The sequence below is a fragment of the Bidens hawaiensis genome, unplaced genomic scaffold (assembly GCF_021521415.1).
Source record: "Bidens hawaiensis isolate Kalapana, Puna unplaced genomic scaffold, B.hawaiensis_p1.1 tig00004864_1, whole genome shotgun sequence".
Lineage (NCBI taxonomy): Eukaryota > Viridiplantae > Streptophyta > Magnoliopsida > Asterales > Asteraceae > Bidens > Bidens hawaiensis.
Genome location: NW_027491306.1, coordinates 1,201,040 through 1,345,218, shown reverse-complemented (window position 1 = coordinate 1,345,218; position 144,179 = coordinate 1,201,040). Strand labels below are relative to the sequence as shown.

General features: G+C 35.9%; 3 protein-coding genes across 3 annotated transcripts; 1 reads left to right on the top strand and 2 right to left on the bottom strand.

The window, feature by feature from the left end:
• The first annotated feature begins 5,579 nt into the window (after nucleotides 1–5,579).
• Nucleotides 5,580–6,830, top strand: LOC143628277 (uncharacterized). Its single transcript, XM_077097911.1, has 4 exons — nucleotides 5,580–5,820; nucleotides 5,870–5,965; nucleotides 6,145–6,199; nucleotides 6,377–6,830. The coding sequence occupies exons 1-4, from the start codon at nucleotides 5,580–5,582 to the stop codon at nucleotides 6,828–6,830; spliced, it is 846 nt and encodes a 281-aa protein (XP_076954026.1).
• A 3,694-nt stretch (nucleotides 6,831–10,524) lies between these two features.
• On the bottom strand, nucleotides 10,525–11,463 carry LOC143628294 (transcription factor PRE3-like). Its single transcript, XM_077097926.1, has 2 exons — nucleotides 11,341–11,463; nucleotides 10,525–10,671 (listed from the first exon to the last, which is right to left on the bottom strand). The coding sequence occupies exons 1-2, from the start codon at nucleotides 11,461–11,463 to the stop codon at nucleotides 10,525–10,527; spliced, it is 270 nt and encodes an 89-aa protein (XP_076954041.1).
• A 23,633-nt stretch (nucleotides 11,464–35,096) lies between these two features.
• LOC143628276 (pectinesterase 1-like) lies at nucleotides 35,097–141,078 on the bottom strand. Its single transcript, XM_077097910.1, has 2 exons — nucleotides 140,308–141,078; nucleotides 35,097–35,114 (listed from the first exon to the last, which is right to left on the bottom strand). The coding sequence occupies exon 1, from the start codon at nucleotides 141,076–141,078 to the stop codon at nucleotides 140,350–140,352; it is 729 nt and encodes a 242-aa protein (XP_076954025.1). The 3' UTR covers nucleotides 35,097–35,114; nucleotides 140,308–140,349.
• Between the last annotated feature and the right edge of the window lie 3,101 nt (nucleotides 141,079–144,179).

Genomic DNA, 144,179 nt, shown 5'->3' with positions numbered 1-144,179 from the left:
TTTTTTTATCTTACATCATTTATATAATATTTAAAATTTTGTTCATATAGGTAAAAACATAAACAAAACTTTATCTTTAACTACAACAAATTTGTCTAGAAAAAACACAATAACGATTTTATGTTGTAATATACATAACTTTATTACTTTCACGTAGTAACATTTTAACTCATTTATCTTTATTTAGTCATGTTTTAGATTTCATAGTAAATACTTTATAGATTAAATAAGTAAGACATTCATGTTGAATTCGAACATATAAATTATAGTAATGCATACTTAGATATGTTAAAAACTAGGTTAGGTACTAGGGGTTGTCATAAAAAATTTTAATCAAACTACATAATGTGAAATACAAATAATATGTTTAAAATTTTATATAAGCATGTATTATATGGTAGAATAAGTTACACAACTTTGACAACACACCTCTAAATATAAAGGCTTTGACAAATGTTGGGATGCACATAGAGAAACAAATAAAATTTACACTTCCGAGATGTTTTCAAATATATAGAACTCGGTCAAAAGCCCAAAGTGTATCCCGTACTCTTTTACTTGTAAGAATTGGGCTACTATTTTAATATAAGACTGTTTATAATATCATGTAAAACAGTAACTATTTACATATCTCGAAAACAGACTAATATTTTGGATTTGCATTTACCTTATCCTCATGTTCTTTTTCCACTGATTCATTACATCGTTTGTCATTTTCTCATCCTTTGACCCATCCTTAGTCAACAACTTATCATAAACCACAGTTTCCCCCCTTCATTACCCAATTCCTCAGTCCCCTCGTGAGCAAGCATATCAAATATTTATGAGTCATAGAAAATATTAATATAAGTATAGGTGAAAATTTCAAACAATTTATCTAAGAATAGGTCATAGAAAATATTAATACAAACATGAGGAAGCAACCCTTTTTGCTGCCTCTAAAAAAAGGATACCATGTAATTTCATCAACCTGACCTGCTCCCCCACGTTTGTATTCTTCCCTATACATAAAAAATACATCAATCATAGAACTTAATAAAAAGCATGAGTATATTTTCCAAGCCAGTGATCCAAATAATGAAATTAAAAACGAATAACTTTATTCAAATACAAAGAAATACTTTATAGATTTTTTTTTTGACATTAAAAACAATAATTGCCGTATTAATTGTTTATTGGATTACATCGAAACAGAAGGCAAGCGGGCAACAAGCTGCGCCGCTACCCCTTTTTGAATCGCAAAACCCAATCCTTTAAAAACTATATTTGCTGATCTTGGAGTCATGACATTACTATGCATGACCCGCTGAACAAGGGTAAGTAAGACATTCATGTTGAATATGAACATATAAATTATGGTAATGCATAATTAGATATATTAAAAATAACACTAACGTATTTCTTAACATTTTTGATAATAGTCTTTACTCATTTCAACATATTGTTGAATTTAAATATATTTGCACCTTGTAGATATACAAGAAAATGTTTAAAAGAAAAACCCCTTAAATTGCATCTTCCTCAAAAGCGTTAGTCACCAGTGATGCTTCAAATGGTAAGATTTCCATTTTGTATTATATAACCCTTACTTTTGTAATTCGTTAAATTTCATATTTGTCCATGTACAACAACATTTTACCATATTTTTGTAGGCGACATGCAAAGAACTGCTTTATCTAACATTTCTAATGATAAATAAATTTATTTGTTACTCATTTTAACTTAATTCATCATCTAATAATATGTTTATTGTAATCTTTTTTTTTTAATTCTTACAGCTTATGTAAACAACGTTTGTTATGCAGATGCTTTAGAAGCGCTAAAATTCAGGAAACTAGATCTACATAACAGGAAATCCAATATTATTCAAGTAATTCCTTGATCACACTCTTATAAGTTTCAATCCGCCTAAACAGAGAATTGGTTTAATTTTTCACATCTTTTTTTTTCAAGTCATTTATACACGTTTTATCCTTAAAAAACAAAAATCTATCCTTAACTACAATAGATTTAAAGAACAAACACAATTTTATTTTGTAAATATATATATATATATATATATATATATATATATAACAATTATAGTTTCGTATTAGATATAAGACTTTTATATTTTGTAATATATATATAACTGTAAATTGTCAATTAAATTGTATATGTAATTTTAAAACTACTCATATTACAAAACATTTGAATTTAACGATATTATATATTCAATAAATAACCTTAAATAGTTGTTTTTTACTTTGTAAATCTGTTGCTTATACTTATATTTGCACTCTATTATACAAGGAAATATCTAATAGAAGCACCCCTTAAAGTGCATCATCCTCTAAATCGCCCGTCACTGGTCATGCTTCAAATTGTAAGATTTCCATTTGTATTATATAACGTTCACTTTTATAATTCAGAAAATTTAAATTTGTCCGCGTAGAACATCATTTTTACAATTATTTTCTTTTTGTAGGGGACATGCAAAGAACTACTTTATCTTCAACCGACTTTCTTAAGATAAATGCTTCAGAGGCAAGGAAATCAAGAAAGCTACTTCTAGATAGCAGGATCTAATATTGCTCCTAAGAAACAAAAGTCTAATAAACCATTTTCGTCGTCAAAAAATTCAAGATTAATTGCACAGGGCAATGAAAATGTGACACCAAATACAATGTTTACAAATCAAAGAAGTTTGAATACTTTTCATACAACTACAAAGAATCCAACTTCATTCGGTGATATCAATAATGGCAAGATACCCGTTTATTTGTAATTCTTAATATTTAAACATAAACAATATTATCAATTATTATCAACTTACTCATGTTAAATTTTTTAAATCTTATTTTTTTCCCAGGGAATCTACTTCCAAAAACAACATGTCTACCTCATTATGTGATACCCGTCGAGTTTATATTTCTTCACCTATCAAGACATCCACGAATTATACATCGACTTCTTTAACAAAGTTATCATCAAGAAAGCGTAAATTAGTAAGTATGTCGCGGATTACAAATCCTGTACCTATGCTTGACTTGACGTCAGATGAAGAAGTTGATGTAGAAATTTTGGTTAAATACCCATTCAAAGGCATTTATGTATGTATTTATAATACAACTATTCAAATTAATAACTATTATGCAGACACATTTCTTGACCACCACTTAATTTAATAGATTACTTGGATCATGGTGATCAAAATCTCATATGTGAATTATGCCGTTTCAAAATTGTGGAAAAAAGAGGATGGAAGAGGAAAACAAAAAGAAGGAAAAACAATTTATTTCCTATGTTGTGGTTATGGTAAGGTTGAGCTACCTAAATTTAAAGATGCTCCACCAGCTTACAAAGATTTATTTAGCAATGTTGGTCCTAAAAGTAAGTTTTTCTTAAAGAGCATTCAATGCTAAAATTATATGTTCACGTTTACATCAATGGGCGGAAAGGTTGATTCCTCCATTAATAGAGGTAACGCTCCATTCGTGTTTAGGATTAGCAGACAGAATTACCATTCTATTGGAAGTCTTCTGCTGGAGAATAGATCAAAACCATAGTTTTCACAACTATACATATATAATACAGAAAATGAAGTCTCAAATAGACAAAGCTTATTTAGGTATGTATTAACACCTTTAATTAACTATTTTTACACATTTGACCTCATTGATTTTTTTAATAGACAAACAAATATTCTTATTCCTACCAGCGAATCAAAAAAACAATCTACAAGAGGTTCCAACTTGCTAGATCTTAAGATAATAAAGGATCTACAGCGTATCTTAGATTCTTATAATGAGCTAGTGAAATCTTGTAGGATGGCAAGAGATCGTTTTCAAGAAATCCTCATGCTTATTTTAAGTTGCGTCTTATTGGAAAAAGAAAACAAGATGGAAGAACATACAACTTACCGAGTTCTTCTAAAGTTGTTGCGCTGATTGTTGGTTATATAGGTAATATTGAGCCTCGAGACATTATTGTTGAAACTCAAACAAGAAGTCTAAAGCATATAAGTGAACCGCATCCTTCATATGCTCCAATTCAATATCCACTTCTCTATCCTTACGGTGATGATTGTTACAGGGTTGACATCCCTCATAGAGATTTTAGAAGATTACAAAAAGGCAAACTGCCAAACTGCACCATGAGAGAATTTTTGGCCTATAGAATTCAAGATAGGCCAAATACTTTCCATTGCCTCTGAATGGAAGAAGACTTTATCAACAACAATTAGTTGATATATACACAATGATTGAAACCGAAAGACTCAACTACATACATAAACAACAAATGGGTTCGTAGATGTGAGTCATACGAGAATCTTCATAACTTAAAAAACACCGACGACCAAGACATGTCCAGCATTGGTCAACGTGTGATATTACCGTCATCTTTTACCGAAGATTCTTGGTACATGATGCAAAACTACTTAGATGCCATGGCTATTTGTAGGTGGTATGGATATCCAGATTTTTTCATAACTATAAAATGCAATCCTAAACGGCCTGAAGTTAAAAGACTCCTAAATAATACCACCATTAATCCTGAAGACAGGCCTGACATCATGTGTAGATTATTTAAAGTTAAGCTTGATGCAATCATCAAAGACTTAAAAAATGACGAATTACTGAGAAAGGTTCAAGCAGGTGATTTACTTTTCTTATTTATTTAATATAATAATATTTGTTAAACAAAGTCTTATTTTATTTTATTTTCATTTAATATATAAAATTAATAATATTCATTTTTATGTATTTGTTTATACCATGGAGTTTCAAAAACGTGGGTTGGCTCATGCCCATATATGTTTATTCATGCATGCTGATCACAAGCTTCCTACCGTTGATCATATTGACACATCAATTTTGGTCGAGATTCCAAACAAGAAGGAAAATCCTGAATTATATTGCTTTGTGAGTGAATTCATGATGCATGGTTCTTGTTGTTATGATAATATGAACTATTCATGCATGATTAATAGAAGGTGTTTTAAAAACTCCCCTAAAAAGTTTACGCCTCACAATTCTATTGATTCAAATGGGTATCCTATATATAGAAGAAGAGATTTTGGACGCACAGTTAAAAAGTCTGTTGTGGACTTAGACAACAGAATTGTCATGCCATATAATAAAACGCTTCTGAAAAGATATCAAGCACATATTAATGTTGAGTGGTGCAATCAGACTGCATATATAAAGTATTTATTCAAATATATTAACAAAGGTCTTGACATGGCTACAGTTGCAGTTATAGACGTTGACAATCAAGATGATTAAGATCAAGCAAGAGATGAAATTAGAGAATATTACGATTGTCGATACCTTTCTGCATGTGAAGCATCATGGAGGATATTTGCATTTGAACTACACTGCAACTCTTCTTTAGTAATTAGGCTTCCTTTCCATCTTCCTGGTCAACAATAGGTTATGTACTGGCCCGATGATGATATTGATAATGTGCTTAACAAACCATCAGTTTCTTCTTTAATGTTTTCAGCCTGGATGTTGTGTAACTAAATTAATGCAGAAGCACCAAGCCTTACTTATGTTGAATTTCCTACTAAGTTTTTTTGGAAACTTGAACAACGAATGTGGGAACGACGAAAGCAGGGTTTTTCAATTGGAAGAATTCATCAAGTTTCCCCGTCTCTCGGTGAGGCGTATTTCTTAAGAATTCTTCTAAACAAAGTTAAAGGACCAAAATCTTTTGAAGATATTAGGATGGTAGATGGCCAGACATTTTCTACATTTAGAGATGCTTGTTATGCGCGTGGACTACTTGATGATGACATGGAATATATCGAAGCATTTAAAGAGGCGGGTGCATCAGGTTCTGGTTATTATCTTCATGCTTTATTTGGATCAATGTTATTGTTCAGCTCTCTTTCTAGACCTTATTTTGTGTGGGAAAAAAACATGGGAATATCTATCAAATGGCATTATTTACACACAACAAAGAATATTGAATATTCCAGGTATTCAATTTTGTTATTCATTACTAAAATATATGCACCATGTTATAATTTCAAATGGATATTAATTATAACTTTTCAATTTGTAGCATGCTTAGTGAATTGGCTTTTTTGTTTTTTTGTTTTGTTCATATACGTTCTTCATATAATATTGTTTATATTTTATTTATACAATTTTGCAGATTTATCACTTCCAGAAAATCAAATTAAGAACTTAACTTTGTGTGAGATTGAGAAGTACCTACTTCGAAATAACTCAAGCTTACGTAGATTTCAAACTATGTTGTATCCAAATAACGATTTTATAGCTTCTTCAAACAATCGTATAATTGTTGACGAACCCTCTTATGACATAAACACTTTACAAAATGAGTCTCACAGCCTTATAAGTTCATTGACAAATGAACAATGAAGAGTGTTTGATGAAATCATGAACCTAATTGAAGCTAACAAAGGAGGTGTGTTTTTTCTTTACGGCTATGGTGGAACAGGGAAGACATTTTTGTGGAAGATACTATATGTGGCAATACGATCTAAAGGTCAAATTGTATTGAATGTTTCTTCAATTGGTATTGCATCATTGTTGTTGTCAGGAGGTAGAACAGCACACTCTAGATTTCATATTTCTATAAATCTTAATGAGGACTCAACTTGCAGCATAAAATCAGGCAATGATGATGCACATTTACTAAAGGAAATGAAATTGATTATATGGGATGAAGTACCAATGATACATAAACATGCAGTTGAAGCTCTTGATAGAAAAATGGTAGACATATTAACTCATAATACTTCTATCAATTCGGGAATCCCATTTGGAGGTAAAGTTATTGTTTTTGTGGTGATTTTAGACAAGTTCTTCCTGTGATTACAAACGGAAGTAGACAGCAAATTGCAAATGCATCTTTATGTTCTTCCTATATTTGGGGTAAATGTAAACCTCTTCGGTTAACAAAAAAACATTGGTTAACCATCGGAGCTCAAACATCTGATATGAAGCAGACAAAACAGTTTGCTAAATGGTTGCTGGATATAGGTGAGGGAAATGTCGGTGGTTAAAATGATGGGGAAGCAACAATAGACATACCTCATGATCTTTTGATCATTGACTCGTCTAATCTGATTCAAAGTTTAATTGACTTTGTTTATCCTTCAATTCTACAAAATATCGAAAATATTGAATTCTTTCGTGAAAGAGCAATACTTGCACCTACCAATGAAGATGTCCAAGACATTAATGATCGATTGCTCTCACTTTTCCCTGGAGATGAGCTAAGAGTATCTTAGCTCGAATAGTATTTGTCCAACAGAAAACTTCGTTGATCCATTGTAAGCTAATTTATACTCACTTGGCATGTTGAACGATCTTAAAATTTGTGGATCGCCAAATCCGTAGATTGGTCTTAAAGGTAGGTGTTCCTGTTATGTTACTTCGAAACATTAACCATCAAATTGGTTTGTGTAATGGTACTAGGCTACGAGTCATATCTTTTAAAAAACATGCCGTAGAAGCTGAAATAATATCCGGGGGTAATATTGGTATTCGCACATATATTCATAGAGTAAATATGATACCTACAAACAAAAAGATTCCTTTCAAGTTTCAGAGAAGACAATTTCCAATTTCGTTATGTTTTGCAATGACGATTAACAAAAGCCAAGGATAGTCACTATCAAAAGTTGGTTTGTATTTAAAGCATCCGGTTTTCAACCATGGACAGTTGTATGTGACACTATCAAGAGTAAAGAGCAGAGACGGCGTCAAATTATTAATATTGGACACAGGTGATAAACTTACAAATAGGACATCTAATGTTGTGTACAAAGAGATATTTTGAGATTTGTGATTTATGTTTCACTTAGTCAAATTTGATTGTAACTTAATTTCGTCCTTAGTTACTGTAATTTACCACTTTTTGTCTCTTTTTTTTCACTCATCACATGAATAGACGCATCATTTATATTGTATACGATCATATAATATTTTAGATGTTTTATGATTAATGTGTTAGTAATTTTTTTAACTACAACGTATGTTTCTACCTTTTATATTTAATACCAAATTGTTTCTTCAAATATTTCGAATGTTTTTAAACTTATAAAATAAAATTTGTTAAACCCGTATTGTACACGGGTACCTAACCTATTCTATATATATAATCTTTCTTAAGTTTTATAAGAGATATATGAGAACTTTCCAAAATTTTGAAGGTTATTATATTAATTTTAACAAAAAGGAAAATCTCAATAGCTGAAATATTAAAAGATGGACCATTTGTAAAATTATAGAAAAAAAAAAGGTTTAAGAGACCGCTTTGGGTGACAACTTTGAAGGTTAGTATTTTAAATTAAACTATGTGATGAACCTATCATGTCGCAGTGACGCTAATTTGATTGGTATTGGCTGAATTGGTTACCGCACCGGTACTAAATTAAAAATTAAATTTGTGAACGTCAAAAATTGTATCATCACACGTATAACTCTTTATCAAAGTCACACAAATTTTGTCGTTATCGGTTAGATTCGTTACATTACTGACACTAAACTAGGACTGTTCAAAGGGTAAGACCCTACCCTTTTACCTAATACCCTACCCAGACCCTTTACCGTTTTAGGAAGAAATGTGGACCCGAGACCCTACCCTCTAAACAATAAAAGGGTCGGGTATAAATAAGGTTTTCAAGGGTCCAACCCTTTACCCTTTAAACCAGTAACCGCAACTCATCTTCTGCATTTACTAGTTGCATATATCATATATGACTTTAATATATAAATCCTAGAACCATTTTATTTTCATTTAATAACACAGTAAATTCTAACTTTGAAAGTTTATCAACCATTTGAACCGATGCAAATAATATTCACATTCACAAATTTCATGTAGAGAACAATTCAGTGATTTTCATATATACATTATATGTTTCCAATCAGTAGTATGGCCTTTTATTTTTATTTTTCTTAGTAGTTGGAAAATTTATGATGAATCATAAATAAAATACAAACCTCTCATACATTTCAGATTAATCACGAATCTCTCATACATTTCAGATTAATCACGAATCTGATGTATATAGAAACTAGTAAACGGGTAAAGGGTCTGAAAAAGGGTCGGACCCTTGAAACCCTTTTACCCTTAAAGGAGAAATTTAAATACCCTTTACCGACCCTTATTATATATTCGGGTCTAATTAAGGGTTTTACGAGTCGGGTAAAAGGGTTTCAAGGGTCTGACCTTTATCTTGCTCACCCCTACACTAAACACAAAAAATAAATTTGAGAACACCCAAAATAGTAGTGACACTTGATTAACTTATGATAAAAAAAAATAACATACTTAAGCGAAGTTTATTCGGTGGTAAACCCAGCGTTGCGGCGACGAATAGACACAAGTTCCGTCAGTATCGATTACGCTTCTTTCAGTAAGCATCGGTTACATTTGTTAAACTAACAAAACTGCATGGTTCGTAAAACCCGGGTGCTGCGGTGGCAAGTCGAAGCGAATTTGGTCGGTATCAGTTAAGTTCAAATTAACATATTACGGTACCGAATCTATATCCAACGGTAAATCTATTACATGACTAAACAAAAAAAAAAATCATCACCGACTAACCTCACATTCGATTAAATATTGTTTGGTTTCGTTACAGCAGCAAATGTTAACTGCTAAATCGTTATATTAAAAACATAAGTCTTTTTTATGTGGCCTAACCAAAGGCTGACGCATGGCCCAATCAAAAGCATGGGCGTTCTAAGATTGCACACCCTTTAGTTGGTCTAGCTAGGTCGACCTTGGATATAGGTTAGCTTTTAGTTGTGTTAAACTTAAATGTGCTCTTTTTTTCCCTGGTTAGTTCAAATTAGCTATTTCAGTATGAAAGTTTAAAATTTGCTACTTTCGTCCCAAGAGTATCATCGCAAATTTTGTACCTGTGGTTTGTTAAAATATGTTATTTCAGTGCAAAATATGTTAACGAGATGGACGGGAATTGCAATGAAAATGGAACTCTAGGTACGGAAATAATAATTTTAACTTTTTAACTAAAATAGGAAATTAAAACAAATCAGAAGGACTAAAAACTGCAGTTCTCTCCACTAAAATATAGTGAGGCCGATTTTAATACAAAGTTCACTATACATATGGATGTGTTGTATGGGCCACATGACTTATGAGCAAGGTATACCATAATACCAATGTGGATATCTGTACCATAACGACCCAAGTAGGCAACAAAACTTATGAATAAAATGAAGTCTATTATAAACATTATATTATAAAAAACGTTACATTTAGTGTAATGCTTCTTTTATTGTTTTTTCTGGAATAATAACTTGGACGCTATACATTCTATACTAACGTTTGTTTCAATTGCCACACTGGAAGATCTCCAAAAAAAAATGTGTTATTGCATAACTTGATGCTCATTTAAGCAAACTCTAAAAACTCATCTTGTGATATAACATAAGACACAAAAGACCCTAAAAGTTATATAGTACAACGGTACAATATGGGGGAAAAAAGGGAGAAAATTGGTTATTTGTGTAGAAGATGATTGCCTATTAGTCACTGCATAAGTAAACTCCTAATGACGGAAGCCTTAGGGTCGGTGTTCTCGAGCAACTCAGAGAGGCGTTCACTTAAACTATCAATATCTCGATGCAAGCTTCTGATGTAGTTGCATGTGTCTGTAAGCACTTTTGAAGCTGATACCTGTAGTCATTCAGTGTTAAAATATAGTTAGTTCTCTAAACAATTATTGCAAGACATACATAGACTATAAATTACATCCATTATCATTATTATTTTTATTATCACTTTTAATTATTGTTGCTAATTTTATTACTATTATTTTTGTTACTCTTCTAAAAACACTTAGTTTGTACGGACGTGGATCTTAAAACACAAAAAATTCCTTTTTGAAAGATAACTAATATGCGTATGCGACGTTACTATAAAACATTACAAAAGATCCATCTTGTATACATATGTGACTTGACCTCAAAGTGTGTTAGGCCTAGGAAAAATCTAACAAGTTTTTGTATGCTTTGCAGCCCCTGGCCTCAACTCTGCCTCGCGGCACACATTGTACGTAGATGGGCTTTTGGTTTCTGAAATGTTTCACTCACTTACTTAATTCTAAAAGTAGCATAACTAGCTCTTTCACATGTACATCACTGCATTCCTACAAACACCATTAAAACATGCAATCTTTGGTCCTGCTTTTGAAAACAATTTAATCGAGCTGACCAAATTGTTAAAAAGATGCATTGAAACTAATATGGTTTTGAGTTGCGAGAATAGTCCCTTTATGGTTCAATCTTATGTAAGTTACCACTCAGATCTTACAAGTATATATAATGATCAGGATAATATGAATACCTTATCTGAGCGGTGACTCCGGATTTCAGGTAGAAGTTGTTGCAACTTGGAAACAAGATCGTTGATTTGATCGTCCCTGATTCTTGAATTAGCCATTGATTGTCTTGATCTTCTTGTGGACATTTTGTTTTGATAGATATCTTAAAGATGGAGAATATTTGAAGACAATTTAAAATGGGATGAAAAGATGGAGAAGATGAACAAATGCATGGGGGAAAGGTGTGGGCTATGCTTCTATTTAAATACCTCCCACTCCCCCACCTTTCTGCTTACAAGTTTCAAGATATTCACAAACAAAACTTGGTTTTTTGTTTGGTTCTTTTACTTTAAATTTAAATAAATAATGGCATTAAAAATATAAAAAAATCGAATATCCAAATCGGCATTTAAAATAGTTTAATCTAGTTATTATATCTTATTTTTAACAATTAAAATTGTAATACTTAGTTAAATAGACACTGACCACCCAAAACGATACGCATAGATGCTATATCTACACTCAATTCATGATACTAAAACCCTCAACCGCCCTCAACTAACATACGTCTAGCATGATATTTAAACCTTCTACTATTTTTTACAACACATTCACTAAACGATTTGAATCTGCTAAGGCCACAAGCAGTTTATTATGGTTTTACCGTTTCGTGAAGATTTTTACTATCCATTATATGCTATCTTAAATATATATAAACGAAACCTTTCTATTCTTTTTCAAGACATCAGATTGTTTTAGTTGTAAATGGTAATTTCTCATACATTTGACCTGAATTTATGGGTATGAGTCTCACCAAACTCAGATAGCCATTAAACAGGTTATAGCATCTCATTAAATTAAAAATTAATCTAACCAAATATTTAATATGAAAATCCTATAAAATACGTTAGGCATGATATTATAAACCTTCAACTATTTTTTACAGCACATTCACTAAACGATTTGAATCTGCTAAGGCTACAAGCAGTTTATTATGGTTTTACCGTTTTGTGAAGATTTTTACTATCTATTATTGTTATCTTAAAAATATATAAACGAAACATCCGTATTTTCTTTTATAGCACCAGATTGATTTATTCGTAAATGATGATTTCTCATACATTTAACCCGAATTTAAGGGTATGGGTCTAACCAAACCCAAATAGCCATTAAACGGGTTATAGCATCTCAATAATTAAAAATTAATCTCACGAAATATTTGATATGAAAATCCTATAAATTAGAGATATACTAAAAATTAATATCCGATTTGTTTTAAAAAAGATATTATATAATTAAGAAACAATTTTACCAAACCTAGATAACCTTTAAACGGGTTATAACATTTCATTTATTTGTGAAACCCTTTCATCTTCAAATTCTAAGTTTATTATTAATTTCCTTACAATAAATAAAATTAAAATCCAAAAAAATATATAAATATTATAAACGAATAATGTAAAACAAACCCCGTATCAAACCCTGATTTAATTTCTCAATATGGATTTAGTTATATTAGCGATTCTTTTTTTCTTTTAAGTTTAAATTAAATGAAAAAGTTCACAAAATAATATCCAAATTATAACAAATGATCATAAACAAACAAATGTAAAAATTAAGTAGATAATTCATTCAACATTTTATTCAAAAATAAACACAACCCAACATAAATTAATCAAAATAGGTTCAAGTATATTATTAACTTCTTACAATAAATAAATTAAAATCCAAAAAAATTATATTCACAATATTAGAAACGAAAATATTATAAACGAAAAATGTAAACAACCTCATAATATGGGGAGATAAAAACTAGTTTTAACAATATATAAACTATAATAGAGTGTAAAAACACATCGAATATATACACACGTGGCACATAAAAACAGCTCGTTAAAACGAAATAGAGATTACTTTTCACCTTAATTTTCTTTTAAAAGCCAACTTAAATAACATCCCTCCCGATTATAAATGTCTAACCAAGAGGACAAAACAATTACAATAGAGAGTAGGGTGTCTATGTCATTTTACTCGATTCAAATGAAACTTACAATTACGAGATGAAAATTATAAATAAATAAAAACCTAAAACAATCGAATAAAAAGTATAATCTCTATTATCTTCACAAGAGACAAAAAATATCCTCACTCTGAGCTCTCTAAATGAACCATCAGGTAGTAAAAGCAATTGCCTCGACAACATCGATCATTTTTCTTTTTAACCGTCTAGCGGAATGCAACCAATCCATATAATACTTTTTGGACCTATTAGAAGGAAATACAAAATATCCAACTACATACTAATCGTGTCCCAAATCCTTCCAGCTTGATGAAAACCTACAAACACATGGTCCAAAGTCTTCACTGACTTCGAGCAAACAGGACAGAGGATAGAAGGAATGTCTATACTTTTGAGACTAAGATTTTGTCTAGTAGGAATACGATCCAAAAGTAGACGCCAAACTAGAATATTTAGTTTTCTAGGCACAAATTTGTTCCAACTCCGATCAAGGTACATACAAACAACTTTCACTAAAAATGAGTCATTTGAATCCTAATCTCATTTCCACTTATCCTTAGAACTGGATAGCACTAAAGAAGTAAGAACCGAATTGATATTTTTCTTACGTACTTCGCACCTCATTTTAAACTATATCTTCATTCCTAAGTTCAAATCGAATTAACCAATCTTTCATTTAAACAACAATCTTTTTTAATCTCTTACTTGAGAAATCTAGGAAAACGGGCCCGCAAGCTAGATTCTCCAATACAAACATCTTTCTAGAAAAAAAAAGTATCATCACCTTTCCCCGCCTTTCTTCTAATGACCTAGTGAGATAAAATCTTATTATCGTTGAGCTTCTTAACCAACTGGGAAAGTACCATTCCCTTTCAGTCCAACAAATTGGGAGAGAATCATAGATATCTTTTTGGGAGTGATTCATCATTCCCAAATGCAACATACAACTCTCCATTGTACTGCGCTCTCCAAGTGTGCATCCCCCCTCCCATTTTCCTTACTATGGAAAGTCTTTGTGAAAGAACTTTGTTAAGAAAAAAAGAACGCGTTAAGAGACCCTCCATGCCCAACCCTACACACTCTAAGATCCTTTTTACAAACATGTGATGTGCGTCGGATATGTCTAAAAGAATGACCCTCACAACTAAGCTTTAAAATTAAAACGAAAATCATAACCACACACAACCGGCAAGTGTACCGGTCGCAAGTAGTATAGACCTAGGAAGTCCGAGTATCGAACACGAGGACACGTAAGGACACTAGTGATCACTAAACCTAGACAAGACCTACCTAAGAATAATATTTAATTGATTTTTGATTTTTAATGACTTAACTGGACTAACCAGACTGACTGACAAAAGTTACCAAAAATAGAAAACTTAACGACAAACTAACTATGTTGACTTTGGATGGAGAAAAACATCTACCTAGGTTTGAATCAAATTGTAAGTTGAACAAGCAAATGGATTGGATGATATCTAGACATCGGTTCCTAAAGATGACACGACTAAGGATCGCTCAGGCTCACTGGATTACCTCTCGGTCTCACTCAACAAACCCTAACTACTCTTAATCGGCTAAATCGACCAAACCGGTAAACAGTTGTTAACGTGTTCTAATGTTGACTCACCTCTCGGTCTCACCAACACTCGACCCTAATGGTAATGAATACTACACAATCAAGGATAGAGGAACAATTCAACTTAAACCAAATAGATCAACTAGATAATTAAAACTATGTAAAAGACCCGTAAGCTCCTCGAAAAGTCCGGTTTCTTCATTCTTTAACCCTTAGCCTACAAGATAACTAAAACTATGTAAAACCTATATAAAACAAGCTAAAATACATAAAATATAATATAATAACGTAGATAAATGGTGCGGAAAGTAAGTGTGTTTTACAACACATCAAATATCCCACACTTAAGACTTTTTCATCCCTGAAAAAGAGTTCTACACAGGATCATAACCGAGTTTAACCGACCACTCTTGGTTTTATTTATTTATTTATTATTATTTTTATTATTTTAAAGTATTAGTACAAGTGACCCGTTACCCAAATATTTCTTCCAACTTTCACCTAATAAGTAGATCAGGCCGATTGCCGGTATTGCGGTCCACTTAAACCCATGCCCCCCAATACTTACCTAGGCAAATAAGGCGCGACAATTTTATCAGTTTGAATGACTAAGTGGGACCCATAGTTAAGAACCATAGCGGACCTGAGCCACCCCAATTTGACTTAAACCTTATATCTAGTTGATCAAAACATGATGTACCAATTTAAAGAATAGCTAAAGACAATCAAGGGTATTGTTTATCCACCTAAGTTTAAGTATTAAGGTCTACCTAGCAGCCATTAGATATGATTAATGTATGTTTAAGTAGCTAACTATTAAGTGTTCCCCACTACATGGCATACCCCCGTTATCAAGCAATACCCCAAAGTCCATCTCCAAGGGTGAGTATGCACAAATTCATTTGTAGGGCTTACATATGGCGTGTCCCTTGTGGTCCGTTTCTTAATGGTAATAGGGCGCAAGCAAGGGGACCCCATATGACTGACAGCGTGGATGATCAAGTCAGTAGTGTATTTGTACTTTGAAGTACGAGGTGATCATGTTTATTGACTTATGTTTGGTAGATAAACTGCGGGTTTGCTCTTTGACCTCTTTTAATATTCATAAATCCACTTAGGAGATATGAATACCCAGATGATAAATCGCATAAAGACCCATGGTGTCCGTCCCCCGGAGCATCCCATCAATAAAGGATTTAAGGTTATAAAACCATATGCCTATGAAGTGTTAACCACTAAAACTAGAAGCATAAAATTTATGTTTATATCACAGGCTACTTTGGCATACATTAATGTTAAACCTACCCAAGCATCGTATGATTATTCTATTCTAATTTTTATAAAATTTTTAATTTTTACGATCAAACTAAACATAAGGCTTGAGTATGACCCGCCTTTTCATCCCATTTTATGTAGTTAAGTCAACAACCAAACCGCCCTTTCATTCTTGGAGGCTGAGCTTACATGCACATCGATTACTGAGTCTAAACCGTTCGGTTACAAAACACTACGTGCGGGTCTAATGGGCACTGTTCTTATTTATTATATATATATTTTGAAAACACCAAGAAGTTATGAAACAAACACTACTCGATAATAATATCATTTCCTGTTTAACGTAGAGAAAACAAATTTCAAGGGACTATTTTCTTTTAGTTTTCAAATTTTTTAATTTTTTTTTTCAAAAATTTTTCTACAACTAAGTAAAATAAACCTCATCCCCACACTTAGAACGAAATCGTCCTTGATGAGAACAAGGAAAAGAAATAAAATAAAATAAAATAAAACAGAAAATAAAAATATAGTATACAAGAATAAAACAAAGAACGGGTTACTCCCTTGGTTTGTGTGCAGAATCTTCAATAGCTGAGTAGTAACCAAGCGACCGTATAGCATTTCATTTGTGGCCGCAACCTCGGGAGAACATGTTCCAAAACGCCATCATAGCTACTATGCGCATAATATAACCTGCAAGAACTCAAACTCGCTCGCATGTAGCAGCGTACAAAACAGAAAACAAAAATATAAAGGAGTAAACGTATTTTTGTGTTTTTGGTTTTTATGAATTATTTTTTTCACACTAGAACACCCCTTAAATCGACCGAATCGAATGGAGATTGAGTACGAGCGATTTCATTTTGGAACATCCTGAAATAGATAAAAACATATAAAACAGATAGCACAAACAAATAACAAAAATACAAACTCTACAACTCGGGCAGTCTCCCGAGTTATGCATCCAGGACGTCTACGTCTCGGAGAGCGAGTCAAGGTAGAATACCTTGACAGTCTGATCAGCCATCGGCTCGCCAATGTAGTGCTTCAGTCTATGACTGTTCACCTTAAACTTCCCGCTTTTATCCTCTATCTCAATAGTATCTACGGGAAGACCTCAGTGACCGTGAACGGTACCGACCATCAGGATTTCAACTTTCCCAGGAATAACCTCAATCGGGAATTATACAATAAGACCGAATCCCCACACTTGAACTTCTTGTTCCCCTTCAATTTCCTATCATACAGTTCCTTCGTCCGCTCCTTGTACCTAAACGATTGTGCATAGGCGTGATCCTTTAGCTCCTCTAACTCGTGCAACTGGTGGAAACGAGTGCTCTCCGTGGCGGACATATCAAAATTGACCCTCTGTAGGGCCCACGAAGCACGTTGCTCTAACTCAACAGACAGGTGGCAGGCCTTCCCATAAATCATCCGAAATGGTGTGGAACCGGTCGGAATTTTGTAGGCTGTACGGAAGGCCCACAACGCATCATCCAACTTGTCGGACCAATCCCGATGATTCGAACCAACCGTTTTCTCAAGAATACGTTTGATCCCCCGATTACTCACTTCTACCTGCCCACTAGTCTGTGGGTGGTAGGCGGTTGCAAGCCGATGGGTGACCCCATAGCGTCGCAACGCCTTCTCCATCTGCACATTGCATAAGTGAGTACCTCTATCACTGACCAATGCCTCAACCCATTTTGAAACATAATCCACAGCCATGAGTATGTATTTGTTCCCACGCGAAGATGGAAACGGTCCCATGAAATCAATGCCCCATACATCAAAAACCTCACAAACCTGAATAGCATTCTGGGGCATTTCATTTCGCGACGAAGTGTTGCCGACACGCTGGCAACGATCACAACTACTAACAAACGCTTGCGCATCCTTAAAAATCAAAGGCCAATAAAAACCACAATCAAAGACCTTCTTCGCTGTCAAACTCGCACCGTGGTGACCTCCTGTCGGTCCAACATGGCAATGGCTCAAAATCTGCCATCCCTCCTGAACATCAACACACCTCCTGATCAACTGGTCAGCACCTATACGAAAAAGATACGGGTCGTCCTAAAGGTAAAACTTAACATCAGCAAAGAATTTCTTCTTTTGCTGGTAAGATATCTTCGGGTAGTACCCGTTCGAAAGATAGTTCGCGAAGTCGGTGAACCATGGAAAACCCTCATCCTGAGCTGAAACAACATGAGACTCTATGTCGGAAAGTGGTCATTAATCCTGACCCCCAGCTCTCCTAACTCAGCTCCCTCAAGACGCGAAAGATGATCGGCCGCCACATTCTCGGCCCCCTTTTATCACGGATTTCAATATCAAACTCTTGAAGCAACAGGATCCATCGGATAAGACGCGGCTTAGCATCCTGTTTTCTAAAGAGATAATGAATGGCTGAATGATCCGTGTACACAATCGTCTTGGACAGAACTAGATAGGACCTGAATTTATCGAATGCAAACACCACAGCTAAAAGCTCTTTCTCGGTGGTAGTGTAACTCTCCTGTGCACCATTCAAGGTCCGGCTAGCATAGTAAATTGGATGGAAGTGCTTATCCTTCCGCTGTCCAAGAACTGCTCCAACTGCAAAGTCGCTCGCATCACACATCAACTCGAAAGGAAGCGACCAGTCGGGAGCAATCATGATCGGGGTGTTAACGAGTTTGTCTTTGAAAAGATCAAACTCCTCAATACACTGCTCAGAAAACACAAACGGGGCATCCTTCTCCAGAAGTTTGGTCATTGGTATCGCGATCTTAGAAAAATCTTTGATGAACCGACGGTAGAACCCGGCGTGACCCAAGAAACTACGGATGGATCTCACAAAAGTGGGTGGGAAGATTAGAAATGGTCTCGACCTTCGCTCGGTCGACCTCTATCCCCGCACTCGAAATACGATTCCCCAAAACAATGCCCTTGCGTACCATGAAGTGACATTTCTCCCAGTTAAGGACTAGGATGGTGTCAACGCATCGGGCCAACATCCTCTCAAGGTTGGAAAGACAATGATCAAAAGAGCTCCCAAACACAGAAAAATCATCCATGAACACCTCCATGGAGTCCTCGATCATATCATGAAATATAGCCACCATGCACCTCTGAAATGTGGCTGGAGCGTTACACAGTCCGAACGGCATACGTCTATAGGCAAACGTGCCGTATGGGCAGGTAAACGTGGTTTTCTCCTGGTCATCGGGAGCAATCGGAATCTGAAAGTACCCTGAGAAACCATCCAAGAAGCATTAATATTGCTGACCTGCCAAACGCTCCAACATCTGATCAATGAAAGGTAAAGGAAAGTGGTCTTTCCTCGTGGCATCATTCAGTCTGCTGTAATCATGCAGACTCTCCAACCGGTCACAGTCCTAGTGGAAATGAGCTTGTTCCTCTCATTGGTGACGACAGTCATGCCACCCTTTTTAGGAACCACTTGGACTGGACTAACCCATGAACTATCAGAAATGGGGAAAATGATCCCCGTATCAAGGAGTTTGATAATCTCCTTCTTCACGACCTCCTGCATCTTCGGATTAAGCCGCCGCTGCGGCTGAACGAAAGTCCTATAATTATCCTCCATGAGGATTCAATGAGTGCAGAACGAAGGGTTGATACCCTTAATGTCAATAATCTTCCTTGCAATGGCCTCTTTGTGCTCTCTCGGCACCCTCACCAACTTCTCTTTCTCGACCTCCGTCAAAGCAGATGCAATAATAACCGGCAACTTCCTCTCCTTGTCCAAAAATACATACTCCAAATGGGCGGGTAAATCCTTAAGCTCTAAAGAAGGAGGGAGGCTCTCGACGGAAGGTCGGTCCATCGGATCGTCTCGAACGATCCCAGCAGACACTTCAGACTCAGGGGTATGTGACTCGGTGTCATCTTCCGTTGACTGATCAGTCATGGCAACCATCTCAATCTCCAGAATGTACCTATCGAGAATCTAAGTGTCGGAGGCAGATCCTCCATAGATCTCACTAAAAAACTCCCTAACATGCTCTATGATGGTATCAATAAAGTACAAGGAGTCATCAGCAGACTTGGGGTGTTTAAGTGACTGTCGAACGTCAAAGGTGACGTTTTCATCCCCAACTCTCAAGATCAACTTACCCTCGCAGACGTCGATCAACGCATGTGCAGTGGCAAGGAATGGTCAGCCTAAGATAAGCGGTACACTATCATCATCGTTCATGTCCAGAATGACAAAGTCCACCGGGAAGATGAACTTGTCGACACGAACAAGTATGTTCTCGACCACCCCTTGAGGGTATTTCACAGAACGATCAGCAAGTTGGATACTCCTCCTGGTAGGCCTCGGTTCGCCTAAACCCAGCTTACTGTACACGGAATACGACATAAGATTAATACTGGCACCGAGATCAGCCAGCGCATGAATCACCGTATCATCACTCAAGATGCAAGGAATCGTGAATCTCCTTGGATCGGACATCTTCTCTGGTAACGTCCTCTGTAAGACAGCAGAACAACTAGCACTCAAAGGGATGGAAGCGACCTCAGCTAACTTCTCCTTATTCGAGAGAATATCCTTAAGAAACTTCGCATGTTTCGGCATCTGAGTCAGTGCCTCAAGGAATGGAATATTAAGGTGAAGCTACTTTAAAAGATCAAGGAATTTGGAGTTCTGCTCCCCATCTTTATCTCTGCGGAGTCTCCCAGGGTATGGCACTCTAGGTTTGTAGACTCTCGGTGGCTCGCTCGGTAACTTCTGTCTCTCGGCCTGTTCTGAACTCCCTGGGCTGCTCCTCTGATGCACCTTGGCCGGCAGAGACTCCGTCTGAATCTCCTCATCCACCTGCTCCTCTACAACTACTGCAGGCTCCTCGACAACTCCTCCTCTATACCTCTGCTGAATCACGGGCTCATCTCATGCCCCTGCACCGCTCCTCGTCGTCACAGCTTGCGTGAATCCCTTCGGGTTCATCTTGGTATTACTCGGTAGCGTACCATGCGGCCTGTCGTTCAATTGACTAGCTATCTCTCCCATCGGCCGCTCGAGATTCTGAATCGACGCTCCCTGATTCCTCATGAATGACTCGTGCTCGCGAAGCTTTTCCTGGGTCTCTTTATGACGGGAATCCTCTCGCGTCATAAGCTGTGACAACATCTGCGTCTGCTGCGCCATCATCTCCACTAAAGTGGGCTTCTTCTCCCCACTGCTCGCTTCATCACCCTCATTCTGGAATAGACTCTGACGCTACTGAAAACCGGACTGATTGCCGCTCCTCCAGTTGGAGTTCTGATTGCCTCTCCATCCCGAATTATAAGAATTGAAAGAATTTTGATTTGGGTTTGGATTTCCTATAAAGTCTACGGCCTCCTCCTGCGAACTGACTGGGCACTGAACGGTATCATGCCCTCCTCTGCATATCTCGCACAACTTGCTCTTCGTCTGCAAGTCCTTCACAATCTTCGCCAACGCCTCGACCTGTGTCGTAAGTGCGCTGTTCGTGTCCACCGAATGCATGCCTCGTGATATGGAATCGACGGTGTTACCTCCTCTGGCGGGTGGTCTCTGGTATCCACTCATAGCTAACCCGTTAAACAAAGCGATACACTCATCTGGGTCCTTCTTCGTCAACAGATTTCCTCTCGCCGCCGTGTCAAGCATGTTCTGCGTCGCGTACGTCACTACATTATAAAACTTCTTGACAACTGCCCAATCTTGCAAGCCGTGGTTCGAGCACAACGCTAACAAATTTTTAAAATGCTCCCATGCCTCGTAGAAACTCTTAGTGTCCTTCATCTGAAAAGAATGAATCTGGTTACGCAAACGAGCGGCCTTAGCCGGAGGATCGTATTTATCAAGAAATTGGGTCTGCATGGCAGCCCAAGTAGCTATAGAGCCCTGTGGGAGAGACTCGAGCCACAGATTCGCATGATCAATGAGTGAGAACGGAAAAACGCAGAGCTTAACGGCACCTTCGGATACGCCAGCAAGATGGAAAGTGTCGCAGATACGCACGATGCGAGTTAGATGAGAATGCGGGTTCTCGTGAAGCAACCCGTGAAACTGAGTAGAATGAGAAATGGTATTCAGAATGTTTGACAGAATCTGCCAGTTCGTAGTAACTCCAATAACGGGTGGTGCGATGCTGGATCTCGCGCCAGCATTGGCCTGACGGGCCCGGTCTGCAACTGTCCTCCTCGGTGGTGGATTGTCGCCCATAATCCTATCCCTATCGTAGAAGTCAACAGATGAGGAAATGGATGATGGTGAAACGGTGCGACGTCTCTCACGAAACTCTCTCTGGCTCGAGAAATGCTTCAGTGTCGGGTGGTCCACGAGATCGAGTATGCCGCATACAACTATAAAAAGAAATAAAATTAGCTAATCTATTCTAACAAATAAGCAAAGCAAAACAAAAATAATTACAAGTAGCACACAAGGTAAATCCTAACTCGGGTCGCTCTCAAAGCGCCTAAAAACCGTGTCCCCGGCAATGGCGCCAAAAACTTGATGTGCGTCGGATATGTCTAAAAGAATGACCCTCACAACTAAGCTTTAAAATTAAAACGAATTTCCTAACCACACACAACCTGCAAGTGTATCGGTCGCAAGTAGTATAGACCTAGGAAGTCCGAGTATCGAACACGAGGACACGTAAGGACACTAGTGATCACTAAACCTAGACAAGACCTACCTAAGAATAATATTTAATTGATTTTTGATTTTTAATGGAAAACTTAACGACAAACTAACTGTGTTGACTTTGGATGGAGAAAAACGTCTAGCTAGGTTTGAATCAAATTGTAAGTTTAACAAGCAAATGAATTGGATGATATCTAGACACCGGTTCCTAAAGATGACACGACTAAGGATCGCTCAGGCTCACTGGATTACCTCTTGGTCAACCCTAACTACTCTTAATCGGCTAAAACGACCAAACCGGCAAACAATTGTTAACGTGTTCTAATGTTGACTCACCTCTCGGTCTCACCAATACTCGACCCTAATGGTATTGAATACTACACAACTAAGGATTAAGGAACAATTCAACTTAAAACCAAATAGATCAACTAGTCGCTCAAAACACCTAAACCGGACAAGAAACGAACTCGCTATCGCGCAATTCTAATTCTAGCATGCAAAGGCAATGAGACAACCCTAACTTCTTATCACCTCTTGGTCTCTAAGAAGGTGCCTAACCGTTGTACTTTAACCACAAATTCATGCAACAAAACCCTACGGTTGTACCTACCGCAAACAAACCCTAAACACAAAGTCTAGAATTAAACAAGCATCGATCAATCAATACAAAACTAATCAACCAACGCATGGAGTTTAAGCAATGAATTACCCAAAATTTCCAGCCCTTAAACACAACCTATTTCATGTCTAAATCAAACTTTACACTAGCAATGCAAGTCTATCAATCAAACAATCCATAAACTCATCAAACACTAACAATAATCATCATTCCTAGGTAGAACAACAAGTTTAGCCTCTAATCATATTTGGACAGCAGCTAATAATTAATAAAATCACCAAATAACTCATACCAATCATCATAACAATCATTCAATAATCCATTCTAATCATAAACAAGTCAATCTCTCAAGCAATTGCAAAACTAGTTAACAATTGAACAAGAAAATTAAAGTTGATGAACAATGTGTAAAAGAAAGGATATGAGGTTGATTCCGGGCTGCTCGTGCCTGTAAGAACTGATGGTGAATGATCCTGAGCCTTGGTCCTTGCCTCTTCTTCCTTCCTTGGTCGTCACAAGCTCCAAACCCTAGTCGCACAAAAGTTTTTCTATTCCTTCCTCCTGCTGTCAATTCCGATCGGAATTATTGGGCTGCCATAGGGTTTTTATTTTTTTATATTATAATATTATTGTAAGACTTGGGCTTTTCCAACATGTAATCGGGCCGGGCTTTGAGTTTTGTCTTGAAATCGTATGCGTAAAAGACCCGTAAGCTCCTCGAAAAGTCCGAATTTTTCATTCTTTAACCCTTAGCCTACAAGATAATTAAAACTACTTAAAACCTATATAAAACAAGCTAAAATACATAAAATATAATATAATAACGTAGATAAAAGGTGCGGAAAGTAAATGTGTTTTACAACACATCAACATGCTACCATTTTGAGTCAAGAGATAGATAAATAGCCACATCTCATTTGATTTTAACTTTCTCCATCTCAAGGAAAAAGCATAAAAAAGGTTTCAATCGTTTGATCCCTCAGTCACCCGGAACGAAAGAGGTGATCTCGTAATTCTTAATTTGTGAAGATGTGTTGTTAAGTGCTCCATTTTATTTTCCCATTGAGGACAAACCTAAACCTCTGCTCGAGATAGTTGTCCATACACTTATAAAAGATGTATGTATTCTAGAGAAAAGAGAAACCATGGTGGTCCCTCATTGGACTACTCGAATCCCACGAGTGAGCCGAAAGTTGGATCTACGGTGGATCTAACCATAATCTCCCCATATCCTCCTGGGAGAAGTTTGGTTATAAACCTCGGTTATAACAAAAGGAGTACTAATGCTAATGTACCTTGGATGATCGAAATCCATGGGTTAGGCGCCGATGAGTATATTGAACTATCCATGTGGTTAATGGCTCTCCTAACCAGCGCACAATGGCACAATTATCAGCGCCATGCTCTAGCCATTGAACTAATAGCTCATCGTACAAGCACTCCACTAGGGGGCACTATGCTAAAGCAAGAGTGGCGATGAGGCTCATCAATGAAAAGCAAAAGGCAAAGTTGTTGCTAATAGTGAGTCTAAGAAGAAGGGGTACCGGGGTTACTATACAAGACTCAGAACAGTTGTGTCTAAAGCTATTCCTACTACTGCTCCTCCTCCACCTGCTGCTAAAATTCAGAGTACTCTAGTGGTTACTTTGGTTACTACTGCATCTTCTGATCCTAATGCCGAGACTACAACAGATATAGACTACAACATATACACACTCCTCTTCCTCCTCCGATATAAACTACTGCAATAACGAGTCTCGCGGTGTTAGTTGGTACCATTGGGAGGCCTGCACAGATGGTATCTACTCATGTTATGTCATTTGTGAGACCATAGGGTCCTTTGATTCCACTTCCTCCTAGATTTTACAACTTGCCAATTCAACATTAAATATTTGATCTTATGAACCTGGTACACTTACAAGCTACACAGATGAAAGATGATCGTCTATTCCAAGAAGAGATGCGAGCTGATCAATTGAAGATGATGAGAGGGCTATGGTATTTTAACAAAGATAATGATGAATTAAAATCCCTAGTTGTTGCTGACGGGGGGGGAGACGATCAAGAAACAAGATGATATGATACTTCAACTTCGGTGCAAATAAGATATGTTGAAGAAGTTGAAAGATCGTGATCACAATGATGATCCTGAGGCGGGCCAATTCGATCAGCAACCAGGTATTCTACATCTGGTCTAACGTCTGCTCAATGGGAGTCAAGCGGGAAAGAGTTGATTGTTTACAAAGATTCTACTGATGTGGAGCCCGTGAACATGCTAAAGGTGAATACAGTTTTATTTGTTGATGGGAACGAGGTTGTACAGAGTTTGTGAATGCAGATGAGATCGAAGAATGCGAGTTTGTTCATCATTATCTAACAAAAGAACAAATCACCATATTATTGAATCCGAATAAGGAGGATGTGGAGGTGTTTGGAGAAATAGGTGGATGTTAAAGTTGAGGATGTTAGAGTTGATCAGGGTATACCAGCTAGGGATACTCATTTCGATGATGTAGAAATGGAGGACATCACGGCCGAGGAATATCCCGACTTGTATACAAAGAATAATTCTTACGAGGGGATTCCTTATCGAAGAACGCATAGAGAAAGAGAAAGAAAAAGAGAAAAAACCTAAACCAGCGACACCAAGAAGAACTTCAGATGGTTTATTTGAATACAATGCGAAGAAGTTGAACAAGTGGTTAGAGACTGCGAGACACGCTCAGAAGCAATAGTGCATCCAGTCAAAGGCCAAGTTATCTGAAAACCAAATGAAAAAGTTCATAAGTGTCAAAACGATAAAGGCGATATCGTATCAAGGATGTTCGATCCTGACAAGAAAGTCTGCATTGAGAAATGGGAGAACGCGATACAGTATTTTGATCATTTCACTGATAATCTCTCTATGCTACGTTGGGATGTGCGTACACTAGCCTACCGATCTTTTATAAACTATGGAAAGAACGAGCTTATTGATTGGTTCTATCGACACTTGGTTCACAAAGTTCACTGTGGTTTTAAGTTCTTCGTACCCCAGATAACAATATATAGAAGAGATTGATCGTCGTACCGGGTGGAGAAAGTTTATTTCGAAAGTTAAGTCATGCGCACTCTGAAGAAAGTCCCTCCATAAGTCATGCCACAGACTTTTATAAGGAATTCAATCGGTGGTATTATGATGATAAAACCAGTGAAGTTGTAATCGTGTCGGGCTCGGGTGATCGAATTACGTTTATAAGAGGTTTGGGTCCAATGCCACTTGTCAACCTGTCTAAGTCTGATATCCATGTCATATTCAAAAATTAGATCAGTTGGGCATACAACAAGGATAGCGAGCTCGCATTGCAATTCCCACGGGTTGTGAGTACATGTTTTGCTTTTGTGATTCATTTCGATGCTGACTAGAAGGCCATAAGATTCAAGAAATAAAGACGAACAAAGCTCAAGACGAGGGGGAGATTGTTGATACATTAGTTGTTGTCTCAGTCTTTGTTTATTGTTTTGGTATTAGTAATAAGTCATGGGACTAGTTTTGTCATTATTGTAAAGGTCATTCGCTAGGGAATGTTAGCAGATGAACCATTTTTGGTTTCGTCATACGCTACGGAATGTTAGCGTATGAGTGCTAATGTATAGAGGCCATTCTCTAAGGATTGTTTAGCGAATGGCATAGCGAATGTGACTCATTCGCTAATGTATTTTTAGCGATTGAGTAGGGGTCTATATATAGTCCTGTAAATTATTCTAAATTAATAATTTTATTATTTTGATAACTTGTGCACCGTTACTCTGTCCAGCTACACTCTAAAAACACACATAAACACATACCTAATTGTTCGTGTTTGACTATGTCAAAGACTAGATCCTGCAATAGCTCAAGATCATGATGAAATCATGCATTCTCACTAGACACATTAGTTTGCTTATGATGATTCACAAAACCTAATCCGACGAATTGACACATCTTAACGCGGTCTACCTAATTACCATTTCGTTAATATAAAATCTAGCACCTATTAATGATTAAGGTTAACGTTTCAATGACAATAATAATTTAATCCTAAATGTTGATAAACACAAACAAAATAATTGATGATAAATGTAAATCCAAGAAAAACAAATGTTTAACAGCTTCGAACAAACATATAGGTTGAACAACCAAAAAAAAATATTAATAAAAAATAAATCCCAATACTAGTAACAATCATAAAATAAACTATTCATATGCAAACCCTACACCTGAAGTGGTCATGAATGGTTTAGTCTTACCTCTACATCACAAGCACTTTAGTTGTTGGTCGGAATCTTGAATCCATAGAAGAATTGATGATTGAGAGGTGTTAGTTTGGTGTGGAATACCTCCAAAATCACACTAAACAGCTAGGGTTTGAAGATATCTCAACCTAGGATTAAAACAACCTTATATATATAGAAAATCACCAAAAATGACATTGTACGTCGTAACTACCGTAAGCTACGGCAGTCCGCTGTAAGCTAGGGTGGACCCAACCCTTACGGCAACTGTTCCCTGCTTTACGGTGATTTTTTTCCTAGCCCCCACCATAAGCTACGGTGGAGGTGACACCCAAATCTTCGTTTTCCATTTTCTTGATGCTTGTGAGTCATTCCGACCCCCCTGGTTTCTTCCTTCATCAATAACTTGATTCTTTATCATCTTAAATGCTCCAAATTTGTTCCTTTAAGCTCCGAGCACCCAGACCATACACAATAAAGCCAATCAAAATAATCATGTTCGATAAATATAAACAACTAAAACACACGATATTTAAACATTAAAAACATCTTTTATCCACACATCAGCTATCATGTAGATGCTTTAGAGCATTTGACCATTTAGGCTTAATAGTTATCAGAGTTGGAAGTTGGTGGGTTTAATTACTATGTCTTTTGTGGTGAACAATTCACATACGTCATAAGTAACCTTGAGAATAGGATTACTTTCCCTAATTTGTTCAAGAATGAAAAGGATAAAAATTGTATGGTTGAGGCTTTAAAAGTAGTCCGATCTATGGGTCTGGTCCAACAAGTCTTCCTATAAATTTTTGGTGAACTCGATGAAAATGTTATTGTCCGATACATCCATTTCTTCCATCTCGTTCTTTAAGAAGTGGAATTGTTGGGTTCAAAAAAAGTCAATATTTACTCTTGGAATGCATAAATGGGTACAATTCTCGCTTATGACATTATCCAAAAAAATATTTGAAGTTGGTTCGGTGGTCTGTAAACTACGTGGGGATTACGAGGAATCGAGCAATCACCTTTTTTTTCATCTTGATTTTTCACTTGTTTGATTTGGCCAGGAAATAGCAATTGTTGTTAGTTTCGTTTGTTGTGTTCCAAACTTCGTGTTAATTTACTGTTACAGAGAAAATAAAAAGTTTCCCCAAAAACATGTGTGAACTTTTGGTTTTCAGATATAATAGTGAAAGTTTATTACGTATTAAAAATAAGACGGCAATTTTACTTACGATTTCTTAATTTATCTTACAAATAATATTCACTCTTTAATTTTAAATTTAAAATAAAAACCAATGAACTAGGTAATTTGAATGTATGTTGACTTGTCAAAATGGGATGACAAGAATTAGGGTATGTTTAATATAAAATAATGGAATGAACGACGTAATGGAATAGACAAAGGAATGGAATGAGTTATTACTATTATAATGACATGTTTGGTTATCACGTGGGAATGAAATTAAATAATTACTTTGTGTTTGATGGATAGGAAAAAAAGAAAAATAAAATTAAAATGGTAGTGAGTCGCGATGGTGGTGGGAGGTAGGTGGCGGTCGTGGCATTGGTGGGTGGTGATGGTGCATGGTGGTGGCGGGTGATAGTGGGTGACGGGAGAAAATGGTGGTTGGAGGTGGGTGGTGGTGGTGGTGGTGAGGGTGGCAGGTGGTGGTGGCAGTTACGGTGGTGGGTAGCAGTGACGGTGAGCGGCGGGTGGTGGTGGTGAGCGGCGTGGGCGATGGTTGATGGTGGCGGAGGTCGGGGGTGGTGGTGGGCCACTAGCATTGATGGCGATGGTTGGTGGCAATGGTGGCAGTAACGGCAACGGTAGACAGCAATGGTGGTGGTTGGCGGCGGAGGCGATGGTGGTGATGGGTGTTGGTGGTGGAGGGAGGGTGGCGGAGGTGATGTGGGTGAAAGGGTGAATAGAATGAAATAAAAACATGGGGTATGGATAGAATGAAATTAGGTTGTTTTAGAGGGAATGAATGAATTAAATAATGGGCCATTTCATTTCTTTGATCAACTAAATACACTTTTTTCTATTCACTCATAATAAATCATTCCATTTCTTTATACCAAATTTTACCTTAAATTTTGAATGAAAACCATTGAAATGCAATGTGAATGCATGTTGGCTTGTCAAATGGTATGACAAGACTTTCTACGAATAGTAAGTACTCCACATGACACATATCTCACTAAGGAACAACACCCACTATCTCCTCCGCCTACCCTATCACAAAAGTTATATGGAGTTATTGTACATAATAATTTATTCAGAGTTATATAGATTATTGTAGATAAATAATAAATGCGTTGTTGATGTATTCTTGTTTTAAGGGTGTTAAGTGTTTTTCCATATCAAAACCATAAGATGGTTAAAAACATTTAAAATCATAATAATTTTATTTTTCACACTCCAAAAACCGTATATGTATATATAGGGTGAAGTTATTCAAACATTGAATTATATTAGTTAAGGGATGAAAGTTGTAAATTGTGTTATAATTTTAAACATTTATAGTGCTTTCTAAGGGCATAAAACAAACTCTTGATTTAGGTGTACGTGACTACCAGAAATAAACTGAGGATCTTAGCAAAACAATGCTATTGGTTATAAGTTCAAGATATTTTATAAAAGAGGATAAAAATTTATAGGTACATAAAAAAACCCCTAAAAGATTTAAAAAAATAATAGAAAAGATTATAACTCAAAATTTAGTTAAAAAAAGTAAAAACACAAAAATTTTTCCACCGTCTTTCTCGTTCTAAAAAAAACAATGTTCAGGAAAAAAATCATTATGTCTTTTAATTATCATTGTGTGTTTTTATTTATTTTCGTGATTGATTTATATTTTTTCCTTAACATTTTGTTTTTTTTTCTTGATATTGTATTATATTGCTCGACATTGTATTCTAACCCCTTTTGTTGGCTTTCTCTCTCCATATGCAAGACACATGTCTATTCTCCAATCATTTTAAAACGTCAATAACTTTTTCATACAACATTTAAAAAAAATTACCATAAATAACAGACATTTTTTTTCTTTAGTATGAGTATCATATTGTTATATAAAAATAAAAAAAAATTAGTGGGTTTTATATATTGTGTAATTCATTGCTCATTGTGTTTTTAAATTGGGTTTTTCTATACATTGTGTTATGGATTTTGGTTATTATGTTTTTCAATCGTTACTCATATTAAAGATAAAATTAAAACAAATATTATTATATTGTGTATTTTTGTTCGTCATTGTGTCTTTGTACTCACCATGTGTTTCTACTCAAAATTCCGTTTTAGTCATTGTGTAATATGTTCATTATCTTTTATTCGGGATTGACATGTGACATACACTTAATTTGAGAAAAAGAGTACTATGTTTATTACGTTCATGCCATTGTGCAATATGTAATTTCCGTTGTGTTTTACGTTTCATATCATTGTATTATTTGTATTCACCACTATATTTTACATTTCAAGTAATTTTGTAATATGTATTCAACATTGTGTTTTATTTATTAGATAATCTGTTATTTTTTTTGTCATTATATTTATAGATTATTATTACACAACGGCGTTATTAATATTTAAAAAGACACAATGATGATTATGACGAAAAAACACAGTGACATGAAGAAAGACATAATGACAAATAAAAAGACAAAATGACGTAATTTTTTTTTAAAATTTTATATAACAAAGTCATAGTCATATTACAGATAAAAAATATTTGCTATTATGGTGATTTTTTTTAAATATCATATGAAAAAGTTATAAACGTTTTAAAATGATAGGGAGTTGACATGCAACTTGCATGTGAAAAGAGAAAATATGTATTATTACTTTTATACTTTTTTATCCCCAATTGACACATGTCAATTAATTATTGCTTCTAATACTTCTCATTTTTGTTAACATTTATAGAATAACTCAACCATATAAACATGACACCTAAGTTATGAATTAAAACATAGTTAACGTAAACTAAAACACAATGAAAAGAGTTACAGACGCCTATAAACTATACGAACACGACACCTAAATTATGAACTAAAGCAAAGCAAAATAAACTAAAACATAGTTAATAAAAATACACACCATTCTCGTCATTTATATATAAAACTGTGTATGTTCAAAAAATCGTTCGAGTGAACATGCAAACGCAATTGTGTTCTTGAACATATACAATTTTTCTTTATATAAACGACTAGAACGGTGTGTATTTCTGTTCATTGTGTTTAAGTTCTTATTTAAGTATCATGTTCATATAGTTCGTAGGTGTGAGCATTTTCGTTCAATGTGTTTTAGTTTATGGTTATTGTGGCTTAATAATTCTAATGTCATATTTCTATGGTATGTAGGTGTGTTTTTTGTTCACTCTGTTATAGTTCCTATTTTCGGTTTCATGTTGATGTAATCCGTAGTAGTGTGTATTTCTCTTCATGGTGTTTTACTTCATCATTTAGGTGTCATGTTCCATGTAATTCATAGGTATGTATATTTTATATACACTTTTTAGTTCATAATATATATATATATATATATATATATTAAAAAAATTCATTTTCCTTTATTCTTATTGGTCCATTACCATAATTTCCTAAAATACTAAGTAATCTTAGAATTTCTTGATAATAAAATAAATGTGATAATTGATTGTAACCCAATTCACAGTCGATCTCTTTTTATCAACTATTCATGATCGATTTCGGTATGTTCTCCTTATTATTATTATTATTATTATTATTATTATTATTATTATTATTATTATTATTATTATTATTTTCATTCATGGGTTATTCATCTCTGCTTTAATATCTCGCACCCTCTATTGATGTTTATGTCATCGTTGGTATCTTGCTTCTAGGACTTCATTATTTGATTTTATATGAATTGGGTTTTATTTATTTTTTGTGATTTTATTCTCATAATACTGTCTCCTAAAAAACAGAGATTGAAGGGTGAATGAAGTAAAATCAGGAACATTTTCTTCTTGTGATGTTGATGTAGATTCGAGAAACAAATAGAAGAAGCTACAAAAACTTCATCACGTGTATGCTAATTGCTTTGTAACCTTGAACAACATTTTTCTTCAATTAACTATATTGACAAATTTACTAATTTTGTTTTTTAAAGGAAATATGAAGAATCATTCTACCAAGTGTTAAGGAATTTTGTTTCATCACAAACCATATTTACATAAAATCAGAGGTTTAATTTCTATAATTACTTCACCTTTTTTTAACTAATCATTAGGGTATTTAGTTATGCAGTTTTGTAGGTTGTGAAAATTGATTGACATGAATCATGTCAAATACGAAGGCCATATATATATATATATATATATATATTTGGCTAATCATTTTAATTATGTCAAATAAATGGCTCAAAACGGGTCATTTGTGTAAAAAAATATCGGTTTTATTCGAGTCAAAACGAGCCATTTTAAAAAATTATTTGTTTGGTTCGGCTCAAAACGGGCCACTTTATAATGGTATCACTTCTGTAGCACTGTTTGATCTAGCCAAAAATAAAAGTAGCATTGTCAACCCTAATAATTTATAAAACTATTATAATATTCATTATGTATATGCTTTGTGTTCATTCAGGAGATAACAAGTAGTATACACTACAATCAAAATGTCAGCACCCTTTATAATCAAGCATAAACATGTTTATATTGACATTACTAATTATAGTTAGTTCTTTTGTGTTTGTCCTTTTTTTATTATTCTAAAATATTACTTATTAGTAGTTATTCTGATTTAGTAATAGAAAGTAAAGGAAGGAATCTACCTAATACTATTAAACTAACATCTTTTTTAGACACTTGGCATGTTTCTTTTGCTATATTGTTAGAGTTTCCATACATATACTAAGCCATATTATAATATCTTAATAATTAAATAATTTAAAACTAAATAATTATATTTTCTGGACGACCTGCATCTCTTTTTAATTACCCGGATCATCGATTCAAGTTAATCGAATCTACCTTTTAAATTTAAAAAAATGTTTGACTATTAATAACAATAATTATAGGTTTCAACTCTCCTATTTTTGTTGCGTCTTTATGAAATCATTTTTAGATTTAAAACCGTTTGATTATTAATAACAATATTAACTAGATTAACTTTCAAATTTCAAATTTATGTGTCAACTGATTACCTTGAATGAAATTGAGAATAACTTTCATTTTTAAATTAACTAACAGAAAATATTTATGTTATTACTCCTCTCTATATACTTTCAGTTTACACAATAAATTTCACACTATATCTTTTCATCTATCAAATTCTGCAATTTCGCATTTCTTTGTAAGGTTCATTTGTATTACTCAGATTATTTCATTCATTCATATTATTGATATAGTTCATATATTTTAATTATTATCAATTTAATACTTTGTTTGCGTTCTTATTATTTTATTACAAACAAAACAATGGAGCAAAAATAAAAAAAAAAAGACAACCAAGTTTAATAAGTTGGATATGCTTAAGAATGATTGTTTTCTCAAGGTCTGTATATTAAAGTTATTGCGTCTAAAAGCCAATAATAAACCCGGTGAATGTTGATGAAGGAGCGATGTTTGGCACCTTAAAGGTTGATATGTGATGGACGTTGGAGGCTCAAAATAAATGCAACACCTGAAGACCTTTTTTTTGCCTTTCAGTTTTAGTGTGTTTTGTTTTCTAGGACAGTTTCTTTATGTTTCCAATTTGGTTTGATTTGTGTTGGATTTTTATATATCGTCTAAATTTATGTTTTGCTTTATAATTTAGTTATTTTATATTCTAAGGTAATATGTCAAAATCTAAGTCTTTAACATACCCGGTGTTTGAAAAAGTAAATGTTTTTAAAATTTGTTACACTTAATTGTTTTAATTATCTTACTTTTCTAAATATACTTTTATAACATTTGCATTTTGTTGTCTTTTTTGTGTGTTAAAAATTAGATTACCCATGGTATATGATTTTCCAAATCATTAATAATATTAAACATTTTATTGAAGTCAATATAGTGATCACCTCGATAATTTGTACTCAATATGTTATCTACTATTTGTTAATCAACAAAAATTTTTTTATACTCACAAAAACCATGAGTAACGAAAATGGATTATTTATCAACTATAAGATGTGATGTTTATAACAAATTTTTAATTCATGTTGGTTAAATATGTAGTCCATTGGGCCTTAGTCAATTTTTCTTATCAAACGTCTCTTTGATTTCCTAGTTGAATATGAATATGGACTCATGGTAGACACATGTCTTGCTTTACGCTTACTACACACTTATTAGTTTATGGATTTTAATTTTTTAACTTTTAATTGTGTTTCTAAACATTGTATTTCGTATCTTATTTTGATTTATCTTTATGTCTGACAATAATTTCCTTTTGTACCAGTATTATTTACAACTAAATATCATGTTGTCGTCCTAAAAAACATATTACAAATTACAATATAATATAAAACTATATATGTTTGTTAGACGATTTCTATACGTTAACCCGTGTCATGCACGGGTTAATAACCTAGTTTTGATACTATTTTTATATGGTTCTTAATAACTAATTAATAGTCATCTTTTGCTTACACCTATAACTTATTTTTGGTTATTTGCGTATTGCTTAAATCAAGAGATATGTGCGTTTAAAATGTGCGTTGATTGTGGCTACAAACAAGGAATGCATTATTAAACACACAAAACTGTGCACGTACAAGCAATAGCAATGCTACATGTGACAAATCAACTTAACTTAATAACAAAAGAACGTATGTAGGTGCTACAACTTGTAACCAAAGAATGTTGTGAAGTATATGTGACCAAAGGATATTGCGTGTGTATAATATACATATTCTAATAAAATAAAATAAAATAACTGTGAACACGTGTTAGTTATAGTGAAACCTCATAACTTTTTTTCCTCCAAGCTAATAATTATGTCATAGATTAATAATTATTCAATTTCTTTTTACACTCCATTAATTTATATTATATTCATAAAATGATTAAATTATTCACTTTTCTTTAACTCTATTTTATTATATATACTATACATTTTTATAAAAATAAATATTCTTATAGATTATAAATATATACTTTAAATCCATCCAAGTTAATTCCATTTGGTTCAAAATTTGTTCCGGGCCAAAAAAGGGTAATATGAGTTTTTTTTAAAAGTTGAGAATACAAGTAGATTTATCATCAAATTTGTTACGGGTTCAAAGTTTTGACATGAAAATGTCAAAAAAAATGAAAGTTAGAATTTTCAAATGTGATTTAGGTTTCAAATTTATTTTCAATGACATTTTTTGAAATAATGAAAATATTCGGGATTTGGCTAATTGGCTATTTTTCCCACAACTATTAAAATTTAAGAAAAGACAGCAGAAACTTTCGACATGCTACCTCCAAGCCTATCAATTTTTCTAACTTTTGTCAAATTTGAAATATTTGTGTCAGCATTGACTTTTCCTTTAATGGTGATTAAAATGTAGTGTGTGAAAAATGCCATAAAAATTATGCTCAAGTGAAGCAAAACATTCACAAAATTGAATGGGTTAACGTGTTATTTTTATGTGTTGTTATTATAGCAAAGTCAAGAACCCCCTCAAAATTATAAAAATCATTTTCATGGTGTAGCTCAAAACTATTATTTCATGAAAAGTATTTTTTGAATTTGGTTCATAACCAAAATTCTTTTAATTATATATATATATATATATATATATATATATATATATATATGATACTGAAAATCAAATTTCCAATAGATGAACCATTCTCAGGTATGTTTTTGCACTTGCGTTATTATTTTTATTATTTTTTATTAAGTTCATTTTTTTTTGAAAAAAATCATTTTCTGATATAAATAAAATTAATTTATATAAACATAATATAGATATAAGCATAGATGTAATCATTTTTTTATATACAGTACGTACTTATTTGCTTTATTTATAACTTTATTATTTGGATCATCTTGTGTGTTACACGAGCTCTAAAGCTAGTATACATATATCATAAACTAGAACGAAGACGATTATATGCATCACGAGAGCATATCAACACATACTTTATATGTCACGAAGCGAATTATAAGAAAAACTATGAATTTTGAAAGAAGAAAAGAAGGCAAATTTAGAAGGAAAAGGAAAGATGGATAAAGATCTAAACAAGATGAAGGAGAGAACGTTTAGATATAGGGTCTGGTTTTTCAAATCCTTACATACATACCCAGTTTTTACTAGTCAACAAATTCTGATTGGTATAAAAATACACGCAAAAAGAAAGAGAAAAAAAAAAGAAGAAAATTCTGCTGCTGAGATATTTTTTGTGAAAATGAAACTCGATTAGGATCGATTTATTTAGTATATTTTAAACAATACAAAACTCGGTTGGTATTTTGAAAACCAAGTTCAATTAAGAAAAAAACTAACATAACTACTTTTTTTATGTATAAAACCAAACTAATAGAACTGTTAGGCTCTTTTTTATGTTTAATCTTTTGTATTGTACTTAGTATTTATTGGGCTTTTATGTTGTTTTGTATGTTTATGGCCCAAGGGAAATAATGTATAGAAGCCCATTGGACATGTGATGTGACATGTTTCTCATGCATGCTTTTCTATAAATAGAGAAGCATGCCATGAGAGAAAATAGTTAGTTGGTTGAATAGAAAACCTTTTGCCAAAAATTCTCTAACACACGTATCTTTCTCTCACTTTCTTTCTCGTCCCTCTTTCTTTCTAAAACCCGAACATAAACCTCAAGATCCGAGACATCTTAGGTTGCTTAGTGTGATTTTCGCTAGCACTAAGTTAGGTTGATCCAAGAACGTTGTTAGATCCACCCGCCACAGGACCTACAATTAGTATCAGAGCTTCGGCTCACTAGTTGAGGGTTTTTGGATCACAACATTGGGTTTTGATCTTGAGAAAGGAAAAGAAGTGATCTTGACAAGAAGATTCACAAAAACAAGAAAAACAACAAAAAAATACAAAAAGAATCGTCCTCAAGTTGATGAGCATGTCTTAGATAGTGTTCTTGGTAAAAACAACAAGTATACAAGCTCTAGATCTAAAGATTTTGAGTTTAAAAAGTATTAAAGTTAGTGTTACGGGTTCCTTAAAATTGAAAAGTAATTTTTTCGCTTCTCATGGCATGAAAGTTTGTTTACCAACCTTTGATCTAGTACTGACAAGTTAGGTGAACAGATCCCGAGAAAGATTGTTTCTGGAAGCTTAAAATTTTTCGCTTCGCCTGAAACTTTTTCGCTTCGCTTGAAAAAGTTTTTCGCATCGCGTGGTTTTTCGCTTCGCATGATTTTTTGCTCGCATGATTTTTCGCTTCGCATGACTTTTCGCTTCGCTTGGCATTTCGCTTTGCATAAGTGATTTCGCTTCGCATCACTGTTCATCTGAATTAGTTTCGCTTCGCGTGGTATAACTTTTTCGCTTCGCGTGGAAACATTTTCACGCGAAATTCTTGTCTGTATCAGAATTTTGAACTGTTTAAGGACTTTAAGTGTTTGAGACTGCTTTAACAATGACTAGCACTGATTCTGAACTGTTGAAAGGGTATTTACTGATAGAAAACCAAGTGGGAACACCTCAAAAACCTCCAAAATATATGACCTTAGATGACAACTTTGCCGACTTCAAATGGAGGTTCATGAACTATATCTCGTTGACTGAAACTAATTTAATGAGATGTTTGAACAAGGTCCTCATGTTCCCATGACTGTCACTCAAGCTGGGGAACAACTTAAAACTCCTGAAAATTATGATCAAAATGATAGGGACCTGTTAGCACAAGACAGGAAAGCTTATCTCATTTTAACAGTTTGTCTTTCAAATGAGATCATTGAGACTTTACGTGAACACCGAAGTGCAAAGGGTTTGTGGGATGCACTTGTTGAGAAGATTGAGGGCAATGCTGAAATCAGGGAAAACAAGAAAGCCCTGTTGAAAGAAGAGTTCAATATGTTCAACCATCGTCAATGATAAGTTGTGTTGGATTTGGTGAAGAGATTTAAGAAACTAATGGTGAGAGTCAGAGCTGCAAATGTCAACATCACCAACTCCGAGGTCAATCACAAGTTGATGAATTCATTGCCTTACAGTTCGAGTACAAACACTATCACAATCAAAGAACCACCAATCTGAATGCCATGACAAACAGTGATTTGATATCTACTACCAAGTCATTTGAGATGGACGAACAAATGAGAATGAACAATCATCTGAGTTCTCTGAATCAAGCTGGGGTGAGTACTGCATCTTCAATGCCAACTGCATTTATTAGCAAAACTCAGCAAAATGTGTACCCCGTGAACACTCCAAAGTACTCCTCAAGTGTTCCTCCACAAACTACTGCCTTTATCTCAACGGGAAGTCAATCTGGATCATCTGAGCCTAGCTCATTTCAGAAGGCAGTCGATAGTGCAGTTGATCAAGCTTTGAATGCCCACGGAATTTCATCATCATCAAAAAATCAGCCAGGCAAAAGCTCCAGCTACTGTGAAGCACTACCCTTGTTGAATGACTCAAACATCTCAATTGTTCATGCTTTTCTGTCAAGCCATGAAGAGTTGATGCAAGGAAATCTATTGCTACCACAATTTGAGATTGGTGATATGAGAGACATAAATCAAAAGGATCTTGAAAAGATGGATATCAAGTACCAAATGGCAATGGCCGTGCAAAGAGCTACAAACTTCATGAAGATGTATGGAAAAGACAGCTTCAAGGATTCAGACAAGAAGAGGATCGGGTTTGACAAGTCAAAGCTAAGCTGTTACAACTGCGGTGAGATGGGTCACTTTTCGCGAGAATGCACGAATCTGTCAAAACCAGCCAATGATGTTCGTGTGACCGAGGTGACTGAGGAAGAAAACAGCAAAGCTGCCAGAAAGAAGCATGAGGTGCATAAGCCAAGCAGCTTAGCTCAAAGAATTGGAAATCATCCACACAAGGGCAATTCAAGCTCAAACACAAGGGCCCTTGTCTCCCAAACGGAGGTCCAAGCTGGTATGGATTGGGATGATCAATTTCAAGAGCTGCAGAATCCTCTCAACATGGCAGGCATGGCTTTCACGTCAAACAATGAAGCGTCCACATCCTCAGCTGCAAGTTCCGATGCATCACCCATCAATGAGGTAAATCATAATCTTTGCACTCAAGCTTGCATAAATAAGGTGACATATTATAGATATCTTCAGGACAAAGTTTTGAAAGAAAATGCAAAACTTCGTCAATTAAATGCTAAATATGTTAAAGCTGACAAGATCTATGTTGAAAAGATAAAAAATCACCATGATGATGTAGCAAATCTTAAACTTAAAAATTTTGTAAAGGAGCAAGATGTCATCTATTATAAAAATATAATTAATGAGTTAAAAGATGAAATTGAGAAATTAAAAATTGATGCTTCTGATTAAAGAGAAAAAGAAAAACAAGTTGAAAGATTTGAAGCATCATCTGAGCAATTGGATGATATTATCGGAGCACAAAGAAGTGCTAAAGTCAAAGCGGGGCTAGGATATGATTATTCAGCAGTGCCTCCACCAATGAATGATAATTATACTAGTTTGCCTCACTTTAGCTATAATACTTCTCCTGATGAAGAAATGGCATATGGAATTGGTAAAGTACCAAAACCAGTGAAATTTGTTCCTGCTGCCTCTCAAACCGCTGCTCCAAGTCAATCATCTGATAAGTCTAACGTCAGCGTGTCTTGTGGAGTAGGTGATATAAACAATGGTGATTATGGGAAAGTTAACTAGGGTTGTAAGCTAAAAGGAGAGTTAGAACCCCGTTTTGAGTCTTGTGTGGGTCTAACAAAATCAATTAACAATCCTATTTGTAATAGTGTGTGAATCAATGTTAGGAAGTTTGATGTTAGGATCAAAAGCTGTATTTTGTGAAACTTCTAGTGATGATAGTTGTACAAATGTTTGTAATGAAAGTGAATGTTCTTCATCTGATTCAGAATGTGAAACTATTTTTGATGAAACAATCGAAGCTAAGATTGATGAACAGAAAAGTCCTAGCTGCTCATCAACTGATTATCATTTTGAGAACTTGAATAAAGAAAAATCTAGTTTTGAAAATGAAAAACCAAGCACTTCCTGTAAATATGTGCCACCTAAGAAAACCTCATTTTCTCAAAATACAAATTACAACAACAGTTCTCAATATTATGATCAGTTTGATAATGACTATTACTATTCTCAACAGAAACCTAGGCATTCAAATTATTTTGCTTCAAAATTTTCAAATGTTCATCATTATCAGACAGATACAGGTTACAGACATGTTAACCCTACTACATCAACTTATCCCTCATATCTCAGTGATCAAGATATCTATAACTGCAACCAAAGAAAATGTTGCTTTTTTGTGGCAATCCGTCTCATCATGCAAGACATTGAAAAAACTAGCATAAGCAACAAAGAGACTTCAACAGTAAGTTTTGTCAGACATTTCCTAGGTTTCCTGCTCAAAATAAGAAAATGCCTAACCAAACTCACACTTCAGCCAGTGAGACGAATTTCAGACCCAAAAGAACTGAGAAACCCAAGAAACCTTTCTGGCTAACCCAAAGGGAAAGGAAGAGGTTAGCTAAGGGGTTGGAAGCTGAAAAGCACAAGAGCCCTTCAAAGGTTTTCACTAAGGCTAATCAAGAAGATTTTTTGGTTAAGCCTAAAACAAAACGAAGGCAATCCAGGAAACCGTTTCAAAACCGAGGAGATCATAATTCAAATTCCTCGAGGGATTGCTCTTCAGATTCTGACTCACCAAAGGACTATATTTTTAGAAATCATAAAATTAAACTTGGTGACTTTATGTTTAATTTTCACGAGACAAGTGTGTCTCGGGAAACCCTCCACTAACCGTTTGTTCATGTGTGTAGGGTCAGCCTGGAAAGCCTGTCAATAATATTTGGTACTTAGATAGTGGCTGCACCCGACACATGACAGGAGACGAGTCGCTGTTGTTTGACATAAAACCATTCGACGGTGGACATGTTTCCTTTGCTGGTGACATTGGAGGAGAGATAACGAAGCAAGGAAAGGTCTCAAATGGTACTTTGACCTTTGATGAGGTCAATCTGGTGGAATAGCTCAACCATAACCTGCTCAGCGTATCTCAAATTTGTGATAAGAAATTCTCAACCCTGTTAACTGAAAATGAATGTCTTATATTGAAACTAGGTTTTATAGTCCCTGAAGAGAGGATCATGTTGCATACTCCGAGGCACAACGATGCCTACATTCTGGACATAAGAAGCAATTATTCCATGCGTTTTTCTTCTTGTTTGATGTCCAAGGCCTTGGAGAACGATTCATCTTTATGGCATCAACGTTTGGGCCACGCCAACTTTAAGAACTTGAATAAGTTAATTAAAGGTGACCACGTGAGGGACTTACATGTAAAATATTTTCATTGTGCTGAAAAATGTTGATCTTGTTCTAAATGCAAACAGCACAAACTCCCTCACAGACCCAATACTGTCAATTCCATAAACTCCACTCTCCAGTTGTTGCACATGGACCTATTCGATCCAATTCAACCAATGGCAATAGGTCGAAAAGCCTATTGTCTGGTTATTACTGACGATTTCTTGCGTTTTAGTTGGACATTTCTGTTAGGGCACAATGATGAGACATCGCAGTTTCTGCTCAGATTTATAGTGTTGGTTGAAAATCAAACTGATAGGAAAGTGAAGTGTATCAGAAGTGACAACGGAACAGAATTCTACAACAAGGTCGTGAATGAATTCTGCCACAACAAGGGAATTCTTCGTCAATTCAGCGCACCTTACACTCCCGAACAAAATGGGGTGGCTGAACGACGAAACTGTACGTTGGTTGAAGCCGCTCGAACAATGCTGTCATATTCCAAACTACCATTGATTTTCTGGGGTGAAGCCATCAATGCTGCCTGCTTTACCCAGAATCGGGTGCTTCTGAACAAAAGATTGAACAAGACTTTATATGAAGTCTTCAATGGAACGAAGCCAAGGGTGAATTTCTTCAGAACGTTTGGATGTCCCTGCACCATACTCCAAACCAATGCTGGAACAACCTCCAAGTTTGCAGAAAAGGCTTATGAGTGCTATTTGGTTGGTTATTCTGCTGACAAATGTGCTTATCGGGTGTACAACAAGAAAACTAGAGTGATCTTGGAGTCTTTCAACATTGATTGACAAGAATTGAACCCTACCGATGCACACAATGGTCCTGACTGGATGTTTGATTATGAAAGTTTGTTCAAGCAGTTTCGTGGGATGTATGTAACCCCAGTCGTACCAACAGTTTCCTCTGTTGTTTCTGCACCTGTTCAACCTGCTGATGATCAATCTATTTTGATGCAAGCTGTATTGAGAGGTCTTGAAGATGTTAATATGGCTGCTCCTGGACCCATACTTAATGTACAACCAGTGGCTAATCAACCAGCCCCGGTTAATAATGTGCAGCCATCTGCAGACACCACCGAGATGCCCGTTGCTGAAGACGTCACTGATTCAGATACTGATTCATATGTATCAGCCGACAACGAAGAAAATGTTCAAGTCGAATAAGCAGAGCCACCGCCGGTAGAACCTAGTATGGTGGAATCTGTCCCACACCTCCCTCAGAAGAAGATAATCAAGGTCCTGCAGTGGAGGCTGATGCATCAAATGTGTAGGTTGATCCTAGTTCGAACGAAGCTTCTGACAATATCGACTCAACCTCTGTTCCAGCAATTGTTGTCCCATTTTATGACAACCTATGGGAAGGTCCCATCGCTCCGGAACACTTGGTTGATCAAGAAGAAGGTGAAGTTGATCCTCAACCAAGTGCTTCTGTCCCTGCGACCACCGCTTTCCATCCCATAGAGAGCTTGACCATTCAGCTAGAGGCAACACCAGTCGAGCATGTCGACCAAATTCCACAGTTACTAATTCATCGTCGACATCCGACTGAGAACATTATTGGAGATCCATCCGCTGGCATTCAGACACACAGCACCTCTGGTACTATTAACAGATGTCTTTTTGCTTGTTTCATTTAACAGGTGGAACCCAAGGACTACAAAGTTGCATTGAAAGAGAACTCCTGGGTCGAAGCCATGCAAGAAGAGTTGTTACAGTTCAAGAAGTTGAATGTTTGGAGGCTGGTGAAGAAACCAAAACATAAGAAGCCGATTGGAACGAAATGGGTGTTCTAAAATAAGAAAGATGACAAGGGGGTGATCATTAGAAATAAAGCCCGGCTTGTTGTGCAAGCTTTTTGGCAACGTGAAGGTCTTGATTACGATGAAGTCTATGTACCAGTAGCCAGATTAGAAGCAATTCGTATCTTTCTGGCATACGCCTCGTACATGAACTTCAAAGTGTATCAAATGGACGTAAAGACTGCTTTCTTGTACGGGAAAGTAAAAGAAGAATTCTACGTAAGTCAACCTCCAGGTTTTGAAGATCCAAGTCATCCTGATTACGTCTACCGACTTAACAAGGCACTTTATGGTCTTCACCAAGCACCTCATGCATGGTATGCCACATTAGCTTATCATTTAGTGAACAACGGATACAAAAGAGGCATTGTTGATCAAACTCTCTTTGTCAAGAAGGTTAAGGGTGATTTAATTCTCGTTCAAGTGTATCTTGATGACATTATCTTCGGGTCCACGAATGAGAATCTGTGCAAGGAGTTCTCTAAGATTATCCAGAAGCGATTTGAGATGAGTTCCTTAGGGGAGATGACTTTCTTCCTGGGCTTACAAGTTGAACAAAAGAATGACGAGACTTTGATTAATCAATAAAAGTACGTTCATGACATTGTTTAGAAATTTGGATTCAAGGACTCAACATCGTTCATGACACCAATCGCTACGCAACCTGTTCTCGCTCCTGATCCATCAGGAAAACCAGTCGATCAACACCTGTATAGGTCCATGATTGGTTCACTGATGTATCTCACTGCAAGAGACCGGACATCATGTTCCCTGTTTGTCAGTGTGCCAGATATCAGTCAGACCCGAGAGAATCTCACATTACAGATGTCAAGCGTATTTTCAGATACTTGAAGGGGATACCACGTTTGGGTCTCTGGTATCCAAAGGAGTCTCCCTTGGAACTTCATGCTTACACCGACAGTGATTACGGGGGATGCAACTTGGACAGAAAATCAACATCGGGTGGATGTCAATTCCTGGGAGATCGGTTGATCTCATGGCAGTGCAAGAAACAAGTCACTATGTCCACCTCCACAGCAGAAGCCGAGTACATTGCTGCATCCAGCTGCTGCTCTCAAGTGATATGGATCCAGCATTAGCTGCTGGATTACGGTTTGAATTTCTATGGAACCACGATCAAATGTGATAATGAGGCGCTGTTGCCATTGTTAAAAACCCAGTCCAGCACTCAAAGACTAAGCACATCGACATCCGAATACACTTTATTCGTGATTATTATGATCGTAAGCTTGTCGATATAAAAAGGGTCCATTCTGACTATAACTTTGCAAATCTCTTTACCAAAGCTTTTAGTCGTGCCCGATTTTTGTTTCTCGATGAGTCGTCGGGCATGATTTCTTTTGAGTAAATTTTATCTCTAAATTTTAATATTGTAAATATTTTTCAAATATGTCACAATTTTAGAGGGAGAAAATGAGTCAACCTTAACTCACCAAAAAGATTTTAAATATACTTTTACAAAAACCAAAATTAAGTCACTTGACTTAACAAAAAGATTTTATTTTAAATATTTAATATTAATTTCATCTTTACTTTTATTTAAAGAAATATTAAGAGATTTCAAAAAGCTTTATTTCGTTTAGAGGGAGCTCCTGCTTAGCGGGAGTCGGATATTTAAAAATTTTCAATTAAGAATTTGATCCGACCCTATGGAAAGTGATAGTACATTGGTATGTAATGATTCTAGCGCGTTAAAAGAGTAAAACAAAAGGCTACAAGGCTATTCATCGATGTATAGATAGGCTTGACAAACAAGTAAGTGTTGGGTGATATAAACTTAAACTCTTGCCGTTACTTGTGGCTATACGTTTAAGAAGTGGTTGCATGATTCTGTTAAAGTCATATCAATGAAGGATGAAATGTAATTACGCATGTCATACCCAAGCCTCTCTTTACCTGATCACAGTCGTCTTATGAAAATCAGTGTTAATTTTAATTTTCATTTGAGTCAAGAAAAGCCTCAAAGAAAGGCAAGAAAAAGAAAAACAAAAGAGTCAAGAAAAGAAAAGGAAAAACAGAAAAACAAAATGAAAAATCAGAAAAAGAGTCCTTTAGGATTTTAACTTCTGCTTTATTTCTTCATTTATTTTGATTCAAGGCTTGGACTTTCTCTGTTTGTCGTCATACAAGATCTGATTGTTAAGGCCCTGAATCTTCTGCGTTATTTTAACTTTTCTAGATCGAGTCAAGTGTGCAAAGCACAAAATGTTAAGTGTACAAAGTACAAAGTGTCAATTATGTTAATAAGAGTACTGTGATCAGCTAAGAAAGGTTTAAGTCAAGTTGAGGTGATATGTCAACACAAACTAGTCTCGAGGTATGATGGAATCAGTAACATATCTAATTAAGTGGGGACCACATAAGTATCGTGCCTATTTGAACCTCAAATGTATCACGTTAACATCAAAACATTTGTCAAGTTAAATAAGTGGACAATATCTGTAGTTGATGATGAATTTGTGTCACAATAATTTCAAAATGAAAACACGATCTAGGGCTTTGCAAACCAATATGATTCCATGTCGAGATTGTTTTGTGTAAATTAATCAAAGAAAATATCTATGTAAATTAATTCAATATAAAATTTTAATTTAAAAGGGATATCTTAATTCTATTTTTATTTTATTTTATTTTGTTTTATTAAGTACTTGTATAGTCTATTATTTTCAGTTTTATTTTTAATTTTTATTTTATTTTTACTTTACTTTATTTTATTTTTATCTTTACATTTATTTTTATTTTTATTAGTATTATTATTATTAATGTTTTTGTTTATTTTATTTTATGTTTTTGTTTTGTCAAAGAGATCGTCAGTGCAATAGTTAATAGTAACGGAACGACAAAAGAAAATTAAGTAAAATAAACAAGTGCTTGGAGCCGGTGGGTAAACGTTTTCGGGTTTGAATGTGCAATTTTTTAAAGACCAAGGACTGAGAGTGTATTTTTAGGTGAATACTCGCAATGTTTTGACCTTATCGTGAGATAGGCTGACCCTATATATATGGGTCACCAAAATCACTTTCACTATTCACCTAACACTTTTCACTTTTCACTCTCTCTCTCATCTTTTCCTCTCAAACCCTAATTTCTTTCCAAAATTTTCAAAGATCCGGCCCTCTTTATCATCTATGAAGTTTAATCCAGATCCAACTCCGTCGGTATAACATTATAACACCTTGATTCCTCCGATTCTTCTTTGTTTCTGGGTTCTCGGAGATCGTAACGGCAGTCTTATGAACCGTCGGTCAGATCTAAAGACAGATCTCCAGATCTGTGTTGGTTTCATGCTATGATATCTACGAATAGGATTCTATTTCATGTTTATCATCATTATTTTTAGCTATTAGTTTTATTGTGCAAAGTTTGTAGATCTAGGTTTTTGTTCACAAGTTCAAAGGTCTGATTAACCAAGTAAACCAGAGGGTTTTTGGTTCAATCTCACCAGAAACCTAATTCGTGTCTAGGCGACACCCATGGAAAGAAAAGAAATGAAAAACGGACAAGTTTCAGTTTTTCGCATGAAAAGTGTTTCGCTTCGCATGACCATGCGATGCGAAACATCCATCTGTTTCGCTTCGCACGACCATGCGGCTTCTGCTGTGGAGGTGGACACAGTGACTTGTTTCTTAAAGATTTTGCAGGTATTATGGATGACTTTATTGAAGCAGGAAAGAACTTGGAGCAACTCATTGAATAGAATATGGAAGAGGCAGTAGAAGAAGACTACCGCAACTACTCGCCAAACCCAGACACACCTCTAGCTCAAGTTAAAGCTTCAGAAACTCCTGCAACAGATTCAGTCTCTGATCCAGCCACCGACTTAACACACCAAGCACCAAAGAAGAAGAAAAAGACCCACATTGTGGCAAGTCATGCTTATGCCCGCGTGCTCAACTACCCTTATCATGACGATTCGCTGATTGTTTATGCGAAGTATGATAAGAGAAACAGTGTTTGGGCCATCAGAAGATACTGTGGAGACCTTATTTATCTCGACCACCACCAGCTGAAGACATTACCAGAGCTTGATCTCAACTACTTCAGAAAGGTTGTGGGTCGAGGAGAATATGATGATACTTTGGAAGGCTGGGTAAAGACTCATCTGCATCATCAATCAAAGGTGAACTACAAGGATTTTGAAGTGAATAAGGGTCGTCAGTACAAGAACCCAAGAGAAATAGACCCAACTACCGGAGAGCCCCGAACGATGTGGAGATACAAGGCGCCAAAAGACTCTCATGAGATATATCATGGCGAGCCCTATCTTCCCAACACTCTCCGAGATTTCATTGGCTGGTAGTTTGACAATACAACAGGTGAGGCCGTCATCCACTACCATGATATGCATGAGATTCGAGTATTTGACGAGCATGAGCCTATGGGACTACACATTGAGGATGTGAAGAAGCTCTACAACTCACCGCTTGGGACCGTTGAGGATTTGGGTCGTCAGAATACAGACCGGATAGTTGAAGCCTTCAACAAGTTCGTCCAAAGACTTGTTGAACTTCCACTATCCGAGGACGAATGCTTGGTCTACGACACCGACGGGTTTCAATATTAAAGACTAGAGGGAGATTGTAAGGCCCTTTTTGTATGTTTAGTCTTTTGTATTGTATTTAGTATGTATTGGGCTTTTATATTATTTTGTATGTTTATGGCCCAAGTGAAATAATGTATAGAAGCCCATTGGGCATGTAATGTGACATGTTTCTCATGCATGCTTCTCTATAAATAAAGAAGCATGTCATGAGAGAAAAGAGTTAGTTGGTTGAATAGAAAACCTTTTGCCAAAAATTCTTGAACACACATATCTTTCTCTCACTTTCTTTCTCGTCCCCCTTTCTCTCTAAAACCCGAACATAAACCTCAAGATCCGAGACATCTTAGGTTGCTTAGTGTGATTTCCGCTAACACTAAGTTAGGTTGATCCAAGAACGTTGTTAGATCCACCGGCCACGGGACCTACAAGAACCACTTTTTATGTAATAAACCGCTATATGTAAAACCTGACGTCATACTTCAAACCAAGTGTTTCTATGGGATTTTTTGGTAACCTCTTAATTATTTCATTAAGAGGCTACCTCTAAATCAATCTGAGGTAAAATATGTTTGGTTACACCTCTTAATAGCTTATGAAACTTATTAATGATCAAGTTTTAGATACATACTGAATAATTAGAGCTTACATTTTTAGTCAGACATTTTATTGATTCAATAGTAGATTCTCAAACAACCTTTATACAAAATGCGGCTTAATTCCTTTCTTTTAACATTTAAAAACACTAAGAGCATGTATGAGATTGAGTTTGAAAATGCTTATTAGCTTATTGGCTTTTTCAAAAAGCCATTTTAAAAAGAAAATATGAAAGATTTTTGTGATTAACAAACACATTTTAATTTATTAGCTTTTTAGAAACAGCAATAAGCCAATAAGCATTTTTCAAACTCAATCCCAAACATGCTCTAAATACTAAATTTCTTTCAAAACTAAGAGAGATTGTGTGCTTATATTAGTGGCTTTTAATCATATACTTGCTCATTTTTATTATTGGGCATAGATCCATCCTATTATTAAAAAACAACATTTCTTAAAAAAATTCAAGTACTATTAGATGCCTTGTGTTGTGGTCATTTACTAATTGAATGTCACCGTTTATTATAAATCAGTGGAATGGAAATATGGAATATTACTTGATTAAGACCTTTGCAGATATCAAAAGGTTGGCCGAGTGGTCGTGGAGATTCGATCACAAGGGAAAGATCGATTTTTAATTTCCTCTTTCTTTTCTTAATTGATGCTTTTGTTAACTTGGTTTTTATTTTAATAATAATTAGTTTTACAAGTATAAATCCTTTTATTTTATAAATTATTTTTACAAGTCAATTAAATCCCGTCTCTTCTAAGATCCACAATGCAAATTCGGAACCTTCTTGTGTATGCGAAAACTCAAAACACAGTTTTTTTTTCTTTTAGACTTTTCGAATGAAAAATTTCATTAACCAAAAGGGGGCTATTAGGGCGTCAACCCGCTAATAAAAACCTATCAAGAGGAGCACACACAGTACTAACAACATAAAAATAAATTACAAATCAAGTACGAGATAATTAATCTATCACAATTCAGCATTGCTCATAAAAAAAATTCATTGCTAACTCCCTAATTAATATACTATTATGCATTTTCGTATATCATTAATTATATCATTCTAGGCCACTTTTGCATGATAAGAGAAAATGTTTGTTTTTTACAAAATAAATTCAAATTGAATTTTATTAATCTCATATTTTTATCGTTGGACGATAATAATTTCAAGTGAGAATATTCCTGCTGTAGGTCCCATCGTTTAAAATGTTTTATTGGACCTTTCTTACAAAAATTTATCGGCGTTAATTTTTATCCGAATTTCAAACTGATGTTTTCAAACTTTTAATCTCAGAGATGTTACGAGTCGACTGATGTAAAACATAACTCGAAACATTATTCCAAACGATGAAAAGGTGCATCAATTCGGGTGTTTGAACTCCCAATTAACAATAATAAGTCGTTTGGAGCATTGTTTGTAGATAAGTTTTACATCAATCGACTTGGAACCTTCTTCCGATCTAAAGCCCAAAAACGCTAGCTTGAAACTAAGATAAAACTTAACGCCATTAAGTTTTTTTTAACCGATGTCCAATGAGAAAAAATGTTTTTAAAATGTGGAACCCCTAACAAGAATATTTTTAATTGTGCTTATTATCGGTCAATTACACAAATATGAGATTATTAAAATTCTATTTGCCAATAAAATAAATGCAATATTAACAAATTAAACTTGTGTTACGGTTTACTAAAGTGTGTACATCAACAAAAACAAGATAAATATCTTCATTTAAACCTACTTTCTTTATCACTTAATTTAAAATATGCATATGAGAGAGAGGGGTATACAGGATGATTGAATTAGTGGTGTGATAATCAGCGTGGACGACGGAGCACATGAATTTGATCCAATGCACATGAATATGTCACGAGGAGACCTGAGACCTTAATTTTTAATGGAGCTGCCTAAGATATATATAATTTTGAACGGCAAAAGTTCTATTCAAGATCTAGTAAGACTCGGTGAACTCCACTGATTTATCAAGCATATGCATGCAGTCTATGAGATTTCGACAAGTAAAACTGAGCTCCTCAAAATAGAAACTTGTATGCTTTATATAAACTCTGGTAACAATAAACCCAACAAAGTAGTTGTAGTCACTTGACTTATCTTATTATCTTACATAGTCGATCATATAAATCATGACACTCTCTTAACAATTAGTATTAGCATATCATTCATGCTCTCTAAATGTTATTATGTTAAAACAAGTTATAGTAATCAGAAAAGGTGAAACAATAAAAGTTCAAAACAAAACATTTGGAGACGCATCTTGATACCCGTACCTCTCACATACTGTTTTTTAATAGCAAATTTTTCCAACTAAAATTCTCAAACCTTGCATTTACAATGATTTGAACCCATTGCCTTATTTTTTATAGGAGCAAACACCATACTACTAGATCAATTGGCCGTGCCTCTCACTAACTAATTAAAAAGGCACTCTACCATACGAGTTACATGCCCATTCTTTTTCTTATTTGGTTTGTAAGGTTCTTATTAAATATGAAATGAGGAAAATAAAGAGACAAAAAACGGGTTTGGGGTTTGAAAATATTTTGCTGGCCCTTATGCACTTGCTCTTCTAGCACACCCTTTGAACCATCCATGTAAGCACGAGAAAATGTCACTTTACACAATTAGTATAGCTCGCAGTTTTCCCCACGTGAAGTAGTGATAAACATGATTAGGTCATTTCTGAGAGTGTTATAGTGCAAACTTGTCAATAATTTTATCTATGTGTAAAGAAAGAAGTATGAAAATTAAAGTAGCGTGTCCTTATGATATATCACTTACTGTTTTGCTAAAGTGCACAATAGTAATGCAGTATTTTTAAAGTATAAATCCCTTTTTATATGTAGTAACATAAAGTTAGAACTCAGTTAACAAAGCTGACTTTTAGTATGATGTCATGTAAAGTAGGTCCTTCGCACGTTTTAATCTCGACGGTATTGTAGCGGGCTACCTATCCGGGACTGATATCTGTTTATGTGTTATTTTACACTTTATGATTCAATGAGATCTCCGATTTAATTTGATCTTTGCAAGTACTATTAACATATCGTTTTCCATTGTCGTTTATGTCATAACTCCAGTTTAAGAGCAACATTGCATGCGTAAACCCAACCATTATGGCACCCTGGGTTCGGGTCGTTACATATGACATCCTTTCAACCTGTCTGCTGGAAAACAACTACAAGACATGAGCTATTACCAAGGCATTATTCAATCAAAAGGGTAAAAGGAAAACTTTTGTTTATGTAGATCGATGTGGATGACATCATTTTTGGGTCGACATAAAGAAAAGCCTTGTAAAGACTTTGGGAAATGATGTGTCCATAGGAACACATGGTTTTCAATATGATTATGCTCATATTCAAGGTTGTTTTAGTTAGAATATGTTAATGTTTTACATTATCAGATATTTAAGGTCCTGAAGTAGAAAAGAACGATTCCGAAGGCAAAAACATGCGTAAAATGAATATCAAAAGAAGAAGGCACAACTTTGAAAATGCACGGCTCGTATGCATATGAAGTTCCACGGACCGTGCCCTAATCACCAAAAGTCTTGTATAGACCGTGCAAGTTGTGAAACCCTAAAAATAGGTTTTTAAGAGATTTAGCCACTGAGTGTAGAAAAGAGGACGTTATAAAAGGCTTTGTGATGGCTGGACACGATAACCGAAGGCCCAATAAACCCGAAAAATTTTGGATCATGGCGAGGAGGCTACGAATTGAGATCTATCATACAACGGATTTGGATGTAACATCCCAAAAACCTCTATGCCAGTTTTGCCAACTTTAGAAGTTGAAGGGCTAAATAGAAACAAAGCCAAGCTTAAAGTTCAGGGTCTAATCTAGAATTTTTTAAATTTCATATGAGACGGGCCATCTCATTATTAGACGGTCCATCTCAAAGTAAACCTGGGTATTAAGTTATACTTTGTGACGAGATGTCTCATCTGCCTATAATTTTGTGATGACGTTTGAGACGGATCATCTCATTATTAGACGATTCGTCTCACCACCCCTATCAGTAAGAGGTGTCAAAATTCAGCACTTACATGTTAGAACTCAATTATCGGCTCATCTAGATCATGTTAGCTTATAAATAACCTGCAATTGACGTCCATAACATCCACAAATCATACCAACATCATCCTTCACTTATAAGATCAATCAAAGATGTATTTTGGTGCATGAATCTAGTGAAAGTGCAAGAAAGGGTTGTTTTGGCTCAAGCAGAAATTCTAACCAAATTGTAGTAGCCTTAGAAGTCATCTGTTGTGATTGGAACACTTAACAAAGCTTTAAACAATGAACACAAGTTACACCAATAGAATACTAAACAACTTATCTAAATCTTTAAATGACTTAGTATCACATTAATTGAATCCATATTGAATTATGAATCAATTAGTATTATCAAAGTGAATAAGCAGCGAAATTAACAAACTATCTAAGGTTTCATATGGAAGAACAACTTTGTATTAATTATAATCAAATGATACCAATCTATTGCTCCCCCTCAACCTTAGTTCATCATTCACTGATTTTCAGTACAAAGGTACTCTGATCAGGTGAATGTGTTTTTTGTCAAGTGTTAATGAAGAAGAGACTCTATTCTTCATTTTATACAAGTGTTAAACTACTAATGAGCTAAAGGTTAAAGTGACATCTAACCAATTCTGTTACAAACTACTGATAAACTAATATAAACAACTATCTATTAAAGAATCATATGAAAACTACTGATCTTTGTTGAAACAACTGATGTTTGAACTATCAATTGTTTGTCCTTAGTCTTTTGGATCTTCAATAGTTTGCTGAAACAGTTGTTTTATTTTCATTTCTTTTATATCAGCGGTTTACTTGGTCAAATGTTTCGTGAGCAGCGGTTTGATAAAAACCTTAATGGAGAGCAAAAGATGTTTAAACCATCAGTTGTTTGATTTCTGGACATCAGTTCTTTACTAGGTTCAACAATCTTCCTCCTAAAACCATTTATTATTTTGCTCCATTGTATTATCTTGGCAATCTTCTTTTAGCTTAATCTTTGATGAACTTTTGAAATTCAGCTCCCAGACTGTCATCCTCTTCCATCTACAAAGGAACGTCTATTAGCATCATCAAAACATCTTCTTCCAATATTGGCATATCTTATAGAAACACCCAATGTTCCACAAAAACCAGCAGAGAAACTCTGTATGTTAGCTATTCGTCAATAGCTATTCATTAAAGAGTAGCCTTCTTTGCTTCCCAATAGCTATTTGTCAGCTATTCGTCTTTCTGAAACAACCAAGCTTTTATCATATGCTTATTGTTCTAAGTCTCTTGTCTTCGGAAGCTTTTGTTGATATATTCTTGCAGCTTCGTCATCAGACATGATCCTAGCAGCTTCTACCCATGGTTTTGCAGCTTCGTTCTCTTGATGAGAGATAAAGTCTTCAACATTCTTTGGCTTAAACTTCTTGGAAGGAGGAGAAGGTAGTGAATCATCTCCTTCAGGCAGGATCAACTTTCTTCTCTTGAATCTACTGTCATTATCCTTTTGAGTATCCTTTGACTTCAAGGTGTCAACAACCTTTTAAATAGCTATTGGTTCTTGTGGAACCTAGGGTGCTTCAACAGTCTCTGAAACTACTGTTGGTTCTTGTGGAGCACCAGTAGTTTGGGTAGCCATAGCAGCATCAGTAGTTTGTAAAACTATTTGTCTTGTATCAGCTGTTGGTGAGATAGTAGTTTGTTGTTCATCAATAGTTTGGGAAACTACTGATATTTGTTATGTTTCATCAGTTGATTGAGAAGCAACTGGTCTGTGTATCCCTTTTCATCCTTTATGGGACTTGGACTTTAGTCTCTTGGTCTTTGAAGAGCTTGTTTCATCAGGTTTTTCTCTGAGTTTTCTGACCGAGGCCTTGCTGAACAAACATCTGAACAAGACTCCTAATGATGTCTACTACAGGACCAAGCCTCAAGTCAACTATTTCAAGACGTTTGGATGTCCATGCACTTTGTTTCATATGACACCCTGACTAGCAAAATTGCGGAACTGTTAAACGAAATGTAACAGACACCTTTGGTATCAACCACATTGTTTATAAAGAACAATACAAGCTAATTTACAATATTTTACATCGATCTAACTTTGTTTACAACTAGGTGATACAAACTAAATCCAATCCGTTAAGCGGCTTTACTTCTTACTAGCACACTTGCATCAATTCACCCAACATTGATCGGAAGTCAAACACGTAGCACATTGACTTTCTAGTCCAAGTCCAGTATACCTGAAAAACATGTTAAAACGGGTTAACTACAAATAGTTGGTGAGTTTCACGAGTTTCAAGAAATTAGTTGTGCGTACAACAATCATAGTTTGTAAATACGCAAGTATGTATGTATGTACGTTCGCAAGTACGTTTGTTTGTATGCTTATGATGTAATTATGCTAAGCTACAGTGAAGCCTTGACTGTTTGTTCGTGCTGCGCGCCTCCATTTCCCACACTCAATCAACCACTATGGCCCCCTTCCGCCCACAACATGCCCCGACTAGCTATATCTAACACTACATAGCATGTTTGTATAATTATGGTCGTGTGCAAACGAGATAAGTCTCAGCAAACCATTCCGGCTCAATTTTGGATTTGTCAAACCAATAGTACTATTCACAAGCCATCGGCCCGAAGTTAATCACTGTGTTCGTGGGGTCTTTTGTGTGTTAGCACTTAGATATTTCTCATCATCAAACAATTCAGAGTATATAGATATGTATCAACATTTTTTTCACCTCAAAAGTTCGTAAAAATAGTTTAAAAGTGGGGTCATGAAATTCACGGTTTAGCAGGTATTCAACACGGTATCGGATAGTGATTCGTTCCACTTGCTAGCACTCAGATCCTATAATAAATATTATAATAATATTAATATTTTAATATTACTATAATCTCCACACTCAACTTGGCTGTATAACTAGTCTGGGTATGGCTCTCATGTCTAGAAAGTGTCAATAGGCTTAGATTGTGACGTTGCTCATTGTCTAATGTTTAAAAACGAACTTGACTCAATTTCCCCGTTTCACCAGGTGGGCGAAGTTGGTCGTTTACGAGTTTAGAAAACAGGTATGAGTATATAAACTTGGTTAAATGTGTTGGTTGATAAAATGATTAAGTAATAAAGAAAGATCACGACTTAGTGGTCTGGATTCGCTACGGGGCTCATTTCCGTTTATTCAGTCTAGTTTGGAGAAAAACGCGCTCAATCAATCCAAATTGTCCAGATTTCTAACAATAAGTTTGGTTTTACTTAATTAACCCAAAAATATGATTTTTGATCACTCTTGATGTTCTGATATTCCAACAGGTTCGTTAATAACGAACTCGTCGGTTTTTATTAGAAATGAATTTGTTTAGTCATCAATTTAGCACAATTAATTATCCGTTTATCATTAAATTATGAAAATTTAGCCACTTATTAATTAAAATATATAGATTTTTGTAAAATATTTATGGAATTATTTACTGATTTATTAATTTTCAAAAATTCTTTTTATATGCTATAATTAGCCCGAAAATCGTCAATTTATAAACAATTTCTGAAAAATCCGGAAAAATTCCTAAGTGATCCAAACACTTGCCAAAACACCCAGAAAAATTCCCAGAACCTAACACTTTTGCCAAATTACCTTTTCGAGCCAAAAACGACTGCAAAAACTCGAATAAACGCGAATCCATAAAACATAGCTAGGGTTTTCCAAATGACCCCAAATTTCATATGTGATCATATTATACCAAATCCGAGTCTCCCACAAAATTTCATCATTTTTCAATCATTTAAGTATATTTCCCAAATAAGCGTCCCAAATCGGTAATAAATTCGCCAAATATTCTCCGATGGTCGAAAAATTACCAAATTTGGACAGAGAGTCATTCATATGGTCCCTGATTTCTCTGCAAAATGTTATAAGATAACAATATGCACATCACAGATTCCTAACCAGTTTATGGCCATGTTTATGATCAAAATATATTTTTGATCCATGTTTATGGCCAAATAAACTTATCAACCAGATTCCTAACCAGTTGTATGATCAAAATATATTTTTGGACCATTATTATGGTATTTGCATGGTTAGGGATGATTTTTGGTAGTTAAAGTTCAAGTTTTATGTAAATACCATGTTTAACAAAGCATAGATGATCAAAAGTAACCATAATACCTTAGAAGTTTTATGTGTGTGTGAAAATCCAGAGTTCTTGATCAGTTATGAAGATGATAAGAAGGAAAAAATATCTTAAAACATGTTAAAGTGTGAAAAAATATCGGGGGGGGGTATAACTTGCGGCCGCCCCAAAGGTGGGGTCCCTTGGGCCCCACTTTTGTCCATTTGTCTCGTTTTTCGTGCCCGAACGTGAAATCCCGAGTCCAAATTTATTTTGGAGTTCGGTTTTTGGCGTGAAAAGTTTATCGGGTACGACAAACAGCGCGAAAACGAGTGTTTTTGTGCCAATTTCATGTAAATTTAGAAAAACATACTATTTATTTTTAAAAATCAAAAATATTTTAACAGACCGCTTAAAACATCCCATATAAGTGTTGTGTATGTCTTTTTCGGCTTAACGGATTATACAATGCTTGTTTCGTAACTATATTTCGCGTTTAAATTCATAGCACGTAGTTAAACGAGCATGTTTTCGTTTAACTGGTTTGCTATCGTACTAATGACAAAACTTACTAAGTCATTTTGATTACAAAGTCAAACAGTCTGGATCTTATGCCATTTTGTGTTAAAATTACTAAATCCAACTGAATCGCACAGGATATGCGATTTGAATGTTTATGCAATGCAATTGGTTTTCTGTCACAAATGAATCGCATAACTAAAGCAATGCGATTGGTTTTAAAATGTGATGCGATTGGTTTCTAATATGTGGTGCGATTAGTTTTCAATGCGTTTAGATTGTAAAATGCAATGCGATTGAGATTTCAAATGCGATGCGATTTGAAATCTTAATGCGATGCGTTTTAAAATCCAAACGCGACGCGATTTGAATACCAAATTTTATGCGATTAGATGACCAAATGCGATGTGATTTAAAACTGTTTACGATGATTTAATATTTGAAGAAAGCCAAATTGCCTAGGAATCTATTAAATACGATTTTAACACCCTTTTCGTAGTAATTTAAAACTGTTTACGATGTTTCGTAACTATCTTTCGCGTTTAAGTTCATAGCACGTAGTTAAACGAGCATGTTTTCGTTTAACTGGTTTGCTATCGTACTAAATGACAAAACTTACTAAGTCATTTTGATTACAAAGTCAAACAGTCTGGATCTTATGCCATTTTGTGTTAAAATTACTAAATCCAACTGAATCGCACAGGATATGCGATTGGAATGTTTATGCAATGCAACTGGTTTTCTGTCACAAATGAATCGCATAACTAAAGCAATGCGATTGGTTTCTAATATGTGGTGCGATTAGTTTTCAATGCGATTAGATTGTAAAATGCAATGCGATTGAGATTTCAAATGCGATGCGATTTGAAATCTTAATGCGATGCGTTTTAAAATCCAAACGCGACGCGATTTGAATACCAAATGTTATGCGATTAGATGACTAAATGCGATGTGATTTAAAACTGTTTACGATGATTTAATATTTGAAGAAAGCCAAATTCCCTAGGAATCTATTAAATACGATTTTAACACCCTTTTACACTGTTAAAACCCAAAGAACACTTTAATAACCACAAACACACCACTGAAACGTTTTCCAAGCCTACATGTACACTATGTTAAACCCAAAACTACCTTTAAACTCATGAACACGTTTAGTTTTGCAAGAACACACTTTTCAAACACACAAACAAGACCAAAATCCAAGGTTGTGACCCAAGAACCTCAACTGGTAGAGCTGAAAGCTCTAACACTTATTGTAGGTCCAAGAAACGAGATCAAACAACAATGTTTTTGGATCAATCTCCTTAAGAGCTAGAGGAAATCACTCTTAAGTAACTGAGATCTCGGATCTTGAAGGTGTTTGTTATTAACCGGTTATGGTAAGGAAGAGAGGTAGTGGGAGAGTTGGTGAGAAGATAAAAGATAACTTGTTTGGCAAAAAGGTTGTGATATGCATGGAAGCTTGCACTATTTATAGTGCACGTTTCATGCACACTACATGTATTATTTTGGCCCAATAGGGCTTTGTTTACAATGCCCTAAAGCCCAAACATACAAATATAGATGAGAGGCAATTACAATACATCGTAAATAAACAAGATAATACAAAACACTACATATAAAAAATAGGACCTAACATTATCCAATAGGCTACTATCCCCTTAACTATGTCACAAGCACACACTCACCAAAACACCCAATGATATTGATTATTATGGTGTGTAAATAAAATCCAAAGTACTTAAAGAAGAAAATTAATGTCCCAATAAACAAGTGACTTGCTAACGTTCTTTATGGTGTCTTACTTTCAAAACTTCCTTTCTTACAACTTGTAGCTCACAAAAACGAATTCACCAAGACTTGGCCGATATCATGTTCTACCCATATCATGTTCTCGGCCATATTGAAGAAGAATAAGAAACATTCATTTTCCTTATGCAACACAATTACATATGTAGTTACAACCTAGTTCAGGCCCACATGTTTAGTTTGTTTCTAGTTTATGTAGTTACTTGGCATTATATGTATATATTTAATCTAAATATAATATACTATAAGTATAAGAAGTTGGTAATATTTCTTGATTTAAATCACTTGTTGTGTAATAAGCATTTACATATTTATCATTATATACCTTGTGTGTGTCTATATATATATATATATAGGGAAGATTTCAAATGAGAACCCCTTTGAGTTTAAGAACTCGAAAGAACTCAGTGTAACGATTTTTTTTTCGAATTTTTTTACACATACGTAATATATGTGTTACTTAGACGTAAAAAAATTACAGAATTTTTTACGCACCGAGTCGACTTTTTACACATGTGTAACGGACGTAAAAATTAGTGTAATCAGTTACATCTTTATTCTCTCTCATACTTTGACTTTTTTGCCAGATTTAATCTCAACCACATATTTCAATCCATTTTTTTTAAATGTGTGGCCTAGAATGGAGTTCTTAAGTTCTTAAAACTCAACATGGTTCTCAAAAATTCACTCCCCTATATATATATATATATATATATATATATATATATATAGGGTAAGGTAAAAATGAAAACCCAATTGAGTTGTGAAAATCCGCGAAAACCCTATGTAACATCGTTTTTTTTTTGTTACATGTAATATATGTTGTAACATTTAATACAAAACATCGAAACATTAATATAAAAATGTTTTGCTATTTTTTAACATTTTTTTTACTAATTTTTATATATGTTTTCAGGAGAGAGAAAAAGTTATATTTATATTTACATTTTTTATTCACTTTAATTGTGGACTACAAGATTTAAACATAAATTAAAAACATGTGGTTGAGAATGGGTTTTTAGAGTTTTCACAACTCAAGTAGGTTTTCATTTTATAATTAGTCATATATATATATATATATATATATATATATATACATATATCATTATAAACGAAACCTTTTTAAAAGCTCTCTGGTTGTTTCCTATTCTTTTAAACCATCAGATTGTTTTATTTGTAAATGAAGACTTTTCATATATTTGACCTGCATTCACGGGTACGAGTCTCATCAAATCCAAATAGCACTTAAACGGGTTATAACATCTCATAACTCATTAAATTAAAAATTAATCTCACCAAATATTTGATATGAAAATCCTATAAAATAGGGATATACTAAAAATTAACATCCCTTTTTTTTTAATTTTAAATATTATTTACAATTAATTAAGAAACGACTTTATAGTAAAAGAAATAAGCGTGTCATGAGTCTCATCAAACTCAGATAGCTTTTAAACGGGCTGTAACATCTCATCTATTTGTGAAACCCTTCATCATCAAACTCTCAGTATATTATTACCTTTCTTATAATAAATAAAAAATATAAAAAAAAACAAATAAATATTAGAAATGAAAAATGTAAAACAACCCTCGTAATACGGGAGATAAAAGCTAGTACTTAGATATGTTGTTACATAAGTATATAATTGCAATAATACTGGATGATTTGTTTCATATTGTCATTTTACTTAATGATGATTATCTTTACATAGTTTAGGGTTGCATAAATTAATAAACCAGTTTAAAGGTATTAAAGGATTATTTGGGGGTGCGCTGTTTGTTCTTCCGTATAGAATAACCATGTTATGGCATTTTTATTCTTTGTTTGGTTTGTTTTCACTTGATTTCTGTCTTTTGATTGATCCAGTTTTACTCATTATTATTCAATTCGCTACAGAGCATAACTGAATTCTAATAGCATAATCTTCGATGCCTGAAGAATTGTTCTTCAATTTGGATTGTTAATTATAATTTAAATTTAGAGCTCCTATATACATAATCTCCAATGTTTTTTGGCACGACCATATGAACATGTTGTTTAATATCTTGATTTGCCTTCCTAACTGTCATAGTCAGTAGTGATCAATAAATAACTGCTGGAATCAAATTTAGTGCTTTCATAATAATTAAGTAAATCAAAATAATATTATTGTGTTCCACAACGCCCACCCTATGTCCACTAGGGCTTGATTTTTATTTTCACAGGGAAGACCGACCGAATTCATACATGCAAAAATCCAAAAAAGATCAATATGACAAATATCAAACTAAAACAAACATTAGGTGAAGAGTGCATGCACGTGTGTACGTACGCATATATTGTATATTTTATGCATTCAAAAGGGTTATCAACCAGAAATCGAGGTGGGAGTGTAAGGTGGATTCCTTTTGTCCCGGTATATTTTATGCATTCAAAAGGGTTAGGCTGAGGGGTGTGGGGCTTTAACGGGGGCGCGAGAGCCCCTTCGTTCGCGCCCCCAGGCGCGAGCACCACACCACCGGGGCGCGAGAGGGGCGCGAGCACGAAAAACAAAGCAGCGCAAGGTGGTTCGCGGGACCAGTATGGCGTAAAGGTGCATGGGATTGTGTGAAAGAGCCGTTGGACATTTAAAATGAGCCGTTGGGCTCTTATTTAATAAAAAAAAAAAAAAATTTTCTTCCTATATATAACCCATTTCACATAAAACAATTACCACAACTTCAAAAAAAAACCCAAAATCAACCCATCTTCCAAACTTTTTTTTAAAAACATGGCTGGAAATTGGTACCCAAACATAGATTCAGATTATATTGACGACGATTTATGGTCGTCACCGCACCAACCGATGTTTTATTCGGAGCCGCAACAATCATCCGGCTTTCAACCATCAAACATACAACCGTCTCCTAACTTTATTGTTCCGGAGACACAAGAATCACACGGTGAAGCTACGGGACAAAGAAGACGCGCCCACCGGAAAAAACAAGTTGCAACGGACGGGTCGGGACCGGCTTCGACTCCGAGGACGAAACGGAAAACCACTCCGTGGTCATCGGATGAGAAGGAAGCCTTGTGTCGGGCTTGGATAGTCATTTCTGAGGATCGGCGTTGCGGTAATTGTTTTAACGTTTTTAAAAATGATTTTTAATAAAAAAGTTAAATGACTTACAAATTTATTTATTCATTTTGCAGCCGACTACCAAAAGAGCAAGATTTTTTGGACAAAGGTTAGGGAGACGTTCTATACGCTCGTTGGGAGTACAGAGCGGAACCCCGATATGATTTCGGGTCGGTGGTCCGAAATCAGAAAATTTGTCGGCTTGTTTACTAATCTTTTCAACAGGAACAGCGGTCGTATGAGACCAAGTGGCAGTGATGATTTGGCGGTTTACAATTTCACTGTCGAAGAGTGGAAGCAGGAGTGTTTGCGGAGGTATGGGACGGTGAAGACGTGGGACGATGTAAAGTTGTGGGAGAGGTTGAAAAGGTGTTCCAAGTGGGTTGAGCTGGTGGCGCCGGACGTTGATGCGGAAGTACGGCCGAAACGGACTAAAACAAGTTCGTCCGGAGCGTATAGCACTTCAATCGGGTCGGATTGCCGCGTTGGATTCGACCTAAACATTGCGGGGGAGGAAACGTCTTCACCGCCAAGGAGGCGGCCATTGGGACGGGACGCCAAGGGGAAAAAACCGGCTGAGGGGGAAGCCGTAAACATCGCCAATCTTGTTGAATCCCTCAATAAATTCAACAAAACCATGGAGGTGGTCTCTAATGACAAAAAGGAAAAAAGTCGAATGAGAGATTTTGACTTCCTTACTAGAGACTTCAGTAACCTAAATCCGGTCGATCAAATGCTAATGGAAAAGCAAAAGGAACGCATCCGAAAGAGGTTGATCGAAGAAGACCAAGCCGAAGAATAAGAATAATGTTTTTTTTAGTACTTTTATTTTTATTTTATTTTTAGATATTAATGTGTTTTTTCATTAATGTGTGTTTTTTTAAATAATTTATGAGTTTTTTTAATAATACGTTTTTTGAATATATTTATAAAAAAATAAAAAAAAAATCCGCTGGAGCCCCTGCTGGAGCCCCTCCACACCAGGGCCAGGGGCTCCACCGGGGGCTCCAACACCCCCCTTATCCAGTTTCTCTCTCTACCACACGTCATAATATTATTGGCTGGAGCCCCCACTCGCGCCCCCATTAGAGCCCCCCACACCTCTCAGTCTCATAATCTTTCACACACCCATAGGGTCTATATATGATAACTAGTCCCTATGTACACAGATAATCATAATTGTAATTATTATAAATTTATTCATGATGACGTGGCTTATTGTAAACTTCGTATTAGGGTTTTTATAAGTCTGACCTGACATGCAGAATAAAGAAGTGGAATATGTATATATATTGCATCTTTCACCTGGTACCTTGGATGCTTGATTTTATCATTTTATGTTTTTTAATGGATTGTGCTTGATCTACCCATGTGAAGGTATGTGTAGCTTGACCGTTGCATTTAAAGTTAAGGGGACGCCATTAATTGCTAAAGGACAAATGAGAAGAAAATAGCATCAATGGACATTGCCCTATAGATGCTGTTACACGCATAGAGAATAGTTGGATACATGGTATGGTTTAGGAGTTAGATCTTAAATTATAATGTTGCATTAGAATGGAATTAGCGGGTGTTTGGGATTCCTTATTTTATCTTCTTATAACTTTTTAATAAGTTAATAAGTTACAAAAGTGTAACTTATTAATTTTTCTCTTTCACACTAAAAGCAATCTCAAACACCTTTTTACTTTTTAAAAATAAGTTGGTGAAAATAAACAATCCCAAACGCTCCCTTAGTTGATACATAGTTTAGGAGTTTAAAAAATAGCTTGCATTTAAGAATGAGTCTATATCCGTCACTTGTTGATAGGTGTTGTACTTCAAGACAACTTCTATGACTTTTTGTTGTTAAGCAAGTTTTTGACATGATTAGCCATGACGGCACGGGCCCTTCTAAGTTTAGTTTTTCTTGATATGTGGCGTGCCAAACTTGTTGTGCCAACTTAATGTTGATGAGGCTCATCATGGCAAGTAGTTGTGTAGGTCGCTGTTGATGAAATCTCAAATTTTATATGTACTAATTAAAAGCACCCAAGGATGGAAGAAAACCAATATGTATGCATTAAGAAGTTCCAGGTTAAAATATATATATGAAAATGTTACGAATAAATGCATTAGTCAAGACTCAGTTTAAAGATATGTTGGTATTACAATGTTATATTCATACACCATAGCAATGTTTATACATATCTCGTAAGATCACATTGTTTTTTTTTTTTTAAGGTTTACTATGGGCTTGGACCCAGAATGCATTTTGGATCGATCTGCAAGGCCCACTTCAAATTAAATTTGAGAAAGCCCTTAAGTTTTTATATTCCGTGATTTGCTGTTGATTTCAGCTCAATAATTTTTATTGAAAGGTTCTTTTTCTAGAACTATTATTAAAAAAAAGATATTGGTTTTTAATAATTAATACTTTAATTTTCACCAATCGACTGATAACACTCATAAGTTTTGATTTGTTACTCTCATTACCAGCTTTCACCTTATTTGTGTTTGTCACTCCCTCACTAACGGATGATTAACGTCGTTAGCGGAATCCCGTCGAAAACCATAACAGCTTGTCGGATGCACTTCACAACCATCGGAATGCCCTTGCATCTTATTGATTGGTCCTCTCTTTGCGTCAATTGGACCTTGGAGTTGTTGCCACCGTCTTCGGTAAATGTCTGAACCACCCTGAATCAGAGGCCGCTGCCGGCTACGTCGGAACCCTAGCCGTGCCGCCTCCCTCTTCTCTGTTTCTGATCGTCTGCTTCGTCGAAAAATCAGGATTCTCCGGAAACCTTAGCCGTGCCACCTTTTCTTCTCTATTTTTGATCGTCTGCTTCACCAAACATCGGGATTCGTCGGAAAATCGGGATTTCACTAACGACGTTTGTCGTCCGTTATTGAGGGGGTGACAAAAAAAATAGAGTGAAAGTTGTGAATGGTGGGTGTCAAATCAAAAGTTAAAAGTATTATAAAATAACAAGTAAAAGTTAAAAGTATTAAGAACCAATATCCCAACAAGTGATTAGATGGTTTTGTTCATGATTCTAGTAAGAGAATAATAATTTTGAATGATTAATTAAATCAAATGGAGATAAGAAGAAAATATAAATTAAATAGTTTTATCAACCATGGTGGCGATGACTTCTCTAAACATATAATTTATACTCAATCTAATTGCATATCAAAGAATTCTAGTTGTTGCTCTATACCCCACCCCCCTCTTCTCTGGCACCACCAGATTTCATTCTTGAATGATGAAATTTTATGCGTTTTGACCTATTTAAGTTAAAAATAATATATAAACAGGTCATGAGTCTCATCAAACCCAAATAACCATTAAATATGATATAATATCTCATTAATTTATGAAACCCTTCATAATCAAACAACAATTTTCGGGGATCTTGATTCTCACCAAACTCAGATAGCGCTTAAACGGGTTATAACAACTCATTTAAGTTAAAATAAAAATAATAAGCGGGTCATGGTTTTCACCAAACCCTGATAGCTATTAAACGGGTTATAACATCTCATTTATCAAACTCTAATTTAATTACTCTCCTCTACATATTCTCCGTCGCAGGTCTATCCTCTCCAACACCGATTAACTTTCGATTACCACCCACTATCGTCAACCTCTTCTCTCATGCATCAGCCACCATCATCACCTATATCAACCACTCCATATTTTTTGCATTTATCCTAAATCGTTGAATAAACAACGATTAATCGGAGCCACCGATTCAATATGGCCGCCCCTTACCTCCTCTTAAGTTTATGAAAACCTATCCAGGTCAACCTGTTTTCGTCTTCATCAGTCATACATAGGGTTGTAAGAAGGCTGAACCGAGCCAAGCGAGACCTTGTCCGAGTTCGTCGTTAAAATTTTTTCGGACAAACGAATGATTCACGAAGTCTCTATGGAACAAAAAATCATGTCCGTATCTGTTCAATAAGGAATTGAGTTTGTATGTGCCCATTAGCATCCATTCGTTAGTATTGTAAATGGACGGTAACAGACACTAATGGACAACCGAACACTAATGGATAAACAAACACCAATAGACACTAATGAACGTTAATGGACAAACATATCAAAATACTTAACATAAACACTAATGAACATTACACCACATGGTGTCCAAAAATGCTTAACACTTAAACTTAGTAACTAAACACATAATCACATCAAAATAATGGATTGGAGTTCAAAATCCACAACTTTTAGCGTTTCACGAGAAACAAACTTCAAATTCTTAATTCTTCAATAAATTTCAACAAACACAACACTATTAAACGGACGTTACTGGACGTAATCGGACAAACGCTACCGGACGTTTACGAACACTATTGAACGAGCGTGGCCTTTGTCTGTGTTCGTCTGTTAAGCTTATCGAATAAAATGTTTTTGTCTGTGTCTGGTTCGTTTATTAAACGGATGAACACAAATGAACTTCCCACCGAACGGCCGGTTCGCTTACAGCCCTACTCATACCACCACAACGCTAACCTTGCTTCCAAGCATAGAACCGTTGTTACTAGTGGTAGATTACTAACATACTGTGTTATATTAAATTTATAAAAGCATGCATGATTCAGTTTTTGATTTTAATATTCTCTGATACAAACCCGGGTTAAATGGTCGTTCATTTAAAATTTAATGAACAATTCACATAAATGAAAGTAAACGAACACAAAGGTAAATGAACATAAATAAACATATATGAACAAAAGTAAATGAACACAGACAAACATAAACGAATATAAATAAACAAAAACAAACAAATATCTATATCTATATCTATATCTATACTATATATCATGTATGAGAAAATGGCAAATTAAGACACTTGAGTTTAAGAGTTTTACACAATTTAATGCATAAGGTACATACACAAAAGAGGGTAAACTTGTCTTTTGCACACTTCTTCAAAAAAATATTTATAATTTTTCACCCTTAACTTTAACCAACTTTTGTTAAAATAAATATTATTTACATGTTTACCCATTTAACTTTAGCCATATATTATTATTATTTATTTTTTTTTGATAAACCAACTTCCCCACACAATTCTTAAACGAGCATACTTTATTCATAAATTAATATTTTTGCAAAAAAGTTGCACAAAAAAAAAACGAGCATTTTATTCTCTTTATTTGAGTATGGTATTGCTATAGTTTTTCAACTAAAAACATTAATATGTTACGCATGGACATTCACGGTCTGTTTTAACGGTTTTTTTGTTAAGCTTGTGAAGCCAACCATTAATAACAATTTATTGTCGTCAAAACCAAAAATGGTGAACATCCATATTGTTATGTGATTATCAGGGTCTGTGTTTAAATACCCGCTGCATCGCGCGGACTCCCGTCTAGTAAAACATTAAGTAGATGATTCATTCAATGTTTTATCCAAAAATGAGCATAAACGAAACAGATCAAAATAGGTCCAAGTATATTACAAATTTACTTACAATGAATTAAATTAAAATCTAAAAAAAATATATTCATAATATTATAAAAGACAAAAAAAAAGAAACTACAATAATACGGGACTAAAAGCTCGTATAAAATAAAGGACAGTGTTTAGTGTTTACATACATTATTTCGTTTCATGGATATGGCTATGAAATATAGGCTAGTGGACTAGTTGACAACTCTTTGTTTATATCGTTACTATATTATCGAAATTTGTGTATAAATAGACAAAAACATGTAAAAAAGAAAATTTCACCAAACTCATTTTTACGCTCGTGAAAAATTAAAGTTATTGATATGTCAATACTAGGTGTGTGAGTTGTTTAAAAAACACGTTGAATAACCTTTATCGAAATTTGTTACCAAATCTCTCTTCTAAATAAGCCACTTAGATATGGGCCTTTGTGACAACCCGGGTGCATATGTATACTTCTATTCTCTAATCCCGATGGCTCTATTCTATCAGTTTGGATATTTTCGATTAGTTTCGATCAGCTTATTTCGTGATGTTTCTAAAAGATATAAACATGATAGAGTTGAGGGATATTGATTTTTAATATTTTCTACTTTCACTCAGTGGCTGATATCACTCCCAACTTTCACTTTGTCTCCCACAACTCCTAACTTTCACCATATTTGTTTCTATCACTTCCTTGCTAACTAAATACTAACGTCGTTAGTGGGGATGATGACATGGACGTTTTGTGCGTGAGCTTGCTTGCTTACATGGAAAAATACCCTAAACAATTTTTTTTAAATCTAAATTTCAATAGCCAACCGTTCTTTTATAGCCCTAAAATCTTCAAGCCCTAATTTCTCTACCATGATCGTTGATGTTCAAACCCTAATTTTTCTACCCCTTATCTTCAATATTAAACCCCTAAAACCTATTGATGTGCTAAAAATAGTTATTAATTTATTAACTAAATAAACGTTAATCTAAACACTAAGTAATAATACTAGACTCTTAACTTAGCTAAAACTACTAACCGACAAGTGAACCGGTCGACTCTAGTACAACTAAGTAAGTCCGGATATCGAACCCACGAGACTCTTCTAGTTACATAAACTAGCTAAATTAAACTCAACTACATACACGATTATTTATTTATTATTGGAAGATTTTACTAAAAACTAATATTAAATTAATCACTAAGACTTAAAGACGACTTAAATCTAGACTTAATTCAAATGATGACAAGCAACCACCTAGGCTAAATCCCTAATGTATCAATTATCAAATTGTAGGAAAAAATGCTAAGTTATGGAACCGGTATCATAAAATAGTCACTTAAAGAAAACCCGAACAGGACCCCTGACCCTTCTCAAGAAGACACCTATGGATCTCTATTAAGTTCTTAAAAACACCAGTTTAATTAGACTCGCTTACGGTCGCTAATTATTTTATGACAAGTACCTCTATAAGAAATCCTACCTTATAGCGTGGAAATCAAAGGTAATTTAAAGAATTCTCTCGACTAGATAGACAAGGCAAATAAACCAAACCTAGATGGACTCCTTACAGAGAACTAAATCTAGCAATTTATCAACCAAGACCTATCACATAATCTATCACCTCACATCTATTTAGATTAGCAGCACACTTAAGTCTATTTGATTTATTAATATTGTTCCTATGGTTTTAAAACATATCAACCATAAACTAGTCAAAAACACACAGTAGATGACATAACAGAATCCTATTATATGAAACAATCACCAAGGAAACTATGAAACAATAAAATTCACCAAACAATCCTAAGCACACATATGCATCGAATGAATAACGATAAACCTTTTACTTAATCATAAACCATAACCAAAACAAAATCCTAACTAAAATCAAACGTCAACAAAAGTTCATCATAACCTTGTCAATTTGAGGGTTTAGCCAACAACCATACTCATGAACAAACCAAAATTAATAAATTCAAATAATGAGTTTATAACAAAAACAATAAATTCGAACCGAATAATAATGATGTTTGGATGAGTAGGTGTTAAACCCAAAAGCTCTCTGCTCGAACCAATGGCTTTCTCTTGCTAATTCCTTTTTTTAACTTGCGGTCTCCTTCTTTTTTCTCTCTTCCCAATTCGACTAATAATAAAAGTAATCTCCAACACCAATAAAAAATAATGATTTATATCGTTGTTGAGCCGCCTCTCACCAAAAAATCCCATTCGCCTCCTAATCCTTTTTTTATTGTGTTTCCAAATCAGCATATGGGTCAGGGCCCAAATGAACTACCAAACCTCTCTTTTCTTTATTTACTTATGTGCTCCATGAAATAATCTGAATTCTTAATTTATATATATTATTATTATTGTTAAAAATTAACATTCATGTTAAACAAAATATGTTAACAATAAGTATAAATATAGAAGAATAGATTTCATATTCGCTTATCATATCAAGTTTAGCAAATTATGCTCAATATGCTCTTTGTCTCTTGAAACCTCAAATACCCACAAATGAACCAATTAAGAATAATATTTAATAAAATATAGCTTAAAAGTCTTAAAAGTATAGGAAATATTTATATAATAATATGTATATTTTAGACCATATCACCTATACACCTTCGATCAGTTGAATGATTTCGTCTTCTAGTTCTATATACAGCGAGAATAAAAAACCCAAAATCTTCAAAGTAGATTTGGAAGGAAATGTATAGTGTAACCACGATTTTCATGTAATCCGTCGAGTCATTGTATGGCAGAGTGCTCGAACTCAGCAGGATTTCTATTGATGCTCTCTATGGCCGCTAAGTTCCCATTTTGATTCATTTCAGAATTTCAAGTTTCAAATTTGATTTTGTTATGTGTGTTCTTGATGAGATACTAGATTGCAAGTTTTTTATTTGGAAATAATATGTGGATAACTTGTTTATGCAAAGCTAAACCAGTTATGAAGAGATGAATATATAGAATTTGGAGTTACAAAATCTGATTTTGCAAGAAGAGAACAACAAGTTTAAAGAAATCTTAAAGACGTCCAAGAATTCCAAGTGGAAGATAACAAATGTTTAGGTGTAGTCATTGTTGTCATTGCCATATGGTGGATCTTTAATCTCTAATGGTCCTTAATTCAATGTGTGGTTTCTATTGTAATCATTTGTTATTGAAGCCATTGCAAACTTTTGGATGGTTTGAAATTTATGGTTGTTAATGACACTCTTGCAATATGTTTGAGTATTTTGACTTGATGTTTTGACTTTTAATTTTGGAACTGACATTATCAAGCAAACACCCAAATTATGGTGCAATATTGTTGGCTATATGCACCAGCATCAACCTATATGTATGAACATCAAACTATAACCAAGTGTTTTGACCAAGTACCAAAACACAAGTAAAAGATCAATATAATACAACATATAAATCAAAACGCAAAACATTTGATGGATTTCATGATTACATATGCATAACATTAAGTAGAGGAGCATTACATCAGTTCCAAAATACAAAGGCATAATAATATATAAGTTTACTAAAACACAAAACGACACATGAATTACATCGAGTACTTCTTCTTCCTCTTTAACAAGACTGCTGAGTTGACCCCTAAGTTAACTGTTGAGTTGATTGATTTGTAGTCTTCTTTAGTCTCCCCTTTTGCCTTTTAGAATATGGTTCTTCAGTCACTTTACCCTTTCCCCGCAACTTCTCTTCTTATGTCCTACTGTCCCACGAATACCACAAGTCACTACACCACAATGCTTTGTCAGTTCTTTGGATTCTCATGTGGATCCCTCTTTTTATTCTTCTTTGGTCAGCCAGGAGCAACTTTGATTGGGTGGATCCATAGGATAATCAACAATAGGTCAACGCCTTTCACTAAGCAATGGAGGAAACGTGAACTCATAAGACCTCATATATGTTTCTTTAAGGTAGAAAACATCAACAAACTCCTCAGCATTCTTACGTAAAACCCAGAAATATCACACACATGCTTGCAAGGTATTCATGTTAAATCCCATTTTCTACAATTGCAAGTTCTATTACTCAAATCCACACATATGTCATCATTAATATCCCTTACCTAGAATTAGGGGTGTTCAAATAATAGAAATCCAAAAAAAAAACTATAAACCGAACTGTACCCGTAACCAAAAACATCGATCCGAATTATGAATTCGGTTTTCGGGTCGGACATTAACCGAATCCGAATTCCAATTCGGTTTCCGGATCGGTTTTCGAACCTCGAAAAATTTGAATTCGGGTTATTTGGTTTGTTCGCATAAACCAAAGAAACCGATCTAGGTCATGTGGGTTTATTATTTATATAATTCTATAAGTTTTATATTTACAAGTTCAAGTCTAATCCTCTGTTTGTTTGTTGCTGTTTATTTTTTTCTTCTTGTTTGAACTTTGCATTTTGTATTTTAAGACTATTATTGTGTTTAAAACTCTTGCATGTTGCATTGTGTTTGATAATTGTTTTTTTTTGGTAATTAGCCATTGCACATGATGTAATTTACAGATTCAGGTTTTCCCGTTGAATTCAGGTTTTTCGGATTTAACCGAAACCGATACAAATTGAATTCAGATGAATTCTTGATATTGGATCAGTTCTGTTTTCAGATTTAGGAAAAAATTTTCAACCACGAACAAACCAATCCAAACAACCTGAATAACCGATATCCGATCTGATGAATAGTCTTACCTGGAATACATAATCTGAGGATGGGAACCCATTACATTTATAAACCCAACTTTTTTCTCTATCAAGCTTCATTTGTATTCTTGGGAATACTATCACATATTTTGATTGCGTTTCTGAATGCTTAGTAGTTAGCTTACTCATCACTAAAACCCTTATATCCTCTAACATGTATATAGTGTGTTTTGAACTAGCTAGGATGATGTGTCCATTAAAGGTCTCAGCCATGTTGTTAACAATAACATCACATTTTGTTTTAGTGTTCAGAAAGCACCTTGTATATCACTTTGGATTTTTTTTAGTGTTGCCTCTACTGCATCAAGATTTATTTGTTTCATGTAAACCATTGCTTTATTGTAGTCCGGCTCAGAATAGGAACTAACTGCTTTCTAGTAAAGCTCTTTCAGTTCTTCACCTTTGAATGTTTTATGCATGTTTGCATAAATGTGTCTGGCACATATTCTAAGTTCTGAATTTTGGCCAAATCAATGTAACAACATTTAGTAGTCCCTACCACATTCAAACTTACATGTTAGAGATTACCACCATCATGTGTTTGAGTAACATAACAAGGTATGTACCTTTTGTTGGTCAGAAACTAGTGTCCATCCATTACCACAATCATGTGTCCTCAAACATTTTCTTAAATCTTCCATGAACCACTTCCAACTATCATTGTTCTCTCCCTCAACTATTGCTCATGCTAAAGGAAACATCTAGTCATTAGAATCCCTTTCAATAGCAACCAATAACATACCTAAAATATAAGTAACATAATTGGTAAATACCTCCAACAAAAGTCTATAGGAAACATCCATCAAGGCATAATCCCTTTCTGCATCCAGCCATAAATCCCTTCTTCACTCTATCAAAACAAATAAACAGACTGAAAAATGTTTCACAATGTGAATTTGGATCTTCATTAAGAAACCTTGGAGGAACAGTTATGAGTTCAAATGTAGAAGTTGGTTTGTCTTTCCTTAAAGCAATCACGTATGAACCAATCTTGTCGTAGTTGTCCATCATTGATCCATGGAACTTCATATTAGTACAACGTTTTGCATTACAGGCCATTCAGTTGTTTATTTTCGCCTTATACTTCTCTTTCACTTCTGATTAGATCTACTTAGCACTCCAGTTTGGCTTAGCTTTGAATAATGACAAGAACTCACAAGCTATGAATTTAGCAGTCAACTATCTATTTTTTAACATGTTTCTCTGTCAAGTGTGCTTGTTCCTTACCATTTTAACCATATAACATTATTTACCTTTATGAAATGAAAGAAAGACGTTGAAAGGACACCCTTTTACACATTTCACACCTATATGGGCCTGTTTATTTTTGTCACTCTTTGAAATGTAAGCATTCCTAACATTTGCAATTGCATATCTTCTTATGGCATCTTTAAAAGCATCTCTTGAAGGGAATCTAATTCCAACAACCCAATTAAAATTCTTCCAATTAGTTTGGTCACCTGCAACTTGAGCATCTACATTGTACTTTTCCCTCTGATATCATCATCTTCACTCTCACCAGGTGTTAACACCACCATAAAATTCTTCATCTACTATAAGCTTCTAAATGTAACCCCCCCCCCCACAGCGTCAACAGTCTCAACCAATTTACCTTTTGTTCCATTTAAACACTCCTCAAGCAAATTCTTATTAGTTGTTGATTCTTCTTCAATAGCTTTTCTAATTGCATCTTGAGACTCTCTCCATTCTTTATCATTTGCTTCTAACCCAGCTACTTCAATAGATATGTCCTCACCATAACACTCCTCACCATTCTTTATCTTAAGGTGCTATCATCAGCCTCACTATCAGACTAACCATCAGCTTCACCGTCAGATCTATCCTTATCAGAACCAATTTAATCTCTTACATTCTGAACAAGAACCATAACCAAAATTGTTTTCTTACTAATTGTTAAACCACTTTTAGTTTTTGACTTAGTATGTCTCCTAGTTTCAAAATCAATGCTCAATGATAGTACGCCTTAAGGGGTTATGGGTTTGAGTTTTAGAAACCGATGTTGGTGAACTTAATCATCTAGCTGTAGATTTGGTGATTCTTCCAAGACTCATGATATGAGTGCTTATAGGTTGGGCTTGAGATTTGATGGGCTAGCTACTGTGCTGGGCTTCAGTTTTATTGGGATGGGTACTTGGACTAGGCTGGATGGAGATCTAATAATTGGTCCCGAAAGATTTAAATACATCAAGAACCTAAATTGATATGCTGCTTACCTAAGTTACCATGCCAATGACATCTTGATCACTTACCAATCGCTTCAAGTATCCATCATCAGGATTCAAGCAACACATATGAAAATCATCTTTGGATTCGTAGTAGTTTGTTTCAATAGCATAACTGACTAGATCAAAGAAAGAAATTTTATCAATATCTATATTTATTTGCTTCGATGCACCACCAACATATTTTTGTTCAGGAAAACCTACTTCTAGCAATCCATTGTACCAAAGCTTTACAAAAATTTCTTCCATCATACCAAAACCTAAATCAAAACTTACTTCAACCGAATATGTTAGAGAATTTAGGGCTTGAATTGAGCTTCATTCGATGTGTGTTAGAGAGTTCAGGGTTCAATCGATATGTTTTTTGGGTTTGATTGAAGTGTCTAAAAGTTTAAGTGTCGATATGTTTTATTTAGTATTTTAAATGATTTTTGACCAAAAAAAAGTATTTTCCAAGTAAGCATGCCAACTCAACTGGCTCAATTAAAAAAAAAAAGCCATACGAGCATCCCCGCTAATGGTGTTGGTCTTCTTCAGTTAGCGAGTGAGTGATAAAAACAAATAGGGTGGAAATTGGGAGTGGTTGGAGACAAAGTGAAAGTGCAAACGAGTGGAAGTTGGGAGTATAAAAACCAATATCATTAGAATTAAAGTAGCTCAAGAGGGACAGTTCTGGTTTTGAGTATAGAATACCCAGGTATAAAAAAAGCCGGTTCCGGTTATTTTTTTCGGGTTCAGTTTTGGGTACCATTTTTTTCCACACCTCTACATATTAACATGTCTTTTAAAATAGCATTCTTACGATGAATAGTAAGTGGGCCATTATTTATGGAATGCACCCATGTAGGCTATTAAGTTGAAATAGGGTTAAAAGCTAGTTGAGCTCCTACATGTGTTTTAAAAATTGAGCATAGGCTGACACAAGAAAGCCCATTATCAAGATACTTGCAACACAATAATCTGATGCCCATCATCCTAAAGTTTTAAGAAGTTAACATGACCAGTCAGTTGGCTTTTCATCTCCAAACTTCTAGCACTATAGTAGTATAATGAAAATTGGTCCGGTATTCAAAATTTGTGTTCTATGCCTGATGTAATAACCATTGCATGATACGTAGTTGGGCACCTATGGATATAGCAGTCTGTATTGAATATACCCATGTCTTATTTTATTTGGTTAACGTAAGCACTTACTGGGAGTCTGGGACATCAATTAACGGAAATCTGATTCAACAATGTTAGCAATTCCTTAATTTAAATACTTCATGTTTCTTGCTCTTTTTATGATTATATACAATCTATCTATCTACTATAATAAAAGAATACCATTTTGTGCCACTTGTCACTCTCTCAGCCCTCCTCATAGTTTTAAACCCATTTTCAATATATGGTTTCATTTCAGATCCCGACTGCGTCTTACCCATATTAATTTCTAGATCTATATATTGTTATAACCTTATTTGTTTTTATTCAACACAATTGCAACCCTCACCGTCAGAAACCCTATGTTCTCCTCTTCTTTCCAAAATGTCTTCTCCGTATGATAAAGTTTAGGGTTTCTTACATACTAGTTAAACACAAAGAATCTCAACGTTCGAATCTGTTTAAGGATCCTTCATCTGATAAAGTTAGGGATTCTTACATAATTCAAGCCTACATGAAGTTAGGCCTTCAAGTGTGTTCTTCGTATCTCGCTACACGAATTTAGGGCTTCAAGTGTGTTCCTCAATGCTGGATTTGTTAAAATTTTTGGTATATGCTTTTATGAAATTCGGTGATCGATAGTTGTTTAGAATATTTAGTATCTGATTTATTTTTTATTAGTCTAATTCACTGATGGAGTTACTCTGTTTTGGTTATAAGTTTGTAAGAATAAATAATATAGGGTTAATCCATTTTACTATATTATGTTGGTGGATCACTTGGAAGGATAAACACATTTTACTCTATAGCCTATTTGATGGAGTTCCTAAATCTTATGTTTTTGGATTATATGCTCATGTAGTTATAGAATTAGTGTTCTTTAAAATTTTATATATAACATGAATGATATGTTTTAATAGCTTCAATTTATAAATATTGCTTACTTAAGAAGGTGTCACAGGTTATCTACTTATGCGTTGCATTGAAGAAACATGCAATACTTGGATGTTGAATATTAACCTTTTACTTCCACTGATACAATGTTGGGTATTATTTATTAATTCAAGTTTATGCTGATTAATAGGGATTTGGTGGCAGTCTTATAACCAAAACCCGAGGAGGGTTTCCTACAAGAAGATGAAAATCTAAAGATCAATTTAACTCAGCTGAATGCAAACCTACTCTAGCTCCGCCACTACAGTCGGAAGCTCTGTTGACTTCAAAGGTAAAACTCATGAATAACACACTTTTGATTGTTTTTGTTTGGTGATTTTCTTGATTTACAAACATTTTAGTACGAAATAACCATAACTCTCAAATATTAAGGTCTTTGAATGGTTTCCTTTGATTTAAGTAATATATCGATTTAGTACCTTATGTTTTTACTTCAATGGTAGGTAGTAAATTGATTTGATTTTAACTGTCTTTCAAGAAACATAAACCCTAAATATATTTGTTTGTTGTTTCATTCAGTGATTGATGTGGTTGCATTGGATCCATGTGAGGATGTTTTTGGCATTTAGCTTAAAAGGTTCATATTGGCTCATGTTATGTAAACCCTCAATCCTGAATTTTTGGTATATTTCGTCAATTTAATGCACAATTTTGAGTTCATTGTAAACTATCATCCAAGATTTTGATTTAATATTTAGTGATTACATAAAAAGATGTATAATTTATTGGGTTTATTCTTATTTTTTTAAAAGTTATACAATTTATTGGGGGGGGGGGGGGGGGGCTCTCAAGGTCAAAAGCATAAAAAGAGGCATATTGGTTCTTGGTCTCAAGTAGTTACTTTTAATCCAATCACTTGATTGAATCTTATTTCTATGTTTTTCAATCTATTTCTATAAAATGTCAATTTTACATTAGGATTTTATTGCTTTTCTTATGTGTGTAGCCAAATAGCCAATGATGGAATCAATGCAAGTATCACCAATAGTAATAAAGAAAGCTTTAGCATATAAATTTGTTGGTTTCGTAGTTCTTATTCTTTTGTAGAGTCGAGTATAGTTTCGTACTTTAAACTTATTTTTTTATATTTCAGTTGTTTAATTTATTTCTTTATTTTAAATGAATTCAAGGATTACAATCTATACAAGGAATTGGAGTTGTGTTACTGTTATCTTCTTTGTTGATTGGGAACAAGAACGAACACCTTACTGGAATTTGGTAGATACTTGTGACAACTACCTATCTGTTATTCTAGCTTTTATTTATTATGATAATAGCATTACCTATTTATTAGTACACAATTAAGGTGTTTAGTATGGTTTATATTAAAAATATGAGAGCTACACACAAAATAAAAAAAATACAGTTAGTATAAATCATATCTTTAATATGGTTTAATTCATAACCCCTGTTAATGTACTTTGTTGTATTTTTACAGATGGACCTAAAATTCTATCATCAGTTGATATTATGGTTATGGACTTATGATGGTACGTATCAAATTTTTCTAATGATATGCTTCTAAAATTCACATCTATATTGGTCAAACTATAAGTCAAATATACAGTCAAATATGCAGTCCAACTTTCCATTAGTTATTTACAAAATTTCAACATTATCTTTTTCATTAGCTGACCTTTCACATTAGTATGTCTTTTTCATTTATCCTGGAAATTAGATTCATATGAAGAAGGTATATTGACTAATACAAGAGTTTTATTAAGATTACTCTTCCAATTCAAGAAGACTTCTTTCGCCGGTTGGCCTTATCAAGAGTTCCAAACATGCATGGACAAAAGATATTGATTCTTGATAAACAAGGTATTGATCAATACAACCACAAATGTAAACTACAAAGAAATTTTTACTAATTTGTAACATATTTGTGTAAAAATTATTGTTTTATAATCTATGTAATAATAATGTAAATTGTCATTGTTTTAACAATATATTATAATTGTGTTGTTGACTGTATTTCGCTTAATAGCTAAAATTTGAAATTTTTATCAATTACCCGTGTAACACACGAGTCTCAAACTAGTACTAATATATGCATCTGGTTTTTTTTACGGTATATGAGTTCAGATAACCGGACAAGTGCCCCCTGATACCTACCGATACTTGACCTATAAACCTACAAAACTAATCACTGACTCATACATTTGTCATAAACGTGTCAAGTTTCGGTCGTGGTCTTTTGGTTTGCTAGGGATAAGGGGTCAAGTATGAAACGCGTATTAATTAATAACGGTCGTATACAAGATTAGAAAGTCCAGTCACGTACGAGTAGGATATTTGGATCTAGAAGACCAGATAAAAACATATGACAATGTTGAGAACAAAGTTTAATCCTAAAGGGTCGCACTACGAACGACGCAAACTAATAAAATGTATCTAAAAGAGTTTACAATGCAAATCAGTAACGTATATATAATTGTTTAGAGAAATAATTATTAGAATAATAAAATAATATTAATTTTATTATATAAAGAAATAATAATAACACTAGATATTAGAACAAGTGTAGTGGGATGCTTCCCAGCCCCGAGACGCTCCCAAAGTGTTAGGAACACCGCCCCCGAGTACTTTCGAGGAGGGGAGAGCTTCATACAAAGTGCCCGTGTGTTGGTGATGTTTGGTCAATATAGACGTTGCAATGGCTAAAAAAACAATTTATTTATTAGCTTCATCCTCTATATAATCAAACATATCTAATTTTTTAAAACAACACAACTCATTCTTTCATTATCTACCAAAATCACAACCAAAAAACTTTCATTAGCTACCCACCATGAATTCATTCAACCATTCCATGTTCGGTTTTGGGCAATTTGCAACCAACCAACCAACGCACGAACACCACCCAACCGAACACTATACAACCGACTCAAGCAAACACCACCCGAACGAGTCAACCAACCCCCAACTTCCCGACTAGTTATAATTTCAACCCTAACATGTTGTCATGCATGCAATATTTAGGAATATCCACCAATGTACAAGCCGGTATTTTTAACCCACTGACTCATCCAAACATCCCGGTGCCACACCCCGACTTTGGGCTTAGGCGTGTGACTCATAAGTTGGTACCTGTTTTGTAAATATATCAGAGTTTAAGGTTGTAAAGCGGAAGACATGTTAAAATATTATTATACTCTTAAAAACGGGATTTTAAAATACCCGTTGATTTGTACAAAAGTGTGTGGATGACAAAACCATGATTTACATTATTTAAATAATAAAACGTCCATTGAGCCATCAGATCGTCTAACGGCTATCATCTCCAAACACCTACTCTTCATTATTGTAAAACAGTTATAAAAATACGTCAGCAACACATGCTGGTGAACACACTGACACAAAATATTTTAATACTTAGTTATCCCCTCGGATACCTTATGACCGGCCCATCGTGGCTTAGGAAACAACCAAGTTAAATTTACTATTATAAACATGTAGTTCTATTTGAAACCTCTCAGCAATACCGCAGCGTCGAGGACTTAGTAACTACCAATATACACGAGATAATCCCCTCTCAGACATTACTTAGGTCCGGCCCAACGTGACGGAGGCATTTGCAAGTGTGGTGTGGCGTGCCCATCGTCTACCCACATATGTAAGGATCCAAACAAACATATACAATAGCCTGAGGGCCAGCGATTACTTTTGTTTATAAAGTTTTAGGGATATATAATCCCATGCAAACATTCAAAGACTTGATTTATAAAAAGTTTGACGTATTCACCTTTCTTCTTGTTAGGTTTTTCTCACTTGATTTGTATAGTCTTGTTACCTCGGACCTATAGTACGAGAATAACATTTTATAAATACTAGATCAACGATCTAGCTTCAGACCTTTAATCCGATTGCATAGCCTTTACCTTGACATTTATCTCTTTTATAAAATATAAGGACCTCTAATCCTTTCTTTTGTTAATCATTTATAAACTATGTTTCTTTTTCATAAAGAAACGTATATTTCAAGTTTCTTTTATAACAAGAAATATTTATAAAAATCTTTATATATAAAAGAGAAATAATATTTCATATATAATCTCGACTTATAAAAATCTATTTTTTTCACTTATTATATAATCAAGGTATGGGCTATATCCCCGACTAGGGTCTAAGCCATTTATAATATAATAATCGGGTCGAACCCCTACCTTGTATGACTTGCTATAAGGACTGCCTAGGCTTTACTTCGGGCAACACTTCTACTTGACGGTGGAAAGTCGAGAGAGAGAGTAACTAAGTAGATTTTTTTAGCATGCACTTCGAGGCTATAATGTAAGGAAATCGGCATGTCGGGATTGTGGCTCGAATATCTATGTTAAGTGTGTGAGTTGAGGTGTGAGGATGGATGAGAAACCCCCCCCCCCCCACCCCATGGCCGATCTATTTATAGGCAGAAAAAGGCAACTTCGCGCCGCCGCGAAGATGCAATAGGCTCGGTGAGTCGTCTAGTAGGCTTGCCACATGTCATCTCGTGGTGACGCGTGTCCCGTGACGTGTCGCTCCAGGGTTTATTGCAACTTCGCGCCGCGCGAAGATGCAAGACTCAAATTCTTCGCAGCGCGCGAAGATGCAAAATTTCAAATCTGTCCATTTTTAGTCCCTTATCTTTTGGTAACTTGCCATGTCTTGATTTCGTCTCAACATCTAAAAATACTAATGCGGCTCTTAAGCGACTCGTCAGGCTCGTCGGGATTTTGGTTGCGATCCGTTGGGTTTAAACTTTTGAGCACAACCATGGATCTCCACTTCTATCAATTGTGTACTCGACTATACAAGACCCAAGTTTACTACCGCCACCGTTTAGTTATTACCACCACTCACTATCGTAACCATCAATAACTCATCATTATTATCAGAAAAGATGGTCGCCACTCTTCCGGCTATACTGCTGTGCATTCTTCTTAGTTTACCTTACAACACTCAGATATTTTCTTATGGTTTAATATGAAAGCAAAATGATGGAATATATATATATGTATATATAGATAGATGTTTGTGGGTACACATCAAAACAATTGAGGCGTCATGCACCATTTCAATTTCTTTCATCTCTCAATCTCAAGATATATATTAGCATGATAAAAATTTGGTTCACACGTGCTGTATCCCAAGGAAATGGATGGATTCGTGGCATTTCATAATTTCTTTTCTTTGCCATTAAGTGTTTGTAACCTTATTTTATTACAAGTTTTATATATTTGTTTATGCATTATATTAATACTTGATATTAAATTGACAAATCTAATTAAATTTAAGGTGGACGTTGATTTTCGAAACTTGGTTGAGATATACTTACATATTATAATTGTTGTCATAATACATAAATGCATAAATGAGTCTTCTTGCATATATAGTATTTGATATAACCTCTCATTATTTTATCCCCTTTATTATTTAATATTATTACTAATGTGAGTTAACGTACTGAAAACAAAATAGAAGTGTATCGTATTTTTGTGAAATTCTTTTAAGTACGTCCAATATCAAGTGAGCTAGATTGTGGATGATTACAATTCTTGTTATGTACGTTTACTCCTTTCAAATTTTATTTGTTTGAAAGTAATTATACTATCAATTAATAGTATGTTATCTAGCAATTATTAGCATGACAAGTTACGAAATTTGGTGTAGTAGTAATTTATTGTTAACCCTTCAACTTCTAAAAGTTGATATTTTTGTCACAAAATTTGGGCGAGTGTTACATCCTCCCCACCTTTATTTAAATCTCGTCCTCAAAATTTGTTCTACGAAATATTATATATATATATATATATATATATATATATATATATATTATCATCTTTATACTAATGCTTTTATCAGTGATCTTGGCTGGGTATAATTTTTACACCCTTTTGTTTTACTTAACACTTTTTTTTAATTAATCATTATATGTATTCTCATTTATTCCTTAATTGAGTATTTGTTCTTTCGTATTAAACTTGTATATAGTCTATAATTATAAAACTCTTTTCTGTAAAAATAAATTCCAATTTTCGGTACATATTTAAGATTACTTCTTTCTTTTAGGAATAGAATTTGTCTGATCATGATCATGTTATTGTTATTATTATTATTTTGAAATTTCATAATGAAATCCATTATCATCATTTTCTATTTCCATACTAGAAATTCAAGTTGTTGAAGCAATCATGAAAGTTTCGATGCCCTGCCTCAACTTGCAAACAAGTTAGGCATTTAGCTATATATGGAGTAATATCCCTTTTTAATTGCATTCTATTAATAGCTAGGCTTCAGATTTTAATACATCGTATCACTTATAGGAATGCATAATATGTTTCTATCTATGAGCTTCACTCATGATCTTTTCATGTAATTCACTAATGATTGGTTTCCAGGTCTGAGTATCTTATCATCTCTTTTTAACTAAAGAATCAATGGTATTATTATGATTTTGATTTGAAGGCTTGTTTCTTAAGCCCTCTTAATTCGTTTGATTAAGTTAATCTTAAGGCTCGAATTTTCTTGGGTTTTTCATGTTCTTTTCGATTCAATGCGTCATCTATCACATTTTATCTACCCTCATGATAAATGATTTCGCAATCATAATCATTTAAGGTTTCCATCCATCTTCTTTGACGCATGTTAAATTCTTCCTTGTTTGAAAAGCTGTCTTCAAAATATCTTCTCCTTGAACTTTCAACTAATGATATCCAGAGCGCAAACCTATTTAGAAAGGAAATCTGTTTCTTGTAATTGATCGAATAATTCGTCAATTCTTGGTAACGGATTTAGACAATAACATCTTTAAGTTATCTTCATAAATCCTATAGTTATTTTTTTTTCCGACTTTTGATTTAAAACTCGTGTACTATAACGAACTTAATATCTCTATGTTAATTCTACATCATTAGATGACATAGTTAGTTAATAGTTCAAAATATCATAAGTAATTGTAAATAGCTAAGCACAGTGGCCAGTTGTGTTTAACTTTTTACCTTACTTTATGTATTTTAAATATTTACTGGTGTTAACTAAGTTGTGCCTTGGATTCGGTCTATTGAATCTTTTGGTCTGCTCTTTTCAAATATTTGAATTTTGACATTCTTTGTTTATTGATGACAACTTTTCTGTTGTCCACTTCCATTCGTAACTATGTACCTTGTCAGTTATTCTCTTGAACTTCCCTAAGTTCATATAACTGTTTTTCCTTAACTTTAATGGGAATGTTTTCTGACGTTTGATTTTTCTTTCCTTCTATTCATCCTTTTGAGATGATATTACCAAATGCATATTCTAAAATTGAGAGTTGCTATCTCTTTTCTCTAAAGTGAATATAAGCATTTTTATGTAATGACACGATCTTTGTGCTAATATTCTTTTATATATATTAGGGATTCAATTAACTTGCTTCAGAAACAAGTTTTACATACAATTTACAATTAGCTAAACTAATAGTTATATCTAATGCCGTTGAATCTGCAATATTCATTTGGCATACTTTTGTCTTTTTATGTTTTCGGCATTCTTCTTTCTATTTACACATACACCTGCTTTGCTTTTCATATTTCCCGGACATTCTGTTTTAAAATGTCTCTTTTCTCCACATGTACAGCAGACAACTGATTTCCTTCTGCATTCATTTTCCAAATTATCTTTTCTCTTAAAGAGGGTACATATAATTGTTGGATTGTTTTTGATTGGTTTCCAACATTTTCCAAGATGTCTTTTACTATAGTTTTGACAAATTGGTCTCGTGAATTTAATTTGATTTTTTTTTATTTCTTTCTTGTTCTTCTTTGTTTCCGCTTTTGCTTCATCTTTCTTTTTCTCCTTCGGTGCTTTTATCACATCTCCTGCCAATCCCATGGTTGTAGAAGTCGTTTGTGGCATATGAGATTCTACCATATCTCCGACCTTTTTTTTTTTTTTTTTTTTTGAAGTTTGGGTTTCTTGCAAGCCTTATCCCTCAAGTTGTTATTAGCGGTGAAGTGATTGTGAATTTCTTCTTTTGAAGGACTTATTTTGAGTCCTTTTACTTGATCCTGTTCGGCTCGATGGGCTATTATTAAGTATATTGTATATCCATGACCGGCACCAGAACTTCCTTAATTAGTTTCCTAACTTCGTTTCTATATTTTTAAAGGATTTCATATTTTTAGATTTTCTTTTACTTCCAAATTTGTTGGAAGAATTTATTTGAGAGTTTCCGCTTCCTTTTATTGAGATACTACAACAAATATTAAACTTTATATTCGAGGAATCAAAACATATTTTTCATTATTTTGTAGTGTGCAAAATTTACTACAGCTGGGTTATTACAGCTACTTGTTTATTTCTTCCGATGATGGAAAATTTTCTTAATTCGATTATTAGCTATTTTAGGGAAGCCAAAAAAACGTGAGCGCCTAGCGCGAGCCTTATTGAAAAGGTCCTTTACTAAAAACATAGAAGGTATGGCCGGCTTTCGAGCTGTATGATTACAACCATAGGGCTTAGGTAGGCCTCTTTATTATATTAGTAAGATAGGTTGCTTGAGCGCATTTTGACCCTTTCTATTAGTAAGGTTGTCGTATCGATCAAGGTGAAACTTGAGTTTGATTGCAGCGTTAGCGCGCGTTAACGCTTGACTAAGAAGATGTAAGGGCTTTTTTTAGTAAAGTCTCGCTTTTTGATAGGAGTAGGTGCGGCAGCACTCTTCATTCGAAACTAATGAATGTCAGATCTATTTTCATATTCTATTTCTTCCTTTAGTATTGCTTTTGCTAATTTGCTATCCTTGATTTTATAATAAGTTAACAAATTTGCCCTCTATTCTGTTAGAGGGATTATAGTCTTTGTTTATGAAATTTATTAGGAGTGTGCCAAAAATATGGTTTTTGAACCATCGAGGATTTAAATTATTCCTAACCATGAGGATATTCTTTCGAATATATTAATATTTAGTCTCTCTTTTATACTATTGGCTTCTTGGATTCACTTGACCTATCTCTATACATACTCTGATTTGGACTTTATTAAGACAGGTGGGGTTTCAGCATCAAATGAAGTTAAATCCTGTTCTATAGTTATTTGGCATGTGCCTTTATCATAGGATACATGAATTGGGAATAAAGTTGTTCCCATATTTTTCTGTCATTTACTGTATGGAGGGTGAAGTGATCCTTGACAAAAATAACAATCGGCTATTTTGTCAGAAGTTTAGGGATAAAGTCGCGTTCCTATCTTATCCGTATTATTGTATCTTATCCGTAACAATTTAATCAATTACTATTGCAATTTTTTATGTCTCTAATCAAAACTTTTCTTAAATTATTAATTCTATAATAAGATTTATGTCTATTTCTGATCAAAGCTTAGATATAATTAAATACATAATTCGCTAAGATCGATGGCTTTGATACCAACATGCCACACCCAGACTTAGGGCCTAGGCGTGTGACTCATAAGTTGGTACCTATTTTGTAAATATATCAGAGTTTAAGGTTGTAAAGCGGAAGACATGTTAAAATATTATTATACTCAAAAAACGGGATTTTAAAATACCGTTGATTTGTACAAAAGTGTTTGGATGACAAAACCATGATTTACATTATTTTAATAATAAAACGTCCATTGAGCCATCAGATCGTCTAACGGCTATCATCTCCAGACACCTACTCTTCATTCCTGTAAAACAGTTATAAAAATACGTCAGCAACACATGTTGGTGAACACGCTGACACAAAATATTTTAATACTTAGTTATCCCCTCGGGTATCTTATGACCCGGCCCATCGTGTCTTAGGAAACAACCAAGTTAAATTTACTATTATAAACATCTAGTTCTACTTGAAACCTCTTAGCGATACCGCAGCATCGAGGACTTAGCAGCTACCAATATACACGAGATAATCCCCTCTCAGACATTACTTAGGTCCGGCCCAACGTGACGGAGGCATTAGCAAGTGTGGTGCGGTGTGCCCATCGTCTACCCACATATGTAAGGATCCAAACAAACGTATACAATAGCCTGAGGGCCAGCGATTACTTTTGTTTATAAAGTTTTAGGGATATATAATCCCATGTAAACATTCAAAGACTTGATTTATAAAAAGTTGGAAGTATTCACTTTTCTTCTTGTTGGGTTTTTCTCACTTGATTTGTATAGTCATGTTACCTCGGACCTATAGCACGAGAATAACATTTTATAAATCCTAGATCAACGATCTAGCCTCAGACCTTTAGTCCGATTGCATAACCTTTACCTTGACATTTATCTCTTTTATAAAATATTACCTCTAGTCCTTTCTTTTGTTAATCATTTATAAACTACGTTTCTTTTTCATGAAGAAACGTATATTTCAAGTTTCTTTTATAATAAGAAATATTTATAAAAATCTTTATATATAAAAGAAAAATAATATTTCATATATAATCTCAACTTATAAAAATCTATATTTTTCACTTTATTATATAATCAAGGTATGGGCTATATCCCCGACTAGGGTCTAAGCCATTTATAATATAATAATTGGGTTGAACCCTTACCTTGTATGACTTGGTATAAGGACTGCCTAGGCTTTACTTCGTGTCACACCCCAACCCAAGGTGGAAATGTCGGGGCGTGATCAGATTGCTCACAGCTTGAAGATACTATCATAATATAAATGTCACAATATCTAATTAATTATATGATTTCAATTATACACACAATATCCAAATACAATAGACAATTTAAATAAACAAATATAAGCTCAATAAAGTTTAACTTGATTATATCCTAAAGTCTTGTATACGTGTCCAAGCTTCAATCTTCAATATAAACAATCTGCATATGCGTATAAAATGAAGTTTTGTCAACATAAAGTTGAGTGAGAATATCACCAGTTTTGACACAATACAATAAATATGCATAACATGATAAGTGCGATAAATATAATCAAAACACAAACAAGTATGTAGTCCGTTGCCAAGCGAATCGGGCATTGGTCACCAGCAGGAACACCCGCTATACGATTGATTGAATAGTAATTCCAACATGCGATTGATTGAATGGTAACACAAGTAAGCAAGTAACACGTATGTTTGATTAAATCACTTCACAATAGCACGTATGCATTTGTTTGAATATATATATATATATAGTATGAAATAATAATACCTACGCATATGTCCCCAAAACGTTTAGAAAAGTTGATAAAATAGGGGAATGATAAACTCACCTGATCAAACAAGCCAAACGAGAATGAATACGAAAAGAAAGTGAAAATCACACTCTTCGAGAATTACCGACAAGAATCCTAATTACAATAATTACGAGTATAAATATGAATCGGACAACGAATCTAAAACTAGATAGAGACTCAACAATTGATGATCGAGTGTATTCTTGCGAAAATTAAGTATTTACTTAGACTTTTGATGTTCGGGTATTTTGTACATATATTAATGTGTTAATTATGTAGTTTTGTTTAGTATATTATTAGAACTTTGGTACTTCAAGTATGCTTTTGATTTATAGGTTTCTGAGAGTTAAAGATACTATTTGGAGGTATTTACGAACATGACTTGAAATCTCGAGAAGATCAGAGCCGTTACATAAGTGTTGGAAACAATGAGAAACAAATTGGTTGAAATTAAGCTCCCGGAGTAAGCTATTCTAGGATCAGAGTAGCCTACTCCGATGCCAAATTGGGCCAGAGTAAGGCAGTCATATTTCAGAGTAAGGGATTTTCACCCAGAGTAAGCTACGCCAGAGATCAGACTAGCTTACGCTTGGTTGCGAAATTCAGTTTTAAAGCATGGGCCCAGCTGCTATATAAAAGGAAAAACCCTAGATCGAAAATAACATCATTCCAACCGTTTTGGGGACGAACTTTGGCCATTTTGGGAGATCCATAACACCTCTAATCACTACAAAATCCATGTTTCATCATCCAGAATCAAGAATTGAAGATCATATGATGACCATGAGCGGCTAATCTACTTGAATCATACTCGGGATGTAGAGTATTGTATTTTTCAGTTTTCTCATGTGTTTTAGAAACGAAGGATTTGTAATTGTCTTTGATTAATCTATGAGTATTGATGTCTAATATTATTGTGCATTCAGTCGGTTTAGGTTTATTTCGATAAGAACGATTAGTTTGCCAGTTGTTATGATAATTGCTTATAGGGTTGCTTGATAAGTTTAATATGATGAAGCATACAATTGCCCTTAGTTGAGTCACACTGGTAGGGACTGTTTGATAACCAGTGCCTTGTGTTAGCGATTATTGATGTCTAAGGTTTAACTCGTTAATCAATCTAATTTGATCTTTGACAATTAATCTGTTAAATGAACATGAGATTGCTGGTTTGTTACATACTTGAAACCCGGGTGTGATTTGTCTTGTTTATTTATTGAACTTTACTTAATCTGTTTGCTTATTATTAAAATCAACTCTTTGCTAGTGTGATCAGCACTCTTGTTAGCTACTTCATAATTTTAGGAATCGATTGCATGTTACATTGACCACATACTTCTGGTGGATACGATACCTGACTTACCCTAGCTACTTAGGTTAATTAGGTTTTTGCATGACTCAAACGACGGTCATCAAAATGGCGCCATTGCCGGGGATTTAGTGCGCTTACTGTTTTTGTGATTAATTGATTTCTTAGTTTAGTTTATTTTATTTTCCTATTTTACGCGGGGTGTGTTATTTGTGTTGGTAACAGGTTTATGTACACCCGCTATTCAAAAATAAATTCCCCACTGATCTACGAGCCAGAGATTGAACGTTTAGCTCGACTGAACCGAGCCAAAACCAGATAGCCAGACATGGAAGGTTAGAAACAGAATCAAAACCAAAACCCACCACCCAAGAAGAATATTTTCAAACTCGAACAGAATCCACCAAATAACCAGAATCCATCAAATAATGACCAGTTACCACCGATAAACACAAATCAGCAACCCGAAAATTCAGCCCGACAATCCAGAAATCGAAACCGAAACCGAAACCATAACATAGTGGGCCATCAGCCCCGAACAATGCCCCTCGTCACCGGCAGCCGATTATTCGAGATTTTGACCATGTTAGTATTCATATTGAAGGCGACGAAGATGGAGATGAGGAGGAACGAGTACCGAAGAATGAAGGTAGCAATGGGGATGATTGGAGAATTAGAAGGAATGACGGGTTTGAGCCAAGAAATGAAGATGCGGGTTTGCGTGTTGAAGAGGTTGTGGAGATTGAGGAACCGGTTAGGGTGAGAGGTGATAGATTGAGGAATAGAAACCGAGATAGAGATGGTATTGGAAGATTTAGGGAGAAACGAAGACAGCCGATTCAGGTTAACCGAGGGCCAGACGAAGGAATTATGGGCCTCCGGTTCTTGGTGTAAACAGCCGGTTCAGACCGGCTATTTCAGATGGTGCCTCACTGATTGTCCCATAGGTTCACGAGCCGGGACAGCCAACATTTAAATCCCGTCCGTCTTACATTAATATTGTGCCTCATTTTCATGGACTGGGATCTGAGGACCCTATTCACATTTGTCCGATTTTACAGCTATTTGCGGGTCTATCGGGGATGGTACATATGATCAGGATGAGGTTCGGTTGTGGTTGTTCCAGTTTTCACTAAAAGACAAAGCTAATCACTGATTCAATTCGCTACCAATGCACAGTATTGAGAATTGGGGTGAGATGCAGCAGGTTTTCCTTAATGAGTACTATTCACACGAAGACTAACGAAGCCCGAATTAAGATTCGACACTTTTCATAATTACTGGGTGAGTTGTTTCATGAGGCCTTTACTCATTATAAGGAGATGATTAGGAAGTGCCCGCACTATCAAATTGAGTTGTGGGAGTTGGTTAAGTGTTTCGTTGATGGGTTTACTTACGAGGATAGAAAATATTTAAAATCGTCATGTAATAGTATGTTATTGAACCAACCCGAAGAGGATGATTGGGATTTCCTTGAGTTTATGTGTGAGGATTCCAAGTTAGAAGCAGCTACTGAACGAAGATGAAAAGTTGGGGTCACCAGATCAGTCAAATCAGCCTCGAGCGAGTCAGAAGAATTGCGGAATTGGAAAGGGAACTCGCGGGTTATAGATGAGAGAAAAAGAAAGAGGCTGGTAAGGTCAGGGTGAAATTCCCGGTTTATGCAGACTGTGGCGAATTAGGGCATAAGACAGAAAATTGCCCCGGGTTTGATGAGGATCAAGATCCCAATGAGGAAGAAGTCAGTTATGCGTATGGGGATTCCAAGAGCCAAGGGTATAATTCTAACACCTATGACCCGGCCCTGAGAAATCACCTAAATTTCAGATACGGAAACGCGTCCAGTCAGTCGAACCAGAACTTTCAGGGGTCCAATCAGAACCGACAGCAGAACAATTACCACCAAGGCGGTTCGAACAGTCAGAGTAACAGTGGGGGATATAACGGAGATGGTTACCGGGGTAACAGTTGATCAGGTAATCAGAATCAGGACCAAGAGATGGGTAGTTCAGGTAGTTCGGGTAATACAAATGAGTCGGTACATTCAAAACTCGATGCGTTGTTGAAGCTTGTCTTAGATAATCAGAAGGAAACGTAGAAATAGTTCGGGTTGAGGGATAAGTCTTTAGAGGCTATGGCAAAATAGATCGGTCAGCTCGCAGCAGATGTGGCGAGATTTCAGAAAAACGCGGGTCAGTTACCAAGCGATACCACAGTAAACCCGCTGCATGCCAGTTCAAGCTCTAAGAAAGGTAATAGTGTGCACATCAACGCGGTAAGTCTTTTACCTCATTTTGAAATTACTTGTGTTGAAGTTGATTCATCGCCACCGTGCGTTGAGGCGGTGAGGGAAGAGGTTAGTGATGAGAACAATTGTGTCGGTCAAAAGGAAACAATTTTCCAAAATGAAATGAAATTAAACACAGATGAATCATCTTTTTGTGAAAATTGTACTTGTGAAAAATGTTTAAATACCAAATTGACCAACACGAGAGATTAGGAGGTGGAGGATAATACCACCTCAAGTAAACTCCAAGACCCAGGAATGCCATTTGTACCAATTCAAATTGGGAGTTTAAAACTAATAGGGCACTTATGGATCTTGGAGCATGTGTTAGTATCATTCCGGCAATTTATATGATCAGTATGAGTTTGGCCCGTTAGAAAGTGTAAACACCACCGTGGTACTGGCTAATCAAACTCATATGCTCCCTCGGGGCATGGTTACTAATGTAATGGTTCAGGTGGATGAATTTAGCTACCCAGTTGACTTCCTTGTACTTGATTATGCAAAAGAGAATATTACACAATCTGAAGTCATACTGGGTAGGCCATTCCTTGCCACAGCACATGCGGTAATTGATTGTGCTAAGGGAGTTTTGGGAATTAAGTGTGGGAACCGTGATAAGCGGTTATTATTATTTGAAAATGCTACTAACCCTCTTGCTGACAAGTGTGTATCTTTAAGCTCAGATCATACAAGAGAGGATTCTGCTGTGAATGATAGGAACGAGTTGAAAGGTAGCAGGAAGAAGAAAGGTTGGAAGGAGAGAGTGATTAATATGAAAGATGATAAGAAACCAGTAACAAGGAAAGAAAAGAGAGAAGGAATCGGTGAGCCTCATGATGACCTCACAGGTTTATGAAGACACTTGATGGTCAATTACATGCGTTTCCAGGTTCGTGTATATTTTGTTGTATTTGGAACTTTGTAGGTGTAGTTTACTATAAACCCTCACGAGACCTCACTCGTCCACCCGGGCTACCGGGGGGTTTAAAGGGCTTGTTTCATACGCTAAATGCAACCGTGATTCCTACGAAAGTGAGTTAGGTCTTTTAACAGTTTAACTTATTTAACAAAATTTATTATGAAACTAAATAACTCGGCTTGGTAATTGTTTTTATAAAATAAATTAAAATATTATCTTTGCAAAAATCTTAAAAGGTCTTATACACGGTGAGAAGCTCGCTTCTACACGTTTCGAGATTTTGCAGAATATGTTATAGTCAGTGGTGGAGACGTGTGCACGAGTGTGTTGAGAGTTGTGGGCCGAGTTTAGCATTGCATTGTCATAATTATCAGGTGATTTCAGTTTCATAAACTATTTTGTTATTTTTTTACTTTAGTTATTAGAAATGTAATTGTATAATTTGCTTAAGCCCATCACATTTGTTCCCCGAGTTTTTGAGTTGTTAAACTGTCAGTTTCAACCCCGTCCCTCAAATGTTCGTTAATTGGTTTAAAATTTTAACATTGAGGACAATGTCAACCTCAAGTGTGGGGATGGGGGAAAATTGAAAAATTTTAGCCCGATAGTACCTCGAAGAGTATTCAGAAACCTAAGTTATTAACTGTTACTTATTGCTATTAATGTCAAGTTAGAGGTTTTTGGTCATGGTTGGTTTTTCAGCTTCTCAATAGTTACAAATGTTTTTAAAATGAGAAATTGAAAATGGAATCGTTTAGGCAAGGATAACGAGTCAAGGGGACGGGTATATATTTTTCATATTGGCAGCCCTTATTTCCAGACATATTGTGAGATTAGCCCCTATACTTAATACACATATTATATAATAGATATAAAACATGTCTTGTCATTATTTGAGGGAGACCGGTATGTTTTACAGAATTAGAACTTGCTTGTTATATGCTTATCCAGATCTTAATACCACCACCTGCATGGAGATTAGGACTTTAGAAAACTCGTTCCGTACATAATTCCCTACTAAATAAAACTCCTTAACCAACAGTATCCTTTAGGAGCCCATTTGGACCTTTTACCTTTTTATTTATTGTACCTACATTACACACCGATTCAGCCTTGGCCTTTACTTATATTTTTACCCGTGTTATGAAATCCAGTTCGTTTATCGAGTTGTATATAGTCAGAAGAGTATGTAAATATTTGGATGTCAGAGTGGTAATTATTTGTCAGTGTATTTTTTATCTGTTTAGTGAAAAAAATCAGCAAAAAAAAAAAAAAGAAAAAATTTTCTTTATTAGTTTGGTTGTATCCAGTTGTAAATAGCAATTCGTTTGTATTTGAGTTTGTTTATTAGTATAATTGGGTTTCATCCACCTTAGTCGCTAAATAAGCCTAATCCGCACCCAAACCTAAGCCTCATCAAAACCCTTAGTCCGAGTCTTGATGCAATCGGTGGTTAATGGGTTGAGATAAGACTGACCTGCAAGCATATTAAGTTGTAACTCATATTAGGTATTTTGAGGGCAGAGACATATACTAGCACATCTTTTGTTGGTCCGGATATTAAACCAAGGGAAGTGTTGATAGTGTGAGGGGTATGAACATGTATGCCTTAACCGGAAACAAAGTACACTTGTCTGGGAGATTCTATAGTTTTATTGCGGCATTAACTTTATTTTTGGGTTGTCAATCTAGAATGTGTAAGTCGGAAACTGGGTATGACCTTAAACCTTGCTGGTATTAATGGTGATAATTGATTGACTTATGATGGAGGTTAATGTTTTCTTTAGAGTTTTGCTTGAGGGCAATCAAAAGATAAGTGTGGGGATGTGATGTTCAGGTATTTTGTACATATATTAATGTGTTAATTATGTAGTTTTGTTTAGTATATTGTTAGAACTTTGGTACTTCGAGTTTGCTTTTGATTTATAGGTTGCTGAGAGTTAAAGATACTATTTGGAGGCATTTACGAGTATGACTTGAAGTCTCGGGAAAATCAGAGCCATTACATAAGTGTTGGAAACAAAGAAAAACAAATTGGTTGAAATTCAGCTCCTAGAGTACGCTACTCTGGGATCAGAGTAGCCTACTCCGATGCCGAATTGGGTCAGAGTAAGGCAGTCAGATTTCAGAGTAAGGGATTTTCACTTAGAGTAAGCTATGCCAGAGGTCAGAGTAGCTTACGCTGGGTTGCAAAATTCAGTTTTAAAGCATGGGCCCAGCTGCTATATAAAAGGAAAAACCGTAGACCGAAAATAACATCATTCCAACCATTTTGGGGACAAACTTTGGCCATTTTGGGAGCTCCATAACACCTTTAATCACTACAAAATCCATGTTTCATCATCCCGAATCAAGAATTGAAGATCATATAATGACCATGAGCGGCTAATCTACTCGAATCTTACCCAGGATGTAGAGTATTGTATTTTTCAGTTTTCTCATGTGTTTTAGAACGAAGGATTCGTAATTGTGTTTGATTAATCTATGAGTATTGATGTCTAATATTATTGTGCAATCAGTCGGTTTAGGTTTATTTCGATAAGAACGATTAGTTTGCTAGTTGTTATGATAATTGCTTATAGGGTTACTTGATTAGTTTAAATATGATGAAGCATACAATTTCCCTTAGTTGAGTCACACTGGCAGGGACTGTTTGATAACCAGTGCCGTGTGTTAGCGATTGTTGATGCCTAAGGTTTAACTCGTTAATCAATCTGATTTGATCTTTGACAATTAATCTGTTAAATGAACATGAGGTTACTGTTTTGTTACATACTTGAACCCGGTTGTGATTTGTCTTGTTTATTGATTGAACTTTGCTTAATCTGTTTGCTTATTATTAAAACCAACTCTTTGCTAGTGCGTTCAGCACTCTTGTTAGCTACTTCATAATTTTAGGAATTGATTGCATGTTACATTGACCACATACTCCTCGTGGATACGATACCTGACTTACGCTAGCTACTTAGGTTAGTTAGGTTTTTGCATGACTCAAACGACGGTCATCAACATATTATCAATTTTATTTATAAATTTTATAATGAATAGCATATCATTAATAACTTTATAATTATAAACAGAATACTTTGAATAACTAAATATTCACAATTTTCAATAGATTATATAGAAAGGTTTGTTTTAAATAATTATTTTAAAACAAAATACAATTAAGGTATTTATATATATTTTCACCATTAAAAGAGATTTCTTTCTAAATACATATTGTAAATAATTAAGAATACTTAATAGATAATAATATTCATATAAAATTTGATCTTTTATAAGCACTTAAACTTTTAATACGGTATTTAACAAGATTATAACGAATATATTATTTTAGATTAAAACCTTATAAAAATCAATTATTCTTATACGTAACACTTATTCCTACATATAATTATATATGATTTTTAACAAGGATTCGGAACACATATAGTTTAAACATTGGTGTTGTATAATTATTGAATAAATAGTGTATTTAAATACTAGTAATATAGTTTAAATAATTAATAAACTAACAAAATGATTTATAAACAAAATAAAAAAAAAAAAAAAACCGGGCTGGGTGGGGTTCGAACCCGCAACCACCAGCCACCCAAGTCTTAACACATAAACCACTAGCCACTGGGCTAGTGGGTTTTGTTGATTACTAGCTTGAACAGATTCTTTATAAACAAGAACTCGGATAATACACAAGAACCCTAGATCATCAATTGCTCAACCCACTAAACGTTTGATAAATTAATGTTAGGGCTATTGTAAAGCAGATCAAGACGAACTAAACCATATAATTGATTACCTAATTCGATGATTAAACACAGGTATACTTGTATCAATAACGCCGGCCAAGGACAACGACGAACGAGGTATACACAGACATTAAAAATCCAATTAACCAAGGCGATTCAGTAGGCGCTGGTTTGAGGGATGTACAGTCGCATTTAATTGAACTATTATAAATTCTAGATTATATAACCGATTTTAGGTTATGTCGGTTCATAAATATATCAATTACGCATAATTTATGATCTTGTTTCCTAATTACTTGAGTTGTTTAGGCCGATAATAGCAAGAAGAATCTAAAACATGATTCAATTCCTAATTTATGACTAAGATTGTGCATCAAGTAAGATAAACGGGTCACGGTATACGAGTATACGGATATGAACTTCGGGTCTGGTGTAACACCCGTTAATCTCGGTTCAAAGATTTAAAGCTTGTAAACTATGTATAATTCTCGGGATTTAACCGACGTTTCTCGGAAGCCTTTACGTCATCCCGGTATGTTTAATCATTTAACTTTTCTTCCAAGTTGCCTTATTATTAAATTTAGAGGGGCTAGAATGAAATATTTTTATGTTATAACACTAATCACAAAACCCTAACCCCCCTCCCCTCTCTAATCCTGATCGGCAGCTAGGAGCCCCCACCCCCTGCGATTTTCATTTTTCCAGCCAAGTGCTGAGCATAAAACATCAATTAAAGGTTAGTACTACGATTCACCAAGTCTTTTAAACCTTGATTTACCCTTATATCACGCGTATTAATCGTTAAATTGCGTGTTGTAGGCTTACCGGGTGGCTGTCAATCCTAACCTTTTCGGGACTGTTTTGGTTGAGGATTTTACACCAAAATACTCCTAGGTATGTCTAGTATATCATACTTTAAAATCATGTTCATTGGTGTTCGTTAGATTGGTGAACTAGTTGTAGTTTGATTGATAGTGTTCGGTTGACTAGAATTGTAGTTTGATACGTTTAACACGAGGGTGGAAGTGATTAACAACCAATTCAGATCAGGGGAACTTGGTTGATGTACGGGCTGTTGAAAAATCATTTTTATAAGTTATGGGGCTGAATTGGTTGTCGGTTACTCAAACGGGTCGGTACAACGCGCAATTGCGTTTATTGAATGGTTGGTGCATTGTACTTGCGAGTTACCGACCCATTTGACTCGTGTAACGTCATGTGGACTTGTTGGCTATGATTTTATCATGTTGGGTCCACACGGGGCTGAGTTGGATGTTAATGTCCTAAACGACTTTTAAACGCATGTGTTAGTGTCACCTAGTGCTTCCGGGGGGTAAGTTGGGAATTCTTTATTCCCGGGAGTATCTAAGGGTCGTGTTGGTGAATGTAAGGCCTCGGGGGCTGTTGTATTGAGTTTGATGAGGTCGAGACTTTAGGTAACTCGAGCCATGTTAGAACGTCTCGTAGGATAAACGAGTCATCTCGATGTCGTTAGTAATGTTTGAATGTAAACTGACAGGTGTTTGAGTTTTGGGATTACTTAGGGATTCTCTAGCTCGTGGTGAACACGTGTCTTGTGTCAGGTGAGTTCATGATGCCCCTTTTAACTTTTCTTTTAGTGTTTGGGCTAGCATGCACACCTAAGCGATTTTGCTTGATGAAACATTTAAACTATTATATATAGGCTTTCTTGTATATGGTAGGCCTTGGGATGTTATAGTATGTATGTATGTATGTATTATTGTATGGCCAATATTTGGCGATGTTAGTAGTCGTTATCGACTACGGATGTTACGTATGCCTACTTTGTGTTTGCATACGTTGATGAGATGTTACGTGTTTGGGTTGTACGTTTGCTCGACCCTGATGTTAATAATTGGATGTTATATATATATATATATATATAGGGATGTACTTATAAATATGTTTATATATACATATGAAGATGATTATTTATTGATGATGAAGGCCTAATTGATGTATCCCTTTATTTTAAAAAAAATCCTTGGAATGGCTATTATGATTATTATTATCGATGTTATTTATTAAAACTTGAACTCACTCAGCTCAACTGACTTTGTGTGCATGTTAGTGTGAGTTTTCAGGTTAGAAGAAGGATGCCTTACCACTTGGACGTGCATGAGGCTACTTGGACGGGAAGGGCATACTTGGATGGAAGATTTAAGTATTAAACGTTTCTTTTTAAAAGTTTTATCAAATACATCTAAATTGGTTTTGGGCTTAATTCCCGGGTTTTGGGAATTTATTTTATTATTTATGTTTTCTGCTGAATTATACTCTGAATTGGTTGTTTTAATGGAATGAACTAATTTCAAGTTTAAATATATTTATAAGTATTTTGTATGAATACCAACTGTAGGGTTCCCGGGGTTCGGGGCCTTACAAGTTGGTATCTGAGCTATGGTTCGAGGGATCCGAGCATCCCCGAATGCTTGGACTCGAACTGTAAGAAAAGAGACCAGTATGTCCACCGCGAGTAGCTGCACGCCAAGAGGTAACTTGAAATTATTTAGTCATTCCTTTGAATTTAAAATTTTCCAGTATGTGATTAACTGTTTAAGTATTAGATAGAAGGCTAATGTGGTTAGGGGCCGGGGGTGATTAGGACGGGCGGGTAAAGTAAACGACTAATTACACTTACCTTACATGTTTACCCTTACCTTACATGTTCTAACTACCACTTGTACTTGACCGTGTTAAAATTCTGTCTTTGTAGGGATAAGTCATGGTTAATACTTGAGTAGCTAAGAGAGGTGGTCCTAGTGTTCGGGACCGTGGTCGTAAGACACGTGACGAAGCCGAGAGTGAGATTCCTACTCCCCAGCAGGAAACCCCGATTCATGAGGAGGGGGATAACCTCGCCTTAGATTCCGCTATGCGCACGGCTATCGCGGATGAGGTTTACCAGGTGCTCCATAGCGCCATTCCTGAGATCGTTGCAGAGGCCGTTAGGGCCATGGAGGAGTCACTGGTTGGTAAGGGTTCGGATAAGGGAAGGAAGAGTAAGGAGGTGTAGGTCGAAGAGGAGTGTAACATCTAGGAAAAACCCATATTTCTTTTGGGTTAAAAATTGCCAACTTTGAAAGTTGAAGGATTAAAAATAATTTCAAAGATAAAGGGAAGAATGAGATAAAGAAAAACAAAGCATTCTTATGTTAAGGTAATAAGGAAAAATAAGATAAGAAAATAAAGGCATCTTATCTTAAGAAAATAAGAAATTCCATCCCACATGGAAAGATGGAAGAAAAGGTAAGCATCCCACATGGGTATAAATAAGGAAGTGAATTTTCATCTCATATGGAAACAAACAAAGAAATGGAAGCTCTTTAAAAGGAAGCAAGTTTCCATAAAAATGTTTTAATGTGGCTAACCACTCTCCATAGTCCTAGCGGAGGTTGCGAAGCATCCGACGCGCACGCGCACGGACACGGACTAAGGCGATGGGCGTAATATGGCGTTTTGATGGCGCACTTGGCACTTGGCACGCTAGCATCGCCGCGAGCCGCATAAGGGCCGCTTTTAGTATTTTTGGAAGATGGAAATATGATCAAGAAGTGGCAAGTTATCAAAGACGAGGGACTAAAAATAAAAATCTGAATTCTGGAACCCATCGCGCTACGCGATGAGCCCAGCCTCAAGACCATCGCGCTACGCGATGGCCTGTGATGACGTAGCAACACGTGTCGCGACCAGGGGACACGTGGCAGACGCTAGGGCTGAGTTAGCAACCACGCGTCGTTTCTCAGACATCGCGCTACGTGATGGCTTAAAACAATGGACCATCGCGCTACGCGATGGATCCCAAACTCGGCTATAAATAGGAGGGTTCACGGCATTCACCATTCACACCTCCAACAACACATTTCACACACACTAGCCTCGGTTAGCGTGCCAGTCTCGTGGAACGTGCCAAGCTCTGAAGCTCTGACAGTCTAAGCTTTAGTACGCGATATAGAGTAGAGGTGATGTTCGATCAGTCATAGGCATTTAACTCCAAACACCCGTACGAGGTAGGGGTTCTGATTAAGTTATTATTTTATTATTATAATAATAGCTTAAACCATAGTCGGGGGTATAGCCCGAACCTTGATTACTAATAAGCATAGTATAACTTTTCATAAGCAAGGGTTAGAGTTAAAATATTGTTCCTTCACGATTAAGAAACGTAACCATTTACATGCAAAGATTATAGTTAAATAGTATTTCTTACTAATTAAGAAAGATACTATTCATTCACAGGTTATAGACAAAGTAATGTTTCTTCTTGTAGAAGAAACCTGGTATAAATGTTTCTTCCTGAAGAAGAAACCTAATATATAATTAATAAATAATCAATGGGACTAAATATCCACATGTTTTGTACAAATAAATTATCAAGGTTACAGCTATACAAAACGGACTACGGGGTCTGAAGCTAGATCGTTGATCTAGATATTTATACAAATGTTATACTTGTACTATAGGTCCGAGATAACAGCCAATCAATCAATCTGAAAGATGATAACAGAAACAAGTGTCAGTAACAGAAACTGATTTACAGACAGGGGTCAGTAACCGAAACTGATCAAATATACAGGAATCAGTATCATAAACTGATTACAATCATAATAGGTGAATACGCCCCAAAATTTTACAACTCTTTTAGAGTCTGAACTGTTTACATAGGATTTACAAATCCTTAAAACTTTGTGTTGCAATAATAAGAAACGGGCATTCTCAGATTAAGAGTATACATGTGTCTAGATCCATACATACATGGTGACTCGGATTTCCCCGAGGCCATGCATATCATCAAACATGCCTCTGGTAGTCTATGGGACTGATCAGAGAAATGATATTATGTATATGATTAATTGTACATGTACTTAGGGTAATTGTAACCCAATTGAGTTGGGTGCCTAATGAGTATTGTCACAAAGGTATTGTTATTGTTTACACACTGGTATTATTGAGTCAGCGTCATTCACCGGCTGTGTGCTGACGTATTTTTCCCCACATTTCAGGGAACTATAAAGAATAGAACTGACAGGCAGGACTGATAAAAGATTGGAGACATAGTCATTAGAGGTGATCTGATGGCTCAGATATTCTAGTTAAATATTGTAAAGAATCATATTTTGAAATAACAGATATTGAAATAACAAAACAAGTATTCTGACCCGACATTTTATAAATGAGTATTTTATTAAAAGGCTTCCGCTCATATTTTGTCAAATATTGAAATGGGTAATTGAACTCATTATTTTATATAAATAAATATTAAAATTTTAAAGACTTCCGCTAATAACCCGCAACTTTGATATGTTTTCAAAACTGGATACCAACTAACGGGCGTCACACCCAGGCCCTAAGTCGGGGTGTGACAAGGAGGAGGAGCTGTATGTGCCGAGTGGGGATGAAGACGAAGTGAGGACTATTAGTGTATCTACTCGGGGGTTGCTCGTATGGTGACTTTAAGAAGTGTGATCCCCCTTCTTTCGATGGTACTAAGGATGTGTTGGCAGCACATAAGTGGGTGAGGGAGATGGAGGCCGCTCTGAGAGTTAGTAAGTGCAAGGGGGATGACATGGTGACTTTTGCTACTGCCTTGTTTCGTTCCGAGACATTATGTTGGTGGGATAATCTGGCGCAGGCTATGGGTGATCGTTCGATTAGGAGGATGACGTGGGATGAGTTGAAGAAGTTGATTCTTGATCAGTTTTGTCCTCCACATGAATTGGATAAAATTGAACAGGAATTCTTGACCTTGGAGGCGGACAGTATGACGCATCGGGAATACACCACAAAGTTCAATAAGATGGCTCGCTTCTGCCCCGATCTAGTTACTCCCGAGGCAAAGAGGATTAAGAAGTATGTGAAGGGCCTTCCGGTGGATATTCGTAGGGGTGTGATGACCACCGACATGAACTCTTTTCACTTGGTGGTTACCCTAGCAGGTACATTGTATGATCAGAGGGAGAAGTTACCGCCGACCGAGACTAGGAAGACATGGAACACAAATTCGTACGGTAAGCGGCCCGGTGGAAGCAATTTTAATTCGTCTAAGAAAAAGGGGGGAAGACTGAGACTTCTGAGTTTAAGAGGGATGCGACATTCGGTAATTGCAAGAAGTGCGGGAAACCGCACAAGGGGGAATGTAAGAGTGGGTCTAGCTCCTGCTTTTGTTGTGATAAGGTTGGATAACCCCATTTCGAGTGTCTGACGTTGACTTGTTTCCGCTGTAAAGGTGCCGGTCACTTGGTATCAAACTGTCCTACCAGTAAGGCGTGGGGGGGGGGGGGTCCGGTCAGGGGACTTCCTCGAGGGGGAAGGTGGAAGAGAAACCGAAGGCCAGGGCGAGGGCCTTCAACATCTCCAAGAGAGAGGCGAAGGATGACGCGGATGTTGTTTCAGGTACTTTTTCCTTATTTATCTTTTATTCCACCGTTATAATTTCTCATTCCTTTGGAATCGTATGTGATGATCTTGTAGCTAAGCAGTATTATATTATTATCCCAGGTACCTTTATACTTGATGAATTACAGGTGTCGGTCTTATTTGATTCAGGTGCCAGTAGGAGTTTTGTTACTACCGCTTTCTGTTCCTTATTGAATAAATCACCCGAGCGCGTAGTCAATGTGTTTGAGGTTAAAATCACCATAGGAAAATCTGTTTCCGTGTCTAGGGCTATTCAGGGTTGTTCCATCGAGTTGTCTGGGTATAGATTTCTGGTGCGGTTGTACTTGATGCCGCTTGGCTGTTTCGATGTGGTGCTTGGGATGGATTGGCTCGCGAGTGTTGATGCTCAGATCATTTGTGGTCTGAAACTTGTTCATCTGAGGGCCCCGGATGGGAACCAAATTACGGTATTCGGTGACTGGAATGGTGCGACGCCACATATCATATCTATGCTTAAGGCGAGAAGGTTGATGTAGCGGGGTTGCGGGGCGTATCTGGCGTATGCTATAAATATGAAAACCGAGGTGGCTACCGTCGGTGATGTTCCTATTGTTCGGGATTTCCCGGATGTATTTCCAGATGATTTGTCAAATGTGCCGCCGGACCGCGAGGTCGAGTTCCAGATAGACCTTGTGCCGGGCTCAAAACCCGTTGCTCGAGCCCCTTACAGTCTAGCACCGAATAAAATGAAAGAACTTATGGCTCAGTTGGAAGACTTGCTCGACAAGGGCTTCATTCGACCGAGCATCTCACCTTAGGGTGCCCCGGTCCTGTTCGTTAAGAGGAAGGACGGTAGCATGCGGATGTGCATTGACTACCGTGAATTGAATAAACTCACTGTTAAAAATCGGTACCCTCTCCCAAGGATCGACGACTTATTTGATCAGCTCCAAGGAGCTAGTTGGTTCTCGAAGATCGAACTTAGGTCCGGGTATCATCAGTTGAAAATTCGGAAGAAGATATTCCTAAGACTACCTTCCGCACTCGTTATGGGCATTATGAATTCTTCGTGATGTCTTTCGGTTTGACCAACGCACCGGCTGCGTTCATGGATCTTATGAACCGGGTGTGCAGGCCAATGCTCGATCGTTCGGTTATTGTGTTCATCGACGACATTCTTGTGTATTCCAAAAGTGAATCCGATCACGCCAGTCATTTCACGGAATTTTTGGAAGCTCTGCGAAAGAACAAGTTGTATGCGAAATTTTCTAATTGTTCCTTTTGGTTACGTGAGGTTCAGTTCTTGGGTCATGTTATTAACCCGAGTGGTATTTTGGTTGACCCTGCAAAGGTGGAAGCCGTAAACGAATAGGAATCTCCTAAGTCTCCATCCGAAATTCGTAGTTTTCTGGGCTTGGCGGGGTATTACCGCCGTTTCATTCCCAACTTTTAGAAAATTGCATCATCATTGACCAAGTTGACCAAGAAGAGTGTTAAGTTTGTTTCGGGTATTGAGCAGAAGGAGGTTTTTCTCGAGTTAAAGAACAGGTTGACGCATGCCCTAATTCTAGCGTTACTCGATGCCTTACCCGATGCCACCGATGATCTGGTGATTTATTCTGATGCCTCTTATCAGGGGCTTGGGTGTGTTCTGAAGCAGCGAGGTCGAGTCATCGCTTATGCCTCACGACAGTTAAAGCCTCATGAGGCGAATTATCTTACTCACGATTTGGAGCTGGCGGCGGTTGTTTTTGCGCTTAAGTTGTGGCGGCATTATTTGTATGGTGTTCCTTGCGTTATCTATACCGATCATAAGAGCTTAAAGTATTTCTTCGAACAAAAGGAACTGAATATGCGACAGCGTCGATGGTTGGAATTGATTAAGGATTATGATCTGGAGATTATGTACCATCCCGGTAAGGCTAACCTGGTGGCCGACGCGTTGAGCCAGAAAGAGAGACCGAAATCTATTCGTGTGAAATCTTATCAACTTATTCTTAAACCAGATATTTTAAAACAAATAGCCAACATCCAAAATGAAGCTTTGCAGGTGGAATGGATTATGTCAGAACGTATTTGGGGTCAGGAAAAGTTGTTGGAGGACGTCGGTGATGGGGTGAAGTATAAGGATGGGCGTTATGGGTACTGAGGTATGGGGGATTCAGAGGTAAAATTTTGGATGAAGCACACAAGTCGCGCTATTCCATTCATCGGGCGCGACCAAGATGTGCCAAGACCTGAAGAAGAATTACTGGTGGCCTGCGATGAAGTTTGAGGTGGCTCAGTACATGAGTAAGTGTTTGACGTGTCTGCAAGTTAAGGCCGAGCACCAGAAGCCGTTCGGGAAACTTCAACCATTGGAAATACCTAAGTGGAAGTGGGAACATCTTACGATGGATTTTGTGACTAAATTGCCTCGTACTCCGAGGGGCAGTTATGACACCATTTGGGTAGTCGTTGATAGATTGACCAAGAGCACTCATTTCTTGCCGATTCGAGAAACTTTTAATTTTGAGCAGCTGGCCGATGTGTTTATTCGTGAGATCGTTTCTAGGCACGGGGTGCCAGTATCTATTGTTTCGGATAGGGATACGCGTTTTACCTCCAGGTTTTGGAAGAAGTTTCATGAGGAGATGGGTACCAAACTTCTCATCAGTACCGCTTATCACCCATAGACAGACGGTCAGTCCGAGAGGACCATACAGACCCTTGAGGATATGTTGCGGGCTTGTTTTATCGATTTTTGGGGTAGCTGGGATCGTCACTTACCGTTAGTCGAACTCTCGTATAAGCAGTTATCACGCCACGATTGGGATGCCACCGTTTGAGATGTTGTATGGTAGGAGGTGTAAGACTCCGGTCTGTTGGGGTTCCATTGGTCAGAAACAGTTGGATAGTTTGGAGGTGGTTGAGGCTACGACCGAGAAGCTCTATAAGATCAAGGCTTTTATGAAGGCCGCTCAGGATTGTCAAAAGTCGTATGCGGATAAGAGGCGAAGACCTATTGTGTTTGAGGCTGGGGATCGGGTTATGTTGAAAGTTTCTCCTTGGAAGGGTATTATTCATTTTCTTAAGAGGGGGAAGCTTAGTCCGAGGTTCATTGGTCCGTTCCGTATATTGTCCCGTGTTGGTGAAGTAGCGTATAGATTGGAGTTGCCCGACGAGCTCGCGGGGATTCATCCTACTTTCCACGTGTCCCATTTGAGGAAATGTTTAGCTGATGAGGAGGCCCATGTGCCTCTTGATGATATTGAACTTGATAGTAAATTGAACTACGTTGAAGAATCGGTTGCTATAATTGATCGTCAGGAAAGGCGTTTGAGGAATAAGGTGGTTAGGTAGGTGAAGGTGCAGTGGAGGCACCGTAGGGGCTCCGAGGCTACTTGGGAGTCCAAAGAAGAGATAATGAAACTCTATTCACAGTTGTTCCTGTCGCATCGGGATTTGGGGACGAATCCCATTGTAAGGGGTTGGACTTGTAACACCCGTTAATCTCGGTTCAAAGATTTAAAGCTTGTAAACTATGTATAATTCTCGGGATTTAACCGATGTTTCACGGAAGCCTTTACGTCATCCCGGTACGTTTAATCGTTTAACGTTTCTTCCAAGTTGCCTTATTATTCAATTTAGAGGGGCTAGAATGAAATATTTTTATGTTATAACACTAATCACAAAACCCTAACCCCACTCCCCTCTCTAATCCCGATCGGCAGCTAGGAGCCCGCCCCCCTGCGATTTTCCTTTTTCCAGGCAAGCGTTGAGCATAAAACATCAATTAAAGGATAGTACTACGATTCGCCAAGTCTTTGACACCTTAATTGACCCTTATATCACGCGTATTAATCGTTAAATTGCGTGTTGTAGGCTTACCGGGTGGCTGTCAATCCTAACCTTTTCGGGACTGTTTTGGTTGAGGCTTTTGCACCAAAATACTCCTAGGTATGTCTAGTATATCATACTTTAAAATCATGTTCATTGGTGTTCGTTAGATTGGTGAACTAGTTGTAGTTTGATTGATAGTGTTCGGTTGACTAGAATTGTAGTTTGATACGTTTAACACGAGGGTGGAAGTGATTAACAAGCAATTCATCTTGGGGGAACTTGGTTGATGTACGGGCTGTTGAAAAGCCATTTTTATAAGTTATGGGGCTGAATTGGTTGTCGGTTACTCAAACGGGTCGGTACAACGCGCAATTGCGTTTATTGAATGGTTGGTGCATTGTACTTGCGAGTTACCGACCCATTTGACTCGTGTAGCGTCATGTGGACTTGTTGGCTATGATTTTATCATGTTGGGTCCACACGGGGCTGAGTTGGATGTTAATGGCCTAAACGACTCTTAAACGCACGTGTTAGTGTCACCTAGTGCTTCCGGGGGGTAAGTTGGGAATTCTTTATTCCCGGGAGTATCTAAGGGTCGTGTTGGTGAATGTAAGGCCTCGGAGGCTGTTGTATTGAGTTTGATGAGGTCGAGACTTTAGGTAACTCGAGCCATGTTAGAACGTCTCGTAGGATAAACGAGTCATCTCGATGTCGTTAGTAATGTTTGAATGTAAACCGACAGGTGTTTGAGTTTTGGGATTACTTAGGGATTCTCTAGCTCGTGGTGAACACGTGTCTTGTGTCAGGTGAGTTCATGATGCCCCTTTTAACTTTTCTTTTAGTTTTTGGCTACCATGCACACCTAAGCGATTTTTTTTGATGAAACGTTTAAACTATTTTATATAGGCTTGCTTGTATATGGTAGGCCTTGGGATGTTATAGTATGTATGTATGTATGTATTATTGTATGGCCAATATTTGGCGATGTTAGTAGTCGGTATTGACTACGGATGTTACATATGCCTACTTTGTGTTTGCATACGTTGATGAGATGTTACGTGTTTGGGTTGTACGTTTGCTCGACCCTGATGTTATTACTTAGATGTTATATATATATAGGGATGTACTTATAAAGATGTTTATATATAGATATGAAGATCATTATTTATTAATGATGACGGCCTAACTGATGTATCCCTTAATTTAAAAAAAAAAAATCATTGGAATGGCTATTATGATTATTATTATCGATGTTATTTATTAAAACTTGAACTCACTCAGCTCAAGCTGACTTTGTGTGCATGTTAGTGTGAGTTTTCAGGTTAGAAGAAGGATGCCTTACCGCTTGGACGTGCATGAAGCTACTTGGACGGGAAAGGCATACTTGGATGGAAGATTTAAATATTAAACATTTCTTTTTAAAAGTTTTATCAAATACATCTAAATTGGTTTTGGGCTTAATTCCTGGGTTTTGGGAATTTATTTTATTATTTATGTTTTCCGATGAATTATACTCTGAATTGGTTGTTTTAATGGAATGAACTAATTTCAAGTTTAAATATTTTTATAAGTATTTTGTATGAATACCAACTGTAGGGTTACCGGGGTTCGGGGCCTTACATCTGGGTAAATGGTTTACGGGTTTGGTTAAATGGGTTATAAAGATTTTATGTTGAAATTGCAATTTAGCCGTTATAGTTTGAAGGTGGAAACAATAAAAGATTAAAGTTGGTTTTGGCCTAAAAATGTATATTTTCTACTTATTAATTAAATATAATAAATAAATATAAATTGTATAAAAATTCCTTGATAAACGTGATACTTTTCAGTGTTAAAATTTCCCGAATCATAAAACGAGTGGGGTAACAGACATAATTCCGTATGTGAAAAACCCGAGTTGTTACAGCCTCCCCTACTTTAGGGAATTTCGTCCCAAAATTAAGGAAAGCCACAACACCATCGTTTTGAAAACAATCAAGCTTTTTAAAGAAAATATCATAACATAGAACTGATAATAACCAAAGCAACGCTTCAAATGACAATCCGATAAGGGCACTTATATATAGGATGTACCAGTGGCGTATCCACCATGTCCTTATCATCTCATCATTCGTACAGTTACCCTAGCTACCTTAGGTTCTAAATCATGACACACAATTTCATGTATTTTGATTTCTATGCGAGGACTTGAATAATTATGTTCCGGACTCTTATCGTCGGATGGTCCACATAACTTATTTCATCATGTGGTTTATAAGACATGTAAAATCCTTATTTGGGAAGAAGCAAACATCTTGATAATTTAAAATTCAAAAGGTGATAAATATCTGAGTTTGATTAATAAAACCATGAAATCCTTAGTATATCTGTTGATTTGTTAAGAGTAAAATTTAGAAGATCGAAGGAAAATGGATTTCTTGAGACAGACGCCATAATGAATATGATGGATAGAAATAAGATAATAAGGGTAAGAGTACAAAAACCTAACAAAGTATAAAAGGAAACGTCATTCATAATATGAAACGTGCAACATAGTTCAACTTAGAATCACTCAACGTCATAATATAACCAGAGAGTCGATACGATGCAAAAATAGAAAAGATAATATAGTCTTAAAACGGAAATAAATAAGGCAATAAAACTTCATGGTCTTCCAAGAATTTCAGTTCTGAATGGCTTGATTCCCTTAACTTGGAGCACTTGAGGTTCTTGGATCCATGATGATTTGAGCAGCAACAGTAGATGGATTTGGGATAGCTTGGATAGGTTGAACTTGAACAGCTTGCATCAGTGGGACTTGGTTGAAGTGAGTTGGGTAAACTTGAGCTTGCGGGTAGGGAGTTTGATAGGGGTGAGTCATGTTTGAGGGACCTTGGTTAACGAGAGGGGGCTTGCAGTGGATATGGTTGATGGGTCGGTACTTGAGAAGCAGTAGGGATGTAGTAGGGGGCAGGCATAGCTTGAGCTTGATGTGCATGGATAAGTCGAGGGTACGCATTGCGAAGATGACTAGGATCTCCACAATTATATAAAGTATGGGTTTTAGGAACACCGGTTTGGCAGATGGGATAGTTTGGGTATCGGACGATGCACGACAAGTGTTAGTTAAGTGACCATAACGGTTGCAATTGGTGCACAAGCGACATGGAGATTGAGGCGTGTGATGGTAGTTACAATCAGAGCCTAACAGAAAAGGTCCAGTATAGTTCTTCTTGTTAAGAGCATCTTGGTTAGAGGGTTGTGGGTTGGTTTTTATTAACAGCATAGTTGTGGTGGTTGGCTTTACGTTTATGATGCAAAGGATTACTAGTGGATTTGGGTTCGGCCTTAGCATCGGTAGAGGAATCGGTTTTAGAGTTGTCAAGGGTAGGTTTATCATCTTTACTAGGCAGGGTTCCATCTCTAACATGATCATCAGATAGCGAAGCAGCAAGGGTAATGGCTTCCTCAATTGAGAGAGGGTCTCGACTAACCACAGCATCACGGAAAATCGCCGGCAATCCACGAATGTACTTTCGAATACCACGAGCCAAAGGAGGTACAAGGTGAGGTACTATCAGGCTAAGTTCCTTAAAACGGTTCGAGTAATTTGAATTGTCACCACCGATTTGTTAAAGCTCCCAAAACTCTGTCTCGAGCCTTTGTAGTTCATGCTTGGGACAAAACTCTCTCTTCATTGCATCCTTGAGTTCCTCCCAAGACATAGCCAAAACTTCTTCAACACCATGTAGGGCTTTATAAGAGTTCCACCAAGTAATAGTTCGTTCTTCAAAAATGCTCGAGGCGAACCTAGTATGCTTATCTTCCGGACACTCGCAATGGATAAACTTGTTCTCCATTTGTTCAAACCAACGGAGGAGCTTAGTAGCATTCTCCTCGCCAAGATAAGGAGGGGGTTTAGCACTTGTGAAGTTCTTGTAGTGGTAATTGTTTGGTGTAGCCGAAGTAGCGGATCCATTGGAATTGATATTTTGCAGTTGGGCCACGATCTAGGGTAAATCAGTAGTGAGCTCCTTAGTGATTCTAGCAGCCAGACGGCGATCATGAGGGGTCGACGAACAACGATGATTACGATGATGAGCATGAGAAGACATTCTACGAGGATCAACAATGAAAATGTGTAAGATGACAAGTGAGTTGTAGGAATGAGTAGATATGAAATAATGGGGATGCGTATGTGTATGTGTATGTATCTATATGAATTAGTGCTAGTGAAGACTCGAGGACAAGTTGAGATTTAAAAATAATATGTATGAGTTTGAAGCATTTAAGTAAATGAGCAATGTTTATGAAACTTTCCAAGAATAAGATAACCAACCATATTAAACGAGTTGACCTCCCATGAGCTTTCCATGGAAATTTGAATGGCCCAAGTTAATAAAGCAACATAAAGTTTGTGAGTTGGCCTCCCATGAACGTTCCATGACAATTTATTGGCCCAATTCAAATAACAAATAATAAACAATTGAGTTGGTCAGTCCATGAGCGTGTACATGGCATTTAACTGACCCAACTAATTAACGAAATATTGAATCAATGGAGTTGTTCAGACCATGAGCGTTACATGGCATTTAACCGACCCAACTAAATATCAAATCAACGAATCAAATAAATTTAAAATAACTAAAAATACAATTTGGAAATATAACCGTTTAGCCGGTTATGTTTACCACACAACCGTTTAGCCGATTAAGGGTACCACTTAAAGTTATGGTTGCACGACATTTGTCATGCCCCCACGCTTCAAGGTGAAGGAATAAAACAAAACACGGGAATACTTAAGGAATTTCCCACAATAAAAGATAATCTACTAAAAGAGAAGGTTTAGAAAAATTATTTTGAATGTGAGGCATAGCCTCGGAATTTTTGTGTGTGTGTGTGCAATAAATAAATAAGATAAATACAATAAAATAATTAATCTAAGCAAGCTGTAAACAATTTATTAAATAGAAATAAGGCAGTTTAGATAAGCACGTATAGGGTTCCTAACATATGTCTAGGACCATTTCTAACGACCTATCTTATAATCTTCGGCTCTGATACCAATCTGTCACACCCCAACCTAAGGTGGAAATGTCGGGGCGTGATCCGATTGCTCACAACTCGAAGATACTATCATAATATAAATGTGGCAATATCTAATTAATTAGTTGATTTCAATTATACACACAATATCAAATACAGTAGAAAATTTAAATAAACAAATATAAGCTAAATAAAGTTTAACTTGATTATATCCTAAAGTCTTGTCTACGTGTCCAAGCTTCAATCTTCAATATAAACAACCTGCATCTGCGTATAAAATGGAGTTTTGTCAACATAAAGTTGAGTGAGAATATCACCAGTTTTGACACAATACAATAAATAAGCATAACGTGATAAGTGCGGTAAATACAATCAAAACACAAACAACTATGTAGACCGTTGCCAAGCGAATCGGGCATTGGTCACCAGCAGGAACACCCGCTATGTGATTTATTGAATAGTAATTCCAACATGCTATTGATTGAATGGTAACACAAGTAAGCAAGTAACACGTATGTTTGATTAAATCACTTCACAATAGCATGTATGCATTTGTTTGAATATATATGTGTGTGTATATATATATAGTATGAAATACAAATACGTACGCATATGTCCCCAAAACGTTTAGAAAAGTTGATAAAATAGGGGAATGATAAACTCACCTGATCGAACAAGCCAAACGAGAATGAATACGACAAGAAAGTGGAAATCACACTCTTTGAGAATTACCGACAAGAATCCTAATTACAATAATTACGGGTATAAATATGAATCCCACAACGAATCTAAAACTAGATAGAGACTCGAGAATTGATGATCGAGTGTATTCTTGCGAAAATTAAGTATTTACTTAGACTTATTATCAATTTTATTTATAAAGTTTATAATGAATAGCATATCGTTAATAACTTTATAATTATAAACAGAATACTTTGAATAACTAAATATTCACAATTTTCAATAGATTATATAGAAAGGTTTATTTTAAATAATTATTTTAAAACAAAATACAATTAAGGTATTTATACATATTTTCACCAATAAAAGAGATTTCTTTCTAACTACATATTGTAAATAATAAAGATTACTTAATAGATAATAATATTCATATAAAATTTTATCTTTTATAAACACTTATAATTTTAATACGGTATTTAACAAGATTATAACAAATATATTATTTTAGATTAAAACCTTATAAAAATCAATTATTCTTATATGATGTGTTGTAAAACACTCGTATTTTCCGTACCTTTTATCTACGTAATATATTATATTTTATGTGTTTTTACTTGATTTATTTAGGTTTTACGTAAGTTTAATAACCTTGTAGGTTTTGGGTAAAAGAAAGGAAGAAACCGGGACTTTTCGAGCTTTTTACGAGCCTTTTACGCATAAAAGTTCAAGACAAAGCTCAAGGCCGGACCCGTATGCATCATGGAGGCCCAAGACCATATTATATTATATTATATAAAAAAAATAAAACCCTAATCAGCCTAGAGAGCTGCTGATCGGATTTAGCAGCACAACAGCAGCCAACAGCAGCACAACAGCAGCCAACAGCAGCACAGCAGCAACAACATCAGCAACCAACAGCAGCAGGAAGAAAAGAAAAGAAAAAAAAAAGTGTTGTTCGGCTAGGGTTTGATCGTGTGACGGCTAGGGAAGGAAGAATACACAAGAATCTAGCCTCGGGAAGGTTCGACATCAGTTTACTCAGCAAGGAACGGCCGGGAATTCATCATATATCCTTCATTTTTTCACATTGTTCATTACTTTGATTATCTTGTTCAATTGTTTACTAGTTTTTGCAATTGATTGATAGATTGAATTGTTTATGAGTATTGTTGATTGTTGAATGATATTTGAGATGATTAGTAGGAGTTTTATGATGTTTTATTTGATCATTAGCTGCTGTCCAAAAACTATGTTCGGCTAAACTTGTTAGTTCTACCTAGGGAAGATGAAAATTGTTGAGTTTTGATGAGTTTAATGGATTGTTTGATTAATGGACTTGAATTGCTATTGTAAAGTTTGATTAGACATGAAATAGGTTGTGTTTAGTGGCTGGAAATTTTAGTGATTCATTGCATAAACCCCGTGTGTTGATTGATTAGTTTTGTATTGATTGATCGGTGCATTGTTTGATTCTAGACTTTGTGTTTAGGGTTTGTTTGCGGTAGGTACCACCGTAGGGTTTTGTTGCGTGAATTTGTGATTAAAGTACAGCGGTTAAACATCTTTCTTGAGACCGAGAGGTGATAGGAAGTAGGGTCGTCTCATTGCCTTTGCATGCTAGAATAGGGATTGCGCGAGAGCGAGTTCGTTTCTTGTCAGGTTTAGGTATTTGAGCGACTAGTTGATCTATTTTGGTTTAAGTTGAATTGTTCCTCTATCCTTGGTTGTGTAGTATTCATTACCATTAGCGTCGAGTGTTGGTGAGACCGAGAGGTGATCCTTCATTAGAACACGTTAGCAATTATTTCCCGGTTTGGTCGTTTTAGGCGATTTTGAGTAGTTTAGGCTTGTTGAGTGAGACCGAGAGGTGATCCAGTGAGCCCGAGCGATCCTTAGTCGTGTCATCTTTAGGGACCGGTGTCTTGAAATTATTCAATCCATTAGCTTGTTAGGCCTACAATTTGATTCGGACCTAGGTAGACGTTTTTCTCCATCTTAAGTCAACACAGTTAGTTTTCCGTTAAGTTTTCTATTTTTGGTAAGTTTTGTTAGTTAATCCAGTTAGTTCAGTTAAGTTAAAAGAATTCAAAAATCAATTAATTATTATTCTGAGGTAGGTCTCGTCTAGGGTTAGTGATCTTTAGCGTTCTGACGTGTCCACGTGTTCGATACTCGGACTTCCTAAGTCTATACTACTTGCGATCGGTACACTTGCCGGTTGTGTGTGGTTTTAGGATTTTCGTTTTAATATTAAAGCTTAGTTGTGAGGGTCATTTTTATAGGGTCATTAGACACACATCAAGTTTTTGGCGCCGTTGCCGGGGACACGGTTTTAGGCGTTTTGAGAGCAATCCGAGTTAGGACTTATCTTTTTTGCTACTTGTAATTATTTTTGTTTTATTTTGCTTATTTGTTAGAATAGTTTAGATAATATTATTCCTAATTATAGTTATATGCGACAGACTCGATCTTTAGGACCACCCGACACGGAAGCATTTCCCGAGCCAGAGAGAGTTTCGTGAGAGACGTCGTCCCGTTTCACCTTCATCCACTTTTTCATCCGTTGACCCCGAAGATAGGGATAGGATCATGGGCGACATTCCACCGAGGAGGACAGTTGCGGACCGGGCCCGACCGGCCAATGCTGGCACGAGATCCAGCATCGCACCACCCGCCATTGGAGTTGCTACGAACTGGCAGATCCCGTCGAACATTCTGAATACCATTGCTCATTCTGCTCAGTTTCACGGGTTGCTTCATTAGAACCCGCACTCTCATCTCACCCGCATCGTGCGTATCTGCAACACTTTCCATCTTGCGGACGTTTTCGAAGACGCCGTTAAGTTCCGCGTCTATCCATTTTCTCTCGCTGATCAAGCGAGTCTGTGGCTCGAGTCCCTCCCACAGGGTTCCATAGCCACTTGGGCTGCCTTGCAGACCCAATTTCTAGAGAAGTACGATCCTCCGGCTAAGGCCGCTCGTTTGTGTAACCAGATACATTCTTTTCAAATGGAGGACACCGAGAGTTTTTACGAGACCTGGGAGCGATTCAAAAATCTATTAGCGTTGTGCCCGAACCACGGCTTGCAAGATTGGGCGGTCGTCGAGAAATTTTATAATGGAGTGACGTACGCGACGCAGAGTATGCTCGACACGACGGCGGGAGGAAATTTGTTGACGACTAAGGACCCTGATGAGTGTATCGCTTTATTTAACGGGTTAGCTATGAGTGGGTACCAGAGACCACCCGCCAGAGGAGGCAAGACCGTCGATTCCATCTCACGAGGCATGCATTCGGTGGACACCACCACCGCACTGACGGCACAGGTCGAGGCGTTGGCGAAGATGGTAAAGGACATGCAGACAAAGAGCAAGTTATATGAGATCTGCAGAGGGGGGCATGATACCGTTCAGTGCCCAGTCAGTTCGCAGGAGGAGGCCGTAGACTTCATAGGAAATCCAAACCGAAACTCAAATTCTTTCAATTCTTATAATTCGGGATGGAGGGGAAATCAGAACTCCAACTGGAGAAGCGGCGACCAGTCCGGTTTTCAGCAACGCCAGAGTTTATTTCAGGATGCGGGCGAAGGAGCGAGCAGTGGGGAGAAGAAGCCCACATTGGAGGAGATGATGGCACAACAAACACAGATGTTGTCACAGCTCATGGCACGAGGGGATTCCCGACACAAAGAGATGCGGGAGAAGTTCCGCGAGCATGAGCAATTCATGAGGAATCAGGCAGCGTCGATTCAGGATCTCGAGCGGCAGATGGGGGAGATTGCCAGTCGGTTAAATGAGAGGCCGCAGGTTACGATACCGAGTAATACCGAGCAGAACCCGAGAGGATTCGTGAAGGCTGTGACGACGAGGAGCGGTGCAGGGGCACGAGATGAGCCCATGATTCAGCAGAGATCTAGAGGAGGAGTTGTCGAGGAGCCTGCAGTCGATGGAGAGGAGCAGGTGGATGAGGAGATTCAGATGGAGCCTTCGCCGGCCCAGGTACATCAGAGGAGCATCCCAGGGAGTTCAGCACAGGCCGAGAAACAGTAGTCACCGAGCGAGCCACCGAGAGTTTACAAACCCCGACTGCCATACCCCGTGAGAGTCCGTAGAGATAGGGATGAGGAGCAGAACTCCAAATTCTTTGATCTTCTGAAGCAGCTTTACCTTAATATCACATTCCTTGAGGCACTCAATCAGATGCCTAAACACGCGAAGTTCCTTAAGGATATTCTTTCGAATAAGGAGAAGTTAGCTAAGGTAGCTTCCCTCCCTCTGAGTGCTAGTTGTTCTGCTATCTTACAGAGGAAGCTACCATAGAAGAGAGCCGATCCAGGGAGTTTCACAATTCCCTGCACCTTGAGTGATGATACAATGGTTCATGCGCTGGCTGATCTTGGTGCCAGTATCAATCTCATGTCGTATTCTATGTATCGCAAGCTGGGTTTAGGCGAATCGAGGCCTACCAGGATGAGTATCTAGCTTGCTGATCGTTCCGTGAAGTATCCGCGTGGGATTGTTGAGAACATGCTCATTCGCATTGGGAAGTTCATTTTCCCGGTGGACTTCGTTATTCTTGACATGAATGAGGATGATAATGTTCCACTCATTTTGGGCAGACCTTTTCTTGCCACCGCACATGCGTTGATCGACGTTCGCGATGGCAAACTGATCCTTCGAATCGGGGATGAGAACGTCACGTTTGACGTTCGACAATCACCTAAGCATCCCAAATCGACTGATGACTCCGTATGCTTCATTGATACGATCATGACTCACGTGGGGGAGTTTTCCAGTGACCCCGATGGAGGCCCCGCCTCAGATACACATTTCCTAGATAGGGAGACCCCGGAGGTTGAGATTGTCACCTTGACTGAACACCCCCTGATGCTGACATTGAATTGTCTTCTTCTGATTCTGAGTTATCTACCGGAGATCATCGTGTTCATCAGTTGCTTGAGTTGGAGGAGTTACGGGACCATACTTACGCGCATTCAGATTGTTTTAAGCAGCAGGTGAAGGAACTGCAGGATCGTAAGTTAGATGGTATTGAGCAGTTTAAGTGTGGGGATATGGTCTTATGGTATAATTCCCGGTTAAGGTTTTTCCCGGGAAAGTTGAGATCCCGTTGGTCAGGTCCTTTTATGATTACTGAGGTTTTCCCAGATGGCACTGTTGGGATAAAGGATAAAGGCGGGACGTTTATGGTGAACGGCGATGGACTGATGCACTATATTGGCGAGCCGATGACTGATCAGACGGTCGAGGTATTCTACCTTGACCCAATCTCCGAGATGTAGACGTGTGGATGCATCCCTCGGGAGACTGCCCGAGTTGTAGAGTTTGTATTTTTGTTATATGTTTGTGCTATCTGTTTTATTTGTTTTGTCTATTTCAGGATGTTCCAAGATGAAACCGCTCGTACTCAATCTCCATTCGAGTCGGTAGATTTAAGGGGTGTTCCATTATTTGATCAAAAAAAAATTTAAAAAATAGTCCCTTGAAATCTGTTTTCTCTACGTTAAACAGGAGATGATATTATTACCGAGTAGTGTTTGTTTCATAACTTCTTGGTGTTTTCAAAATATATATATATAATAAATAAGAACAGTGCCCGTTAAACCCGCACGTAATGTATGGTAACCGAACGGTTTAGACTCAGTAATCGTGTGCCGGTAGGCTCAGCCTTTGAGAATGAAAGGGCTGTTTGGTTGTTGACCTAATTGAACCTTTTAAATGGCCTGACTTTAGTGGGAAACATCTTAGGGGTTTTGTTTGTTTAACTAAGCTCGTGACAGGACTGGAATGAAAAGCCGGGTCATACTCAAGCCTCGAGTCACATGATCGTCTGTATATTATTTGTATAATCTTTTGTATATGTGTCTATTCCTGTGAAGCTCCGTACTCTGTTGCGCGGTGGCGCAGACCTGAACGTTGATGCTAGCAGAAGACAGTTTTGCTCGGTACTCTGTTGCGCGGTGGCGCAGACCTGAGCCTTGATGCATTTCTGTAGTTTCGTCCAACATGGTATATAAAAAAATAAAAAAAAATAAAAAAAATAAAAAAGAATGCAAAAAGCCAAAGGCAGAAAAAAATAGTTTAAATCAAAACCACCATGAAAGAAACTAATGTCGGTCGATCTTGACCAAGCTAGAGTTTATAGGATTGTATATGAGTCGAAATGTTTTAATCATGTGGCAATAGGTTTAAGTCAAGTTGGGGCGGCTCGGTCCGGTAAAACCATAATGGAATTGGTGAAGTGGCAGCAGGGCTTTTGGGTGTGGGTTCCACTTAGTCATACAAATTAATAGAATTGTCACGCCTTATTTTCCTCGGTAAGTATTAGGGACATGGGTTTAAAGTGGACAGCAATACCAGCAATCGACCTGATCTAGCTTACTAGGTGAAAGTTGGAAGGGGTAACGGGTCACTTGTTATAATACTTTTAAAAAAAAAGAAAAAAATATATTAATAATAATAAATAAATAAAACCAAGAGTTGTCGGTTAAAACTCGGATATGATCATGTGTAGTATTCTTTTTCAGGGACGAAAAAATCTTAAGTGTGGGGATATTTGATGTGTTGTAAAACACTCGTATTTTCCGTACCTTTTATCTACGTAATATATTATATTTTATGTGTTTTTACTTGATTTATTTAGGTTTTACGTAAGTTTAATAACCTTGTAGGTTTTGGGTAAAAGAAAGGAAGAAACCGGGACTTTTCGAGCTTTTTACGAGCCTTTTACGCATAAAAGTTCAAGACAAAGCTCAAGGCCGGACCCGTATGCATCATGGAGGCCCAAGACCATATTATATTATATTACATAAAAAAAATAAAATCCTAATCAGCCTAGAGAGCTGCTGATCGGATTTAACAGCACAACAGCAGCCAACAGCAGCACAACAGCAGCCAACAGCAGCACAGCAGCAACAACATCAGCAACCAACAGCAGCAGGAAGAAAAGAAAAGAAAAAAAAAGTGTTGTTCGGCTAGGGTTTGATCGTGTGACGGCTAGGGAAGGAAGAATACACAAGAATCTAGCCTCGGGAAGGTTCGACATCAGTTTACTCAGCAAGGAACGGCCGGGAATTCATCATATATCCTTCATTTTTTCACATTGTTCATTACTTTGATTATCTTGTTCAATTGTTTACTAGTTTTTGCAATTGATTGATAGATTGAATTGTTTATGAGTATTGTTGATTGTTGAATGATATTTGAGATGATTAGTAGGAGTTTTATGATGTTTTATTTGATCATTAGCTGCTGTCCAAAAACTATGTTCGGCTAAACTTGTTAGTTCTACCTAGGGAAGATGAAAATTGTTGAGTTTTGATGAGTTTAATGGATTGTTTGATTAATGGACTTGAATTGCTATTGTAAAGTTTGATTAGACATGAAATAGGTTGTGTTTAGTGGCTGGAAATTTTAGTGATTCATTGCATAAACCCCGTGTGTTGATTGATTAGTTTTGTATTGATTGATCGGTGCATTGTTTGATTCTAGACTTTGTGTTTAGGGTTTGTTTGCGGTAGGTACCACCGTAGGGTTTTGTTGCGTGAATTTGTGATTAAAGTACAGCGGTTAAACATCTTTCTTAAGACCGAGAGGTGATAGGAAGTAGGGTCGTCTCATTGCCTTTGCATGCTAGAATAGGGATTGCGCGAGAGCGAGTTCGTTTCTTGTCAGGTTTAGGTATTTGAGCGACTAGTTGATCTATTTTGGTTTAAGTTGAATTGTTCCTCTATCCTTGGTTGTGTAGTATTCATTACCATTAGGGTCGAGTGTTGGTGAGACCGAGAGGTGATCCTTCATTAGAACACGTTAGCAATTATTTCCCGGTTTGGTCGTTTTAGGCGATTTTGAGTAGTTTAGGCTTGTTGAGTGAGACCGAGAGGTGATCCAGTGAGCCCGAGCGATCCTTAGTCGTGTCATCTTTAGGGACCGGTGTCTTGAAATTATTCAATCCATTAGCTTGTTAGGCCGACAATTTGATTCGGACCTAGGTAGACGTTTTTCTCCATCTTAAGTCAACACAGTTAGCTTTCCGTTAAGTTTTCTATTTTTGGTAAGTTTTATTAGTTAATCCAGTTAGTTCAGTTAAGTTAAAAGAATTCAAAAATCAATTAATTATTATTCTAAGGTAGGTCTCGTCTAGGGTTAGTGATCTTTAGCGTTCTGACGTGTCCACGTGTTCGATACTCGAACTTCCTAAGTCTATACTACTTACGATCGGTACACTTGCCGGTTGTGTGTGGTTTTAGGATTTTCGTTTTAATATTAAAGCTTAGTTGTGAGGGTCATTTTTATAGGGTCATCAGACACACATCATTATACGTAACACTTATTCCTATATATAATAATATATGATTTTTAACGAGGATTCGGAACACATATATTTTAAACACTGGTGTTGTATAATTATTGAATAAATAGTGTATTTAAATATTAGTAATATAGTTTAAATAATTAATAAAATAACTAAATGATTTATATACAAAATATAACAAAAAAAACCAGGCTGGGTGGGGTTCGAACCCGCAACCACCAACCACCCAAGTCTTAATGCATACACCACTAGCCACTGGGCTAGTGGGTTTTGTTGATTACTAGCTTGAACAGATTCATTATAAATAAGAACTCAGATAATACACAAGAACCCTAGATCATCAATTGCTCAACCCGCTAAACGTTTGATAAATTAATGTTAGGGCTATTGTAAAGCAGATCAAGACGAACTAAACCATATAATTATTACCTAATTCGATGATTAAACACAGGTATACTTGTATTAACAACGCCGGCCAAGGACAACGACGAACGAGGTATACACAGACATTAAAAATCCAATTAACCAAGGCGATTCAGTAGGCGCTGGTATGAGGGGTGTGCAGACGCGTTTAATTGAACTATTGTAAATTCTAGATTATATAACCGATTTTAGGTTATGTCGGTTCATAAATATATCAATTACGCATAATTTATGACCTTTTTTCCTAATTACTTGAGTTGTTTAGGCCGATAATAGCAAGAAGAATCTAAAACATGATTCAATTCCTAATTTATGACTAAGATTGTGCATTAAGTAAGATAAACGGGTAACGGTATGCAGGTATACGGATATGAACTCCGGGTCTGGGTAAATGGTTTACGAGTTTGGTTAAATGGGTTATAAAGATTTTATGCTGAAATTGTAATTTAACCATTATTGGTTGAAAGTGGAAACAATAAAAGATTAAAGTTAGTTTTGGGCTAAAAATTTATATTTTTCAAAGTTTAATACATATTAATTAAATAAAAGAAATAAATATAAATTGTATAAAATTCCTTGATAAACGTGATACTTTTCAGTGTTAAAATTTCCCGAATCATAAAACGAGTCGGGTAACAGACATAATTTAATACGTGGAAAACCCGAGTTGTTACACTTCGGGCAGCACTTCTACTTGGCGGTGGAAAGTCGAGAGAGGGAGTAACTAAGTAGATTTTTTAGCACGCACTTCAAGGCTATAACGTAAGGAAATCGGCATGTCGTATTATGGCTCGAATATCGAGGTTAAGAGTGTGTGAGGATGGATGAGGAACCCCCTGGCCGATCTATTTATAGGCAGAAAAAGGCAACTTCGCGCCGCTCGAAGCTAGTGAGTCGCCAAGTAGGCTTGCCACGTGTCATCTCGGGGTGAGATATGTCCCTTGACGTATCGCCATGTGTCGCTTCAGGGTTTATTGCAACTTCGCGCCGCGCGAAGATGCAAGACTCAAATTCTTCGCGCCGCACGAAGATGTAAAATTTCAAATCTGTCCATTTTTAGTCCCTTATCTTTTGGTAACTTGTCATGTCTTGATTTCGTCTCAACATTCAAAAATACTAATGCGGCTCGTCGGGATTTTGGTTGCGATCCGTTGGGTTTAAACTTTTGAGCACAACCATGGATCTCCACTTCTATCAATTGTGTACTCGACTATACAAGACCCAAGTTTACTACCGCCACCGTTTAGTTATTACCACCACTCACTATCGTAACCATCACTAACTCATCATTATTATCAGAAAAGATGGTCGCCACTCTTCCGGCTATACTGCTGTGCATTCTTCTTAGTTTACCTTACAACACTCGATATTTTCTTATGGTTTAATATGAAAGCAAAATGATGAAATATATATATATATAGAGATGTTTGTGGGTACACATCAAAACAATTGAGGCGTCATGCACCATTCCAATTTCTGTCATCTCTCAATCTCAAGATATATATTAGCATGATAAAAATTTGGTTGACACGTGCTGTATTTCAAGGAAATAGATGGATTCGTGGCATTTCATAATTTCTTTTCTTTGCCATTAAGTGTTTGTAACCTTATTTTATTACAAGTTTTATATATTTGTTTATGCATTATATTAATACTTGATATATAAATATAATTAATATAAAATGGGCTGCTATTTTATTAAAGAAAAGTTTAGATTACATCAAAACAGAAGGTAAGCAGGCAACAAGCTGCGTCGTTACCAATTTTTGAATCGTAAAACCCAATCTTTTAAAAACTAAAAACAAAACTGCCCAGACCTGGGTTTGGAACTTGGTTGAGATATACTTACATATTATAATTGTTGTCATAATACATGCATAAATGAGTCGTCTTGCATATATAGTATTTGATATAACCTCTCATTATTTTATCATCCCCTTTATTATTTAATATTATTACTAATGTAAGTTAACGTACTGAAAACAAAATAGAAGCGTATCGTATTTTTGTGAAATTCTTTTACGTCCAATATCAAGCGAGCTAGATTGTGGATGATATTTTCATGTGTGCGTATACACACTACAATTGTACGTTTACTCCTTTCTAATTTTATTTGTTTGAAAGTAATTTATATATCAATTGATAGTATGTTATCTAGCAATTATTAGCATGACAAGTTATGAAATTTGGTGTGGTAGTAATTTATTGTTAACACCACATCATTCATATCCATTATTAGTTTTAAATTCTTTATAGGTGGAGATAACATTAGATCTTCGTTTGAACATTTCTCAACTCAAACAATCACTTTTACGTGAAAGGTTTGAAGTAATAATATTTCAAGAATAGACTAAAATATTTTATTTACATTGCTATTTATGTCGGGTATAATCCTTGAACTTTTAAAAGTTGATATTTTTGTCACAAAATTTTGGCGGGTGTTACACCCAGTGACACAACACAAGACGGTGCCAGAGATGCAACTCGATCTGGTGTTTAAAGAGAGCCGGAGGCACAACCATGTTTGAGCTAATTTAAAAAAGCCGGACGAGGACCGTCGCACAAAAAGAAAGACATGAACGAGCCTCGTACTAAAAAAACAACTCAATTATAGACCCCCGAGGAGTATTTCACCCTTTCACGGCCGTGGTGAAGTCCTCGAAAGATCCCGAATGTCGTAAGTGTTGTTTAATAATTTTTATTATTTATGTACTAATTTTTATTAAACAAAATATTAGCAGTTACTAGCATCTTTTCTTTTTTTTTTTTTTTTTTGTAGCCAACTATAAAAAAATTAGGCATTTTTTTGGACAAATTTCGAGAACTTTTTTTCAAGGAAATGAGCAAAGGGGATGAATACCGAAAGCCCGATGATTCTATATCAAAAAAATGGTCCGATATAAGTGGCAAATGCCAACTCTTTTAGGGGTTTACAATCGAGTTTTTAAATCGTGAGGTAGTGGTGCCGGTGATGCTGAGATCATTGTGAAGGCGTTGACTGAGACCAAAGGTTTTGAATCTTTTTAATTTAAATTTGTATGGTTTTCATTTTTATTATAAATTAGCCATAAAGTTTTAGTACTTTAAAGTTTAGCTGCAATTTTTTATTTTTATTTTTTATTTTTTGTTTTTATTTTTTTATGTTAAAAACGCATGCGTATTTAAGTTTTTCTTTTTCTAGACATTCAGATATAAATTTTGTAACGAGCGTAACCCATATCGCATCATTACAATATTACATCTTTATTAGATGAAACGACCGGCGAATAGAAGAAATTCATAGTCAAATGCTTAATCGTGTATGGGATAGACAAACTATTACAACAACTAAACTAGCATGCCACATCGAAGAAGTTCCTCGTCATTATGCATGATATTGTAGGATGTTTTCAATTGTCCATGATATTGTAGGATTTTTTTCAATTTGCTTCTTTGCCCCCCCCCCCCCCCTTTTTCTAAAAGGAGCGGTGCTCTGGCTAAACTTTTGTAATTTGGAAATAAGCTTACAAAGGGAAAAAACTGACTATCTAGGAACATATCCCCAAGTATAGCCTGGACATGCATAAATCCTATGCCGTTCTAGGTCAAGCATACATGTTACTCCTGAGATTACGTTATACCAGCCAAGATCTGGTTGCAATTGGATACATCAATCGTATATGAGACGACAAATAACTTAGAACGATACTTTATTGATACATACATTAAGGATGAATACATTAAGTCTAGAGAGAATCCGGCATGGTAACATCACATTAGAGAATAAATAAGCTCGGATCTCAACATACATTAGCTAGGGAAGGCCTATTTATAGGCATCCTCCTCATTCGTTAACATCACTAACAAATGAGGCTTCCCATAGCGAATGACCTCCCATTCGCTAAACATCCTTAGCGAATGGGCATTACTTTAACGAATGAGCTCTCATTCACTACATGATGGGTTGGTTAATATCACATGCTTAAAGGAGTTAAAAGTACATGGTTTCATCTTGTTTCATGTCAAATATATGTACTTTGATGGTGTGTTTGTGAATTGTAGGTGTTGCAGAAAAGGGCATAAAGATGCAGATTTAAGCATGTTTAAGGGCTAAGAGATTAAATAAAATCTGAGTCTGGCGTACCCAACGGCTACCTGGATGTACCCTACGGCTGCTGGACATCTAAACCGTATCCTATGGCCCTGTTGGCGTAGGGTATGGCCCCTGCAATTTCAAAATCGTGAAATTCAGTTTTTGACCAAGTTTTTAATGGAGATTAATGCCATAATTAAAGAGATGCGAAAACCACAAGATTTGGGGATATTTTTAGGCCGATTTGAATCAGTTGGGGATCATCTTTTTTATCATCTTCTCATTAATCTTCCATCTATTATCTTTTCCATCAAGAATCAAGAGGAGAATCAAGAAAGCCTTCTACATCAAAGTTATTCATCAACAATCAACATATCATCTTAATTAATTGTAAGAACTATGGTTAACATCCCAGGCTAATGTTTCTTTGAACAACCCGAGTCTAGGTTTTATGTTTGCATATTACAATTTTGATTTTTGCTTGTTGGATTAAAACTTTATATGCTTCATCATCTTTGTTGACCAATTAGGGTTTATGTGTAATTTCTAATTAACAAACTAACTTAAAAGTATAATTTGTCACATAACTCGAAGCCCGGGGTGGTCATTTTTTGCAATTCTTGATTACATCAATCAACTAAACTTACTTGGTTATTATTTGACACTCGTTTTCACATTTACAATCATTTTTGTATATATTTATAAATCAGCTGAATCAACTTGTTGGTTCATCATTTGCAATCTAAATCATATTTATTCTATATGACTTTACACAAAGCTTCATAATTATTAATCAACTGAATTTATATCACCGACCACTAACTAAGTGGTTCGACATCCTTCTTATACCCTAACTAATTTAAGGTATATATGACACACATTTTCTCTATCTTTGAGTGGTCCGACGACGACCGGTCAAATTTTGGCGCTGTTTTCGGGGAGATTGTGCGCTTTGTGTGTTTAAATTTAGTTAATTTTTTTAATTAGTGATAATTTGTTTTAAGTGTTTTGATTGTTTTTATCTTTTGTTCTCTTTTACGCGTGAAAGTTGTTTACTTGTGCAAGTGACAGTTATTTTATGCGTACTCGTCTATCCGGGCGGACTTCACCACTTGCTTTTGAACCAGAAATAGAAAGAGTAGCAAGGCAAAACCGAAACCAACAACAAAACTTGCAACCCATTTCACCCGAACCTACAAACATGAGCAACCTCTCAATTGAAAATAACCATAGATCACCCACTCCACCAATGCTCATTAATCAAAACCGAAATTCCAACCAAAACCAAAATCCAAATTCTAATAACAACCGGAGAAGTCCACAACACCAAACTCCTCCCTAACAAAACCATTTTCCTGACAATGATGAAAAAACGATGAAGAGGATAACGTTAGTATTCACACTTTACACACAGGAGATACGGGTTACAATGATGATGGTGACGAGTTTGGGTATGTGAATAATTATGGCAACGATGGTTTTGATTATGTGGAGGGGGAATACAATCACGAAGATGGGTATGAACAAAGAAACAATTATGGGGAGTGGAACGGTAATGAGTACGCGGACTATAAGTACGCGGGTGGATACGGGTTTGATAAATCCCTCCAAACAATAATCGGAGAGGAAGCCGGATCAACATCAACAACGATAATCTTTATGATCGGTTTCCTAATCCAAACGGAAGTGGTAGGAATCAATTCCAACATGGTGTTCCAATTAATAATCAATGGGGTGTGGTAACAACCATCCACAGCTTCAAAGAAGACATGTGGCACTGGCTCATAGAGTTAATGGTCGGTTTAGACTGACTATTTCGGATAATACTTCGCCTATTACTCCACCAAGACCGGGTACAAGAGCATTTAAATCAAGACCCAATTACATAATTGTTCTTCCACATTTTCATGGTATGGCCACCGAGGAACCATACACACATTTGTCTGATTTCACCGCCATTTGTGGCACAATTGGTGACCAAAACTTCGATCAAGATGAAGTGAAGTTGAGATAGTTTCAATTTTCATTAAAAGAAAACGCCAAGAGTTGTTTATCACTTTACCCGCCAATAGCATTCACTCATGGGATGAAATGCAACAAGTATTTTTGGATGAATGCAATTCTTTGGCGAAGACGGATGAAGCCTGAATGTAGATTCGAGCATTCCAACAACAACCGGGCGAATTATTTCACGAGGCGTTTACCCGCTTCAAAGAGTTGTTGAGGAAAAATGCCCACACCATCAAATTGAGTTGTGGGAATTAGTCAAATACGTCGTTGATGAATTTTGAAGAAGAAAGTGAGATTATGGGTTGGTGATTGGTAATTCGTTCTTAAAAAATGATATTTGTTTATAGAAACAAAGTTTAAATTCTTTTTGCAATTTAAATGTGTAACGAGGAATGGATAACCGTTTGGAAATAAACGAGTAAATGGGATGGGTATGTGTGATATATATTTGATTTTATGGTATGGTCATTTACTAACTATGGAATTATGCGGTTGTAGAGGGATGACGAAGAAAGAAGTGTCGACTAATGCAAAGCGGGGAAGGGCACTGCCGAATCGTCTTAAAGGAACTCCAAAGAAAATCGATCTCGACCCAATGATGACAATAGTAAATCTGGGGATGATTAGGAATATGTCCAAAAAGTATAAGAAGAAGAGGAAATAGAATTGGAATTCGAGGAAAGAGTTTGGAAAGTAGGTGAGCCATTATCATCTATGCTCGAGCACATGCAAAAGGATTTATATTACGAAAAGATGGGTGATCTTCATCAGGTAACCCAGGTGTTTGTGTATGAACGGAAGGTGAAGGTGGAGGATTTTCGTCAGATTGGGTTGCCACAGTGTTTTGAACGAATAGGGTGGGAAGTTGCCCTAACATTTAATGGTGATAACAATTGGATTATATATATGCGATGGCTATAGTGAAGTGGATGTCCACTTTGAGGAAGGTAATGGGGAGCAACCCACCGGAAACTATTAAACTAATTGGGAAAGTTGGTGGGGTGGATGTCACTTTGTCTTTTGCCACGTTAGACAAGATTGCAAAATTTGATTCGGGGGTGAAAGTAGGGCAGAAGCAATATGAGTACCTTACCGAGGCACAAATTTTTGAAAAAGGAGATCAAAAATGGTACGATATAACAAATGAGCTATTTGAATTTCCTGAAGGTGTAATCGCAGATACAACCGATGCACTTGTAAATAAGAATCTTAAGCCGTTACCCAAACTCGTTGCCACTATTTTGGCCAACAATATCATTCATCATTTGGGGGATAGATGGTCGATGCGTCGTTATGATGTTAAAAATTTACATGCATTAACAACGGGGCGACCTGCTTTATCCTTGAAACAACTTATTTAGCACAACATTTGGGATTCAAGGGAAAGCAATGAAAAGAAGATGATCCCTCATATCCGGTTAATAAACAAGTTGCTAATCAATGCAAAGGTTTTAAGTGAAGATGCGCGATGGATAAAGAGGACGTCTTTTCAATTGGCTAAAGGGCAACTGAATAATTGTGATTTTCAATTAATCGATAGAAGTCGAGTATGGAGGTTAAGAGATACTAAGAGTGGGAGATGTTATGATTGTAGAAAAGAAGATGCTGAACCAGAAAAATGATACTGAGGAAGAAGAACAAGCACCACAAGAAGGAGGTATGAGGGGCATAGATTTTGCTACTACACCATGGTATAAAGTTGATCAACAATTGGTGGTTGGACGAAGACCTAATGGGTATCCTCATTGGACACCTATTGAGAGAGCTCTTTGGGATCAAGGCGTGACACAAGAAATAAGGCATAATCAGTGGATGGTTCGTGAATCAAAGTTGAAATACCAATTAAATTTGGCCATGACTTACGGTTCAAGAATCTCATTAACAGTCTACACCTTTATAATGAGCAAGTGAGGATGTTTCACAATTTACAGGCCCGGTTACCGGTCACTCAAGTCTCCCCGCCAACAAATTGGGAGGCGGCCTCATCTGAGGCGGTACCTCAAACGAAACCATATCTGCAAAGCTTTGTATCAAGTTGGTTGCCAATTTAGCCACCATCACCGTCGGACGAAGGAAGTTCAACCCAAGGAGGTGTGCTTAATAGGACGGATGTGTACGAGGGATAAATGGAGAGCATTTTTGGGAGAAAACAACCCTACCCTCGTTTTGACCCGAATAAAAATTACGAATACCAGTGAACGTTTTCATGGGTACGTTCATTTGCATATTTGGTATAAATCATCAATGTAATCTTTGCTTCTTCTTTATAAAAAAAAGAAACAAAAAATTTAAAGAAAAAAGAAAAAAAATGTTGAAGTTTGTAAAGGCAATGCAAGTTCTAAGTTTGGTTAAAGTTCAAAATTTTATGTTTCACATGTTGTGAGAGGCACGTCTCTACAAGATTTTTGGAAAAGTAATAGGTCGTTGCATAAACATTGAAGGCGCAAAGTGTGAAGAATAGTCAACGAGAAGCCTATGACGAACTGAAGTGCTCAAATCAGGTGCTCTTATTTTCTTATTTTGTTTTGACATTCTAGTTAACTAATTATTTTGTTGTGAATAACCGTTGCATCCTATAAAAAAAATTGCTAAACACCCGATTTTAGCCCCGTCCTCCTAAATGCTATTTAAAAGCTTAAATTTTTACAATAGGACAATCTCAACCTCAAGTGTGGGGATAGGGGAAAATTGAAAATTTTCAAAGATAAATTTTTTTTTGTCCTTTTAAGTAGCTTGAATGTGCACAAAAACCGAAGTCGTAAACTGTTAATTGTTTTTATTAATGCATATGTTAAGGTCTTTGTTCACGGTTAATTCTTTAAGTTTCTCGAAAGTTTTCTCAACAAGAGTTTTTCAAAGGTAAATAAAAATGGGATGGTTTAGACAGGGATAATGAGTCAAGGGGATGGGTACACTTGTTTTATATTGGAAGCCCATTTCCTCCCGCGTGTGTGAGAGTTAGCCCTTTATTTGATACACATATTATTTTGTATACATAGATACACATGTCATATGAATTAGAGTCTAACCAGTATGTTCATGATATCTAGAACTTATTGATCATATGCATGTCGAGATCTTAATACCACCACCAGTATGGAGATTTAGGACTATAAAAACCTGGCCACATGTATTGGCCTTTTTATAAATTATACACCTTACCCCATATTATCCCTTAGTAGCCAATCTTAAGCCTTTTCCCTTTTCATTTGATTAAACCTTACGTTACAAGCTATGTTAGCCTTAAGCCTTTTATTTCAACCTTGTGTGATGAAATCCAATATTTAGAATGTTTATAGTCGGTTTGTAGAGCATAGAACACAATGTAGCTATGTCTCAGTTTGTTCAGTAATACATCAAAAAAAAAAAGAAATAGAAAATTTTTTAAAAAACTCAAAAAGAGTTGTTAATTAATCTTGCAGTTGGGTGTAAATAGAAATCATTGTTTTTGTTTTCGATTGTCTAGTTAGTGTGAATAAACTGGGTTTCATCCACATAAGTCACTAAATAATTCCTATTCTATACCCGAGCCTAAGCCACTACAAAACCCTTAGTCCTAGTATTTATGCAACCGGTGGTTAATGAGTGGAGATATGACTTGCTTGCAAGCTTATTGCTTTGTGTTCACACTTGGTATAGAGGTACACGAGATACTAGCACACTTTTTGCTTGTCTATATATTAAATCGAGAGGAGTGATATATATGTGAGGGGTGTGATCATGTGTGCCTTAGCCGGAAACAAAGTGCACTTGTTTAGGCGGTTCCATTATTTTAAATGCATCACTAAAGTTGTTTGTTGGGTTGTCAACCTTGACAGTGTTAGCCTTGCAAGTTGGGAATGACCTTAGACCTTAACTAACATTAATAACGATAATTGATCTAAATACCGATAGAAGTGGATGTGTTGAATAAGAGTTTGCTTGAGGACAAGCAACATATAAGGGTGGGGATGTGATGGGTTGGTTAATATCACACGATTAAAGGAGTTAAAAGTACATGGTTTCATTTTGTTTCATGTCAAATATATGTACTTTGATGGTGTGTTTGTGAATTGTAGGTGTTGCGGATAAAGGACACAGATGCAGATTTAAGCATGTTTAAGGACTAAGAGATTAAATAAAATCTGAGTCAGGCATACCCTACGGTTACCTGGATGTACCCTACGGCTGCTGGACATCTAAACCGTATCCTATGGCCCTGTTAGCGTAGGGTACGGCCCCTGCAATTTCAAAATTGTGAAATTCAGTTTTTGACCAAGTTTTTAATGGAGATTAATGCCATAATTAAAGAGATGTGTAACCACATGATTTAGGGATATTTTTAGGCAGATTTGGAGCAATTAGGGATCATCTTTTTCATCAATCTTCCATCTATTATCTTCTCCGTAAAAAATCAAGAGGAGAATCAAGAAAGCCTTCTACATCAAAGTTCTTCATCAACAATCAAAATATCATCTTAATTAATTGTAATAACTATGGTTAACATGCCAGGCTAAACTTTCTTTTGAACAAACCGAGTCTAGGGTTTATGTTTGCATATTACAATTTTAATTTGTGTTCATTGGATTTAAACTTTATATGCTTCATCATCTTTGTTGAACAATTAGGGTTTATATGGTATTTTTGTGTTTGAAGAACTAGGTTATTATTGTTGAATCTATTGTTAATTGTCCGTTTTTGGTGTTTACACAATTTTATACTAGCAATTGATTTATGGATTTCATATTATATAACTTGATATTTACTATGACAAATTCCTAGCATGTGTTCCTTTCCTAGTCATAAATCGAAAGGTCAATACGGCCGGAATCCCTTGTTTTGTAATAATTCTTGTTTGCACTTATTACTAAATTATATCTATGTAATTTCTAATTAACAAACTGAATTAAAAGTATAATTTGCTACATAACTCGAAGCCTAGGGTGGTCATTTTTTGCAATTCTTGATTACATCAATCAACTAAAGTTATTTGGTTACTATTTGACACTCGTTTTCACATTTACAATAATTTCAGTTTATATTAATAAATTAGCTGATTCAACTTGTTGGTTCATCATTTGCAATCTAAATCATATTTAGTCTATACGACTTTACACAAAGCTTCATAATTATTAATCAACTGAATTTAGATCACCGACCACTAACTCTTTGTGGTTCGACACGCCTTCTTATACCCTAACTAATTTAAGGTATCTAGGACACACATTTTCTCTATCTTTGACCTGTCCGATGACGACCGATCACTACACCAATAGAGAATGAGCTCTATAACTTAACGAATGAGCTATATTCACTACACTCTTAGCGAATGTGCTCCTAGGCTAACAAATGGGCTTAGTCTAAAAAATGAACTCCATTCGCTATAAAATTCCTACCGAATGGCCATATTACAGTCAATATAATGACTAAACTACCCCTAGCCTATTCAATCAGCTACATACAACAAATCATGCACTAACAACTCACTCAATATAAAATGCAACCATACCAATAATTTATACTTAATTGCAGTTATGGTCCCTGTGGTGAAAACCAAAACGCAACTTTCAACCCCGTGGTGTCCATTTTGCAGATAAGGCCCTGTGGTGGTCATTTTTTTGAAATCGGGACCCTACCGTGAACCCAAAGTTTGTTTTTCTGCAAAAGACCATTATAACCTTGCACTTTGCAACCCTGTCGTTTAAAATACTTGCAATTTGGACCCTTGGTTTGTTAAAATATTCCCCTCCAATAGTTTAAACCAACCGAATGTTGACTTTTTATGGTTGACTATCTGTGACCTGTTGACTCAAATTCAGACACAACGTTTAACCCTAATCTTGATTATGTATATGGTTAACCAATTGAAACACAAATACATACCTACATACATACATACATACATATACACAGACACACACATACACACATACACATACATACATACACACATACATGCATACATACATACATACACAGATGCATGCATATATGCAAACAAACAAACACATACATATCTGCATACATATATGCATACATATAAACACAAACATAATAGAAACTTATGCCCAACATTTGATTATTTAACACATAGACTCACACAAAGACATAAACACATGCACACACACACACAAACATTGTTATTTAAACATAAAGATTGACATTGCGCTTATAAAGATAACTAAACATTGCACTTGGGTCATCAAAAAACCTACTTACTACTTATTATAGATTATAAGTGCTAATAAATACACAGATAAATATATATACGCATATACATACATATATGCATACACATATACACAAATACATATATATATGTATGTATGTATATGTATATATGCGTGTGTGTGTGTGTATGCACAGACACACACACAAACACATACAAAAATGCATACACAAACAGACATACTAATGTGAATGATACTTATGCCCTTGCACAAATACTTACTAATCATTCATAGAATTTCATTCTAAATATAAACACTAGCTTATACATACTGTGTGTATATATAATTAAATGTTTTATACTACAAAAGTCAAACATATCATTAAGATTCATATGCCATTAACCATTGAGCAATACACATACATGCATGCATACATACATACATACATACATAAAACCTCATACGAATACCTAGTTATTCATAATACTTAAAATCAACTTGAAACTTGTAAGGCCCCGAACCCCGGGAACCCCACAGTTGGTAATCATTCAAAACAGTCGTAAAATTTAATAAACTTAAAAATCGTTTCTTCCATTAAAACAAACGTATCAAAGTATCAATTTTTGCAGAAAACATGAAAAATGAAATAAGTTTCCGAAACCCGGGAACTTTGCCCAAAATCCAAAGTAAATATAACTTTTATAAGTTTCCTTGAAATAAAATATTCATAACAATTCATCCTTCCAGCATGCCCTTCACCATCCAAGTAGCTCCGTGCACGTCCAAGCGATAAGGCATCCTCTTCCAAATCCTGAAACTTACACTAACATGCACACAAAGTCAGCTTAAGCTGAGTGAGTTCAAGTTTTAAATGAGTAACAAAATTCTTAAATAATCATTCCAACGGTTTTAAAACGGTAAATGGGAATACATCGGTTAGGTCACCACATTCGCTAAATAGTCATTCTTACGTATAAGCATCTCTATACGTGCATTCCTATATATATCAATATATATATATATAACATTCAATAAATAACATTCTGGGCTGAGAAAACGTACAACCCAAACACGTAACATTCAGCGCATGCAAACACAAAGTAGGCATACGCAACATTCAGTAGTCGAAACGACTACAAACATTCAGGGTCGAGCAAACGTACAACCCAAACACGTAACATTCGGCGCATACAAACACAAGGTAGGCATACGCAACATTCAGTAGTCGAGACGACTACAACATTCGCCAAATATTGGCCATTCTAAATATATATAAATATATATATATATATATATACATACACATTCTATAACATTCCAAGGCCTACCAATACTAGCAAGCCTATGTAAAACCATTCAAAACATTTCATCAAGTAAGAAAAACACTTAGGTGTGCATGCTAGCCCAAAACTTAAAAGAGTAAAAAGGGGCATCATGAACTCACCTGAGATCGATCGAATACTTGCAACGAGCTAGGAAGTTCCTAAGGGCAAAATCACAAGCAAGGGCCTGTAAATTATGCATAACGCGTTACTAAACTAGACTGTAGGAACACTCTAGCCTAATAGGCCGTACAAGCCCAACACTTTAGCCCAAGGCCCAATACTTGGCCCAAGGTCCAACACTCTGGCCCAAGGCCCAACAACTTGGCCCAAGGCTCAAAGATAGTCAAATCGGGTCAAATGCGCGTGAAATAATCCTTTAAACCGTTTGTTAACCGAATCAGCCCCGAATGGACCAAATTCCGTCTTAAACCTTTTCATTCATCCTAATTATGTCACCCGAGTTGATAGGGTTGACGGTTCCTTTTTACAACACTTACTTTAACATTTAAACGAAAATTCTCGCACCGCCGACTCGATTGACGAATCACTAACCCCGACAGCCCCGAGCACCAAAAAAGTAATTTTTCCACAGCCCTTAAACCCACCCTAGGGCTGCACGAACAGAATCGGTCGGTCACCCGATCAACTAACGCATCAAACTCAACAATTTGCAATTCTACACCCGATAAACCCTAGTTTTCGAACTAAAATCGATTGACCGACCTAAACACCTCCAATGACCACGAAATTTTAATATGATGTAAATGCCATACCTGGGGATCTTTCTACACCGGAAACTCTAATTTTTATCCACGGGAAGTGGGTCAATTGCACTCTAGCCGAAATCTGCCCAACGAAAAGTTTTGGCAAAATTGAGTATCAAAACAATTAAGGGTGAGCAAAAAGAGTGTAGGGGATTGTAGTACATTCCTTGAACTACCTCTAGGAACTTGGAATCGATCAAAAAGTCGAAGCAATGAAGGGGGGGCTGTGCTCTGGTCCGATCGCAGCAGCTGCTGTAACTAGGGTTTATTTATTTATTTTTTTATGTTATAAAATCAAACATTTTCATTCTAGCCCCCTGAATTTATTAATGATGCAACTTGGAAGAAAAGTTAAGCGATTAGGCGTACCGGGATGACGTAAAGGCTTCGGAGAAACGTTGGATAAATCCCGAGAATTATACATACTCGACAATATTTAATTCTTGAAATCGGAATCAACAGGCGTTACAGAACTAATTGAAAGCTCTTCTAACTGATCAAGGCATCCTGCAGCAAAGTGGATGGTGTATATCTGGTTTGGATATGGCTTGATCAACACTACCAAATCCACCCTGAATTTGGTCCAGGGGCGGTAACCCATATCGCCACTACAAATGATAAACGAAACCAATTTAGCTACGATTCACAGTCAGAGTATTCGATTAATAACTTCGAATTCAAGAATCAACTAACAATTATGAAAATTGCAGTCACCTGAGAGAGCGATGGTATTCACAAACAAATCTAGTATCCATGCCATTGAGTTGATGAAGATCGACGTTGAAGACGGAGCTGAAGATCGACTAGTGTTGTAAACTGTTAACCTGGGGGGGTTAATATTGACAGGGGAAGGGATATTGACCAAAATGACGGATTTGCCCTTCTATTTAACAGAACAAACTAACAGGAGCTGATGATAAACCCAATTGCAAAAAAAGAAAAAAAAACCACCACATAATTGAAAGTTATGTTTTTGTTTCACCATAGAAACCATAACTCCAATTAAGTTAATAATTTATATAATTACATTTACAGGTGAACTTGTGAAGCATCTGTTGTACCATGTGCTTTTAAAGTTTGTACCCTGCTTACATCATCAAGGTTATTTGCCTGATAAACTGTCTTAATTCTTTCTCTGTGTCTATTTTTTGTGTAACCCACAATTAACCCTCATATCACATAAGGGTTTCTCTTTCTCTGTGTTAGATCTCGGCACAGCCTCCGCCTCCGCCTCCGCCTCCGCCTCCGCCGTTATTTTCTTCGTCTCTGTAATCCATCGGCTTAGATGGTGATTCTAGAGAGAGAAGCAGAGAGTGGTAGTGTTTGCCTGTTGTTGCCGGCGGTTTCCGGTAGTGGCTTCATCGGCTTTGGCCCACGAATGACCATTACCGACCGTCTATGGCTACGGCGAAGGTGAAGGCTCTGTTATCTCTCCCTACTTGGGAGGCGGTGCCATGCTTCTTATCTCTCTCTACTCATCGGTGGTGGATTTATTTATGTTGTTGCCGGGTTCACCTAGGCGACGGCGCACGATGATGGATACGGTGATTGTTTATGACGATGGACAATTTTGTTGTGTTGTTGGTTGTCAGGTTCCATTTAGGAACCGTAGGCCACGGTGGTGACGGTGATTGTTCATGGTTGTGGCAGATCTATGTTGATATTTTTCGCTATTGTGTATTCCTCTTTTTAAGTAATTTTTATGTCATTTTTTATATGGTTTTCATTATAGTATAATATTGACTCACTGATTCATTTAGGCTACCTATACATCTTCTTTTGTTTACTATGGAGTTCATTGGTTTTTTTAATGGTAATGTTTGTTGGTCTTTCGTATTTTGGTTTTTTTGTTTCTTTCTATGGTTTTGTCGATAAATGCAGCATGATTCAGTTTGTTAATTGTTTTTCTAGAATTTCTTTTAAAAATTTTTAAAATTGGGTTCACTGAACATTTATCATTACCTGTTTGTCTTTGTTGAGATAATAAACAAGTATCTTCATCATATTTGTCATTGCCAAGTGTTATTAGTTTGTCAACTAAATGTGGTTATGTTTGTTTTGTAATATGTGTTTTAGTGTCTTCAGTTTTTCACAATATTAGGCATTCTTTTAAAAGTCTTCAAATCTAAGTTAGAAGCATTTTCATATTCCTTATAGTGTTGGGCATTCTTTTAAAAGTTTTGAAATCTAAGCCAGAAAGAACTTTCATGTATTAAGGGATTATTATTATTATTATGTTTGTTTCTATGCGTTTACAATGGTTTTGTGATGACCCACATAAAGGCAAAAGGAAATAAGTAGTTTCATATACTTGAACCAACTTATCAAATTTGGAAACATTGAAATCGACCAACCATCCCCACAACGCAGGGGTTCAGGATACTAGTTTATTACACATTCTATGCGAACAACAAATACCAAACTCATGTTATTCAGATTGATGTATCCCAATTCCCAAATGTGCCCCTCCCTCATAACATTGAAAGCCGTTGAGTGTTTGGTCAACTTTGACCAATGAGTCATCATTGACTAGTTGGGTCCACATTGCCCACAGCATTATAAGATCAAAACCGGCCCAACAACAATCCAAAATATTTCAATGTTTCATGGGCTTGGATGGAGCCCATCCAACTAGTAAATTGCAAATAAATCGCTTTTGAAGAAGCGGGTTATGTTTTTTTGTGAAATTATGTGACATGCTCTGTGTATTTAATAAAGAATTGGAATCTCCCAAGGAAAATCTCGAAGGAATTGAAATTAATTCAAGAAAAAAAAATATGTAACATGTTTTATTTGTGAACTTGTTTAATGATTTGGAATTCATTGAATGGGTTGAGTTATTCTACAATGGCCAACAAAAATAATAAGTGTGAGAAGCCATAGTTAATTGACATGTGTAAAGTGGGGATCAAAGGAAAAAAGGATATAAAAGTAATAGTACACATTTCTCTCTCCACATGCAAGTCGCATGTAATTCATTCATCATTTTAAAACGTCTATAATTTTTTCATATGATATTTAAAAAAAATCACCATAATAACAAGCGCTTCTTTATCTTTAATATGAGTACAATTTTGTTATATAAAAATTAAAACAAAAATTACGTCATTATGTCTTTGCTTACCATTGTTTCTTTTTTCATCACTTTGTCTTTCTTTCTGTTTGCCACTGTTTTTTTTGTTTTTGTTTTTGTTTTTGGTTTTTTTTTTTTTGTCATTTTGTCTTTCAACTCATCATTGTGTTTTTTTTAATACTAATAACACCGTTGTGTAATAATAATATGTAAATATAATGATAAAATAACAACAAATTATCTAATACCTAAAACACAATTACACAATAACCTGAAACATAAAACACATGATGAATACGTATAACACAATGACCTGAAACGTAAGACACAATGATTAATACATATAACACAATAACCTGAAACGTAAAACACAATGGAAACTACATATTACACAATGACTTAAACTAATACACAATGAACCGTAATACTATGTTTCTCAAATTAAGTAAATGGTGCCTATCAATCCTGAACAAAAGACCATGAACGTATTACACAATGATAAGTAGAAAGACATATGTTGAGCATAAAGACACAATGACTTAATATTTGTTTTAATTTTTATCTTTAATATGAGCACCAATAAAAAAACACAATAATCAAAATCTATAACACAATGCATAGAAAAACCCAATTAAAAAAGCACAATGAACAACCAAATAGCATAATATAAAAAAACCCATTAATTTGTTTTTATTTTTATATAGCAATATGATATTCATATTAAAAATAAAAAAAACGCTTGTTATTATTGTGATTTATTTTTAAATGTCGTATGAAAAAGTTATAAACGTTTTAAAATGATGGGGAATTGACATGTGCCTTGCATGTGGAGAGAGAAAGTTTTCATAAGTGGGTTTTTACCTTAATGTCCTTTTTATGAATTTTTATTATCAAATTACTCTTTACCATCCAAATCTAAGATCAATGGATTAGATTCCTTCACACTCTTCTCATTTTTGTTTTACTTTGGATTTTAACTTTACCCTTCATTGAATTACCCTTTTATTAACTTCATCTTCCCATCTATAATATCTCACTACTTCTTAAAATGCTTCACACGACATCATCTTCATCCTCGTAGGCTCCCTCATTGCCGCACCAATCGTATTTAAACATCGTAGTTGCAAGCCCCCACACCAACCATTCAAATTTGATCGAGGATTGTTTTATTGGGATTTAAAGAGGAGATCACAACTTTGAAAAGGAGATTGACTGATTGAGGCTTGGAATAGAACGTCGAGGAGCTAATATAAGCATCAACTTCCTATAATGCCCTTTAAACTTGGTAGCGACAGTGGTATTGACAATTCGAACACGCCAAAACCCTTCAAACTTGGTACCGACAGTGGTAGCGTTGGCAATTTAGCACCGACTTCCATCTACGAACTCTAGTAATACCATTCAAACTTGCTAGCATTAATAATACGTTGTGTAACTTTACCCATATTTGTTCAATATTTAGAAACAATTATATCAGTAAGAGTAAACCAAAAGGATTTGTTGGTTTTTTTGCCAAGTAATTTGATTTGATATAATTGTAAATTGATTTTGAAACACTTCACCAAATACAAACGTTTCCTTTTGTTTTACCTTTTTAACTTTCACAGCCTGTTTCACATAAACACTCCTAAATAAATTATTTACAAACACAACACAAAATGACATCCAATGGCGATATCGTGAATCTTAATGCAAGTGAAGCCCAAACTGGTCAAGTATTGCCTCCATATTCCCAAGTATCGCTAAGCTGTTACTCAGGTACTCATTCGATCTCTGCACCCTCCTCTTCACTTCATCCACAGCCGTCGATCCCATCTCCTCCAACCCATCCACACACGTCTCCAGATCCGTCATCGCCGCACTGATCCACGTCATCAAATCCGCCATTTCCTCCTCCGTCATCACCACCGTCTTCCGGTCACCAATCCTCACGCGCATCGACTCAACCGACCGACTGAGTTGACTCACCGCGTCATCGAACAGACTCACACACTCTCGCAACGCGGAGTCGTTTCGTAAATCCGTTGAACTCGAAATTAGGGTTTTAGGCAAGGAAGATACGTTCATGAGTTCTCTGACGGAGAGTTGAAGCGTGAGAGTGAATATCATCTCCGGATCAATGATGTGACCGGAATCAACGGCGGAGATGTCGGTGATGCATGATTCCGGATTCTGTGTGACGGCACACACGGCTTTGATTGAGTCGGCGGCTTTGAACGACGGTTTGGTGTGGCGATTGTGAACTACGGCGGCTGAGATTATGGAGGCGATGATGATGGCGAAGAGTGAGAGAGTGATGATCGCGGCTACGGTTCTACGGCGTTTGGGAGATGGAACGGCGGTTGATTCGTCGTCGTCGGTGTGTATTTCGCTGTTGACGAGATTGATGGATTCTTCTTCTTCTTCTTCTCCCATGAGTGAGGGCTTCTGAAGGTGTCGTGTTGCAGAAGAATGAATGGTGGTTGAAGACTTGAAGATGACTTTATGATAGTTAATTTTGGTTAGGTGGATTTGGTTATTTTATTTATTTAGTTTATTAAATGAAAGAAAATGGTTGATTGGTGTAAATGTGTAATGATTTCGACCAGAGGTTCGGTACAAGTTGGTCCGTGAAACGTGTTGACTTGCAATGCATTTTCAGTTGGGAGCATTGTCAAGCACATCCCTTAAAACTTTTATTAATAGATTTTGTAAATTATAAGATGGGATTTTAAGTGATTGTAAGTGGAGTAAAAAGAGAAAGAGAGAAAGTTTAGTGATTTTTTTGTAAATTTAGGGACATTTTGTTTGTCATATTTATTTTTTAATATTTGTTGAAATTGGTTGTGAGTGAAAAAAGAAAAACTGTAATAATAAAAGTATAAAAAGATATTATTTAATTAAAAAAAATAAAGAAATATAGTGAATTGTCGTGTAATTATAGGTATGGGGATGGAGGGCGTGCTGGGAATGCTCTTAGTTGTATGATATTAGAGCATGGTTAATATTGAAATAGTGTTAAATAAAACTCGTGAAAATGACCTAGCATTTGCTACATTTAGCTTATTTATGCTCGTTTCTCTTCAAGATTTTTATGCATTCATTTAGAGTTATCCATATCTGTCTTAACTAGCATACCTCACTACATGTGTCACTATCTGAAATTTTATGATATCGCAAATTTGGATATCCAAATTCGAATCATGGGTGCATAGCTGAGGATAGGGATGAGCGTAGTTTCAGAGTTTGGTATTATGACTAAAATTGTTTTAAATACAAATGATGTCTTTATATTTTGACTTTTACAACCAACAAGTTTATAATGTCAAAAATATTAGTGTTTTGGCATTTAGATTTTTGCTATTTTCTATGGCTCTGCCTGAGAGTGTGACCAGCGGCTCTAGGCTATGATTAAATTATGAGGCGCATATGAAAAAAAATTCTCAAATTTCAAAAGTACAAAAAGTGGGATATAATTGAAATTACAAAATTATACTACCCGTAACCAAATTCATTTACTAAAAGCTCCAATTTGAACAAACAACTCATTTATTGCAAGCTCCAATTTAAACAACAGCATTACTATAAGCCCCAATTTGAACAAACTACGTGCATATTGCGTATTTGTATTTCTCAAAAATTTTAAAAACTTGTTAAAATTTAAAAAATTTAGGTAAAAAGCACATTGCGTTAGAAATCCCTATAGATTGTATAGGTTATTTCATCAAGTCTCTACATACAATTTTATTTGACAACTTATTTCTAACGTCAAAGAGCATGTCAAAGGAAGTTCGTGAAGGGTTGTCCGTCATTTTCCCACATCCACCTTTGAATGGCGTGGCTGGCCGCCAAAACTAACCTCCTAATAAGGTGGCCGCCCAAACTAAAACGGGTGTTTATTGCAACCACAAATCATAAGCAAATGCGTATCTTGAATCCTCTTGATGAAAAGGATAAGACAAGTTCTCCTTATGACCTAAAACATAATTCCAACACTAAACATAATTCCAACACATTAGTGTTGGTTTGTTCACAATTGAAATTGAATATTAACAAGAATTGATATACAAACACGAATTTGATTATTGAATATTATTTGATACAACTTACAAAGTAATCGATGGAGGGGTATATAAACCCTACCCAGCGACGCCTTTGACCAACACAACGTTTAATCATAACTGTTTTAACCTAATTACATGACTGGCCCCTAATCTATTTACAATAATACGTTTAACCTAAACATATAGTACACTAATAACATACAGACCCTTATAGTTTAAAAACATAACTAATATTTAGTTTAACTTCCAACTCTCCCCCTTAAACTAAATAGTTTAAGTGAGGTCTTCATTCTTAAAGATCTTCTACAACAGAGTTGGTTCCTCCTCCCAGATCAAATTTGTTTCCTATTTCCTTTCCCATTTTGGACACTCATTCATGCAATGTCCAAGTTCATGACACTTATGACACTGTATGTGACGTTTGTCCTGTTATACTCAACCATCGCCGAGACTTCTACCGGAACCCCGACCTTTTCCTTGACCACGTTCAAAGTCCTCCCGATATGAGTTCCCACAATCACAATGCTCACATTTATGGTGTTTGCTCATTTCCCTTTCATTCATTTTAGTGAATAGAAGTTTACCTAGCACGTCTTCCTCCTTAGTTTGCTTCTTAGTGCATTCCTCGAAAGCTTTAAATCTCCCAACTGCTTCTTGGAACGACATCGTGTTAAGGTTTGCAAACTGTTCAGTCGCTGCTACTATCTGAATGGATTTTTCTGGTACAGACCCCAAAATCTTTCGAACTAATCTTTTATCATCCAAAGTGTGCCCAAGACTACTTGCTTGTGATGTGATTTGACTAATTTTTCCGGCATAAACATCGAGTGACTCACTAACATTCATCTTTAATGATTCAAAGTTTAACTCGAGTGTTTCAATGTGTGCTTCCTTAACTCTATCAACCCCCACATATCGAACCTTTAATGCATCCCAAATATCTTTTGCTGAAGTAACATTTGAAATTTGAAAAACCATATTTTCTGGAAGTGCTTGGTATAGCAATGCTATTGCCATATTAATTTTTCTTTTCATCCAGTTCAGTATCTGTAGTTGATTATACTGTTTTCCAAATTCATAAACATTAAAGCTTGCTTGAATCATTACAGCCCAAATTGTGTAGTTTGTGGAGTTAAGAATTGGACATTGGAAAGTTGACGTTCTTCCTTCCTTAATCGCAACCAGTTCTTTGTTGGATGATTCGTTACCCATTATGTTTGTCTACTTCTATTCTAATACAATAAATCCTTCCTATCTTCCCACAAGTACTAAACCGATATGATAATACTTGTAAAATTTTAAGAAAACAAAACTTGTTTAACCTTTTGGTTCACTAATCCTGGTCAAACCCGCTCGCCGTTGAAAGTCAAAATCCGCCTTGCTATTGAAAGTCAATCCCGCCAATCTGCTGTTGACAATCAAACCTGCCTCTCTTCCGTTGACAATGAAACTCTCTTCTCCGTCGTTTATCTC

Excerpts from the sequence above, each read along its gene's own strand:
- LOC143628277 (XM_077097911.1), top strand. The coding sequence starts at position 5,580 with ATGTGGGAACGACGAAAGCAGGGTTTTTCAATTGGAAGAATTCATCAA. Across the intron at positions 5,966-6,144 it reads AAGAATATTGAATATTCCAG|ATTTATCACTTCCAGAAAAT; the intron begins GTATTCAATTTT and ends ACAATTTTGCAG. Across the intron at positions 6,200-6,376 it reads ACTTTGTGTGAGATTGAGAA|AGTGTTTGATGAAATCATGA; the intron begins GTACCTACTTCG and ends TGAACAATGAAG.
- LOC143628276 (XM_077097910.1), bottom strand. The coding sequence starts at position 141,078 with ATGGGAGAAGAAGAAGAAGAAGAATCCATCAATCTCGTCAACAGCGAA.
- LOC143628294 (XM_077097926.1), bottom strand. The coding sequence starts at position 11,463 with ATGTCCACAAGAAGATCAAGACAATCAATGGCTAATTCAAGAATCAGG. Across the intron at positions 10,672-11,340 it reads GGAGTCACCGCTCAGATAAG|GTATCAGCTTCAAAAGTGCT; the intron begins GTATTCATATTA and ends GAATGACTACAG.